The following is a 144,179-nucleotide window of genomic DNA, read 5'->3' on the forward strand; positions in this document are numbered from 1 at the left end:
AGTATTTTCATTTCCTTTAGATATGTACTTACATGTAGAATTGCTATATAATTTGGTAGTTTTATTTTTAATTTTTAATTTTGTTTTTAATTTTTTGAGGAACCTCCATATTGCTTTCCAAAGTGACTATACCAATATTCCCACCAGCAGCACATAGGATTTCCTTTTCTCCACACCCTCACCATCCTGTCTTTTCTTGTCTTTTTTTGATACTAGCTATTCTGACAGGGTGAGATTCTAATTGTGGTTTTGATTTGCATTTCCGTGATGGTAGTGTTGTTGAATATCTTTTCATGTATTCATATTTATATTGGAATCTTGATAGGGATTGCTTTGAATTTACAGATGGCTTTGGTTAGTATGGACATTTTAAGAATACTAATTCTCATCCATGAATAGGGCATACCTTTCCATCTATTTGTATCTTTGATTTCCTTCATCGGTATTTTGTATTTTTCAATGTGGACATTTTTCACCTCAATTAAATTTATTTTTAAGTATTGTACTATTTTTGATGTTATTGTAAATGGGGGTTGACTTCTTCATTTCTTTTTTATATAATTCATTGTTAGTTTACAGAAATGCTACTAATTATTATATATTAATTTTGTATCCTGGAACTTTCCTGAATTGGTTGATTAGCTGTAATAATTTTTTGGTGAATTCCATGATTTTCATTTTTTTTTTGAAGATTTATTTATTTATTTATTTATTTGACAGACAGAGATCACAAGCAGGCAGAGAGAGAGGAGGAAGCAGGCTCCCTGCTGAGCAGAGAGCCAGATGCGGGGCTCGATCCCAGGACCCTGGGATCATGACCTGAGCCGAAGTCAGAGGCTTTAACACACTGAGCCACCCAGGCGCCCCAAAGATTTTATTTTTTTTTATTTGACAGAGAGAGAGATCACAAGTAGGCAGAGAGGCAGGTAGAGAGAGGGGGAAGCAGGCTCCCCGCTGAGCAGAGAGCCGGATGTGGGGCTCAATCCCAGGACCCTGAGATCATGACCTGAGCTGAAGGCAGAGGCTTAACCCACTGAGCCACCCAGGAGCCCCTGATTTTTCATATATTAGAGCCAGTTTTACTTCCCTTCCAATTCTGATTTATTTATTTTTACCTGATTGTTCTAGATAGGACTTCAAATACTATATTGAATAAGAATTGTGAAAGTGAGCACATTGTGTTGTTTCGCTTGGAGGAAGAGTTTCAAACTTTCACCACTTTCATCATCTTTGTTAAATTGTTGAAGTACATTCCTTCTACACCTAATTTGTTGAGTTTTTGTCATGAGTGGATGTTATTTTCTTTTCTTTTCTTTTCTTTATTTTATTAATTGATTTGCATATGTTGAACCGTTTTTACAGCACACCATTTGATCATGATGAACAATCCTTTTAATACAGTGGATTCTGTTTGCTAGTATTTTATTAATAATTTTTGCTTCTATATTCATCAGGGACATTAATCTGTAGTCTTCTCTAATAATGTTGTTTTCTGTCTTTGTTATCAGGGTGATGCTGCCCTGGTAAAATGAATTTGGGAGTGTTCCCTCTATGTTGATTTTTTGGAAGAATCTGAGAAGGATTGATATTAGTTCTTTAAATGTTTGGTAAAATATACCAGTGTAGCTTTTTCTTTGTTGAGAGATTTAAGATTACTGATTTGATCTCTTCATTAGCAAATTGATCTGTATAGATTTTCTATTTCTTTTTTTAAAGGATTTATTCATTTATTCGAGAGAGAGAGAGAAAGTACAAATGGGGGGATGGGCAGAGGAATAGAGAATCCTCATGCATGCTCTCTGTTGAGTGCAGACTCTGACATGGGGCTTGATGTCATAACCCTGAGATCATGACCTGAGCCACAAATCAGGAGTCAGCCCCTTAACTGACTGAGCCACCCAGGTGTCTCTAGATTTTCTTTTTCTTTTATCTTTTTTTTTTTTTTTAAGATTTTACTTATTTATTTGACAGACAGAGACCACAAGCAGGCATAGAGACAGGCAGAGAGAGAGAGGGAGCAGGGTAGAAGCAGGCTCCCTGCTGAGCAGAGAGCCCGATGCGGGGCTCCATCCCAGGACCCTGGGATCATGACCTGAGCCAAAGGCAGCTGCTTAACCACTCAGCCACCCAGGTGCCCCTAGATTTTCTATTTCTTATTCAGTTTTGATAGATTATTTGTTTTTTTCTGATTCAGTTTTGATACAATGTATTTTTTAAAATATTTTATTTATTTATTTGACAGACACACAGGGAAAGAGGGAGCACAAGCAGAGGGAGTGGGAGAGGGAGAAGCAGGTTTTCCGCAGAACAGGGAGCCTGATGCCAGGCTTGATCCCAGGACCCTGGGATCATGACCTGAGCCAAAGGCAGACACTTAATGACTGAGCCACCCAGGCACCCCAATACAATGTATGTTTCTCAGAGTTTTTCTATATCTTCTCGGTTTTCCAGTCATTGATTTATTGTTGTTCATAGTAGCCTCTTATGATCTTTTGTATTTCTGTGGTATCAGTTGTAATATCTCCTTTTTTACTTATAATTTTGTTGATTTGGATCTTCTCTTTTTTCCTTGGTTAGTCTAGCTAGAGGTTTCTCAATTTTTTTGATCCTTTATATACTTTTCCATTTCATTCATTTCTTCTTTACTCTGTATTGTTTCTTTCTACCATTGGGTTCTGTTTTATTTTTTTCCCCCAGGTTTTTGAGGTATATAGTTAGGTTCTTTGAATTTTGTCTTTGTTTTTAATGTAGGCATTTCTTGATATGAACTTCCCTCTTCAAACTACTCTTGTTTCATCCTATGAGTGTTGATATGTTGTAGTTACATTTTTCTTTGTGTCTAGATCCTTCTTTTTTCCCCCCTTTAATTTCCATGCTTTCATGAGTTTTTCTCCATTACTGATTTCTAGTATTCTACTGTGGTGGACAGAAAAGATACTGGTATGATTTCAGTCTTCTTGAATTTGTTCAGACTTATAGCCTAACACATGGTCTATCCTGGAAAATGTTCTTTAGGCACTTGCAGAAAATGTGTATGCTGTCAGAATATTATGTATATGTCTCATAGGTCCATTTGGTCTGTAGTTTTGTTCAATTCTGCTGTTTCTTTGATTCTTTGGATGATCTATCCACTTTCATAAGTAAAGTATTAAGTCCCCAACTCTAATTATATTGCTATTTATTTCTACTTTTAATTTTGGTAGTTGTGCTTTATGTATTTAGGTGCTCTGATATTGGGTACAGAAATATTTATAATTATTAATCTTTCTTGATAGATTGACCCCTTTATCATTATATAATTACCTTCTTATTTTCTTTTTACTATTTTTAAAGTCCATTTTGTCTGGTGTAAGTATAGCTGCCCCTGCTTTTTACTCACCATCTGCTTGAAATAACTTTTCCACTCCTTTAGCTTAAAAACAGACCATGTAGGCCACATACTATTGGATCTTGTTTTTTAGTCTACTGAGCCATTCTGTGTCTTGACTGGCTAGTATCATTTGTTTACATTTAAAGTAATTTTTTATTGGTAGGAACTTATTATTCCCATTTTCTTCATTGTATTCTGGCTGTTTTTTAGATCCATTATTTCTTATTTCTTACTGTCTTTTTTTATCTTTTGGTATCAGTAAGTTTTGTCTTCTTTATATGTTCTTTTGTATAATTGCTGCATATTTTTCTTTTGATTATCATGAAACTTATTATTATATATGGCATCTTAAAATTATAACATCCTATTTTAAAGCAACAACAATTTAACTTTGATAGGGTTTTTAAATTTTCAGTTTTATGCCTCTTTCTTCTCATCTTACATTTTTTGTAATTGTTACAGTTAACATATTTTTTATATCATGTATCCAATAACATTATTGTAGTTATGGTTATTATTACTCTTTTTGTTTTTAACTTTCAAACTAATTATAAATAAATTATGCACCAACATTATCTTATCACAGAATCTAAATTTGACTACATATTTCTCATTAGTGGTGAGTTTTATATTACCTTTTAGTGTCTTTATGATGTTAATTAGTGTGCTTTTACTTTCAAATAACTCTCTCTGGCATTTTTTATGTAATGCAGATTTAGCGGTGATTAACTCCCTCAGCTTTTGTTTACCTGAGAAAATATTTCTCCTTCCATAGCAATGCTGTCCTTCAGCATTGAATTGAATTCAGTACTTAAGAAATTGAATTCTTGGTTCACTTTTTCTTTTATATCAACATTTTGAACATATTATTCTTTTTTCTTTTAGCCTGAAAAATTTGTTGAGAAATCTGCCAATTGTTTTATGGAGGTTTGTTTTATGCAAACTCTCTTTTCTCTTGCTGCTTTCAAATTTTTTTCTTTGTCTTTGAGTTTTGGCAATTTAGTTATAATGTGTCTTGGTACAGCCCTATTTAGGTTCAAACTTTTTTGGATCTTTTGGGCCTCATGAATCTGGATGTCAATTTTTCTCCCCAGATTTCAGAAGTTGTCATCCATTATTGTATTAAATATACTTTCTCTTCCTCTCTTTTTCTCCTGCTGGAATTCCCATAATGAGGATATTGTTTCTTTTAATTGAGTCCCATGGGCTTCTTTTACTTTTTTTCTCCTCTGGATGGCTAATTTCAAGTGTTCTGTCTTCTGGGTTACTGATATTTTCTTCTACATTATTGATTCCACTTTTGTAGTTCTCTGTTGGGTTCTTCAGTCATGGTATTTTTCAGTTCTGGGAATTTTTTTTTTTTCCTAATTTTATTTAGTGGTGTTTCAGTGTGTTCTTGTACATTACTTCTTTAAAAGGATTATTTTGAACTCTTTATCTAAAGTTCATAGATTCCCATTTCTTTAGCATCAGTTATTGGAGTTTTGTTTGCTTTCTTTTGTTGTATCATGTTTGCTTGCTTTTTCATGGTCTTTGATTCTTTATGTTGGCCCCTGAAGATTTGAGAAAATGCCCTCCTTGTCCAGAACTTATAGTCTTCCTTTAGCAGAGACAGTTCTTTACCATTCAGCTCACTCTGGGTTCCTGGACATGTTTGCTCATAACATCATTGGGGAAGTGGGGCTATATATCAATGTCTGTTTTGGGGTGAGGACACTGATTGTGTTCTGAGGTTGAGGGAGAATGATACCACTGGCTGAAAACAGTTGGGTAAGATGGCTGGTTTGGTTTCCTGCCTAAGCAAGGCTGTGGGATAGGCTTGGTGGTTGCCTGAGTTCTTTGGTCAGCCTAGTGGTCAGAACTTGTCATTCTATTCATTATTAGGTGGGGTTATAAGTTAGCTTCCTTGCCCTAGAAAGACAAAACAGGCTCTAGGGAATCTCTGTGGTTTGGGGATCTAAATAAGATAAGCATGTAATGAATTCCCTGGGCAGACAGGCTATCAGTTTTCCTTTGCTGGAGGGAAAAGCCACAGAATGTATTCTCTATTCAAGTTATCCTATGAGCAGATTTGCTGGATGGGCTATGCAATTTCCCGTGTGTCCTGAAGACTGTATTCAGCAATGGGCAGGGCTATGAACTAGTTTCTCTGCAAGAGCAGAGTAGGAGAACTGACTCTAAGCTAGCAAAGCTCTTTATGATCTTAAGTCAAACTAACCCATGCCCCAAGTTTCCTGGCTGAACAGGACCCCTGGCTTAGCTCTGCAGCTGATTGGTTCTGTCCACCAGACTCTCCAGTCAAGTGTACTGGGCTACAAAATGTTTTATGTGTTCTGGCCATGTTTTCTGGTTGGGCAGGGCTCAGGGACTGCACTCAGCAATAAACAGGCTATGAATGAGCTCCTTACTGGGCTAGAATAGTAAGGCCAACTCCAGGAACACTCCCTGCCCTGGTATTTCTAGTCAGAAATTCTGGTCAGCAGTGCCAAGAGCTATACTCAGCAGTAGAATGGATTATGTTTCAGCTCTTCCTGTCTGTGTGGCAGCAGACCAGGCCCTAGAGGCAAAGAGAAGCTTGAGTTTAATACCTGAATCAGGAAGACTTACACCTCAGCAAGTTTGCTGATTAGAATTCATGACCGTCTTGGCTGTATATATGAGTAAACTATTGATTGGGGTTACTATTTGAGCACTGAAAGCAGAACTTGGTCTTCTAAGATTTGAGTGCTGGTAATCAGAAGCCTCTTCTCTATCACAGTCAGATTCCCAGTGGTCAATACCTTCATATTCTCCAACATCCCCATGTGGCAAGATCACAGTAGAAGCTCCCAAGAAGGGACTCATAATGCTAAGGGAGATGGATGTCTCCCCTGGGCTCTTTTTTTCCCACTAGGAAAAGGGTTATGTGGTCAGTCCTCTTATCCTTCTAATGCAGTCTCTACTACAGTAGTATGCTTCAGCGTCATTCCCATGTTCTCATATTTCCTCAGTCATGTCTGGTCTATGAATGGTCATAAGTTGTTCTTGTGAAAGGAAGCAAAGTTAGGAACCTATGTCACCATCTTGGTGATGTCCCTTCCTAGATGGCTTCTTTATATATTTATTTAGGAACCCAGCCTAATGAAGGCTCTACCATCTCCAACAGAGGCTGCATACATCACTTTGAAATTCAACATTCAGAACTGATTTTGAGGAAAGATGAAGACTAGAGGATATTATAAGGGGTTTTTATGGGACAGGCTTAGAGTTTGCTTAAGAACTTGAGCCCTCATTCCATAGGTCACATCCCAATCATGGGGACGTAAATGCTTAAAGATGAGTGACTGAGAAATATATTTTTTTATCTGCCTGAGCAATTGTTACTAGCATAAATTGAATACAATGAATACAGAGCAAGTTGTGGATAAACAACAAGCCATCTTTGCTATGGGAGAGTTAGAAATATATCTTCTGTAACTGTAGACTAGACAATTTGGATAAGGGTTTATAAAACTATATTAGAGTATCTACTTATTTAGCATGTTAAAGTATATTATGCTCTATTCGAAGACAGTTTCTTGTACCTGAAGAAACCTATGTATTTACCTAAATGTATTTAGCTAGGAAAAGGGTGCCCAAGGAAAATTTCAGTATCTCCAGCAATTTCTAATAACTGACACAGACCAGTTGAGTTTAGCACGTAGTCTTCATAATAGGTGTATCTTTATGGGAAAATAAGATTATAAGGTGAGTCTCAACCAGATTGTATAATTGCATACTTAACACACAGTCATCTATATAATAATGACACATGATTTCCCACATAATTTTTCTTAGAGGGAAATGAGATACTGCTGGCTAACAGGTATTTCTCTATTTTGTCTGGCTGTTTTATTTTTCTGTGAAAAATAATTAATTAACATATTTGTTAACCCATAAAACTCTTATGAAGTAAATTAACATAGGTTTTAAGATTCTATAACACTAATTTCCCCATCTGATTTCTAAATCAATTGGGAAATAAGACCAACAGAGTAAGATAGATAAGAGAACAAGTATGACTATTTCTCTAAGTGATGTAGTTAATACTAGTATATATCTGCAACCAAGTAACATGCTTTATTTTGAAGAATTAAACAGTCTTACCTACCCAATCAAAACAATGCTGGAAGTATAAAGACCACCCTCTATAAAGTCTTCCCTGTATGGTTATAGTACAAAGAACCAAAACATAACATAACATTGAGCACATGCTGGCATCTCATTCTTGGAGAAAAAAAACTGACAAGTCAGAGAAGTTATCCATTTGCCATAAGGCAGAGTGAGAGAGAGACGGACAGAGAAACTCTAGGAGAATTAAGTTCAAACAGCTCTCTCCCTGTGAAAGGTAACTCATTTGCAGCAGACAACAGCAGTGTTTCTATACTCTAAATATGAACCAGTCTCCTAGAGATAAATGATAACTTGTGAATATACATTAAATTTTTTATTGTATTCTTAAAAATACAAATAGATGCTTTTTTACGTTGATGTCTTTATTTCCATAAGTTTAAATTGTACATCTGAATGAAAATAGGAATCAACTTAAGACATATAAGAGACTGTTATATTAAGGGCAATTTCAAAGTTTAGTAAGTCCAACAAGGAATTTATGATACATTTAATGAGAACACATTCAGATTTTAAGGATTTATTACTGGGAGTTTATAATTGAAAGGCAGATGTGCTCATGTAAAAACCAAATGCTCTGATATGCCAAGGAAATAAAACACAAAGCAAAACTGAACAATTGAAAGTTGGTTAATTGATACTGAGAGAACATTTTTATACATTTGCCTCTTTCAAAAGATTCAAGAAAATCTATCATGAGGAAATAAAATGGAAACTATTTGTGAAAGTGATATTTAGAATTTGTATATTTTCATTTTAACATGTCCTTTTCTTATAAAAATAATGAAAAAGCAAATGGTTGCTAGTTCATTTAATTATGTAGTAATTCAGTAAAATGGTGTGAATATATCTCATATAAGAAATGAATTTCTTTCTTGCTTTAAAGACTTTGGAATTCTATTCTGAAGATGTTATAATTTTATAATATGTCATGTGAATCGCCACTGTGTTTAGAACTTCTGTCATGTACAATCTATTGCAGTGAATGTGACTTACACCATTCTTCAATGGCCAAATAATTGATGCTTCACGTAAAAGTATAAATGCAGATCAAGAAATTCACTGTGGATTTCATGGGAATATTAATAAAGCTGTGACTTATATACACAAAAATGAGCTAGATTTAATTCATAAAGTGAAATTCAGAAGATATATATTCAATGATCAAAATGAGAATAAAAATAAAAAGACAATAAAGTAGTAGCCTGATTATGCTCCATTACATTCTGAAACTTAATAAAAAAGTATGGATGAAGGAAGGATATTGTTTATGGATCATCTCTAGGTCCTCTAATTTCTCTTTTTATGCAAGAAAAGCATCATGGTGGGTCAATCATAATGAAAGCAGAGAATGTGAATGGCATCCAATTTTATAGTAGAAGACTGAATTGACTAAGCAGAGATCAACAATAAACATCAAACAAAATACCTAAGGGCTAAAAGCTTCACTGAGAATGAGCATCTTCTATCTGGGTGACCACTTGCTTTGAGGAGGGAATGCCAAAATCTGATTTATCATTGTGGGTTTTGTTTTCCCCTTAAAGTTGTGATCTCAGATCAATATCCATCTGCTTGCCTTAACTATTGCTGAGAAAACAGCCGAACTAGATAAAATTTTTCTGTTCAAAAATGAATTGAAAAGAAAGAAGTTTCAACACTAAGCATATGCACAGAAAAGAAAGAAAAGAATAAAACAAATAGAGGAATGAAAATTACATTTGAACCAGAAAGCAATAGAATAAATTCTACTGGAAACAGACAGGAATAATGACCAACACCAGAAGACTATGCAAAAGAAAATTGTTAAAATCAAATAAAAAATATGATTAATAAGATGATACACATGGCAAAACAAAGGAAACCAAAGGAAAGTGTGATTAGATTTTTATAAGAATTGGTAAATATAAGAGAAAAAATATATTACTGAAATAAGAGAAGAATTTCTATATCAAAAATACAAAATATGTTCGAGGAAAAGTTGGTATAAAATGGTGAATACTGATGTATATATTAATAATAATAACAATAAACTTGAAGGATCAAGAATGAATCCTATGATTTCAGATGGAAAAATCAAGTTACATGGATGGATGAAGCATGAAAAACTGGCTACAGTATTCTCTTCAGCAAATTCAATGTCAGCCAACAGCTCACATGAAGAAAATATAACCTAAGCATTTTTTAAAAGATTTTTATTTATTTGAGAGAGTGGGGGAAAGCACAGAGGGAGAACAAAAGGGAGCAGCAGACTCCCTGCTGAGCCGAGAGCCTGATGTGGGGCTCTATCCCAGGACCCTGAGATCATGACCTGAGCAGAAGGCAGATGCTTAACACACTGAGCCACACACATGCCCCTATAATCTAAAATTTTTTATCATTTTTATTTAAAATATGAGCAGAAAGTCTTCCTGAGCATGTATACATTCAACATATGGGGCCATCTATAAACCTTCCTGACAAAGAAAAATTACTTGATAGAAATATATTATAAATATGGAACTTTGGGGATTATAGACATAACAATAATTTAAAATTAGATAATGGGAGAAAAAAAAAACCTTGAGAAATAAAAGACAAAAATTTGGAGAAGCTATAATGTTCCTCATTTTCTTAAGTGTCATTGGAGAGGATAGCACATTTTTCAAAATCAAGAAATTTGCTCATATATCTGTATCTATATGTATATAGTGTCTATATAAGTTTATACATATAAAGTTATGTAGTACATAGTAAAATAATTACTCAAAGAGTTCCATTTAAAGATAGTGGCATAGGAAAATCCTAACTTACCTCCTCCTATGAACCCAACATATCTACAGCTACAGATGTAACAAATTTCTCTGAAAAAGTAAATAGAAGAAAAAGAAACCTTTTGGAGAAACTCTTACACATCAGGCAAAAACAAAACAAAATACCACACTGAAGTGGATAGGAGAGCCTAAGACATAATCTTGCCTTAAATTCCTAGAGTTGTGACCCACGACCTGAAAACCCCGGTTGTCCCTGAGGAGTGAGGGTTTGAACCCCACATTGGTCCAGCTTTTAAGATCTGTACCAGAGAGGTAGGTCCCCCAAACATCTAGTACTGAAAACCAACTTGGCTCATGTCCATGAAACCACAGGGCCATCATGAACTGAGAAATGGCTCTTAAAGGCCTTGCACCCTTGGACTCATCCATACCAGGGACTAGGGCAGAGACAGCCAATTGAAAAGTACACAGACTTTTTGTAGAAGAGGTTTAGTTGCTTATCTTAAAGCATTGGCCTAAGGGGCAGACATCTAATTTAACACATGTCTAGGAGCTGCATAGGGTACTTTGCAGGGATGGAAGCTGGCAGATGCCATCTTTGTGCTCTCCTTTTGCTTGCCTCCAGCTCACTAACATCTCCCCAAAGTGAGCTTATACCTTGTTTGGTGCCTTAATTTTTACAGCTGCCATCCTTAATTTAGGATACCTCTAAATTGCCTGACTCATGCTCATGGGTCCCATAGAACTGTAACCAACAAGGAAAGAGTTTTCAACTAGCTACTACCCCAAAGGTGCAGCAAAAGACAAAAGAGCCTGAAGTCCAGTCTTTTTGTGAAAGAGGGCTATTAACTTTTCACAGAGGGCCAGAGGGGCAAGCTTCTAATTAAATATACATGTTAGGGCCAACTGTAATACTCTCTACAGATCTTGGAGGAGGCCCACCATATTTTCACTCTCCCTCTACTATGCTCTAAAGAGCAAGTATGCCCCAGAAAGGAGCTTGTATGTATGTCCAATGACCTGGTTTTTGTGACTGCCACCCAGGGGACACCTCTCAGTTGTCTACCTCTGGTAGTCAGCAGGGCTTACATTCCTGGGTCCCATGGGACTGTAACAAATTAAGATATAGTTCTTGGCCAGCTACCACTAGGGCAGTGTGCAGCTAGCAGACTGAAACATCCTGTCTTTCTGTTCAAAGGGCCTATCTGCTTGTCCTAGAGCTTCATTCTGAGGGTCAGACTTCCAGTTTGACACACATCTAGAGAGCTGTTAAGGTGGTAGACACCATCTTCATCATTTCCTTCTGCCTCACTCTAGGTTGGCATTCCACCAAGGAACTTGTACTTTTATCTGACATCCCAATTTCTGTAACTGCCCCTCAGAGGACATCTTTAGATCACCTAATTCTGATGGTCTGTGGGACTTACCCTTGTGGTCCCACAGGACTATGCATATTTGTACACTGTAAAAACTGAGTTTCTGGCTTCCAGTCGACCTGAATTGAAGTTCTCAGATCCTCTGGTTTGTGACAATGGCATGTTTTGGCACACACTCATCTACTGGGAGCCACACAAAAAATTGACTGTATGGTCAATCACAAAGTATTGAGAGACAACCAAGAGCTATAACATAGTTGAATAACAAGTCCCATCTCTTACAGAAGGCTATGCCTTTGAGATGCAGAGAGGTAGCAGTATATAGGAACAAACACAGAGGTGAGAAATATGAAAAAACAAAAGCATGCATTCTGAATAAAATGAAACAGAGTCAAGTAATTCACCCTATAAAAGTTCAAAGTAATTATCATAAAGATGCTCTATGAAATTAGAATGAATGAATGAACACAAAGAGAACTTCAACAAAAAGAAAATATACGAAAGTACTATATAGATATTGCAGAGTGGAAGAATACAATAACTGAACTGAAAAATGCAATAGAGGGGTTCAAATCAGACTAGATGATGCAGAAGAATGGATCAGTGATCTAAAAGACAGGGCAAGGGAGTTCATTTAAATAGGCAAAAAGAAAAGAAGTTTAAAAAATGAAGATAGTTTAAGAAAATTATGGGACAGCATCAACTGGACTAACGTTTGCATTGTAGTGGTCCCAGAAGGAGGATAGAGAAAAGAAGAGGTAGAAAACTTCCTTAACCTCTGGAAGGAAATAGACATCTAGACTGGGAAGCCTAGACAGGTCCAAATGAGATAAACCTAAAGGGACCCAAATCCAGATGCATAATAATTAAAATGTCAAAAGTTAAAGAAAAGGAAAAATCTTAAAAGCATCAAAAGAAAAAAAGAAAACAAACAAACAAGCATGTTATATACAAGGGAATCCCCACAAGATTTTAAGTAGATGTGCTTTTGTGTGGTTTTGTGTTTGTATGTATTTAATGTAGGATTTTTTCAGGCTAGAAGGGAATGGTAGGATATAATCAAAGTGCTGAAAGAACACTTAATACTAAGAATACTTTATATGGCATGATTTCTATTCACAGTTGAAGGAGAGATGGAGTTTTCCAGACAAACAAAAGCTAAAGGAGTTCATCACCATTAAGCCAGTCTTATAAAATAATGTTAAAGGGATAAGAGCTGAAGAGAAAAGGTACTAATTAGTAATAGGAAAATATAATGAAGTGTAAATATCAGTAGGAAATATAAGTATACAGTAAAATTTAGAATAGTCTAATATAAAGGTAGTGGATTAATCACTCACAAAGAAAGAAAGCTAAAATACAAAAGTGAAAATATGTAGCTACATTAGGTAAGGAATATACAAGATAAAAAGATGTAAAATGTAACATCAAAAACATGAAACATAGAAGAATAAAGATGTAGAACTTAAATCTAAATTCATTCTAAAGTTGTTACTAACATAAACTATTAAAAATATGTTATCTGGGGCGCCTGGGTGGCTCAGTGGGTTAAAGCCTCTGCCTTCGGCTCAGGTCATGATCCCAGGTTCCTGGGATAGAGCCCCACATTGGGCTCTCTGCTCAGCAGGGAGCCTGCTTCCGCCTCTCTCTCTCTGCCTGCCTCCTGCCTTCTTGTGATCTCTGTCAAATGGATAAATAAAATCTTAAATAAATATATGATATCTGTAAGCCACACAGTAATTAGAAAGCCAAAACCTGCAGTAGATTCGCAAAGAATAAATTAAACATGTTACTGAAGGAAATCATCAAATTATCAGGACAGAGACCAAGAAAAGAAATGAAGAGAAGAACCACACAATGTATAGAAATAAATTAACAAAAGGGCAATATGCACATACTTATTATTGATCACTGCAAGTGTAAATGAGTTAAACTCACCAATCAAAAGAAAGAGTGGGGAAATAGATTTAAAAAGTAGGAACCATCTGTATGTTCCGTACCAGAGATGCACTTCAGATTTAAGGACACACAAGATGAAAGACGAGGAATGGAAAAAGATATTCCATGTAAGTGGAAATGAAAAGGAAGCTGGGGTAGCTAGGCTTATATCAGACAAAGTAGGCTTTAAGACAAACACTGTAAGAAGAGACAAAGAAAGGCATTATGTAACAAAGAAGGGGTCAGTCCAACAAATGGATGTATCATTTGTAAATATTTATGCACCCAACATAGGAGCACCTAAATATATGCCTAAAAAATTAACGTACCTAAAGGGAGAACTAACAATACTAATAGGGACATTTTTTTTTCATCTTGAACTACTCCCAAATTTTATTTAATTTTTTGCTTATGTAAAATATAACATAAAACAATATTGAAAACCATTTTGAAATAAAAGTCAATTGTAACAAATTATAGCACATTTGTTTTACATATCACCATCTGGTCCTTTACCATGGATATACATATTTCACAGTTTCAAACATAAACAGTGTGTCTGTCATTTGGCATGTTGATTTTGATTTTTATTCCATGGTTTTTTTTTAGTATTTTCCTTTTCTTTTTTTTTTTTTTCCATATATTTGCTTTCCATCAGGGAATATTCTAGTTGTTAGAGATAAGTGGTGAACAAAGCATTCATTGTAAATACAAATTAAACACATTTTTATGCACAGAGTAGGTATGTATGCATCTATTAGTAGGGGGGTTAATATGGCACTTTTACCATGGATAGTTCATCCAGACAGATAATTAAAATGAAACGCTGGCCTTAAATGACACATTAGACCAGATGGACTTAAAGCATACACAGAACATTTCATCAAAAGCTCTGGATATACATTCTTCTCAAGCGTATATGGTTCATTCTCTAAGATAGATCATGTTTAAGAAAATTGAAATCATATAAAGTATTCTTTTCAACCACACCAATATGAAACTAGAATCAATTACAAAATGTGAACTGGAAAATTCATAAATATATGGAAATTAAAAATATGGGAATAAACAACCAGTGAGCAGAAATGAAATAGAGACAAAAAAAAAAAAAAAAAAGAAAAGACCAATGAAGCCAAGAGCTGATTCTTTGAAAATAAAAGAATTGATAAACTTTTAGGCAGATTAAGAAAGAAAAGACCCAAATAAATCAGAAATGAGAGGAAAATCAATACCACAGAAATGCAAAAGATAATGATAATATCATGAAAAATTGTATGCTAATACATTGGACAATGTAGGTATAATGGATACATTTCTAGAAACATGGTCTTCCCAAACTGAATCATGAAAAGGCACAAATTTGAACAGATCAATTACTAGTAATGAAACTGATTAGGTAATCAAAAAATCTTACAACAAAGCCTAGCACCAGATAAATTCACAGGGAAATTCAACCAAACATTTGAAGAAGATATACTACCTACTCTCCTCAAGCTATTCCCAAAAAGAGGAGGAAAGAAAGCTTCCAAATACATTCTATAAAGCCAGCATTACCCTGATACCATAACCAGACAAGCATACTACAAAAAATATATATAATGAATAATAAGAAGAAAACTATAGGCTAACATCCTTGATGAACATTAGTACAAACATCCTTCACAAAATATTAGCAAACCATATTCAATCAAAAGGGTCATTCTATAAGGACTTAATGTGAGACCTGAAACCATATAAATCCTAGAAAAGAACATAGGCAAAAATTTCTCTGACATTCTCCATAACAACATTTCTCTGGAGATGTCTCCTAAGGCAAGGGGGAAAAAAAAAACCACAATTAAACTATTGGAACTACAGCAAAATAAAAAACTGCTGCACAACAAAGAAAACTATCAAGAAAACTAAAAGACCAGGGAGAAGATATTTACAAATGACATATCTGATAAAAGGTTAGTATCCAAAATATATTAAGAACTTAATACAATTAAAAATGGATGGAAGATATGAACAGACATTTCTCCCAAGAAGACTTCCAGATGGCCAACAGACACATGAAAAGATGCTCAACATCACTCATCATCAGAGAAATGCAAACCAAAACTATAATGAGATATCACCTCCTATCTGTCAGAATGGCTACAATCAAAAACACAAGAAACAAGTGTTGGCAAGGATGGGGAGCAAAAAGAACAGTCTTGCATTGTTGGTGGGAATGCAAACTGACACAACCATGTAGGAAACAGTGTGGAGTTTCCTCAAAAAAATTAAAAATAGAACTTCCCTATGATCCAGTAATCACACTACTCGGTATTTAACCAAAGGAAAAGAAAACACTATTTTGAAAGGATATATGAAGCCCTGTTTATTGCAGCATTATTTATAATAGCCAAGCTATGATAGCAACCTAAGTGTCTATTGATAGATGAAAGGATAGAGGTCACACACACACCACACACACACACACACACACACTCTCTCTCTCTCTCACACACACACACACACACACACACACACACAGAAATGCTTCTCAGCTATTACAAAAGAATGAGATCTTGCCATTTGTGACAACATGGATGGACCTAGGGGACATTTTGTTAAGTGAAATAAATCAGACAGAGAAAGACAAATAACATACAATTTCACTTATATGTGGAATCTAAAAACCAAAAGGGAAAACCATAAAAGCAGAAATATACCCATAAGTACAGAACAAACTGGTGATTGCCAGAGGGGAGAGGTTCGGGGGACAAGCAGAATTTGTGACATAAAGTGTGAGGTACAGCCTTCTGGTTATGGAATGAATAAATTTTGGGATGAAAGGTACAACATAGGGAATATAGTAAATGATACTATAACAACAGTATGTGGCAGATGTTAGTTACACATGTGGTGAGCATAGCAGATTACACAGTTGTTGAATCACTGTGCGGTATACCTGAGATTAATATACCATTGTGTGTCAACTATACTTCAATATAAATAAAACATAGAACAAAACCATTCAAAAAGGAAGAGAGAACATAATGACTAAAAGGACAGAATAAAAGCCCAAAATACATATAATAAATGTAAATTGCATAAAATTACTTATTAAAACAAAAGTATTCCTATATTGGGAGAGAAAACTAATCCAAAATATATGCTTTTGTATTAATGAAAAGCTAGGTCCATAACTCAGCTTTCCCATTTTTGCGCTACATATCCATAGGTAAGCTACTTTACTAATTAAAGAATTTATCCCACTGGATCGTTCTGGAGATGAAATGACTGGTATTTATATAGTACTTAGGACAATGACTATCTGTTACAGAGATATTGTTAAATAAAATAAGTAAATTCATAGGATGATTTATAAATGGACTATGAGGCAATGTGTATTGTAGAAAATAATATCTACAATGCCTGGAAAAATTTCAAAGATACACAGTTAACAAATTGCAGAATTGTATTATGTCCTTTAAATGTCTTCAGGTACTAAAACAACATAAACAGAAAAAAAAAATATTTTAACAATGGCACCCTCTGGGTTTTGAGATTGGCAAATTTGGAGTAATTCACCTGAAAAAGTTCTCTTGGTGTTACTTACATTTTTCACAAAGAGTAGGCATGGTTTTATACTAAATTTATGGAAGGAGGACATGGAATCATTTGAGGAAATGGTAATAAATGCACTTTTTGTGCCATAGCTGCATGAACATAACCATGAGAAGATGACTTTGCTAACTTTCAACTTCTGTATTGTTCTGCTTAGTTACCTTGCCAACTAAGGAAATTTCAAAAGTTAGTGGATGCAGATTGGCTCATCAGCAACGGGATTTTTCTCACTTTTTCCTTGTTCATCACTTCTCAAAGTCTATCCCCCATTCAACTCCTTATCTCTCATTTCTGACTGTTAGCAATCTGTTCTATTTCTGTTTAGATTCTTTTCTATCTCATTTATGGGGGCAGCAGATAATAAATGTTGTGGGGTCGGTAACAGAATGTTGGGTGTGAACCCTGGCTCTACCATTAACTCAATGAATGCCTAGCTACTTAGCTTTCCCTGTAAAATGTGAGGATAAATGATATTTCCCTCAGAGAATGTTAAGAAAATTGAGTAGCATTTAACCATGTCTTTCTTTCTTTCCTCCAATATATCTTTTCCTCCTCTTCCTCAGCAGTCAGTGAGTTATAAAAGATGCAAGAGTTCATCTTATAATAACCAATAATATATTTCATTGTGTTTAATCAAATCTTACTGTAACTCTGAAAGAAATGAGAAATCTCTGTCTACATTCTTTGTTCCTCACTTGCTACGTTACCTCTGAAATGCAGATTTACAGATTTTGCCTTGAAGTTATCTTTCTTAACACAATACCTCTTCATCCTGTTCTAACTTAAATTACTTTATTAATTCTACATTAAGTCTCAGCCTTTTATGTATACCATAAATTTATTTTTAGAGGATTAATCATTTATTTCTCCTGCATATTATTCTTAAGTTCTCTCAAGTTTCTAAAATTTCAGGAAATGCAAGTGAAACAGGTAAATCTTATTTAATACAATTTAACCAGATCAGACAAAAAAAAAAATCTTTATTCAACTAATGGACAATGGCTTTCTCTGCAGGTAAACCACAAGAAAGAAGAAATCATCAGTTTTAGTGCTCTTTTATCCAGAAGTATTTATGGAGAATCTTAATTATCAGTGACAGTTTGATGTCTGGCAAATTCTATAATCTTTTGTTGTTTCTTTATAGTTAAAAGAAATTAAGTAGTGATAATACTATCAGTAAAATTTTAAAAAGGATATAACTCACTGAATTTTATTATGCTTAACTAAATGATGCAATGAGCAATCATTCAAGTTAGTGTCTGGGATATATCAAATGCCCAATAATTATTTAGTTTTCTTCTCCCAGAGAATTGGCCCAAACAACACATGCACATAAAACAGCCACACTCTCTATAAGATACAAAGCCAGTAAACAACATAGCGGTCCTCAAACAAAGTGACTCTAGCCAGAAATCATTTTGGGGAAATACAAAACTGCAATCCTTCTTTCCTCCCAGTTCCGAGAAATGTAGTTTGGATAGGGCCATCTCCCAAAGAGTGGCTTTTTTGGCCTTTGCTCTATCTTCCTTTTTGTCCAAACCCTATTTCCTGCCAATCCTATTTCAAGACTGACATGATTCCAGGTGTTATCACTGCTAATTCTACATTTTACCTGCTTCCATCACAATATTGTAAGGGCATTTTATGAGGGAGACATATCTTACAGTCTTCTGTGGCAATAAGCCTGCCCCTGTGGTCACCTTGGCTTTCACTTTCTTTATGTTGGATCTGGCTCTACTTTTGGATTACCTGTCTTGGATTTGGATGTAGAGCTTCTGAGATTAATACCATAAAGGTTACCTCCTTAATTACCCTGAGTGTTCTTTCCATTATATGAATGCCCATAGCATGAATGCCATTTAGCAGGCATATAAGAAGCAAAACCTAATGATCAAGTGCTATGCTAAGTATTAGGGACATAAAGATAACTAACCATGACTCCCTACCTTTAAAAGCTTCAGCTGATATAATAACTTCTTTTTTTTTTAAATTTTATTTATTTATTTGACAGAGAGAGATCACAAGTAGGCGGAGAGGCAGTCACAGAGAGAGAGGAGGAAGCAGGCTCCCCGCTGAGCAGAGAGCCCAACGTGGGGCTCGATCTAAGGACCCTGATATCATGACCTGAGCCGAAGACAGAGGCTTAACCCACTGAGCCACCCAGGCGCCCCAGCTGATATAATAACTTCTAGCGACTTTTTTCCTAATTATTTTTGTTGTTATTCACATCCCTAAGAGAGATCCATGGATCAGAAACTCCACATGTCATTTGGTCAAATTGTTGTACCAGATTTCTTAGCATAAATGGTCATTGCTGGCAAAGAGGATCAACAGAGTAATAATAAAAACAATATCCAAAATTTTCTGAGAATGTATTCATACCAAAAGGGTTTTATATGTATTAACTCATTTATTCCACAGAATTATAGTGTGGTGCCATTATTATCTCTGTTTTACAGATGAAATGGAAGCAGAGAAAAATTAACTCAGGTCACATAGCTAGTAAATTGGAGCCACATTTTGAACTTGGCTCCCTAGTACTGGAAAAAATCACTCACACACACAAACCAACACACACGATTACTAGTAATAAATATACATATAGAGATGTTACTACACTAGTGGAATGATAGAACGTTACTATGCTAGACTACTGCATTGCTACAATGATATGCTAAGATTCAGATAGTGTGAATTGAGTCATACTACAACTATTCCAATAAATGTATATGGATTTTAATTTCAATGAATCTTTACATTATACAGTGTAAACATTTCCTTGATACATAACTGAAAGACCAGTAGTATATAAAGGTCAACGCATAGCATGAATATACTATTTTCTTGGCTTTATACTTTTTGTGTCTCAACTTGAATATTACTATTCATAGCCTACTTATCTTTCTTCTTAATATTTAGACTTTCTCTAATAAAATATAAGAGTTCATGCAAGAATGTGAATTTCTTAAAATACTTGATTGTACTGTCCACTTATGCACAATTTGCTAATTCTATGAACATGAACTTTGTCGATGTAACCAATATTGTATTTTCAGGTATATATATATCTCACCTAGTAAACTAGGAAAAAATTTCATGAACTTCACAAGCTTTAGCCCTGGAATGGGAACACTTTCAGAAGACGGTTATTTTTAGTGCAGGGATTATTTCAAATACCAACATACACAAGTATAAAGAGCTTACTATAATTTGTGAAGTAGGTTTTATATTTCCTTATATGTTCTCATTTCTAGAAACTTAATATTACATTTAGATTGCTACAGGGTAGGGTTCCCAGTAGGGGCAGTGATGCTTTTAGCTATTTTAGACGTTCTGGTATCAATGTCAAGCTTTATAAAATCTCTTACAGAGATTTTCAGGATTAACCCAAGTAGTCCAAAAGTATGGCCTGACACATTCTGTATATTAACCTTTTCAATATTGAACACTGATTTGAATTCTAGCTAAACTGAAAGTCCTGAATTCCTGAACTTTAGAAGAAATCAGAGCTATCTAAACTCTATTTTTTATACTTTTTAAAAAATGCATAGTCATATTTTTTCCTCTTTCTAAAAGATATTTCTTCTACTTATTTCTCACCCAGTATCTATTAATGAGCTTGCTATGCCCAGCTGATTTTGAACAGTTAAAAGTCTTACTGAGTGTAACAAATATCATGTTTCTTGGACTTTTATCCCTGTAATTAGAAATGTGGCACTTCAAATGTGAAAAATACCCATGTGTAATTGAGAATTTATAAAGCTATAGAAAATAAGACCCTTTAAATATAAAAACAGCTTGAGCAAATTAGGCCCCACCCTCCCCTATGTCTTGACTGCTGACTAACAGTAAATGTTAGAGCAATAATTGCCAAACTTTAGGCGGTCTATAACAATCACTCAGGGTCACCTAGGTGGCTCAGTCGGTTAAGCCTCTGCCTTCCACTCAGGTCATGACTGCAGAGTCCTGGGATGGAGCCCATGTCAGGCTCCCTGCTCCATGGGGAGTCTGCTTCTTCCCTTTCCATCTGCCCTTCCCCATAGCACATGCTCTCTCTCTTTTCAAATAAATAAATATTAAAAAAAAAATCACTCGGGATACATAGAAATTCTTCAGGGATCAAATGACTCTGACACAAGTGTTAAGACCCACATTTTAAGAAGTACTTACTAGAAGATTAGGATATCCTCAGAAAATTATAACCTTGTAAAAAATACAGAACATGCTAATAAAACCAAGAGAGGGAATGGACACGAATATCAATTTTTTTTGACAAAAAAAGTGCAGTGAGGAGCGCCTGGGTGGCTCAGTGGGTTAAGCATCTGTCTTTGGCTCAGGTCATGATCTCAGGGTCCTGGGATGGAGCCCAGCATCAGACTCTCTGCTCAGCAGAGAGTTCCCCCCAATCACTTCTGTCTGCTCCTCTAAACTACTTGTGATCTCTCTCTGTGTCAAATAAATAAATACAATCTTTTAAAAAAAAAGTGCAATGACCAGATATAATACTGTAAGGTGTGACCAGTTGTAGAAATATGCTCTATAGTTCATACTTGGCAGAAAAGATTGCATATGAGGTTTGATTCTTGGTCTTTAAAATTTTACATACTGTCCTGATTTGTAAATATGTGATTAACTTTGTAATTTATTATTTAGGAACAGAACTGGCTTTTTTCTTTAGACTTTCTCTGAATGCTGGAAAATGTGGGTTTTAGTCCAGATGTTAGCTATAACTTGCTTACATGGAATTATCATACTGTATGTTGGCAGACATGTAGGTGTTTTGCAGCTTGCAATAAACTGGTTCACTTTTTTAAATAGGAAAAAATGAACAATCAGTGGATGTGACATAATCTCAAGAAATCTTTTCAGCAGTCAACTTTAGCTATGAGATTTGACAAGTTTGGACAATATTAAGTTTTAAATTATGTCTATAATATGCATATAATTTATATAGCCTTATCAGCACAACTTTTAAAGACTGTAGTTCATTGGCATTGCAACAGAGTCCATTAATCATTAGAATCTCAAAGAATGCAAAATGAAATCCAAAATGGATTTTTTGTTGTTACTTAACCCTAAGTTTTATAGAATATTCTACTCTAATAGGTAAGGCATCTGGAAGTGATTTAAAGCACTTTTTAAAATGCTCTTTTTTCAAAATATATAATAAACCTTTTAAATTTTGATTTAATAAATGCTTGGTATGGCTTAATTCCCCTTTAATAAGATAATGAGCCTTTTCTGAACATGCTTCCCTATGTTATCATAAAAAATGTTCCTGAAGCATCTGCTATAGACTTGATATCCAAGAGACTGTCCTTTACGTAGAATAATGAAAAGCCATCTGTCTCAGTTTTATAATCATTAGAATTGTACTACCTTAAAATGAGATTTAAGACTTTCTTGGAATTAGAAAGTATGCCTTTCTGGCTAACTTTTGTAATATAAGATTTTCTATTCTAAATGGAAGGACTTAATTTTTGAAAAATAATTATTTTAATTTTCTCTTAGCTCTTAATATCTCCCTCGTATCTTCTTGGTCAGAATAATGGAATAGTAACAAGGAAGGTGATACTATTGAGAAACAAATCCTGTTTTTATATAATAAGGTTAACAAAAGCTTATAGTAATTGTATTTTGAAGCATCATTGCACTTGTCTTATTGCTGACTTATGTAGTCCCACATGAGCAGACACACATGCATGTTATAGAATATATTTACCTCTCTAGGAGAATAACAATGCATATAAACGAGTTCCTATTTTGCAAAGCGTATCTAGTAATCTTAGAGATATGCCAAAGTAATGAGTCAAATAAGAATATATCTGGACAGCTGAGGTTAAAGATGTAGGACTCAAAGCTGTTGCAGTTTGAGTGGGGGACTTGGGGGAAAGAACTGGATAGTAGGACAGTTTTATTCACAGGAGGGTAGGGAATCAATTCTGTAAAAACAATTAGTTATCAAAATTGGACTTGACAAACATACCTGAATAATTTCAATCTAAGAGAACAAATGGTATATAGCAAACTATAGAGGTCAATTATATGGATATGATTGAAGGCTTAATCCTGAAGATGGAGAATAATGTGAAGTCAGTCTAGGGGAGGATGAAAACACAGGGGAGTAGTTCAGTCTGGAGATTTGTCTGTTAGCAGATGTTGGCAGGGCACATAGGGGAAAAATGTCTAGCATTTCAAAGAAAGAGAATAATGGAGAAGTATTCTTACTAACTACTGTAAGATTAGCCATTCTTTTGAAAACATACTTAAAATTTGGGTTTTTTCCCCCTCCTCATATAGTTTTCCAGGTTATCTATTGTTTTCAACTTGATTTGTTGAGTTCTTTATATAGTATTTCTATGTTCATTTAAACATGTGGTAAATATTTTCTCCCTGTGGATAGATTGATTTTTAACATGTTTATGCTGATTTGAGTTCTGGATTTCAATTTTTAAATAGTCAAATGTATTGTTTCCTTAATGATTTATGCATTTTGATTCTTGCCTAAAGAGTTTTTCCTTGCCCTATATTCAGAGAGATTTTTTCCTATATTTTCTACAGTTTTCATATTTTGCTATAAATATTTAGGTTAAAGTTTATTGCAATTGTTTTTGTGCATGTGTATCTATATATAGCAAATAGATACAATTTTATATTTTTAAGCATGAATAATCAATTTTCCCAGAAAACTTACTGAATGTTTTTACATTTCCCACATATTTGGAAAACCACATCTATCAAAAAGCAAAATCTATCAGATTCCTATTCTATTTCATTGTTTTTTTTGTCTCTTCACTGTTCTAATCCCTTAGCTTTTCATCCTTATTTCTCTTCTCTTTATCTTCCCTATATAGAGTTTCACATTTTTTAATGAATTCATATGAATTATTTTCATTTTTTAAATTACCACATAACACTGTTTTACTGTTGATCCAAATAAGGTACTATATTCACATAGCTTTTCTTATACTATCTCTTAATCTTTTCTCTGGCTTAATTCCCTACTGGGTTTTTTGTTTCTTAATTTGCATTTGTTAAATCCCTGGCTAATTCTGAATAGTCTCTAATTTCTCTGGAAATCACCTATTAAATGTTTATTATATTCTTTTTAACATTTTTTTCTTGGAAACATCCTTTTTGTATTCTCTTGTAAAGCTATGTCTTGTACCTTTTCTTTTCTTCTCCTTTCTTTTCTTTCCTTTCCTTTCCTTTCCTTTCCTTTTCTTTTCTTTTCCCTTTCTTTTTCTTTTTTTGTTGCTGTAACTTTTTTCATAGTTATTGATTTATTCTGATTATTAACTTCTTCCTAGCTTTATTTTGTTAAGCTTTACCTTTCTAGAAAATGATCTACTTCATATAAACTTCTAAATTTACAAACATTAATTTGTCTATGGTATTCTCTTTAGGTTTACTTAAATCTCTATTTAATCTATATTAATTGCAATTAAGAAAATCTTTTACATTTTTTCCTTACCAGTTTTGCTGACGGTGGACTATTACTCTCCTTTTACAAGGTGTGAGTTTTTTTTTTTTAAAGATTTTATTTATTTATCTGTCAGAGAGAGATTGAGCACAATCAGGCAGAGAGGCAGAGAGAAGTAGGCTCCCCAAAGAGCAAGGAGCCCAACATGGGACTCAATCCCAGGATGCTGGGATCATGACCTGAGCTGAAGGTAACTGCTTAACCAACTGAGTCACCCAAGTGAACCAACGTGTGAGCTTTTGATTTGGTAGATCCATTTTATTTCTTTGTATTCCATTTCTTTTTTATGTTCCAGTTTTTATTACCTACATCAACTTTCTTTAGCTTTATGATATTTCCTTCTTACATTTGTATATGTACACAAAAATTTTTCCCAAATACACATGAGAGGCTATGAACTACTCTCTAATTACTTCTTTATATCCCACAAGGTTTTTTTTCTTACTATAAAGTTATGTCTTTATTTTCCCCCTTGATAAAAGAAAAGAGAAGGTAAATAAAGTCAGAATTCGAAGGCAAGAAGAGCAGAAGGGAATGAGGACATCAAGTGATAATGCGCTAAGAATATTTTCAGCTTCAAGTAAGAAACTAGCCAAATAAAATTGACATAAACTATATAGTCTTTTTTTTTTAATTTTTTAAAAAATAGTTTATCCATTTATTTGACAGAGAGAGAAAGTGAGCACAAGCAAGGGGGCACCAGAGGGAGAGGGAGAAGCAGGCTCCCTATGGGTCTCAATCACAGAAATCTGGGACCATGACCTGAGCCAAAGACAGCCACTTAACCAACTGAGGTGCCCCCCAGTCACTTTTTTTAAAAATAAAATATTTAGAATTAACCATTCCCCAAGGTTTTTTGAGATACATTCATGGTATCAAAGACCAGGCTTTACCTTTCTTCTCTGTCATTTTTAGTACATTACTGGATTCCCCCACAAAGTCAGTCATAGCTTGAAGCAGTATCCTTACATGAAATAATGCCAGACAGAATTGTTCCATAAACTAATTGAGAATGGGGGAAATAAGGGTGTGCTTGGGTGGCTCAGTTAATCATCTGACTTGATTTCAGCTCGTGTCATGATCGCAGGCTCACGAGATTGCACACACATTGGAATCTGTGCTCAGCAGAGAGTCTGCTGGAGATTCTCTCTTCCTCTCCCTCTGCACTTCCCCACCTGTAAATTAAATAATTATAATCTTAATCCATTAGGCAACACACGTTTGTGGGGAACCTGGTGCTACTATTTGTAGATGACCTTCTTCTAGGTCAAGGTTTTGGATATACTAGAGGAGCTTCCTCACCGAGATCTACTGAAAGTCAGACCTTGACAGAAGGGTTTGTAAATAAAAGTAATTTTTTAAAAATCTTTAAAAAAGTTGGGGGGTGTGTGGAATAGCAGCTATATAGACAGCCAACGATATCTGCCATGATACTATGCATAATTTATTGAATAAGAAATAGATATGTGAGCTCTTTACACACATACACCAGGTAAATTTACTTAAAGGTTTTATAGAGGGGAATTACAAATAATGAAATACTTATTTTGGAAAAATGGTAAGCCAAGGAAAAGCAAGGAGTTTTATATTTAAGCTATAGTCTTATTTTTTCAGAGTAAAAAGTCAATAGATAATAGTTAAAATATATTGAGAAATATCTATAAGAAAGGAAGCTGAAAAGGTGGTACAGTAGGAAGACCCTACATTCTGCCTCATTCCATGGATACAATTAGGCAACACTCACATCAGCATAAATAACTCCAAAAGTGACCCAAAGACTGCCAGAATAACTGTACAACTAGAGGTAGAGAAGAGGTCACCTCAAGAAGAGTAAGAAGGACTGACAGGGGATATGAAGAAAAATGGATCATTGCTGTCTGTGTCTAGTCATAAGAGCACTTAGTGGTACACAGAAAGGCAAGAAACAAACTATCACATTGGTAAGATGAATCGCCGTAATATTTGGCTTTGAAAGCAAGAGGGGGCAAATTTTGTGAGTTCTTATAACCATCAAGACTTAAAGCCTAGAATGTTAAAAATTAGCACACTTGGCTCTAGGAGAGCCTGGAGGACATTAGGGAGTTGAATCCCTCTTCTTAAAGAGACTGCACAACAGCCTGTGCAGATTCAGTGTAGAACCAGCAGTTTGAAAAACTCCTAGGGCATACAGGAATGAGAGTTATTTACTCATCTCAGCATGTCCTGAAGAAACAGGGCTCAGAGGGAGACCCTTCCAGGAATAAAGGAGCTAGCAAGTACCCGCCTTATAAACACAGGGCTAAATTCAGAACCAGAATGGTGTGGACACTCCTACCTATCTATGCAAGCTCTTCCACTCCACACTTTGGTGGATATGTCCTTTCAAGTCATGCTTGCTTTAGTCCTGGTGTAGCAGGCCCCCTCCACCAGAAGATCAGGGCAAAACCCCACAAACATCACATATCTCAACCCACACATTTTCAGGGTTTTGTTTCTGATGACAGAAGCAGCAGACCCACACACACCTTGTTAAAATATGCCCCACCTTTGCTGGGAACCAAACACTGCCATAACAGGCAAAGAGAGCCTCAGTAGATGACTGGACAGAAAAGAAAAGCAGCCGGGGTGCCTGGGTGGCTCAGTGGGTTAAAGCCTCTGCCTTTGGCTCAGGTCATGATCTCAGGGTCCTGGGATTGAGCCCCGCATTGGGGTCTCTGCTCAGCAGGGAGCCTGCTTCCTCCTCTCTCTCTGCCTGCCTCTCTGCCTACTTGTGATCTCAGTCTGTTCAAATAAATAAATAAAATCTTTAAAAAAAAAAAGAAAAGAAAAGAAAAGCAGCCTAGACACAATAGCAGAACACAATAGCAGAACAGAACACTTCAGACACTGCCTGAAGTACCAGGCCTTGAGAAACTGGGGACATTACACTGCAGAGCACTACAGGACCTCTTCTACATAAGGCCATTACCTTTAAGACAAGAATATGTTGCTGACTTTCTTAATACACAAAAACAAAGAGAGTTAGATAAAAATGAGTAGATACAGGAATATGTCCCAAATGAAAGAACAGGACAAAACCACAGCAGGAAACCTAAGTGAAATGGATATAGGTAATATGCCTAATAGAAAATTTAAGGATACCCACTGGCCCTGAGAGAAGAATGGACATCAGTGAGACCATTGAGAACGAGATAAAAAAAAAAAAGAATCAGGGATGAAGAACCCAATAAATGAAATTTAAAATACACTTGATGGAATAAAGAGCAAACTAGAGGAAGCTGAGGAATAAATTAATGACCTGGAAGACAGAATAATAGGAAGTGATCAGCTGAGAAGGTGAGAGAAAAAGTATTATGCAAAACAAAAATAGGCTAAAGGAACTCAGTGACTTCACTAGGTACAATAACATTCACAGTATAGGGATCCTAGAAAAAGAGGAGAAAATAAAGAGAGCAGAAAATTTATTTGGAGAAATGGCAGAAAACTTCCTTCATATGGGGAAGGAAACAGATATGCAGATCCAGGAGACACAGAGATGCCCCAAAAACATCAACCTAAGGAACTCCACACCAAGATACATAGTAACTGAAATGCAAAAGTAGTGATAAAAAATTTTTTAAAAAAGCAAGAGAAAAGAAGACAGCGGCATACCTGGGAAACCTCCTAATTCAATCAGTGGAGTTTTCAACCGAAACTTTGCAGGCCAAAAGAGAGTGGCATAATATATTCAAAGAGTTGAAAGGGAAAAATGTGGAGCCACGAATACACTATTTCTCCTTCTATTCTGAATTATAACCTTGTTGGATAAAGAGTTTCTCAAATAAACAAAAACTAAAGGAGTTCATGACCACTAAACCAGCCCTAAAGAAATATTATAGGAGACTCTTTGAATGGAAAGGAAAGACCAAAAATAAGAGGAGAAATATAAGTTTAACTGTAAAAATCAGTCAAGGGACTCACAAAACAAAAGGTTGTAAAATATGACACCATATGCCTAAAACATGGTGGGAAAAGGAGTAAAGAATGGGTTCAAACTTAAGTGACTATCAACTTAGTGTAGATTGTTATATGCATAAGATGTTAATTACAAACCTATTGGTAACCACAAATTAAAACCAATAGAAATGCAAAGAATAAAGAGAAAGGAATCCAAGTATATCACTAAAGAAAACTAGCAAACTATGAAAGTGAGGAAGATCAGAGAAAAACTACAAAAACAATTACAAAACAACTATCAAAATGGTAATAAATACATATCTATTGACAATTAATTTGAATGGAAATGAACCAAATACTCAAAAAGATATAGGGTGACTAAATAGATGAAAAACAAACAAGAACAAACAAACAAAAACAACCATATATGCCTACAAAAGATTGATTTCAGACTCAAAGTCACCTGCAGATTGAAAGGGAGAAGAGGGATAAAGCCCTCATTGTGCAAATGGATGTCAAAAGAAAGCTGGGATAGCAATACTTAAAACAGAGAAAATAGACTTTAAAACAAAGACTGTAACAAGAGACAAGGTGAGTACTATGCAGTAACACAGGGGACAATGTAAGAAGAAGTTATAACAATTGTAACTATTTATGTACCCAACACAGGAGCACCCAAATACATAAAACAGTTAACAACAAACACAAAGGAACTAATTAATAATAATACAATAATATTAGAGGACTTTAACAATCTACTTACTTCAAATGGACAGATCATCCAAACAAAAAATAAACAAGGAAACTGTGACTTTGAATGACACATTGCATGAGATGGACTTAACAGATATATTGAGAACATTCCATCATAAAACAGCATAATACACATTTTTTTCAAGTGCACATGGAAAATTCTCTGAAATAGATTACATATTAGGGGACAAAACAAGTCTCAACAAATTCAAGAATGTCAAAGTCATACCATGCATTTTTTCTAACCACAACACTAACAAACTAGGAATAAATCACAAGAAAGCCTGGAAAGAACACAAATACATGGAAGTTAAATAACATGCTACTAACAATGAATGCATGGACCAAGAAACCAAAGAGGAAATAAAAAAATTACATGGAGACAAATGAAAATAAAAACACAATGCCCCAAAATCTTTGAGATGCAGCAAAGTAGTTAAAAGAAGTTTATAGCAAAATAGGCTTACCTCAAGAAGCAAGAAAAAATCTCGAATAAACAACCTAACCTTAAACCTACCAGAGCTGGAAAGACAAACAAACCAAAAAAACCCACAAACAAACAAACAAACAAACAAAAAACCACCAGAACCAGCAAAAGGAAAGATATCAGAAAGATTAGAGCAGAAATAAATGATAAAGAAAAGAAAAAAAAAATCCACAATAGAACAAATCAATAAAACCAGGAGCTGGGGGTGCCTGGGTGGCTCAGTGGGTTAAAGCCTCTGCCTTTGGCTCAGGTCATGATCTCAGGGTCCTGGGATCAAGCCCCACATTGGGCTCTCTGCTCAGCAGGGAGCCTGCTTCCTCCTCTCTCTCTCTCTCTCTGCCTACATCTCTGCCTACTTGTGATCTCTGTCAAATAAATAAAATCTTTAAAACAAAGCAAACCAAACCAACCAACCAAACAAACAAAAAACCAGGAGCTGGTTCTTTGGAAAGATCGATAAAATAGATAAACTTTTAGAAATAGTCATCAAAAAAAAAAATAGGACACAAACAAAATCACAAATAAGAGAGGAGAAATAACCAATACCACAGAAATACAATTGTAAGAAAATATTATGAAAATCTATTTTCCAACAAATTGGACATCCTAGAAGAAAAGGATAAATTCTTAGAAATAGATAGCCTACTAAAACTGAATCAGAAATAAATAAAAATTTGAACAGACCAATTACCAGCAATGAAATTGAATTAGTAATTTAAAAACTCCCAATGAACAAAAGACCAGAGTGAGATGGATTCCCAGGCAAATTCTGCCAAACATTTAAAAAAGAGTTAATACCTGTTCTTCTCAAGCTATTCCAAAAAACAGAAGCAGAAGGAAAACTTCCAAAATCATTCTATGAGGCCAGCATTGCCTGATACCAGAACCAGACAAAGACACCATAAATAAAGAGGCCGATATCTCTGATAATTTAGATGCAGAAATCCTCAAAAAAACAAAAAAACAAAAAACAACAACAACAAAAAACTAACAAACCAAACCTAATAATTCCTTAGAGAAATCATTCATAATCAAGTGGGATTTATTCCCGGGATGCAACCGTTGTTCGATGTTCCCAAATCATTGAATATGGTCTGTCACATCAATAAGAGAAAGGATAAAAACCCTATGATTATTTCAATTAATTCAGAAAGAAAAAAAAGATAAAGTACAACATCCATTCATGATAAAAACCATCAACCAAGTAACTTTAGAGGGAAAATAACCTTAATAATAAAGTCCTTATATATAAAACCCACAGCTAACATTATACTCAATAGGGAAATACTGAAAGCTTTTCTCAAAGTTCAGGAACAAGACAAGGATATTCACTTTCAAAATTTTTATTCAACATAGAACTAGAAGTCATAGCCACAGCAATCAGACAACAAAAAGAAATAAAAATATGCAAATCGGCAAGGAAGAGGTATAACTTTCACTATCTGTAGATGATGATATAATACTATACATAGAAAACCCTAAAGACCTCCCAAAAAACTACTAAACTAATAAATTAACTCAGTTGTCACAGGATACAAAATTGATGTATGGAAATCTGTTGTATTTCTATAACTAATAATGAAGTAGCAGAAAGAGAAATTAAGAAAACAATGCCACTTATAATTGCACCAAAAATAATAAAGAACCTTGGAATAGGCATAACAAAGGGCTGAAAGACCTGTACTCTGAAAACTATAAAACATCAATGAAAGAAATTGAAGATGACACAAAGAAATGCAAAGACATTCCATGTTCATGGATTGGAAGAAGAGATACTGGTAAAATGTCTATACTACCCAAAGCAATCTACAGATTCAATGAAATCCCCATGAAAATACCAACAGCATTTTTCACAGAACAGGAAGAAAAAAATCCTAAAATTTATATAGAACCACAAAAGGCCCCAAATAACTAAAGCAATCTTGAAAAACAAAACAAAACAAAACAAAACTGAAGGTATCAAAACTCCAGACTTCAAGTTATACTACAAAACCATAGTAATCAAAACAGTAGTTACTGGCCCAAAAATAGAAGCATAGATCAATAGAACAGAATGGAGAACCCAGAAAAAAAGCCCAAAATTTTATGGTCAATTAATCTTTGACAAAGGAAAAATGAATAGACAGTGAGGAAAAGACAATCTCTTCCACAAATGATGCTGGAAAAATTGGATAGTTACATGGAAAAGAATGAAAGTAGACCAATTTCTTACATCATACACAAAATAAATTTGAAACAGATTAAAAGCCTAAATGTGAGACCTGAAACCATAAAATAAATAAATAAATAAATAAATAAACCTGGAAGAAAGCACAGGAAATAATATCTCTGGCATCACCCATAGCAACATTTTCTAGGGATGTCTCCTGAGGCAGGGAAATAAAAATAAAATTAAACTATTAGGGAACTACCTCAAAATGAAAATCTTCTGCACAGCAGAGGAAACTATCAACAAAACTAAAGGGCAACCTACTGAATGAGAGAAGATATTTGCAAATGACATATCCAATAAAGGGTTAGTATACAAAATACATAAGACTACTAGAACTCAACATCCAAAAAACAATTCAATTAAAGTTGGGCAGAAGATATGAAGAGATATTTCTCCAAAGAAGACATAAAGATGGTCATCAGATACATGAAAAGATGCTCAACATAACTTATCATCAGGGAAATACCAATCAAAACTACAGTGATACTCTGGAAAAGAGTATGGAGATTCCTCAAAAAAGTTGAAAATAGAGCCATCCTACAACCCAGCAATTGTACTACAAGGTATTTACTCCAAAAATACAAATACAGTGATCAAAAGGGACAACTGTACCCCAATGTTTATAGCAAGCAATATCCATAATAGCCAAACTATGGGAAGAATCCAGATGTCCATCAACAAATGAATGGGTAAAGAAGATTCACACACACACACGTGCGTGCGGGTGAATATTATGCAGCCATCAAAAATTTGAAATCTTGCCATTTGCAATAATATGGCTAGAACTAGAGGGTTTTACACTAAGTGAAAGAAGCCAATCAGCGGAAGATAATTATCATATGATCCCATTCTTATGTGGAATTTAAGAAACAAGGCAGAGGATCATAGGGAAAGAGAGGAAAAAATAAAACAAGAAACAGAGAGAGAGATAAACGATAAACTTTTAATCTTAGGGAATAAACAGGGTTGCTGGAGAGTAGGGAGGTGAGGGGTTGGGGTTGCTGAGTGATGGACATTGGGGAGGGTATGTATTGTGGTGAGTACTGTGTGTTGTGTAAGACTGATGAATCACAGACCTGTACCCTGAAACAAATAATACATTATATGTCATATATATATATATATATATATATATATATATATATATATATATATATATATATATATTGTCTACCCCTGGTTCCTGGCACAAGACTCTTGAAAACTCCTATAATTTCCTAATTGATAAGAGTGCTATCAGCCTGTCTTATTCTAATATTTTTCTTTCACCCCCATCTGTGACAGAGGCCCTGCAATCTCTTATAAGTTCCTAAGTGGTAAGAGCATTAGGACCATCTTTTGTTCTATTGAGGTGATTCTGGGCGAGCTCTTAGATGGGGGCTGGTCACCAGAAAGACCATGTCCTGATCAGAAGCTTGGAAATTTAAGATCCACCACTCATCCTCCACCCTGGGAAGAGGGACTGGAAATGGAGCTGATAATTGATGATGACTACATGATGAAGCCTTCATAAAACCTAATAGTACAGGGTTCATAGAGCTTCCAGGTAGGTGAATATATCCACCAGAAAGGTGATGCACCCAACTCCATGGGGACAAAAGCTTCTATACTCAGGACCTTCCCAGACCTCACCCCCATCTGACTGTTCATCTGTATCCTTTATCATATATTTTATTAAACTAGTAAACATGGGTGCCTAGGTGACTCAATTGGTTAAAGATCTGCCTTCAACTCAGGTCATGATCCCAGGGTTCCGGGATGGAGCACCTCACCAGGCTTTCTGCTCAGCAGGGATCCTCTTCTCTCTCTCCCTCTGCATGCTGCTCTGCCTACTTGTGATCTCTCTCTCTCTCTCTCTGTCAAATAAAATAAAATCTTTAAAAAATTAAAATAAAAAAGAAACTGATAAAGAAAAAAAAACTACAGTGAGATATCTCATACCTGTCAGAATGGCTAAAATAAAAAAACACAAGAAACAATTGTTGACAATGGTGTGGAGCAAAAAGAATTCTCTTGAATTGTTGGTGGGAATAAAAACTGGTACAGCCACAGTGGAAAACAGTATGGAGCTTTCCCAATTAAAAGTAGAACTTCCATATGCTCCAGTAAACATACTACTGGGTATTTATTCCAAAAATTAAAAAAAAAACCATTTAAATGGATACATGCACCCCTATGTTTATTGTAACATTATTTAGAATAGCAAAATTATGGAAGCAATCCAAGTGTCCATCAATAGATGAATGGATAAAGACGAAGTAGTGTATATGTACAAAGGAATATTATTCAGCCATAAAAAGAATGAAATCTTACCATTTGCAACAACTTGGATAGAGCTAGAGAGTATACTGTTAAGCAAAATAAGTCTGAAAAAGACAAATGCCATATAATTTCACTCATATGTGAAATTTAATAAAACAAATGAGCAAAGGCAAAAAAGAGAGAGAGAGAAAGACAACCAAGAATCAGACTCTTAACTATAGAGAGCAAAGTGATGGTACTAGAGGGGAGATGGGAGAGGAGAGAGTAAAATAGGGGATGGGGATTAAAGAGTAAACTTCTCATGATGAGCACTAAGTAATGTATGGAATTGTTGAATCACTATATTGTAACTATAGTTAACTATAATAGTATAGTTAACTATACTATTCTAGTATACTTAACACTGTATGTTAACTATACTAGAATTAAAATTAAAAATTGATTAAAAATATCTATAAGAGAGTACATTTTTAGATAAAATTGGATTTCTGTAAAAATATAGAAGAGACCTCAAAGTATTGTTTTTCCCGCAAGGGAAAGAACAGAATATGAAAATGAAGAGAGAAGGGATAGTTGCTTTTTATGTGAAGTAAATATTTTCCATTAAAAAAAAATCATGTGCATAGCTTGTTTGGTCAAAACTTAGAACATGTCATTTACTTTTCCACAAGGTCTTTCATTAAGAGGGAAGATTAACTGTCATCTTAATAGGTCTTTTACTTTCTACTCTAGGTATATTAAAGAAATCTATCCAGGTCAAAATCCATTCCTTTCATTTTAGTTTCTTTGAAACATTTCATAGTATCTCAGAAATTGATATGCCACATCATCAATTTGTATGAGAATTCAGTAAGAACCCCATTACTTGACTTTGAAGTAAACTCTAATATATTTCCCAAAGACTGATTCTCAAGCTAACTAGAAAATCTACAGTGCAACACTGTTGCCTTAATTCTCCTCTGTATCATTTTTGGCCCCCTTGTTCTCCTTCTCTCTCTACACATGTGTGCATGTAGATACTTTCCTAAGTGAAAGAATCCTTAGCTCAAGAATTCTTTCAATTCTTTATCATTTCTTTAAAGCAGCCCTTGAAAATGAAATAAATCTTTGACACTCACTGGTAGTACTCTGTGTCTGCATGTAGCACAACAGAGACCTCAGCAGAGATCTCCTCTGAAGTCCTCACCAGTCACAGCCATCTCCTGGTTTCATCATGTATTTTTAAAGAACTATTATACTCATGAAACAAGATATTTATTAGTACTTTCAGTATGGCCAGTGGGTACCAAGGACTGCCTCTTGAGGCCCAAGAGGATTTATGTGCCTCAGTTCTAAAGTGACCTTCAGAAATTGGAACTAGATAATACCTAAAGTCTTTATGAAGGGGCAGAAGTGGTCCAACCACAACCCAACACTACTGTCATTGCCTTAGAAGGAGAACTCCATGTCAAGCAACTGCCTTAGGGTCTTTCAAAAGAAGCAAAGGAACCCTTCAAGATAGAGCTGTATTTATACTTGCCAAACAGAGGTCATCAAAGGCCAGACAGTATTGGCTAAAGATAGTGACAATTGATAGAAGGGTCAGGGTGTCAGACTCCTCTGCTCTAAGGTGGTAGAGTGAGAAAAAGAATAAAGAGCAGAAGAGGTTAGCCTGCACAAGCCTGAATGTTGCTTGTTGAAATAGGTGAGTAGGTATGGGGAAAATGACCAGACTCTTAATTACAACATTATGAAACAATTTATAAACTATGGGTTATAGTCAAACATTAACATTTAATTGTGTTAATTAAGCTATCATTTAGCTTTAGTATTTAGCATTCCTCTAGACACTTTAACATTCCTCTAGACACTTAATTTCATATAGATAGATTAAATGCTTCAAATGACTTCCTGGAATTGAGGTATCAAAACAAAACAGTATCTTTTGAGCTTTCTTTATTAAGAATTGGGCATATTCCTAGAATATAATCCTATAGTCATAGTCAATACATTTCCTATAACCTGTTAGGCATTTACAGAATGATTCTTTTTGTGAAAATACACATAAACATAACAATAGGTTAGTGTGCTTTAGAAAGGAAGGAATAGAGGAAAAGAAAAATGAAGGGAGGGAGAGAGGGAAAAATGAAAGGACAATTAGAAGTTGATGGATATATGGATTGTAAGATAAAGAATTTGAGTTTCCTATGTCTGTATTTATTTATTTATTTTAGTTTGCCAAGGTAAAAATCCCAATTAAGAAAACTGACAGGGTTCATATATATAGTAGTGACTCTCTTTAAAACTACAAAAAGTTTCTTTATGCCATACTGCTGTTGTGAATATAAGAAGTCTTTAAACTCCTGTTAAAGTTAGATTAAACTTCATTTCCCACCCCTTAAATGCATAACAATTGCTTCTGCTCCCAGACTACTATAAGCCAGGTCATGTAAGCACATTTTATATATAATACTCATGATTTAGTAATTATAGTATAAAATTCTATCTGTTCAGAAGTCAGAAGTAATATTAAAATATAAAGCCCAGCTATAAATATGGTAAAAATCAAAAGAGGCTAAAACTTTTCCTTTTTGCTGAAAAAACACTTGAAATAGAATATAGCAATACATTTTTGGTTAGACATATGTGTTACACAAAGCAGCTGGTTTGTTTTTTTTTTAATCAGAACATTTCAATTCTACCAACGCTATCTTCCTAACTCAAAATCTCTGTAGATTTTAAGTGCCTGAAAACTTGCTTTATTTCCTCAGTATTTCAGTCTCCATTTAATTTAGCAATATCTGTGGTATGTTTGTGAAAATATAACTTTATAAGATTCAAATTTTATGATCGCTTTTTTCCACTGGGATAATGAACCAATTGTTTAACTTTTAACAGAAGCTATGATGGCAAAGTTGTTATGTCCCACCATTAAAATTATCAAAAAAGAAAAATTAACAGCTCAAAGTTCAACTAAGCTTTGGTGAATTTCCCTTTAAAGCAGCATTTATTATTTTTATTGATAAATAATGTGCTCTACATGTAAATGCTACATAATCCATTTCCATGCCTCACTTGATTCAAGTGCTCAACTCCCTAATTAGGCATCTATTAGACAATGAAACTTTGTTTTCCTGCACATAATATTGGTCTCTTTACTAATGTAGCTTGAATAATAACAACTTCTTTCTCAAGAGATTAATTTGATGTCTAAAGTGTCAGGAACAAAGATTCAACATTTACATTATATTAATTGATAGGGTGTGAATATTGTTATTATACAAAGCCATGTATTTTTAAATAATAGAAACTAAAACTCAACAATTTTGAACACAGGAAAATACTGCATTACAACATTGATGAATTGAGAATAGGGTTTCTGGGACTATTTGTTCTATATGCTATTATTTTCAACTAGACCAATGACACATTACTCTTCTGTGCTTTGCCTGTAGGTGTGGGTATACAAAGCCAGTATTTTCATCTGTATTCTTAGAAGAGAGCATCGTCTCCATTAGAAAATTCACAATGTACAAAATGTGTGTTGATATTTGGTCATTAGTTTTATAAACCAAAGTTGTTCAATGAAAACTACCAAATGAAAGAGTTATAAATCATGTGAAGCTCTTGAACATCAAGGTGGTCAGGCAGGACAAGGAGCTGAACTACAAGTTAACAATCAAACCTATTCACTAACTGTAATAGTGTAACAAACGGCAAAAATAGATGCCAAATCCCTGATCCCGATGCTCCGTTTCTCCACATGGAACAGCAAGGTAATGGTGAGGTGATATGAAAGTAGACAGAGCATTGTCTCACAGCTAGGGAACCCCAAACAGAAGGCCCTGCCTTTTTGTGGGCCTGCTGGGCTTGTGGAGAAGAAAGGGGAACAGTCAAGAGTAGAGAAGCGCTGAGCCAGATTGAAGAAAAGTGTCTTTGTCAAGATCTCCCACGTAGAAGGTTTTGGCTGAGACACCTGAAAAGTGCTTCAGTCAGTTCCCCTGATAAAGAGGCTTCTGAATGGAGCTGCTTAGGAAAGGAATACAGATATGTGTATGAGCATGGCTAGTTGTGGGACCAGTCCTTAACTGCAGCTCTTTCCAGAAAACTGTAATGCTCAGGCTGTGTATCAACCCCAAGTCTAGTCTGAGAGGACAGCTTTCCCCATGAGGCCTGCAAGGCAAAGCTTTTGTGTAATTGCCTAGGGTCAGGCCTGAAAGGTCATGTAGGGAATTTTGACCCGGAGCCAAGCTGGACTTCTCAAATCGATAGTGTCAGATTCAACAAATATATTCCATACTTCCCATCTCCCGTGTAGCCTTCACAAATAGCATAGCAGAAATTGTTTGTGCTATTTTTCATCTTTGAAATTAAAGTTCAGTTCTCCATTCAAATATTCTGCTTTATAAGAATGTCTTTTCTTTATATATTGTTCAATTTGGTATAAGAGTGGTAAAGTGTTACATAACTATAATCTCAGCATTCATAGAATACCTGACCTCAGATGCTATGGCATGTGACATTTATCATGTGGATGAAATACTCTCTCAGCCTGTGAATGACTGCTTTCTCAAGCTGGAATTTATTGCAGCAATGGGTACAGCTCCTCTGAAAGAAAAACTGTACTTTTTAAAGATGCATCATTGTGAAGCAAAAATATTGGCTACGATGATGCAGTTACACAATAATGAGGAAATAATGAGGAAAGAAGAATTACTGTTGAGCTGGAAGCCTTTGATATTAATAGTTTAAGTAGTTATTCATAAAAGTGAACTGTACATGAAATGTAATAAAGATGAAAATTTTACTGAAGTAATTTTCTCTTCATTATGGAAACATTTCTGACAATATTGAAAAGCAATGTAAAGAAAAAAACAATCCCGTTTAGCTTTAAAGAATTGAAAAAGTATTGGATAAATAGAGAAGTTATACTAGCTGCAAATCCAAAGAATTATTGCCTTACCAAGAAATTACAACATTTAATCAAATACAACTTCCATCTCCTTTTTAAATTGTTTTTTTTTTTAAGGCAAAAAGAAAAATGGGAGTTATATAGAATAGTGAAGACAAGAAATAAACAGGGAAATTAACTTACTTATATTATAAATATATATTATGTTTTAATATGTATTATGTATTTATATTATTAGAGAAATATATGTATTATAAATATGTTATATATTATAAATTATATCATTATATATTCCACACATTTACACAAACCCTAATCCTTAAAAAGGATTTATCAGTTTTTAATTGAACAATGATTTTGCTTCACACCGTTTCATTAGTTTTAAGTCAGAGTGTCCCCTGACTTATCAAAAGATATTAATAGAATCTGAGCAAAGCAGTGAAAATAATAACCACAAAAATATACACATGCAAAACTTATCATATGAGAGGATGTGATACACATTATCTTATAGTTCCCTTTACACAAGACTTACTGAGATGATCTAGAGATTAGAGACTAGGTATGTCTAATTGCATTTTCCCAGATGTCACTGGTTTACCACCTAGCTTGTGAGGTAACAGAAGACATTGACATTAACAATCATGACAAACTCTCTGAATTAATGGACCCACTGTGAGTAGCTCAAGAATAACAAATAAGAATGACTTGGGAATTATGTAGGAATGTTTAGATTAAAATCTTTAAAGTAATGATATACTTTGCAGAAAACTCAACCATGAAACCAATATATGTTTTGCTAATTAGAGATGAAAAATCATAAAATTATACACAAAACAATATAACCATAATTCAAGTGTCCTTGTGCTGTGACAGGTCATATTTCTTTATATTTCTTTTCTCAAAGTAATGTGGTGGTGCTATATAAGTTTTTCAGCATTCATATCCTTAAATATGTTCCTTCACACTCTATTTATCAAGTAGTTTTATTACTTATGGTCCTGTGATTTCAACAAATGTAAATATTGCAAACAAGTGTAACAATAATTTAGTCTTACACAGAATGAAATGTTTTTCTTTCAAATATGTGTTCCTACATGATAATTTAAATTACAATAAACACATTTATAAAATTGGAATAGTAGTTGTTCAATAAAACTAACACATATTGTCTTATTAAATGAAATATGGATGCTCAAAAACTCCACATATAACATGTCAAATCATATTTTTGTCCTAACTCCTGTATCTATTGCATTAAACATGCACCATGTTCAAAGGAAACTGACAGTGCTGCAACAATTTTTGTTGTTTTACTGTTAGCACATTTTTGGTTTCCTAAACAGACAAATAGCATAGTGAATTGTGTGGATCTTCTTAATGCTAAATCAAAGATAACTTCTTTTCAGTATCAAATTATTTGTGATATTTGAATTGGAAACTCAGTTTAAGCAAGCATAGCATTCTAAAAACAATTGATAAAGCAAAAATCAATTAATCAGATTTATCTCAGCTACTTCTTCCTTGCAGCTTAATCAAATTTATGAAACTTTATAACTTTGAGGGAGTTATAACATTACAAAATACTTTTATAGAATACCAAGACAGGAACAGGGTTATGCTATGGAAACTGAAACTCCTTTTGGTAGTTTTACTTTGCAAAACAGCATGACTATCTTAGCTACTTTGCTAAGAATATACCATTTCTGCTTCATCTAGCCTGTGTCCTGTAAACATAGTGACAAGCCCTATGCTAGGGTAAAGAAGTGCTTGCTTGCAAGCATAGAAAAAAAAGATTCAACAGTTAAATGATAATACCATCATGTCTTTACCTTTTTGGCTTTTCTGGAGATTTTCATTTTGACCTAAAAGTACATACAAAACTACAAGTGGATCTCCAATTAAAACATAAGTATTTATAAATGGAAAGGAAAACCTATGAGAATATTTCAAAAGTGGTACAAAGTATCAAAGCAGATGGGCTCTAGACAAAATAGGGTTATTTCAGTCTCATTTATGTATTCTAAATCTGTTCACCTCCAGGATCTTCGGTAACTTTTACTTTACTGTTCTCTAGTTTGACTATACCCCACCATAACATCCTACCCAGATTGTCCCACATTTCTACATTTCTTCTATAACTTTTGTTTTTCAACATCAAAACTCTTATTTCCTAATATTTAACCTTTCTTGGTTTGAAGTCTTTACACTTAAATCTTAAAACTATTTAAGAGGCTCATATTCCCATTCTGATTCCTCCTAATTACTGGGAATTGTAAAAGAGGATACTGTTGATCTTAATGGATTATTATCTTTCAAATTCCATTTCTAAAATAAAAGACCTCTTCTTCTTTTCTTTTTCTTCTCCTTCTTCTTTCTTCTTCTCCTTCTCCTTCTTTTTCCTTCAAGAAGGCTCCATGCCCAGCATGGAATCCAGTGCTGAGCTTGAATTCACCACACTGAGATTAATACCTGAGCTGAGATCAAGAATTGGTTGCCCAATTGACTGAGTCACCCAAGTGTCCCAAGAGACCTCGTTTTGTCAGACATCCAGGAAAGATGAGAATATGAGCTTTGGTCAAAAGAAAGCTCAGAAGTGGTTAAATTTTTGCCCTTCCTCTTTTCCTTCTGCCTCTCTCTTCCAACTGTTGCCTTTCCATCCCATCTTAATTTATTCACCACAAGAAAAAGTTTCTCTCACTTGCAAATATTTTTATAGTTCATAATTATGTTACTTATTTTTGTTTGCATATAAAATGATTATTTCTTGCTCAGACATACAGAACCTCTGATTTTTTATAGTCTTATTTATTTGGTTTATACCAAATGTGGAGGATTTTAATTTGACTAAATTATTGTCCAAGAATATTAAATTTCAAGACAACAAGCACAAGCTTGTTATAAAAATTTATATTAGCTTACTTAAATATTAAAACTTAAAATCATGAATAAAAGGCAAACTAATTTTAATAAAATAAACAAGTTACAAAGAAAACAAAACCATGAATTCAAAAAGATATATGTATAATTATGTTTATTGTAGCATTATTTATAATAACCAAACTATGGAAGCAAACTAAGTGTCCATCAATAGATGAATGGATAAAGACTATATGTAATATACATTATATATGTGAAATATATATCAGAATATCTCATAAGAAAGAATGAGATCTTGCCATTGGCAACAATAAGGCTGGACCTCAAAGGTATTATTTTAAGTGAAACAAATCAGAGAAAGACAAATACTATACGATGTTACTTATTGCAAAATCTAAAAAAGAAAAAGAGACCTATATATACAGAGATAGTTGTTAGGAGGTGGGAGGGATGAACAAAATGGATAAAGGAGAGTAGGAGGTACAGGCTTTCAGCTAGAAAATGAATAAGTCATAAGGATAAAAGAATAGGGAATATAGCCAATGGTATTTTAATAGCATTGTATGGTGACAGATGGTAGCTATGCTTATGGTGAGCATAGCATAACAGATAAGAGTTGTGAAATCACTATGTAGACCTGAAAGGAAAGTTTCAGGTGTGACAAGTATACATCAATTAAAAAATAAATAAAAATTGAGATGCCTGGGTAGCTCAGTTGGTTAAGCATCTGCCTTTGGCTCAGGTCATGACCCCAGGGGCTTGGAATCCAGTCCCACATCAGGCACCTTGTTCAGCAGGGAGTCTGCTTCTCCCTCAGCCTGGCATTCTCCCTGATTATGCACTCGTGGCTGCTCTCTCTTTCTCCCTCTCTGACAAAAAAAATAAAGTCTTAAAAAAATAAACTTTAAAAATAAATAAATAAATATTTTTAAAAAATAAGGCAAGTTAAGGAATAAAATTCCACCAGTAAATAGAGCTGAACATTGACAATTCCTTGTCAAAATATGCAAGGATTTTTATGTCCCAATTGCAGTCATGGATTTAAACAAGCAAACAAAAAACCCGTTAATATTTTTCATTTGTATAAAATGCTACATATGGAAAAACTTCCTCTGGAAAAACAAAACAAAACAAAACAAAAACAAAAACAAAAACCAATAACTGGCTGAGCAACTCCTATATATTGGTCTTACAAAAGAAGGTCCACATCAAAGCAGATAAAAGAGGCTGGGGTTGAGGCACCTGGGTTGCTCAGTGGGTTAAGCCTCTGCCTTTGGCTCAGGTCATGATCTCAGGGTCCTGGGATCGAACCCTGCATTGGACTCTCTGCTCAGTGGGGAACCTGCTTCATCCTCTCTCTCTGCCTGCCTCTCTGCCTACTTGTGATCTCTCTCTGTCAAATAAATAAATAAAATCTTTAAAAAAAAAAAAAAGGCTGGGGCAAAATGTCACCATATACTTCATCTGCATCATAACCATCCATATTTGGGGCTTCTCCCTGAGGAATAAAAGATTTGAATCTCACACATTGGGTACCATAACTTTAAGACTTGCAAATGAGAGACAAGAACCTAAAACAACTATCTTTGAAAACAAATGGAACTTGCATTCACAAGACCCACAAGGGTATGGCAAGCTGGGAAACTGCTCTTAAAGGGCTCACACACAAACTCACTGCCATGGGACTCAGAGTGGAAGAAGATGATTGAAAGAAACTCAGACTTTATGTGAAAGAGGCTCACTTGTTAATTAAAAACATCAGTCTAAGGGGTAGCCATCTAATTTAACAGACATCTAGAGGCCTAATGGCTAATGCATATTTGCACTCTCATTCTGTCTCCAGCCAGTAGGCACTTTTTTCTTCCACCATTTCCATGGCACCATCTATACATTCTCCCTCTGTCTTATTGAAGCCAGTGGGTAACATCATTTTTCATTTTTGTTTTTAAACCCTAGGCCTTTTTATTTTCTCCAGGCACTACGTGGATGTACCCCCTCTATCTTGCTTCAGATTCCATAGTCACTCTCCCCATCTGCCATATTCCAGAGCCCAGTACCTTCCTGATAGGAATTTTCACATGCACCTGATTCCCCAGGTTTGTTTTTTGTTTTGTTTGTTTGTTTGTTTGTTTTAACTGGGACTCTTGATTGCAGGGGGCTTATGATCATGAGTCATAAGAGACTGAAACAATTGAAGAGACAGTTCTTGACAGAATTCCAGCACAGGACACTAGTCTGTCTGTGAAAGAAGCCTATTTACTTGTTATAGATCTTTGATCTGAGGGACAGGCTTCAGGTGTGGCACAATTTTAGGGGGGTCAATGGAATGACTCCTAGGGAATGTAAACCGATGGATGCCATCTTTGCAGTTTTTCTCTGCCTTGCTATGGCTCCCAGGTATCTCACAGAAAGAAACTTATATACTCACTTGATGCCCTAAGTTTTGTGACTACCATTCAGAAGATACTTATTGACTGCCTGGTTTTAGTGGCCAGTGAGCTTATGCTTGTAGTTCAACCATTGTATATACCTGCATACATTAAAAACTGTTGTCAGAGTGGCTTCCAACAGCCTGAATCTACATGCTGATTCAGACTTTTCTCTTTGGGACAATGACATGTCTTGGGACATCCTCATCCACTTAGAGCCATGAATTATAAAATATACTGCTTGTACAACCTCCAAGGTTTGAGAGACAATCAAGATCTAGGCCAGGTTTGAATGATACTGCTAATTTTCTACCACTCACTCAACACTTGGAGACATGGCTGTTTTATCTAATGGATAGAAACCAACACAGAGAGTCAAACAAAATGAAAAAATGGAGGAATACATTCCAAATGAAAGAAGATAAAACCACAGGGAAAAAAAATCTTAATGAAATAGAAATAAGTCAGTTACCCGAGAGAAAGTTCAAAATAATGGTTAAAAAGGTGCTAACTGACCTCAGGAGAAGAATGGATGAACACAGTGAAAACTTCAACAAGGAGATAGAATATAAGATAGTACTAAATAGAAAAGACAGAACATAAGAATGCAATAATGAACTGAAAGATACACTAGAGATACTCAACAGCAGACAAGATGAGGCAGAAGAAAGAGTCAGGGACTTGCCAACAGAGCAGTGAACTTACTTAATGAGAGCTGCTAAAAAATGGGGGGAAAAAAAGCACAAATAGCTTAAGATACTTATGGGACAACATCAGGTGGACTAATTGCATTGTAAGGATCCCAGAAGGAGAAGAGAGAGATAAAGGGGCAGAAAAGACATTTGAAGGATTAATGGCTGAAAAGTTCCCTAACCAGTTGGAAGGAAACAAATATCCAGATCCAAGAAACCCACGAAGTTCCAAATGAGGAATCCAAAAAGATGCACACCTTATAATTAAAATGTTGAGCATTAAAAACAAGAGAAAATTTTAAAAGCAGCAAGGGAGAAACCACTTGTTACATACAATGGAACCCCATATGATTGTAACAGATTCTTAAGCAGAAACATTACAAGTCAGAAGGGGTAGCACAGGATACTCAAAGTGCTGAAAGAAAAGAAAAATTGAACAGGGGCGCCTGGGTGGCTCAGTGGATTAAGCCACTGTCTTCGGCTCAGGTCATGATCTCAGGGTCCTGGGATCGAGCCCCGCATCGGGCTCTCTGCTCCGCAGGGAGCCTGCTTCCTCCTCTCTCTCTGCCTGCTTCTCTGCCTGCTTGTGATCTCTGCCTGTCAAATAAATAAATAAAATCTTTAAAAAAAAAAAAAGAAGAAAAATTGAACAAACACTCCACCTGGCAAAGTTATCATTCAGAATTGAAGGAGAGATAGTTTCCCAGACAAGCAAAACAGAAAGGAGGTTATCACTAAATTGGTTTTATAAGAACTCTTAAATGCATTTCACTAAACTGAAAAGAAAGAGTGCTAATTAGTTATAGAGAAAGACGTGAAAGTGTAAATTTTAGTAGTAAAGGTAGATGTATAGTAAAGTAGTGGATTAATCACTTATAATGATAATATAAAGGTTAAGAGCCAAAAGTAGTAAAAAAATCACTATAACTTCAATAACAAATGATAAACAAGATAAAAATATAGAATGTGACTTCACAAATATAAAATGTAGAATGGGGGAGTAAAATGTACAGCTTTAGATATTATGAAACTTAAGTTGTTTAATTTTAAAAATATTTTATTTATTTATTTGAGAGAGAGAGGGAGAGAGAACACAATTGAGGTAAAGAGCAGAGGCAGAAGTGATCCCAGGACCTTGAGATCATGACCTGAGCCAAAGGGAGTTGCTTAACTGACTGAGCCACCCAGATGCCCCTATATGTACATTTCATTGTAATGACAAAGGAAAAGTCTTTAGTAGATAAAGAAAAAATTAAGAAGAAAATAATCTAAGCTTAAGATCAAAGAAAGTCATCAAATTATGAAGAAAGACAACAAGAGAAGAAAGGAACAAAAAGGAATGAAAAAAAAAAAAAAAAAAACAGCTCCCAAACAATTAACAAATGACAGTAAGTACATACTTTTCAAAAGTGACTTTAAATGTAAATGGACCAAATTCTCCAATCAAAAGATATAAAATGGCTGACTGGATAAAAAAACAAGACCCAACTATATGCTGCCCAAAAGGACTCATTTCATCTTGAAAGACACACATAAGCCCAAAGAAAAGGAATAGAGCAAGTAGAAACCAACAGAAAAAGGGATAGCCATACTTCTATCAGATAAAATACTTTAACTAACTAACTAAAAAACACTAATAAAAAGAGACAAAGAAAGTCATTATAAATTAAAAATTAAATTAAAAATATAAATTAATAAAATGTAATTATAAAATTAAAATTAATAATAAAAATATAAAAAATAAAAATATAAATTAAAAATACTTTAACTAAAAAACACTAATAAAAAGAGACAAAGAAAGTCATTATACAATGATAAAGGGGTTAATACATCTAGAAGATATAACAACAGTAAATAAGTGTATATATCCAATGCCAGAGCACATAAATATATTAAACAAGCACTGATAGATCTAAAGAGACAAGAACACAATAATAGTAGGGGACTTTAATACCTTACTGTCAGCAATAGATACATCATCTTAACAGAAAAGCGAAGGAAACATTGGAATTTAACCACACTTTGGAACAAATGGACTTAATAGACTTATATAGACTATTTCATTGAATAGCAGAATACACATTCTTTCAAGAATAATCTCCAGGGTAGATTATATATAATGATACAAAATTAGTCTTAACAAATGTAAAAAGATTAGAATCATGCCAACTATCTTTTCTGACCAGGGTTATGAAACTAGAGGAAGGAAATAAAATATCTGAAATCAAACGAAGGACACCTGTGTGGCTCAATTGGTTAAGTGTCTGCCTTTGACTCAGGTCATGATCAAAGGGTCCTGGGAGTGAGTCCTGCATTGGGCTCCATGCTCAGTGGGAGTCTGCTTCTCCCTCTGCCCCTCCCCATACTGTTCATGTTTATGCTCTGTCTCTCTTTCTTGCAAAAATAAATAATATCTTTTTAGAAAGTTAAATTAAAATGGAACCACAACATAGCAAGTCCTGTGTGATGCCACAAAAGCCCATTTGAGGGGAAGGTTTATGGCAATAAAAGCATATATTATGAAATTAGAAATGTCCCCAAATAACCTAACTTTATGTCTCAAAAAAACCTAGAAAAAAAATTAGGCCCAATGTTAACAGAAGGAAGGATATAAATAAAAATCTAAACAGAAATAAAGGATTAATGAAACTAAGAGTTGGTTTTTCAAAAACAAAATTGATAGAACTTTAGCTACACTAAGAAAAAAGAGAAAACTCAAATATAAACTAGAAATTAGAGTGGAGACATTACAACTGATACTAAAGAAATAGATCATAAATAGATCTACTATGAATAGTTATATGTCAGCAAATTAGATGATCTAAAAAAAAAATACATAAATTCCTAGGAACATACAATCCTTGGGGACTGAGTCAGGAATAAATAGAAAATCTAAAGAGACCAATAAAGAATAAAGAGATTAGTTCAGTAATCAAAATCCTCCCAACACAGAAAACCCCACAGGACAGCTTCACTGGTTAATTCTATCAAACATTTAAAGAAGATTTAGTACCAATTTTTCTCAAATTCTTCCAAAAAATTGAAGAGTAGAGAACACTTCCACACTCATTCTACAAGGCAAGTATAACTGTGATACCTTAGGCAGATAAGGACACTACAAGAAAAGAAAACTATAGACAGCTATTTCTGATAAATTAAAGAAGTAAAAATTCTCAACAAAATATTATCAAACCAAATTCAAGAATATATTAAAAGGATTATACATCATGTCCAAGTAAGATATATCACTGGGATAAAAGTATGGTTCAATATATGTAACTGAATAAATGTAATGCATCATATTAATAAGATGAAATATAAAAATCACATGGTCACCTTAATAGATGCAGAAAAAGCACATGATTAATAATAGCCATTTCATGCTCAAAACCCTCAACTGATTATAGGCATAGAAAGAAACACATCAACATAATAAAGGTGATATTCAACAAAGCCACAGCTAGCATTATACTCAAAGATTAACTATTGGGGGAAAAAAAAAGCTTCCCTACAGCAAAAGAAAAATGAAATCAGGAGGAATCAGATAAGGGGCTAATATCCAAAATATATAAAGAAGTCATACAATTCAATACAAAACAATCTGATTAAAAATGGGCAAAGAAACTAAATAGAGAATTTTTGAAAGATATTAAAATAGCCAACAGGTACATAAAAGGTGGTCAAAATTACTAATCAGGGACATGCAAATAAAACCACAATGAGATATCACCACACATCTGCTAAAACGGCTATCATCAAGAAGACAAGGAGTAACAAGTGTTGCTGATAATGTGAAGAAAAGGGAACCCTTATACATTGTTTGTGGGAATGTCAATTGGTCAGCCAATTGGAAGTTTCTCAAAAAATTAAAAATAGATCTATCATATGATACAGCAATCCCTCTTCTGGGTATAGGCCCAAAAGAAATGAAAGCAAGGTATCAAAAGAGATGCATGCACTTTCATATTTATTGAAGCATTATTCACAGTGACTAAGAAATGGAACCAACATTAAGTCCCCATCAACAGATTAACGAATAACAAGATGATATATGTATAATGAAATATTAACCAGCCATGAGACATAAGAACATAATGCTATTTCTTAGAACACGGATGGGGGCACCTGGGTGGCGCAGTCAGTTAAGCCTCTGCCTTCAACTCAGGTCATGATCTGGGGATCCTAGAATTGAGCTCCCAATTGGGCTCCCTGCTCAGTGGGGAGTTTGCTTCTCTCTCTCTCTCTCTCTCTGCCTCTCCTTCCCCATTTGTGCTCTCTCAGTCTCTCAAAAAATAAATAAAATCTTTGAAAAAAAAGTTACAACAAGGATGGAATTTGAGGACATTATGCTGAATGAGAAAAAGACAAATATTGCATTATGTCACTTATAGGTATAATCTAAAAAAACCAAACTCAAAAAAAAAAAAAAAAAGTGTAAAATGCAGTTACCAGAGGTTGGAAGGTGAGGGAATAGGAAACATGTATAAGAGTAAAGAAGTCCTGGAGTTTTATTGCATAGTATAGTGAATATAGACAACCATATTGTATTAGAATCATCAAACTTGATAGGAGACTAAATCTTGGTTATTTTGAACACCAAAAAAGAAATGATAATTATATGATATGATAGACATGCTAATTATCACTATTATGGTAGTATATAAATATATCAAATTGACATGGTGTACACCTTAGATTTTAAATAAGTCAAATATGTTAAAAATTTAAAAACACATGTAATAAAGATGTTTGGAAGTGCCTATATGTAAGGAAAAAAAAGAAATTGATTTATTTTTCAAATAAAATAAGATCAAAGCAAGGGATTATGGTTTCTTTAGAAAATCACTTTCAGGTTAACTGTCACATTTTTTGTCTCAGAAAAATCTTTCACAGAAGTGGAAAGTTTAAATTATTATATATTGTAAAAAATAGCAGCATAATTATGGAATAGTATGTAGAGTGATTCTATCCAGTTTAATAGACTGGCAGTGTGCTTTATTAACTCTAGTACTAAGAGCTAAGAAAAATTATTTATATCAATTACTAATTTTTGCAAAACCCTATGTGGTAAGCAGTATTGTTATCCCTATTTAACAGATGAGTAAAATAAGACAAAGACATTAAGTTATTTGTTCACAGTCACAGAGTCAAAGCTGTGATTCATACCCAGGCAGTAAAGCTCTCTGACTCACACTTTCAATCAATATACCAATGGTTTCTCAAAGTGAGTTCTGCAGAACTCTAAGGTTTCCAGAGAATTTTCAGAGTTTGTAAGGTCAAAATTATTTTCAAAATAATACTGAGATATATTTTTTGCTGTGCTGTCTTTGGATTGATGATGCAAAAAGAAAAATCAACAACAAAACATAGGAAACACTACTGGCACCTTAGCGTGAATCAAGGCAGTAGCGTCAAAGTGTACTGGTGGTCATTATATTCAACATCACCATGCATTTGGTAAAAATAACTTTTTTTTTTAAAAGAGCTCGTTTAAGATTTTCCTAAAGGAAACCGTAACAATTATTTTTTTTTAAATCTCTACTTGTGAGTATACATCTTTTTTATCTGTATGACTAAATAGAAAATACATATTGAAAAACTAAATATATAATATTGTAGTTGTCAATAAACAACTCAAACAAGGAGCAATTGTTTGAGTTGTGAAAGGAAATGCCCCTTTTTTCACAAAATGCCATATTTTTTTTAAAACAAAAGAAACAACAGTCAGGGGCGCCTGGGTGGCTCAGTAAGTTAAGCATCTGACTCTGAGTTTCTGTTCAGGTCACAGTCTCATGGGTGCTGTGATTGAGCTTCACTCTGGGCTCGATGCTCTGTGTAGTGTGGGGTTGGAATTTCTCTCCCATTTCCCCTCCCTCCACTTGCACGCCTCTCTCTCTCTCTCCCTCAAGTAAATAAATAATCTTAAAAAACAATAACAACAAAAAACAACAGTCATGCAAACTAAAGTTATCCAGATTTGGGATATTTTGCAGGTATTTTCTCAAAAACTGAATGAAGTAGACTTGTTATGTCAAGGAAAACTACTGATAGTATTTATTGGTAATAATTAAATTGGAGCTCAAAAGCTTAAAAAGTTTAAAAGTTTAAAAAGCTTGTATCTATTTTTTTTTAGCGTAACAGTATTATAAATTTAAAAAAATTAAAAAAAAAAAACTTGTATCTACCACTAGATTCACAGCTTCCCAACATACACAGGTTTCTCTGATGAGATAGGTGATAGTATGATTGAATGTGATTTTTTGATACTCTCTAATGAAACAAATTATCTCTTTGAAGTTCTGCATAGCTAAATGAACCAATACTTTCCAAATGATTAATGCACAATGTTACAAAGTCATTCATGACAATCCAGCCATTCAAAGTATAAAACAGATCAAAGGATTTTATTATAACAGAGAAGAAAAATTCAGTGATATACTTTTAGATTTCACCTTGCAAATTACCTTTAATTAGCTGACATTTGTTGAGTTTTGGTATAATATTAAAGAAAAAATACATAATTACCTGAAAAGGCTATTAAAACATTCTTTCATCTGTATGTTTGTGTGAGGCCAGATTTTCTTGATTTATTTCATGTATTTCAACCAAGAAACAAAATGGATTGAACATGAAAGCAGATATGATAATAATCCAGCTCTCTTCAAATGGGTCATTCATTAACAAAAATGCTACTTTTGTCACTATTTTTTTGAATAATATGGCTACTTCTCATAAAATGTTATTTATGTGAAATAGGCTTATTATTATTATATTTAATTGAATTAATAAGACATGTTTTTAAATTTTTATTTTAGCTTTTTATTTTTTTAACTTTGGGTGATCTTTTTAATTTAAACTAGACCATACTGTACATTCCAGTATCATAATTTTGTGTCTGTGGTTTTTTAAGTTTTTATTTTAATTTCTTATATGATAAATATTTATAGCTACTTTTTAAAAATTTTAATCTCTTTGGAGACCTCAAGATTTTTAAAAAGTTTAAAGGGATCCTGAGACCTAACATTTTGAGAACACTTAGACTATACCATGCTGTTTAAATATCTAAACACAGCATAGCAAATGTATATAAATGATTACTTCTAAAGTGCCTGATATAAGTATGGAGATTATATATATATAAAACACATATATAACCCTGTTATGTGTGGATTGTTGATTTGGATATATTCTCACCAAAGTTTGCACTTTTGAGAACTGCAATAATTGCAAATACCCAACCTCCAGAGGTAATTCCTTTCATTTTTGGATAGCTCTACAATGAGAAAGGTTATGATTATTTTCAACCCAAGTCAATATTCTTAAATTCTTCAGTCTAATACAACTACCACTCTATTAATGTAGGCTAGCATTGTGTTTCATATATGAGTTAGTACATACCAATGTTGACAATTACTTGAGACTGATATTGAGTTTATCAACAAATATTCTGATGTCATGCCTGTTACTTCGTAGGCATTTTTGCTCAACCAAATTGCCATTGTCTTCCATCCTGTTTAGAACCAAATGTAACAGTTTATATCTACCCACTTTCAAGTTCATCATGATGAGGTAACAGAAGACTGGCTGAGGACCAAGCAAAAGCTGACACCCTCCAACCTTACCCCACACCCACTCCTGGGTGGGACACATGTGACATTCTTTAGGAAGCTCCCATGCATCTTAATGTTAATACCTTGCTAAAGGGCAAAATGACCTTGGCAATGGCAAGGCCTCTTGTATCCAGTACCTTCTAAGTCCTCTTTAGCATATGAAAGTTCTATTGAAACCTCCCTTTTCCTTACCTCCCCCTAATTCCATGGTACATAAACTGCCACCCCTCACAACCCCAGGGCAGCAGCTCTTTCTGCCCAGGGTCCTTTTCCCATGTTTTACTAAACCACCATTTTGCACCAAAGATGTCTCAAGAATTCTTTCTTGGTCTTGGGCTCTGGACCTCACCAAACCTCACCTATATTCTAGAACTTCATCAATCCTAGCAGACTAATTGCTTTATTACATTAAATTCTTTTAGATTCTAGCTACTTCACTATGACCACTTCCTGTTATTTGCAAATTTTATAAAATTTATTCAATATGTTTTCATATTGTTGGTATTTTGAAAAAAATTCCCATAAACTTCTCTGCATCACCCACACTTCTTTTCCTATCCAGTAGGTTATATGAAAAACCTCCATAAATGCCATGCTAATTCCACATAACCGAAAAGAGACAATTAGATTAATCATGATGACATTTACTAAATGAATCCATTAGTACATCTAGTGATTAATGGTTTAATTTTCTAAGCACACAAATTTTAAATATCTAATTCTAGAAACTTACCAAAGATCTATATACTCACATCTGTTTATAATTTACAAAATCTAATTTATTCTTTTTATTGAAAACACAAGCCACATCTTTCCTTCTTTCTCTTCCCCCTGATTTTTGCAACAGTAATACAACTCCTTTAGTGACTTCATCTGAAACATCTCTCAATATCCTTCTCATTATTCATCAGAGTTTTGTTGTCAAATAATGCCCAGATTAGATTCTTCCTCTTTGGGAGATCTGTCTTCCTAAAAAACTAAAGAGCTTTCCCTTAAACTTGAGGGACAGCCCAGCACCAAAGAATGAAATTGTGCTGTAGTCAAAAGGCTTGCCCTCAAATGCAAATGCTGCCTCCTACTGTCTGAAGAAACTGAAAGCTGGTTAATTTATTAAACAGTTTTCCCTAGCTACATAATTACATAATAATAACCCACCCTCCCCCATGGAGGCACTTAGACACTACATATTCAAAGCATAATGCTTAGTGCTAACAAAATTTTCAATAAATTTCAGCTTTTATGGTCATTCAGTGCCCACTTTCTAATTTTTACATTTCTCTATTCTCTGTGTTTTCTTTTATTCTTTCATGACTCATGTTCATTTTAACTTATCAATAGGCTCATAAAATCAGAGATTTTCAAAAGTTTGTTTGGTCTATAGAGCTGCACTGGGCATTGGTTTTTGTAATAAATGTTCTTTTATTCTTCCTCAAGCGATTTTGTCATCTCCTGTTTTTCCATCGTTTGCTTTTGTTTGTTTGTTTGTTTGTTTGTTTGTTTTAAGAGATTATAGTCCTGGATTCTTTGAGAACATGAATACAGGTAAAGCAAAAGTCACATGTGATAATATTATTAATGAAATATAGAAAAATGTTAATAGAAAGTGAGAACTTGATACTGTTTTAATGGCTTCAGTTATTCCTATTCTTTATTTTTACCCTCACTGATGACATACTTTGTCTAAAATAAATAATAAACTAAAAGGACATACATTCTTAGGTGTCAAAGGAAAAAAATACTTTTGCATTGTCTATTATACTAGCTTTATCCTAGGGACTGATTATATGATTTAAGTATTTACAGTGATGCCTTGAGGAGTATCTTACCCATGTGAGTAATGTGCTTACACGTGGTTATACAATTCAGAACTAGACAATTAATTCCCTAAGTGCTCTCATGACCTTCTACATATTTCATGAAACTGCTGTTAATACATTTGCCTTTGTACTTTGTGTTTCAAGATTGCATAATTATTATTTTATAATTTGTTATTTCTATTGAAATTTCTATTTCTATTTCTATTTCCTAATACCATTAGTTTCCACATTTGTAATACAGAGTAACCAAAGCATAAAATAGACTGTTGTCCAGATTAAATATCAATGTTATCCACTAAATAATGTCAAAACTGCCAGTTTCTTTGTTTAAATTATAGTAGCAGTGTCATTTAACAATGTTCTTTTCAACAGTGTGGGGCTATAGCACGTTCTTTTTAGTAAAGGGGAGACACATGACATTTATGTTGTCATATTCCATATGTTTACTACAGTACTTAAATATATGAAGCAATAAAAAAGTGAAAATTCATTTTGACATTTGACTTCATGTAATAATTTAGGTCTGGCTTTTCAGTTTGGATTTTTCTGGTTCACTCAGTTGCAATAATGACTTTATTCATCCTGAAGCAAGTGAGTGCAATGTTATTGCAATCACAAAGGATCACAGGAATCAAAGTATTGATTTTTTTTTTTTTTCTTAACTCGCAATCAAAACCTCTGCAACATGTAGGTGCTGGCTCAGAGTTTCTAAAGTTGAAAGCTGTAGAATGTGAACTTTTCTTTCCTAAAGGCTATAACTTTATATTTCCTACCCAATTCTAGAGAGAGTACAGAGAAAGAGGGGTAAACAGACCTTAGCATTTTGCAATTGCTCATAGCGCCTGGTTGGTACCTCAGCTGCTTGTGCAAGCAGCTATAACGAAAACTTTGCCTACAGGCAAATATCCACAGAAGCCATTTTTTCTCCCCTAGCTTGCCTAGGAGCTGTGCTCCAGGGTAAACTTATGGCTTTGATTACTTTTCAAATCTACATTTTCAACAATTTTATTTGAATACCAAGTCACATTTCAGATTTTCTGTATTTTAAAAATTTATCAGTAACATGTCCCTGCTTTCTTGTGTTCCCCACCTCTGTATTCAAATGATAAAAAAAAGAAAAAAATCTTGTGGGGCAATATATATTAATAAATTAGTACTAGGCCCTACATTTCATCAATATTAATTTTATTTATTAGAAAATTCTCAAAAACAAGGAGAAAAACAAATGTTTTATAAGTTTTACAGAGCTGATGTTTGGGACTGACTCAGAAATCAGGTATACGATGACCATTAAAGTCTCCATGATGGAGCATAAAGCTGTTTTGCATACTCATAGTAAGAAATGATCTGACATTTTAATAAAGATAAATTAAATGAAAAATTGGAAAACACAATCTTATACAAGGAAGAGAAAAATGAAATATACAACTAGAAAATCCTTAAGACTTTATTGGCCAATATTTACTGTACTTCTGACAGATGCTGTCTTAGGGGATATGGTAATGCCCCCTATTCGCTTCTGTCTCGTATTCTGTGGCATCATGAAATTTATGCAATTTCTGTGAATATTTTTACATGCACCCCATATAAATTTCAGTTTATCTATAGACTATTGTCAGACCTACTTGTACATTTCTGAAAGCATTTTTAAAATTCTCAGAATTTATTTTGCTTGAGGTTGTTCTTGATTATGTTGAAATTCTACTGAATTTTTACTATCTCATTTTTATTATCACCATCCAGTTTTCTTCTCATGTACTCAGAAATATACAGGGAGAATTTTAAGCTTTGAAATCAAAACAAAATCAACGATAACATATTCATAGTAGACACACACACACAATTGGCACTATTTACTTCACTAACGTTATGTTGAAATGTTACATTTATATATTTTTTATAACTGTCTTATGGAAAATTAATATGTGCATATGATAAATAAAAAGGAACATAAAAAGAAAGATTCTTTTATTTTTTTAAAAGATTTTATTTATTTATTTGAGAAAGACAGTGAGAGCTCACACAAAACAAGGGAGTGGCCGGCAGAGGGACAAGCAGGTTCCCTTCTGAGCAGGAAGCCCAATGTGGGGCTCCATCCCAGGACCCCAGGATAATGACTTGAGCCAAAGGCAGCTGTTCAACCTACTGAGCCACCCAGGTGCCCAAGAATGATTCTTTTCTATACAAGATTCCACAGTTCTTTTTTTGATATGCAAGCATTGTTAATATTATTTCGTGCATCCTACCATCACTTGATTATAAATTTATACAACTATTATATTTTTCACAAAAATGAGATGTTACACACATGCATTTCCTCTTACATAGTTTTCTATCTCCAATAAATAACATATGTTTTGGCTCAATTTCATCAAATTAGATCTACTTCATTATTTTAGCACCTGCAGAGAGAATATTCACCATATAAATATACTATGATACATTTAATTAGCCCTATATTAAGGGGCATTTTATTCATTTCTAGCATTTTGCTAATACAAACTGTGCTACAATGAGTATCTTTGTACACATCTTTGCACAATTGTGACCCAGTGATGTGCTATAACTAATAGAATGTGGAGGACATGACATTTTCCTGCCTTTGTGCCATGGATAGAAAGTTGCCAAGTAAGAACTCCAACAGCAGAGACTACCAAGCCCTCCCAAACTATAGAGTTGTGAATAAATAATACAATATCTTAAACTACTGAATTCTATGAAAGCTAGTTACACAGCAATAGGTAACCAAGAGATGCTTCATTAAATTTAAGACATTCTGTTCATCAAAATATACCTTTAAGAGTATGAAAAGAAAGTCATGGTTTAGAAGGCATTTATAATACATACAATTGAAAAAGAATTTATATTCAGATTATATAAAGAAACTCCACAAATAAATTGAAAATCCAAATAGTAAATGGGCAAAAGTCTTGAGAAACCTTATAAAAGAATATATTAAAATAGATAAGAGCTATATGAAAGGTGTTCAACATCATTAGTAATCATGAAAATGCAAATTAAACTGCAAGGAGATACCAGTGTCCATCCATCAATGGTTAAAATAGAGGGCTTGCCAATACCAAATGTTGACAAGGATTCCTGCAGCAAGTGAAATTTGTTTACCTACTTAGTGAGAGTATAAACAAGCACAATGACATGGGAGATACCGGGCAGCCCTTACCAAACAACCAGAAATTCCCTTCCTACAAAGATTCTCAAGTAAAATGAGTAAACTTGTCCTCCAAGGACATAAAAAAATGTTCATAATAGCTTTACTAATAGCCAAAGTTAGAAGCAAATAACCATAGACAAAATGTTACATCTGTGCAGTGAATACACAACAATGAAAAAAAGTGAATTACTGATATCTATAATTACATGGATGAATATTGTTTTTCTTCATAAATGGCATCTTTCCATATAAAATTTTTATTTGCTTATGAAGCACTTCCCCAACTACAAACTCTTTTAAAATGTTGGAATACCTTGTTTTACTGTGCTTCACCCTTATTTCACTTCATAGATGCTGCATTTCGTACAAATTGAAGGTTTTTGGCAGCCTGCACTGAGCAAGTCTATTAACATTATCTTTTTCAATAGCATTAGCTCACTTTATGTCTGTGTCACATATTGGTAATCTCACAATATTTCAGACTTTTCATTATTATTATATTGTTATGGTGATCTGTGGTTAGTGATCTTTGATGTTACTATTGTAACCACTTTGGGGCTCCACAAACCCTACTCATATAACATGGGGAACGTAATTGATAAATGTATGTCTTCTGCCTGCTCCAGCGACCAGCCTTTCCTCAGCCCTCTCTCTCTCTCCCTCTCTGCAAGCCTGCCTATTTCCTGAAGTACAATACTGAAGTTAGGCTAATTAATAATCATACATTGACCTTTACGAATTTATGAGGCTTGAGAACTTATTTGGAAGTTCTAGCAGGGGACTGCAGCTACTCATATATCCTTGACCAAGGAATGGTCCTCTCCTCTCTCTGGGAAGGCCATCTTCTTTGACAGAGCATAGCTTTGGAAGGGATGCACATGGAGTGTTGAGGGAAGAAGGGGACACCTGCCTAGCCAGCCAGATCAGCTGAATCAACCCTGACGATCAATGGGGTTACAGATGTTGCACCAGATCGCCCTTCACATCTGACCTCGAAGAGTTTAAGAGTCACATGTCTCTCATTTTAAATAAAAAAAAAACTAAAATAATTAAGTTTAGTGAGGAAAGAATATTAAAAGCCAAGATAGGCTGAAAACGAGGGTTCTTGCACTAAACAGTTAAATTGCAAATACAAAGGAAAACATCCTAAAGGAAATCAAAAGTGCCACTCCAGTGCACACAAATAAAATAATAAAAAAAGAAAAACAGTTTTATTGCTGATATTAAAAAAAAAAAGTTTGAGTGGTCTGGAGAGAAGATCAAGGCAGTCACAACATTCTCTTAAACCAAAGCCTAGTCTAGAGCAAGGTCCTGAGTATCTACAATCTTATGTAAGCTAAGAGAGGTGAGAAAGTTGCAGAAGAAAAATTTGAAGCTATCAGGGTTGGTTCATGAGGTTTGAGGAAAGAAGCTGTCTCATAATGCAAAAGTAAAAAGTGAAGCAGAAAGTACTGATACAGAAGCTGCAGCAAGTTCTCCAGAAGAGCTAAGATCATTAATGAAAATGGCTACACTAAACAACAGATTTTCAATGTAGATGAAACAACCTTCTATTGGAAGAAGATAATATCTAGGGCTTTTATAGCTAGAGAGGAGAAGCCAGTGGTTGGCTTCAAAGCTTCAAAGTTTCAAAGGATAGTCTTATTTTATTAGGGGGCTAATGCAGTTGGGGACTTTAAGTTGAACCCAATGCTCATTTATCATTCTGATAACCGTAGGAGCCTTAAGAATTATGCTATATCTACTCTGCTCATGCTCTATAAAAGCAGCAACAAAACCTTGATGGCAGCATATCAATTTTAATATGATTTACTAAATATCTTAAGCCCACTGTTGAGACCTAATTTAGAAAAAAACAATTCCCTTCAGAATATTCTGTTCATTGACAATGTACCTGGTCAACCAAGAGTTCTAATGAAGATATAATGAGATTAATGAAGTTTTTATGCCCACCAATACAACATCCATGCTACAGCCCATGGATCAAGAAATTATCTCAACTTTCAAGTCTTATATATATTTCAGAAGGCTCTCACTACCATAAATGGTGATTTCTCTGATGGAAATGGACAAATGAATAGAAAACTTTCTGGAAAGGATTCACCATTCAGCCATTAAAAAAATTCACATTTGGGGGAGGACGTCAAAATATCAACATGAACAGGACTGAGGAAGAATTGATTCCAACCTTTACATATGTCTTTGAGTATTTCAAGACTTTAGTGGAGGAAGTAACTGACGATGTGGTAAAAAAAAAAATCTTTACAGATGAGGAGTTGCCTCTTATGGAAAATAAAAAGTGGTTTCTTAAGATGGAAGCTATTCCTAAGACACTGTGAAGATTTCTGAAATGATAAAGGATTTAGAATATTACACAAACTTGGGGTGCCCGAGTGTTTCTCTCTGTTAAGCCTCTGACTCTTGATTTCAGCTCAGGTCATGATCTCAGGGTCATGAGATGGAGCTCTGCATTGGATTCTGTGCTGACCATGGAGCCTGGTTAAGATTCTCTATCTTCCCCTCCCTCTGCCTCTCTCCCCATGTGCGCACCCATGTTCTCTCTCTCTCTCTCACATACATGCACACACACACACACACACACACACAAATAGAATAGTACACAAACTTAGTTGATGAAGCAGGCGGAGGGCTTGAGAGGGTTGACCTCAATTCTGAAAGAAGTTAGTTATAATGTGGGTAAAATGTTATCTAACAGCATCACACGCTACAGAGAATTGTTCATGAAAGGAAGAGTCAATTGATATGGCAAACTCCATTGTGTTCGTCTTCTTCTTTTTTTTTTTCACTGTTGTCTTATTTTAAGAAATTGCCATAGCCACTCCAACCTTTAGCAACCACCACTCTGGTCAGTCAGCAGCCATTAACATTGAGGTAAAAACCCACCCCCAGCAAAAAAAATAATATTCACTGATGACGGTATGTATACTTCAGTAACAAAGTATTTTTAAGTTAAGATATATAATACCCCTCCACCCTTGCACTAACCCTAATCCTAACACTTTATTTGAGGAAAAAAAAAAGATGTGGTACAAATACAACAGAATCTTATTCTTCTGTAAAAAGGAATGTAATCTTGCCATTTGCGATGACAGGGATGGAACTAGAGAGTATTATGCTGAGAGAAATATCCTGAGAGAAATAAATCAGTCAGAGAAAGACAAATACCATATGATTTTACTCATATATGGAGTTTTGTTAAGAAACAAACAAAGGAGCAAATGTGGTGACAGAGAGAGAGAGAGGAAACCCGGAAACAGACTCTCAACAAGAACAAACTGATGCTTACCAGAGGGGAAATGGATTAAATAGATGATGGGGATTAAGGAATGCATTTGCTGTGATGAGCACCAGGGTGATGTATGGAAGTGTTGAATCATGGTATTGTACTCCTGAAACTAATATTACACTTATATGTTAAATAACTGGAATTTAAATCAGAACTTAAAAAAATAAAGGTATGTACATTTTTTTAGACATAATGCTATTGAACACAAAATATCTGCAGTGTAATGTAAACATAACTTTTATATGCACTGGGAAAGCAAAAAATTCATTTGGCTTGCTTTATTGCAACTTTCACATTATTGTGGTGGCCTGGAACTGTACCCACAATATCTCCGAGGTATGCCTTTGTATTATTTTAGGGTTTTTATAGATTCTGGTTTTAATATTTAAATCTTTGATTTATTTGCAATTATTGTTTGTTGCAAGAAGAGTTAAAAATCAGCATTATTTCTTTCTGATGGCTACCCATGAATTCCAACATTCACAGAGTACTTGTATTTCCTTCACTAATTTGAATGGAAATTTGTCATACATTATGTTCCTATGCTTGTTCATGTTTGTTTCCCAATTTCATAACTAGCACCATTAATATGTTTATGTGCAAATATAAAGCTATTTTAGTTATAAAAACTTTATTTATCTTTTATTCATTTTCTCTTTAAAATATCCTGGCTTTTCTAAAAAAAAAAAAAGTTTTTTGTTGTTAAAAACTTTAACAGAACCGTTGATTCCCAGAAACTATTTGATAGGATTACAGTTCAGATTAATTTAGGGGAGAAATGACATATTTAAATATAAAAAACTCTACTCAAAAACATTTATGACTCCATTTATTCAAGTTTTATTTTATGTGCTACACAAAAATTTCAAGTTCTCTTTATATAGATCTGCAATTCCTAAGTACTGGAGACAGCTAAAATCTTTTTTCTCTTCTTGACTTTTATTTTATTTCTCCCTTCCTCCCTCTTTTCTTTCTTTCAAGAAATACTGCAAATGAGGTCTTTTTTCTTTAGATTTTCTTTGTTATATTTATTATTCGAATGCCTTTTTAATTAATTGTGTAGTAATCCCTTTAAACAGTTTCTTAATAGAAATCTAACAGTATCTATCCAGATTCTGGTTGAGTTTTCAGACTTTTACAGAAATGTGACAGCAGCATCTACCAAAAATATTCTTATCTATATACTGCTTGCATAAGTGGTCTATCTAATACTATTAGAGCATTTAAAATAAGTGTTTTTTGAAAAACTTTGGGTTTTCATAATAATGATATTTAGCTGAGATAATGTATTTTAATTTCTTATTTGCTAGCTAATTATTCCTTAACGATATCAAACTATTTTCCCCACATCTCACCCTCATTTTAGGTTAAGTGTGTATATTTGTGTATTTGTTTTCATTAATGAATGTAGAAGTTCAAGTGCCTCTTTCAGAATCTATTATCTGTTTTCCTCCTATGAATCAGTACAATTAATGTATGTCCTAATATTTGAAGTATCTACATTTCTTAGATAAAATTCACTAACTTGATTATGCTTATGTATTAATATTACATTTAGTATTTTTGGACTGATATTTATAGTAATATTGGTCAGTAATTTTCTTCCATTTATTCTTTACCATTTTCATGTTTGGGTGATAGATAGCATTTTCCTAGCTTTCTAAAAAGAATTGTACAAATTTCTACCTTTCTCTACGATCTAGACAAATTTAAATATAATAGGAACTATCTATATTTTAATGGAAAATAATGCACCTGTAAAAAAATCTGTATATAACATTTTTGAAGGAATAGTTCTTTAATAATTTTTTCAAACAGTTTAAAATTATTCTTTTAGATTTTCCATCTCTTTTGAGTCCAGTTTTTCTAACTCCAGGTTTTAAAAATTAACTCATAATGCTGAGAGAGGTAGTAAAAAATAAATCTTATATTCTGCCACTTACTTTTCTAATATTATCTGTACTTAAATTTTGCTATTTTTTTCTGATTTCTATTTTATAAACATTTACTATTATTTTCTTCTCTATTATTTTGTTTTATATTGCTGTTCTTTTAATGATTGCATAAACCCTATGCTTTACCTTGATTCCATTTTTCCCTTTTCTTGTAACCTATGTATATATAATAGTAACATTTAATCTGAACATTTTTACCAGTATCACAAAAGAGCTGATAAGTAGCTTTATTGCCTTTAATTTCTGCAATTTTATATGTTTTTTCTAAGAGTTAAAATTTAGGTTTTAAATTTCTACCTGTTTTTTTTGGGGGGGGAATCTCTTTTCAGTTTCTATTTTTATTATTGTGTTTATTTCAAATATTATTACACTTGACTCAGAAAAAAGTGTTTTTTTTATTAATAATTATGTCCAGGAATCATGATAAATATATACACAAATTAAGTATGTCTTGAGTGGTTCCAAAGTGTATTCTATGTGCTCAGTGTATGTAAGTACACAAACATACCATCTTTGTATCCTACCAAAATTATTTTCTCCATATACTTAATTTTATTGAGACTATTTCATCTGTTGTTATCTAGTACATAAATAGAAGCTGCTGCTATTTTTCTAGAGTTCTTGTTTTGTTCATTTTAATGCTCCTTAATTATTTAACATATGTATAATACTTACTATATACTATATACAAGTCTTTTATAAGTACTAACTGATTTCATTCTAGAATTAACTTTTAGAAAATGTACTTTTATTTGCACTTTAGAGATGAGGAAAATGAGACACTAGAAATCTAAGTACTGACTGAAAGTTACATAGGTAACTTTTCATAGGTTCAACAGTGAACCTAGGATTTGTACTCAGTCATATTGACCAGAATCCCTGCTCTGAATCACTCCACAAAGCAGTGAAGAATTTCCAAAAAACATATTAGAGTAAATAAGCAAATTCACAAAGTTGCAAGATACAGTACTTTTTTTTTTTAAGATGTTTTATTTGCCAGAGAGAGAGAGAGTACACACAAGCAGGCAGAGAGGCAGACAGAGGCAGCGAGAGAAGCAGGCTCCCTGCTGAGCTAGGAGCCCGATGTGGGACTTGATTCCAGGATCCTGGGATCATGACCTGAGCTGAAGGCAGTGGCTTAACCAACTGAGCCACCCAAGCATCCCTCAAGATACAGTATTAACAGATAAAATTCTGTTTTATTTCTGTACCCTAAAAAGAACAATCTGAAAATGAATTTTTTAAATTTAAATTGTAATAGAATTAAAAATGTAAAATACACAGAAATAAATTTAACTGATAAGGTGCAAGACTTGTACACTGAAAACTAGAAAAGACTAAAAAATTAAAGAGCCTAAATAAATGGAAAGATGTCTGTATTCAAGGGTTGGAAGGCTTAATGTTGCTAACATGGCCACATTCTCCAAAGTAATCTACAATACAATTTTAACTGTGTGAGGTGATGGATGTTAACTAAACTTATTGTGGTAATAATTTCTCAGTATCTACATTTATTGAATCATCATGTTATACATCTAAAACTATTATAAGGTTATATGTTAATTATATCTCAATAAAACTGGACAAAAATCTAAAAAAATAAATAAATCCTGATGACTTTTTATTTTTTGGCATAAACAGAAAATTCAGTCCTAAATTTTATATGGAAATTCAAGGGACCACAAGCAGCCAAAATAATCTTGAAAAAATAAGAACAAAGTGGGAAGACTCACACTTTCTGACTTCAAAACTTGCTACAAAGTTACAGTAATCAAAACGAGTGTGGTATTGACATCAAGACAGAAATATAGACCAATAGAGTAGAACTGAAAGCCAGAAATTAAACCCATACACTTACACCCAATTAAGTTTTGATAAGAACTGTGAAGAATGAGGAATAGGGAGTGCATCCACTATGGGTCCAAGATCTCCTTTGTAGGTGATAAAATGTTTTGGAACTAAATAAAGGAGGTTGCATAACGATGAGAAGGTACTCAATGCCACTTATCTGCACTGCATTTCTTTGCACTGTGTTTATTGTGATGCCAATTACTCGCCATTTTATATACTTTCAATTTTTGTGTATTACTTTTTAAGCTTTCATTTATATATGAATTTTTTTTCATCCTTTCTGATAACATTGGTTATATATCGTCCATTTCTATTCTAAGGTTCTATTTGACATTTTAGTGATTACCTTCAAAAATTTTTATTTTAGACTTGAAGTTGGTGGAATTTTTTGTTTTTAAATGTAGGCATTTTAACTTGTCTTGTAATAAGAGAAAACAGTACAGTTTTCTTTTTTCACGTACATTCTTCTCCCAAGTTGCTTTCTCTACTCAAAAATATCATTTTAGTTATTCTAGATGTTAAAGGGTATACTTAAAGAGTTATAAGTTAAGTCACAGCTTTGGTTGACGCTACTACATCCCTTCTATACAAGTTGAGGATATCTGTTACATTATAGCTCCCTTCATCTAGCTTACTTCCTTCTAAATCTTTTTTCATTATATCATTATTGTATTTTAAACTAATTTTTAAGATTCATGTCTCTTACAACCTTGTTTAGTCCTTGCACTGTGGTTTGTGGGTTCATTACTCATCATTAGATTTAATTTAAAACATTCTATGCATATATTTGTTGGTTATAGTTTATTCTTTGGAAGGAATAATGGATACTTTACTTCCTCAGTTTTCATTATTTGATGATAGCATCTGTTTCTTATGAACTCTGAATTCCAGATTGGCACATTTAGAGTGTAAAATACTTAAGTCATGTTTTCTGATCTGGTCCTGAAAACATTGTAGACATTGTTCCACAGTTTTGTTTTAGCACTAAATAGTGTTATTAAGAAGTCTGAGATGAGCTCTGTATTTTTGTCTCTTTTAGATTACTTGATTTTTTACCTAAATCCCCTAAGAATTTTTTTGTGATTGAAGTTCTGTGACCTCATTAAGATTGACCTGGTATTGATTAATCTCCCCCCGCCCCCCGCACCTCCCTCTTTGGGACAGTGAGTGCTATTTACAGTAATAATACAGGTCTTCCTTTATTAATGTTTTCTTCAATTATGTATTTTTTCTAAGTTTATTTGTTATGTTCTTATTTGTTACATGATACTTTCTATGTTATTTATCTATTTCTTTGCAGTATTTGTTCATTTTTAATTTGATTTTGTATATGTGCAGACATTTGACCCATTTATTAACTAATACTATTTGAAGTTTCATTACATATATTTTTTTCTTTCAATTTATTTCCTGGAACCAGTTTGTTCACTTCTCATCTCTATTTGTTAGTTTGTCATAGTCTCTCTCTCTTTCTCTTTTTGAAAGATCTTATTTATTTATTTGAGAGGGAGGGAGCGAGAGAAAGAACACAAGAGTAGGGGGAGGGAGAAGCAGGCTCCCCACTGAGCAGGGAGCCCAAAGTGGGGCTTGATCTTAGGACCCTGGGATCGTGACCTGAGGTAAAGGCAGATGTTCAACTGACTGAGCCACCCAGGCACCACTGTCATTGCTTCTTTGAGGACGTAAGAGAAGCTGTATTTTTCATTGTTCTGTTTCTTTGAGTTTTTAAAATCTGATCTACTTTGTGGTAGAATTCATCTGTCATGTGTTTGTCCATCACAGGCTGTTTATTTGGAGGTGTCATGGCATAGGTTGCTTTGCTCAGTCCCTTTTAGATTTCCACTCATCCCTGAAAAGACCATTCTCCAAGGATCAGTTATTTGTAGAAGTGTTTTTGACAGAGGAGATAGGTCAATGAGCTGTAAGAGCCCATCATGAACATTTTTTAAGTGGTTTTCAATTTTTTCTTCTTTAAGGTAGTAAGCAATCCCCTTGGCTCTCAGTTTTCCTTAACTGGCTCATTGTATGTTAATGTGGCATTTTCTTCCCTTCAGCAGACAAGCTTGAAAACTGCATTTCTGCATGCTCCTTCACCTTGCCTTCTAACAGTGTGATTCTTGCCCAGATGGTATGTAGGAGTGGGCTCTTTTCCAGCTACCTTTCCACTGACACACCTCTATGATGAATACGATTTAAAGACCTCCCCTTGCCTGTCCATTCAAACATTGCAATTTCAATGAAGAACACCTAATAATGACCCCTTGGAAAGTGACATCAAATTGGTAATTTTTTGTGCTCCTCTCACCCTGTTCTAGATAAGCAGAAAAAGTGTTTTTTTTTCTCTTGCCTCTCTTCATTGTACTGATCCAGTAGCTGCTGCTGGTTGGCAGTCTTATTCCATGTCTAATGTGTGTGTGTGTGTGTGTGTGTGTGTGTGTGTGTGTTTGGTCACACTGTCATTAAGTGAAAGAGTGATGTTTATGCTACTGTATCATTTATTTACTTCTCAGGAGCAAAATGTTTGAAAATTTAGCTATTAAAAAAACAACAACAAATGTTTATCACCATAGCTTCTGTGGGTCAAGATCTGATCACAGCTTATCTGGGTGCCTTTGGTTGATGGTGTCCCTTAAGGTTTCATTCTAGGTCTCAACAGAGGCTGTGGTCTCTTTTGAAGGCTCTACTGGAGGGAGGGATCCCATTCACAGCTCCTTCATACAGCTGTTGGGAGGCCTTGGTCTCTTGCCCTGCAGGTCTTTTCATAGGGACACTTCATATTGTGGCTGTTGATTTTCCTCAGGAAAACCAAAATCACAGTTTTATTTCCTGATCTCAGAAGTGACATATCACTTCTTCCAATTCTCCTTGTAAGAAAGAAGTCGATGAATTTAGTCCTCACTGAAGGGCAGAAAATTAGACAAGGGCATGAATACCATTTCAAGCCATCTTAAAGGCTGTCTGCCACAGCTGGCTTCTGAAATAGTGTGAACATGGATCAGAAAATAAAACGACCTGTTAAATCTATAGTTTTCTGATTACTATCTTTTCACAGTGGTTCAAGGTAATGATCTGCAAAATGCAAAAAAGGATGTGCAGTGGGTAAAACAGGCTGTGTATCTGTGTCTGACAGGAACAAGAATGTTTTTAAATAGGAAATTGTTTCACTTCCTTGACTATCTCAAAAATAGCTTAGCTATTTGGGGTTTGTTTCAGAAGAAAAAGGATGACACAGAAAAATAGCTAGCCTATTGGTTATCCTGGGTTATAAAAGAATATTTTCAGGGGTTCCTTTCAGTTTCCAAACATCTCATCTAAATGCTGGAAAGGACATTCACTTCAATTCTTTAAGCTTTATCTTTAAAAGGAAGTACAGATTATCAACAAATCAGATTTGTCATTATTATTAATAAATAAATAAATAAACTGACAAAGTAGGCAGCTGTCTGCTTTCCTCTTATCCTCATAATGTTTCCACTCTCTTTCCGTCACTCCTGTAACACTGAAGAATTTTCTGTCTCACCTAACTATATGCGATTTTTCTCTTCTCCAAACAGTTAAAGTATTTGAATTTCCAATACCACTGATTATCATCATATTTAATATTATGCTCATCTCTATATTTTACAGTTTTTAACAAAGTTTCTGTACATTGTAAATGTTCAACTTAGACTTATTTAATTCTGTTGAGTGAAATTCATAAATAGGACTAACTATTAACACATTTACTCAAAATAAAGATTGTGGGCTAGTTTACATTAGTATTCTACAAAAATAATAAATACCAAATTTATATTTTTATTATTTGCAATAGTTGAAATGTCCTTCCGATATAGTTTTGCTTTGAACATTGAAATTAATTCAAACTTCAATTGATTCAATTTTTCAGTTTATTTTTTTTTAAAGAATCAAGTTGACTTCCCATATGAAATAAATCTAATGGGACAATATAAATAATATCTAAATTATTGACATGTATATTTTGACATTAATTTCTTTTCTAGCTTTTGCTGCTTTGAAGATATTTGACATTTTAATATACATAATAAATTCATGTACATATATGTTGGAATAAACCCACAATTACCAATTAAAATTATATACATCAAGAGACTATATACTACTGTTTTATAATAATAAGCCATCTTCAAATTGTGAGTCAACTGAAAGTCAAATTGAAAGTCCAAAGTTGTTAGAAAACATTTTTAGAAAAGATTTTTTTAGCTAAGGAAAAGTAACAAGTCTTTTAGGAAAATAGAAGCTACTTTTATTTGCTGTGCAGCATTGGCTAGTTTGGAGAGATGAATATTGTTTTCTATGCCAATGACATTGACTTAGTTTTATGACAAAGAAGCTATTTACATTTGAGAAAAATGTAACTATATTTTTTCTATTATTTTTGCATGGTAAATATATAAGACAAGGAGGAAATTACACAATTACCTTAATTTGCATTTTTTATTCCCAAAATTATTTTCATAAAAACAACACAAGTAACTCAGAAGATTGCCTGGTATTCGGTGTAAGGACCTATTTAGAAACTCTCCCTGCCCCCCTTCCCCCAGGGGATTTACTTGGAAAAAGTCCCGGAAACCAGCTCCAGGTAACAAAGCCCAGAAAAAGGGTGGGTCAGGCCAGGTGGAGACATCTGATCAGTGGGGGGTTGCATACTGTCTCCTTAGCTACCAAGGAGTAGGGACCCCTGCCCTCTGGGAACCTTTTTGGTGCCAATCCTAATCAAGGTGTAATAGGCTGGTTCAAATGTCTACTAAGATAAATTGTAATTCAATTGGTCACCTAGCATCACTGTGGAGTTTCCTGTGTGTTACATTTTCATTGGCCACCTGTGCGTGGCCAGGCCCAACCACATGGCCTTTGCCCTTAAAAGCTAGTCTGTGAAACAGAGAAGGGTCGCCCTCTCTTGTAAGGGGTGCGGCCCCGAACATTCGGTTAGATTCTTGATGCTTGGCGCGAAATAAAGCTTTGCTTGACTTTCGCCTTATATCAGTCTTGCTCCTTTAATCACGGACCCATTATTGGGGTACCCAGTTTTTGGGGGACCCAACACTCGGTAACTATTATTTTTAAATGAGTTTCAATGATTATTTAATTTTCTTAAAATAGTTATATTATTTTTCCATTAACAGTAGTTAAAATATACAACAAAACCAAAATAAAGAAGCTGATTCTGAACCCATCTTTTCAGATAAATATAATCGCATTTGATCTTGTGTGGACACACACACACACATACAGCATTGCAGGTATATATACATTTATGTGAGAGCAAAGGCATATGTTTATCAACCATAAGTAACTGAAAATATAAATAATAATTGTTCTAAGTGCTGATATTATAGTATTTCTATAATTATTATATATGGTACAATTCCAATGAAGTTCTTCTAAGCTGTATGTTTTACTTGTTATCTTCCTTCTTGTCCTCTTTCAAATATTCTGTGTGTTCTTCTATATTCTGTGTCACCCATATGTGTATGTGTACATATGTGTGTATAGAGAGATATATATTGATACATATATGTACAAAAATATGTATAGAATGTGTTAGACCGTTTTGCCCAAAATACCATAATAAATACACTTTTCTAAATTTTTTTTTCAATGAATTATGTTATGGAGATCTCCCCAAGCATTCCTAAAACTTACAAAAATTATGGAGACCCCTAAAAAATTTTTGCAAATCAAGGGAATTTGATCATCACAAAAGATGACATAAATAAATAAATGAAAGCATTTTTCCCTCCCTCCCCAAAAAAATGGCAAAAGTAAATACAATCAACCTTATTAATAATTACTTTAATATAAATGGACCTAACAATCCAAAGGGGAAATATTGTGAAACTTGAAAAATACAAAACTAACAATAAGAGCTCAATTTTCCTTATAGAATATTGAAAAGTCAATATATTATAAAGATATAACAATTGTGAATGTATATATACTTAATAACAGAGCTTTAAAACATGAAGCAAAAATTGACAATACATATATGTGAAATAAACAAATCCACAATAATAGGTGGAGACTTTAAAAAAAATAAAGTTTGTTAAAGATATTATTTATTTATTTGATAGAGAAACTGCATTAGAGATAGGGGAAGGGGCAGAGGGAGAACAAGAGGGAAAGAATCTCAAGGAGACTCCACGCTGAGCAAGGAGCATGACAAGGCTCAATCCCACAACCCAGAGATCATGACCTGAGCTGAAACCAAAAGTCAGATGCTTAACCAACTGAGCCAGCCAGGGACCCCTTACTTCTCTGTTATTGATAAAGGGAACTTGACAAAAATAATGAGTAAGGATATAGAACATTTGATTAACACTATCAACAACCTTAATCTAATTAACACTTAAAAAAACATTATATCCACTAACTTCAAATTGCACATTCAGATACACATTCAGCAAGAATGACTATATACTGCACTTTATTTATTTTTTCAAAGATTTTAATTATTTATTTGACAGAGAGAGAGGGATCACAAGTAGGCAGAGAGGAAGGCAGAGAGAGAGGGGGAAACAGTCTCCCTGCTGAGCAGAGCGCCCCATGCAAGGCTTGATCCCAGGACCCTGAGATCATGACTGAGCTAAAGGCAGAGGCTTAACCCACTGAGTCACCCAGGTGCCCCTATGCTGCACTTTAAAATAAATTTCCATATATTTCAAAAACAAATAATCTTCCAAGGAATCTTTTCTGACTACAATAGAAATAAATTAGAAAGCAATAAAATACAACATCTAGAAATGTCCTCAAATGTCTGGAAATCAGACAAATTACATTTAAAGTCTTACAGGTAAAAATAATAATAAAGAAAATGGGAAAATATTTTGAACTGGATGATAATAAAAATAACGCATCAAAATTTAAAAAATTAAAGCAATTAACTACAGAAACACTTAAAGGGAAAAGCACAACTTTAAATGTTTCTATTGGAAAAAATGCCTAACATTACTGGTCAAATCTCCCCACCTTAAAAATTAGAAAAAGAACAATTAAACTCAAATAAGTAGAAGGATAGAAAATAAAGACATGATTAGAAATTAATATAATATAGAGCAGATGAAAAATAGAGAAAAATTAAGAAAGTCCAAAGTTGTTAGAAAACATCAAATGGCTCCTAGACTGAATGATAAGAAAAAAGGAAAGAGAACAAAATTATCAATACCAAGAATGAAAGAGTGGGCCCCACTAAAGGGCCATAAGGAAATTCAAAGTATAAGGGAATATTAGAACTTTATTGAATGTTAGATTAATACTGACAATTTAAATAAAAGAAAGAAATTCCTGAAAGACATAAATTACTAAAACTCATAACAAAAATAAATAGAAAGATCTTTTTTTTTTAAAGATTTTATTTATTTATTTGACAGAGAGAGAGATCACAAGTAGGCAGAGAGGCAGGCAGAGAGAGAGGAGGAAGCAGGCTCCCTGCGGAGCAGAGAGCCAGATGCGGGGCTCCATTCCAGGACCCTGAGATCATGACCTGAGCCAAAGGCAGCGGCTTAATCCACTGAGCCACCCAGGCGCCCCTAAATAGAAAGATCTTAATCCTTGTATTTCTATTAAAGGAACTGAAATCAAAATAAAAACTTTCCCACAAAGAAAATTCCAAGATCAGATTGCTATACTGTTGAATTTTATCTAATATTTAAGGAAGAAATAATATGAAGCCAAGATGTATACATTCCAGGAGGTAGATGAGTAAGCATCTCATTTTACTTGGCCAAGATTTCTCTGGTGCCAAAACCAGGCAAAGGTATCACAAAAATAAATTACAAAGTAATAGCTTCATGAACATCAGTGCAAATACTATAACAAAATATTAACAAACCTAATCCAACAATATATAGAAAGAATAATACATTGTAATCCAGAGGAATTCCACAAATGCAAATTTAACATACAAAAATGATCCTAGCATCCAAAAACATAAAGCTCTCTTAAAACTTAACAAGAGAACAATCTGATCAACAAACGGGACAAAAATTTTAACAGGCACCAGAACAAATAAGATACAAAGATGGCAAATGAGCATGTGAAAAGATGCTCTACATCATTTGAAAATTAACACAACAATGAGAAACCAATACAGTCTTATTAGTACGATCAAAACCCAGAACACTGACCACACTGAATACTAGTGAGGTAGTGGAGCAACTGCTGGTGAGAATGGAAAATAGCACAGCCACTTTGGAATATAGTTTAGCAGTTTCTTACAGGCAGAATCTAACCATATAATCCACCAATTGTGCACCAATCCTAGGGACTTCTATGAGTACATAGAAGTTGAAAACTTATATCCAAAACAAACAAGCAAACTAACTAACTAACTAACTAACTAATATCCTGCACACAAATATTTATGGTACCTTTACTCATAAAACCAAAACTTGGAAGCAATCAAGTATCTAAGATTCTTACAATAGGTGAATGAATAAATACACTGTGGTATATCCAGTGAATGGAATATTATTCAGTGTTAAAAATAAATGAGATTTCAATCCCTGAAAAGGCATAAGGGGGAATATTTTTAGTGGATATTGTTAAGCAAAATTTCAGTGTGAAAAGGTTTCATACTCTAGGATTCCACCTATATGACATTCTGGAAAATGCGAAACTATAGAGACAGTAAAAAGATAGTCGTTGCTCATGTACAGGCGGTGGGGGCTGAGGGTAGAGTAGAGGGCAGACAGACAAATCAGTCAAGCTAGGAGGTAACATTCAAACTATTCTGTACTATACTTAATGACATTATGTGTAGCAAAACCCATTAAAACTCCACAACAAAAAAATAAATCCTATGTGAACTATAGACTTTGGTTCATAATATTGTATCAATACTGAGTTATCACTTGTAACAAATGTCGTATGCCAGTGCAAGATGTTAATAGGGGAAACTACGGTTTGGGGAAGGAACATACAGGAACTCTATGTACTTTCTGCTCATTTTTCTGTAAACTTGTAACTGCTTCATGAAATAAGGCTAATTAATAGAAAAATTTTTTAAATCAGTCTGGTTTGCCATGTTACTAAATAAAGAAGGACATAGTTATTTCAACATATGAAGAAAAAATTTGACAAAATTCAACACTGTTTCATGTTAAACAGAAGATCTTTGCAAATTAGGAATACAGGTGTCAAAATCAGTTTCCCTTAAAACTGGTCTGGGATAGCGCTATACTTATAATGGGAATGCTTGAAAATCTATAACTAATACTTGACCAAGATAAGAATAAATTGTGCTAGCTAGTACTTTTTATTTTTTTATTTTTATTTTTTTAAAGATTTTATTTATTTATTTGACAGAGATCACAAGTAGGCAGAGAGGCAGGCAGAGAGAGGGAAGAAAGCAGGCTCCCTGCTGAGCAGAAACCCCGATGTAGGGCTCTATCCCAGGACCCCCATGATCACGACCTGAGCCGAAGGCAGCGGCTTAACCCCCTGAGCCATCAGGTGCCACTATTTTTTAATGTTTTATTGAAATTCCACCATTTTCCTGAAGACAGTCTATGCTCTTGTCTCCATTGTTTATTGAAAATGTGCAACATTAATGGTTTACACCTTATTTAAATGGTTACACAGTCTGCTTTTAAATACTTTCCCAGTTGGTTTTAGAAGATCCTTTTATCAACTTTGCTTTGGTCCCTCAGAATGCAAGGCATATCACATAGTTTGAAGATGAAGCACATTCTGCATGACTGAGAAAAATCTGTAGGGCCTGTGTTTGGAAGTTTTCTGAACCTTAAGATGATTTCCTGCACTTTCTTTTGCTGTACCATATCTTTATCTTTATGAACACCTTACATGAGTTTACCCTGTGGATGTTCTTTCAATTATTGACTGTTTAATTGCTGCAATTAGTAGTGTGAATTGGATAACTATAATACTCTTGACTCTATAGCATAAATAATTGCTAAGTCTTGATTTGGGTAAAAGATGAACGGCAGAATGGAGAATCTGTAAAGGCAAAGTGGCTTCTTGACAACCTCTGCTTTGGGACTACTAAAAAGAGGGAACACTTATCATTGGAAATTGGAGGTGGCGGATTCACAATAGGTGATCCAGAAGGTATCTAAATGCATTGAAAATAGATTCAATCAAAGGGGAAGGGAGACAGTTTTATGGCATTTTGGTTGCTTTTGGTTGCATTGGAGAAAACAAAAGTAACTGATAAATATCTCAAGGCTAAAACAAAACAAAATGAAACAAAAAAACCCCTGAAAATTCAAGGCTGCCAAAACTTCCAGATTATAGTTCACGAGCCTGTGTGTTAAAAAGAACAAACATGAGAGATAGGGAGATATCTTTTTAGATTAAAATGTGGTTCTCAGGGTCCCTGGGTGGCTCAGTGGTTAAGCCTCTGACTTCGGTTCAGGTCACGATCTCAAGGTCCTGGGATCCAGCCCCACATTGGGCTCCCTGCTCAGCGGGGAGCCTGCTTCCCCCACCCCTCCGCCTACCTCTCTGCCTACTTGTGATATCTGTCTGTCAAATAAATAAGTAAAATCTTAAAAAAAATGTGGTTCTTATCCAATAATAAATCACTGAAAAAACTTGAGGTCACAGATGGGAATTAAGAGAATTAAAACATGGGAATACTGACTCAAAAATCAACTTTGTGGGATACTATCAGTACCTTTCTCTTCAGCTGCTATTGAAATAGATTCTAACCAGTGATGATCAGAGAGCTATTTCCCTTGTTCTAGATATTACCAAATGAAACCACACATTTGGTCTTACTCAGGATTTTCATTAACTTCAAGTTTTGCAAAAATATAGCTAGATGGATAAACTCTCAGTCTGTTGAGTGAGATAAAAATGGAGGTATGTAATTTGTAGCCTGGGAAGGAAATTGTCCATAACCATCCTAAGCAATTAAATGGAATATTGTTTCTGAGGTTGTTGAAATTTGGAAAATGCAGACACATGTGGATTGATTTTATGATAATACCAAAGTATTCCCTAACTCTATGCCTTTGAACTATGTGATGTTTGATAAAAGATTCTATGATTAAAGAGGTTCCAGTTGCTTGGAATCCTTATGTGACCTTATTGTCAGAATAAGGTTACATAAAGCAAAATGATGTGACAGATGTTGTGAAGTACTTCCTTGCTTAGCTTCCCCAGAATGGGGTTGAATAGTGCAAAAATAGTTAGGATTTCAGAAGAAAGAAAACAATACAAATAAAATGGATGAAATAGCCTTGGGACAATTAAACCAGGTAAAAGTTTTCAGATAGTTAAAAAATGACTTAAAAAGAAGAAGATAGTTGGGGTAGCTATTAAAAATTTAATAAGTCACTATAAAAAAAAAACTGGTTTAGCTGCTCTACCAGCTCCTAATATTGCACAAAGACCATAAAGATTTTTTTAAATGATAACACAAAAGAGAAATCTAGAATCCCTTCAAGAATGATTCCAATTAAATAGTATTAAAGGGAGTGTTATAATTTTGAATGGCAGGATGGCTTAGGATCTCTTAGTACAACCCCATCAGGGAACCCAAGTCTATTTGGCTTGTCTAGTTATGGTGAAGAAATTTTTTGGAATTGTTAGACACTGGTGCATAAAGTACTGTCATAGCTAAACCTGCTAATCAAAACTTAAAGGGTGCCTGGGTGGCTCAGTGGGTTAAAGCCTCTACCTTTGGCTTAGGTCAAGATCCCAGGGTCCTGGGATAGAGCCCTGCATCTTATCTAGCTCTCTGCTCAGCGGGGAGCCTGCTTCCTCCTCTCTCTGACTGCTCCACCAACTTGTGATCTCTGTCTGTCAAAAAAATAAGTAAAATCTTAAAAAAAGGATGAACTTCGTCCTGGCTGAACAAATAATCCTAAAATTTATATGGAACCAGAAAAGACCTCGAATAGCCAAAGGAATATTGAAGAACAAAGTCAAAGTTGGTGGCATCACAATTCCGGACTTCAAGCTCTATTACAAAGCTGTCATCATCAAGACAGCATGGTACTGGCACAAAAACAGACACATAGACCAGTGGAACAGAATAGAGAGCCCAGAAATCGACCCTCAACTCTATGGCCAACTCATCTTCGACAAAGCAGGAAAGAATGTCCAATGGAAAAAAGACAGCCTCTTCAATAAATGGTGCTGGGAAAATTGGACAGCCACATGCAGAAAAATGAAATTGGACCACTTCCTTACACCACACACGAAAATAGACTCCAAATGGATGAAGGACCTCAATGTGAGAAAGGAATCCATCAAAATCCTTGAGGAGAACGCAGGCAGCAACCTCTTCGACCTCAGCCGCAGCAACATTTTCCTAGGAACAACGGCAAAGGCAAGGGAAGCAAGGGCGAAAATGAACTATTGGGATTTCATCAAGATCAAAAGCTTTTGCACAGCAAAGGAAACAGTTAACAAAACCAAAAGACAGCTGACAGAATGGGAGAAGATATTTGCAAACGACATATCAGATAAAGGGCTAGTATCCAAAATCTATAAGGAACTTAGCAAACTCAACACCCAAAGAACAAACAATCCAATCAAGAAATGGGCAGAGGACATGAACAGACATTTCTGCAAAGAAGACATCCAGATGGCCAACAGACACATGAAAAAGTGCTCCACGTCACTCGGCATCAGGGAAATACAAATCAAAACCACAATGAGATATCACCTCACACCAGTCAGAATGGCTAAAATTAACAAGTCAGGAAATGACAGATGCTGGAGAGGATGTGGAGAAAGGGGAACCCTCCTCCACTGTTGGTGGGAATGCAAGCTGGTCCAACCACTCTGGAAAACAGCATGGAGGTTCCTCAAAATGTTGAAAATAGAACTACCCTATGACCCAGCAATTGCACTACTGGGTATTTACCCTAAAGATACAAACATAGTGATCCGAAGGGGCACGTGTACCCGAATGTTTATAGCAGCAATGTCTACAATAGCCAGACTATGGAAAGAACCTAGATGTCCATCAACAGATGAATGGATAAAGAAGATGTGGTATATATACACAATGGAATACTATGCAGCCATCAAAAGAAATGAAATCTTGCCATTTGCGACGACGTGGATGGAACTAGAGCGTATCATGCTTAGTGAAATAAGTCAATCGGAGAAAGACAACTATCATATGATCTCCCTGATATGAGGACATGGAGAAGCAACATGGGGGGGTAGGGGGATAGGAGAAGAATAAATGAAACAAGATGGGATTGGGAGGGAGACAAACCATAAATGACTCTTAATCTCACAAAACAAACTGGGGGTTGCTGGGGGGAGGTGGGATTGGGAGAGGGGGAGCGGGCTATGGACATTGGGGAGGGGAGGCGAACCATAAGAGACTATGGACTCTGAAAAACAACCTGAGGGTTTTGAAGGGTCAGGGGTGGGAGGTTGGGGGAACAGGTGGTGGGTGATGGGGAGGGCACGTTTTGCATGGAGCACTGGGTGTTGTGCAAAAAGAATGAATACTGTTACGCTGAAAAAAAAATAAATAAATAAAAAGGGAAAAAAAAAATCTTAAAAAAAAAAAAAACTTAAACGGCAATAGAATTATGTTAGGATGATAGGATGATACAGCTTTAAGAGTTTGAAGTATGAGTAGGATAAAAGTAAGAATTTAAGAACAAACGTCTAAAAATTTAAGAAGAAATATTTCTGTTTTAGCCTCACCAGAGTATATTATTTTAATGGGAGTGATGTTTGAATGGGAGACTATATCCTTTTCCAAAGGATATTGGAAAATGGATGTTATTCAAATTTGCTCTTTGTTCTGTTTTAATATTTATGCCAGATAAGAACCATTTAAATTACCTATGCACACCCTAGTGGTTAATTTAAATCAATATCAGATAGCTTGAGAAGCATCAAGAAATTTCAGTTTAAAGATATATGCAAGTCTGTAAGTACCCACAAATTCTTTAACAGTCTAATATGGTCTTGGAGAAAAAGTGATGAGTCCAGGAGGTTAACTTTGGACTATATAGAACAACATGGTAGTTTGCCTTCAATAGCATCATTTCTGGTATTAATTTGAATTATGCAAGAAACTAAGAGAGATTGATACTCTGTGTTCAGAGGATTGGTAATCTGTGTTCAATCTGGCTAATGCTTACTTTTCAATAACTATTTCAAAAAACTTTTTAAAAAGTGTTTTTAAAAAGAAGAAAATAGGGGAAAAAAGCTAGAACTAATGTGCCATCATGTGAGACAAACTTTAATATATAATACACATTTAGAGCTTATTATAAAATTGTGCTTTCACAGGGATATTTAAATTCTCCTCCTTGTTGCCAGAGTCTTTAGAGAAGAAACTTATACTTAATTAATCTGGAAGTACTAATATTATTTTGAGGATATAATGTTCATTCACAAGCTGAAGATTAAGCTAAGATTAAATTACAAATTCTGATTAATCATATGATCTCCAGTGTATAGACAATTAATCTGACTGCAGTACATTTCCCAACAAAAATGAGAAAATTCTTAGGCAACTTCAATTAACAAATCAAATCCAACAATGTATAAAAAGAATTATCCATCATTATCAAGTGATGTTTATCCCAGGAATGGAAGGCTGGTTTAAGATTAGAAAAACAATTAGTATAATCTATCACATAAACAAGTTAAAAAGAGTAAATCATATGATCAAACCAATAGATATAGAAAACCTTTGATAAAATCCAACAATCATGAGAAAAATTTTTAGTAAAATAAATAATAGAGGGGTACCTAGGCAGCTCAATCAGTCAACTGCCTTGGCTTGAGTCATGATCTTGGGATCTGCTTCTCCCTCTCCATGCACCCCGCTTGGGCTCTCTCTCTCAAATAAATAAATAAAATATTTAAAAAAGAAAGAAGATAGTGTCTCAGCTGGAGAAAGGATGTATACAAAAAAACTGCAGCTAATATCATATGCTGAAAATCTTAAAGCTGACCTACTAAAATCACATACAATGCAAGGGTGACCCCTCTCATCAATTCTTTACAACATCATACTAGAAGTTCCTGTTGATACAATAAATCAAGAAAGGAAATAAAAGTTATGCAGATTAGGATGAAAGAAATAACTGTTTTTGTTTGTAGATATGGTCATCTATGTAGAAAATCCAAAAGAATCAATAAAAAAATTCCTGGAGCTAAAAAGGGATTATAGCAATACTGCAAGATAAAAGATGAATATACAAAAATCAATCACTTTCCTATATATCAACAATAAACAAATGAAATTTGAAATTAAAATTATGAAACATTTAAATTCTAGTTAGTTAATATATAGTGTAACATTAGTTTCAAGAGTAGAATTAGTGATTCATTTCTTACATATAACACCGAGGTATATGGGTGCTATATGTAAGTCCTCATCACAACAAATATCCTCTTTAATACCCATCACTCATTTAGCCATCCCCCCAACCACCTCCCTTCCAGCAACCCTCTGTTCTCTGTAGTTGAGAGTCTCTTATGATTTGCTTCCCTCTTTTTTTCTTTACCCTATGTTCATCTGTTTTATTTTTCAAATGCCACATATGAGTGAAATCATATAGTATTTGTCTTTCCTTGACTGACTTATTTCACTTAGCATAATACTGTCTAGTTCCAGACATATCATTGCAAATGGCAAGATTTCATTCTTTTTGATGGCTGTGTAATATTCCATTATATACATATACATTTTCTCTTCTTTATCCATTGATCAGTGGATAGACATTTGGGCTCTTACCATAATTTGGCTATTGTTGATAATGCTACTATAAACATCAGAGTACACATGCTCCTTTGAATCAATATTTTTTATCCTTTGGCTAAATACCTAGGAAAATAATTGCTAGGTTGTAGGGTAGTTCTATTTTTAACTTTTTGTAGAACCCCCATACTTTTTCCAGAGGGGCTGCACCAGTTTGTATTCCCACCAACAGTATAAAAAGGTTCCCCTTTTTCTTCATCCTTGCCAAAAACTTGTTTCCTCTGTTTTAATACTATAACTATAGTTAATAATTCAGCCATTCTGACGTGTGTGAGGTAGTATCTCATTGTGGTTTTGATTTGTATTTCCGTGATGACATATGTTGAGTGTTTTTTTCATGTGTCTGCTAGCCATTTGGAAGTTTTCTTTGGAAAAATTTCTAATCATGTCTTTTGCCCATTTCTTAACTGAATTTTTTTTTTGGGGGGGGTATTGAGTTTGATAGGTTCTTTATAGATTTTGGATACTAACACCTTATCAGATATATCATTTATAAATATTTTTCCTGTTCCAAAGGTTACCTTTTAGTTTTGTTGATTGTTTCCCAGATATCCCTCAGATCCTTGCCTTCACCCTGTCTGTGTCCTGGCCATGTGCTTACCTGGTAGTGCAGTGTAGTCATGCTAGTTGAGTTTCAAAACTCCAAACTTTAGGTTCCTGAAGTTGTGGCTTGGACCCACACTTGTCCTCAGAGGGAGGGTCTTGCTGAGCTCCGGTGGGTTTGTCCCAGAAGGGCAGTTGTACCAATGTGCAGGAGCTTGTAGTTTAGGGTAAATCACAGCAAAAGCCAGCATCCAGTTTATCTGTCCTCAGCATATGTCTCTGCCCCTATGCTAAGGAACAGGGAAGCATAACGGCACCCTCTGGCTCCTTTGTTCCCTGAGAGACAATGGGCAATGTCACCTCTCCTGGATGCACTCCAAGAAGGGGGAAATATCTCTCCCAGTGCATCCAATGGGATTCTCAGATCATGCTGGCCTCTGCCCTTCATTTCCATAGGTGTACCACAGTGCCTTCCAGGCGTCACACTGCCCATGGTATGGACTTCTAAAACTTCAGTCTTTGAACTCCACTGGTTGTAAAGTCTCAACAATTTGCCTTTCTCATTTTCCCAGTCAGTGGATTTGGGGTAGTATTTTTCTTGTGAGATCCCCTGTGCACTGCTTCGTCTCCCTTTTTGTCTCCCTTCCTCTCATCTCTTTGTGATCAGGTTTACCTTTCCTCCATAGCACTCAGATTTTCTCCCCCTCAAAATCATATCTTCACACATCCTACTTTCCACAATGTAACCTCTTCTCTTCCTCTAGTTGTGTGGTTTGTTCTCTTAGTCCTCAGATCTGTTTCCTTGGTGTTCAGAATGATTTGATATTTATCTAGTTATGTTTGAGGAACAAGGCAAGCATAGGGTCCTCCGACTATGCCATCTTAACTACTATAAAAGTCTGATGAACAAAATCAACTGAGTAAGTGGAGACATATTCCATGTTCTTGGATAGGAAGATTCAATGTAAAGATGTCAGTCCTACTCAATTTGATCTGTAAATTCAATGTAAATCTCAATCAAAATCTAGTTACTTTGTAGAAATTGACAAACTGTCTCCAAAGTTTATATGAAGAGGCAAAAGATCCACAATATCCAACACAGTATTGAAGGGGAAGAAAGTTTGAGGGCTAATGGTTCCTGACTTCAAGACATACTACAAAAGTACAATTACCAAGTCAGTGTGGTATTGGCAAAAAATAAGCAAATAGATCAATGAAACCCAAAAGAGGACCTAGAAATTAAACCACAAAAATATAGACAAGTGATCTTTGACAAATGAGCAAAAGCAATACAATGGAACAAAGATAGTCTCTTCAACAAAGAATGCTAGAACAACTAGGCATTTATATGCAAAAACAAAAACAAAAATAATTTAGACACAGACTTCACTCCTTTCACAAATATTAACTCAAAATGGATCATAGACCTAAATGTAAAATGCACAACTATAATACTGCCAGAAGCTGTCATAGAAGAAACCTTAGATGACCTTGGATAATGACTTTTTAGATTCAATGCCAAAAGCATAACACATAAAATAAAAATGTATGTTAGACTTCACTGCAGTTAAAAACTTCTGCTCTGTGAAAAATAATGCCAAGAGAATAAAGATGCCATACAGAATGGGAGAAAAAATTTTCAAAAGATATATCTGATAGAGGGGATTTATCTAAAATTCATAAATAATTCAAAACTGAACAATAAAACAATATTATTCAAAATGGACCATATCCTTAACACCTCAGCAAAGATACCACAATAAAGAAGTTATACAGATGGCCAATAGCATATGAAAAGGTGTTCTATATCATATGTCTCCTGGGAAATGCAAATTAAAACAATGAGATGCTGCTACATATCTATTAGAATGGCCAAAATCTGGAACACTGACAGTACCCTACACTGGTAAAGATGTGGTACCACAGGAACTCTCATTCATTGCTGGAGGGAACGCAAAATGGTACAGCCACTTTGCAAGACAATTTGGTAGTTTCTTTCTTTTTTTCCTTTTCTAAAAATTTTATTTATTTATTTGGTGGGGAAGGGCAGAAAGAGAGGGAGAGCCAGTCCCAAGCAGATTCCACTATAAGCATGGAGCCTGACATGGAGCTTGATCTCACTACCCTGAGATCACAACCTAAACCAAAACCAAGAGTAAGGACACTTAAACACCCAGGCACCCCTGGTGTTTTCTTATCAAGCTAATCATACTATGCTGCCTAGATGACTTGCTCTTTGGCATTTACTCAGAGGAGTGGAAAACTTACGTCCTTACAAAAAACTGAATATGTGTGTTTATAGCAGCTTTATTCATAATTGCCAAAACTTGAAAGAAACAAAGATGTCCTGCAAGTGAATGGATTAATAAACTGTGTTACATCCAGAAAATGGAATATTATTCAGTACTAAAAAGAAATAAACTATCAAACCATGAAAGGTTATAGAGGAAATTTAAATGCATATTTTTAAGTGAAAGAAACCATTCTGAAAAGGCTACATAATATATAACTCTAACTCTAAGACATTTTTAGAAAAGGTAAAGCTGTGAAAATAACAAAAAGATCATTGGTTGATAGGGGTTGATGGGTCGGTTGGGAGTGATGAATAAGTGGAACACAAAGAATTTTTAGGGCAGTGAGAATGCTCTGTATGATATCAGCAGAATGGAATCAGTATCATTTATACATGTATCCAAACCCGTAAAATTCACAAAATCAATAGTGAACCATACTGTAAACTATATACGTAGGGTGATTGTGATGTGTGCGTGTAGGTTTGTTGATTGTAACAAATGTACTGCTCTCATGATGTGGATAATTCAGGAGACTATGCTTGCATAAGGGAAGTCTTTGTACCGACCCCTCAATTTTGCTTTAAATCTAAACTGCTCTTAAAGTCTTAATAATAAAGAAAAATAAATCACAAGTCCTGTTTACGGGACGCCGTAGGGTGTTTGGGAATAATATGTTCCTTTCTGTCCTGTGATATAGTAGGATAATGTCATGCTTTCTTTTCTCTTCAAATAATACTTCTCAAAATTGCCCACATCCTTTAGTCCATCCTTTTCTTTTTCATAGAAAATCACACTTTCAGAAATGTGTACAAATGTATACACTTCATTTTCTTTTTTTACAGAAACTTACAGTAGTGTAACTTAATATAGTCAAATGTAAAATTGACTTTGACTTGAAGTCAAAGAGAAAATCATACCCTATTTTAGTAGTATATTTTTACAACAAAATCAAGCAAAATTTTTATTTTTCTTCGTGTGAAATTTATAGATGAAGTAAAATTTGCCAAAATTTACATTTTCATTGTCTGCCAAATATGCATAAACAAAGTCTAGTTTGTGTTCTTAAAAGATATTTATGTTTTCTGTGGTTTCATTAAAATCCTCATAGAAACGAGATAATTTGAAACTAAATATTTTTCAAGTAAAAGTATTTAAGAACTAGGGAAAATATTTTTTGGTTGTATGATTTAATCACTTTACATGTTCCAGAAAGCATGACATTTGGTAATGTATGGCAGAATAAGCTCTATACTTGTATTAGTTTTCTATGGCTACCAAAGCAACTACTGTAAACTGAATGGCCTAAAGGAACAGAAATTTATTTTCTCACAGTTCTGGAGGATGGAAGTTCAAGATGAAGGCATTGGAAGCAGCATGCTCCCTCTGAAAGCTCTAGGGAATAATTCTTCCATGCAGTTTCCTAGCTTCTGTTGGTAGCTGGCAATTCTTGGTATTTCTCGACTTATAAATGCATAATTCTAATCTCTGCCTCTGCGGTCACATGACATGCTCCTTGTGTCTGTACATCTCTGTATCTTTACATGGCTTTCTTATAAGGACAACAGTTATGAGATTTAGGGTATATTCTCTAATCCAGTATGCCTAATTTCAAGATAATCATTACATTTGCAAAGACCTAATTTCCAAACGGGTTCATATTTTGAGATTCTAGAAATATGTGAATGGGGGGGGGGGATACTAGTCATCCAGAACAATACTAAAGGTACCAAACATCTGTTTTCAAAATCCCTTTGGTTGTTTGCCATAGGACATTTTAGTTGCAATTTTTGAGTCAGGAAATGAACTGTATGCAGTTTTAGGAAGCAATAAAAAGAATAGTATAATGATGCAGATTCATGTATGTGGTATATCCAAGCTAATCTGCCACTATTTTTCCCCCTGAATATTGGTATTTCTTTGGGAAGGAAAACTTTTCATTTATTTTAAGAAATACTTGACTGGAGAGACAAGATGGTGGGGAAGTAGGAGGAGGCGCCTTTTCAACCTGTACCCTTAAGTGAGCTGATAACCTACCAAAGAACTCTGATCGCCCATGAAATCAGCCTGAGATCAGAATTATACACGTCTGGATCTCTACGGGAGCAGAAGACGCCAGTGGGAAGGTAAAGGGGAGTGGGAACGTCGGACTGACATCGGAAGATAAACAAAAGGGGGAGGGAGCCACCAGAGGAGACCGATTGGAAACTAATACCCCAATACAAGAGCGCCCTGTGACTGGGGACCAGCACTAACTTGGAGTCTGGTTGAAAGCACTCAAAAAGAGCAAAAGATCACGGGGGTAAATTGTGGGAATTGGGGCGGTTAGGGAAAAGGGCTTAAGTCCACGTACCCAGGACAGCCTACCCTGGCACTGAGCCAGAGAGAGTGTGGCGGAGAAACCAGGTCTTGGTCCCTGAGCCGCCAGCGCGCCCGAGAACACGTGGGGTCCGGCTCCTGTAAGGGGCTGGGAGCCTCGCCAGATGGCAGAACCTGAGACATGTGCACCCCACATCCTCTCCCAGGTGAGGTGCGTGCCATCCTGGTGCTCTTAGACCCGGTGTGCACCACCTGGTGCTCTCAGACCACGAAGGACCAGGCGCAGCCTGGTGCTCTCGGACAGAAAAGACCAGGCACTCCCAGCCGGGCCAGCAGGAAAATCTCAGTGTGCAATCGCTGCTTGGAACCTCTCTGGCAGTCTGGAACTGCCCAGATAGCTGCCGCCGCCGTGGTTTTGGGTACAAGGAGGAGATCCTGCACCCCCAGGGACCGCGACTCAGAACCTACTCTGCCAGCAGCTCTGCAACACCCAAGGGGAACAATCTGAAGCTTCTTTCTGAGAGGGAGGGCGGGGTGCAGTTTGCTTTCCTCTAAACCTCCAAAAACCATCACTCTCAAGGTGAGAGAAAAAAAAAACAATGAACAAACAAACATGAAAACATCCAGAGAACAAAAGCCTAAAAAACCGGTTTCCTCAGAGCCCACCCCCTTGAGGGGGGCAGGAGGACTTAACTCAGGGAACATCATTGACTGAAAACCCACGTGGCAGGCCCCTCCCCCAGAAAACCAACCAAGAAGGAAGAAAAAAACAAGGATGACAAAAGAACAACCACCACTACTTCATAGATATAACTTTTATTTTTAACTCGTTCCCACTATTCTGGTTCATTTTTTTTAAATATAGATAAATTTTTTAACGTATTTACCATCACAGTGAGATGTCCAATACATCAAATTCCATAATAACCTTTTTTTTTAATATTTTATTTATTTAACAGAGAGAAATCACAACTAGGCAGAGAGGCAGGCAGAGAGAGAGGAGGAAGCAGGCTCCCTGCGGAGCAGAGAGCCCGATGCGGGGCTCGATCCCAGGACCCTGAGATCATGACCTGAGCCGAAGGCAGTGGCTTAATCCACTGAGCCACCCAGGCGCCCCCCATAATAACCTTCTAACCTGAACTTTTTGATACATACACTCGTGTTTTTCTTTTGCTTTTCTATTTTTTAAATTTTTTAAAAAAATTTAGTTTAGTTTAGTTTATTCTTTTTTAATTTTTAATTTCTAATATTCATATAGAGTAAAACTTAGGGTAACCCCCTTTCCCCAATGAATGCTACCCCTATAGGTAAACCAATTTTTAATCCCTCTTTATCTTAGGAAAGTTGAGGCCTTTAACAAAGATATCAAGATACATCCAGGAAGAATCAAAATAACCTTCCCCACCACACTGAGAATTTATAACCACTCTCCCATCTTTTCCTTCCACCAGTGTTTCTGTGCATTTGTGTTTGTCCTGATAGTATATGAATCTTATACTTGGGGTTCTTTTTGACGAGGTTCTTCCTTTTTTTTTTTTTTTTTTTTTGCTTATATATATATATTTTTTTCTCTTGTCATATACTTTTATCAGTCTTTTTGTTTGTCTGTTTTTGTTTGTATACTTCATAAATCTTACCTTGGAGCCCATTTGGGCTGAGCCTTCTCTTTTATCTTCCCTTTTTTTCCTGTCTCTCTATCTCTCTCTCTTTCTTTTTTTTGTTTTTTAATTTCTTTTTCTTTTCTTTTTTCTCTCATTTGGGTGGGGAATCTTGATTGCTCAGAGGCGTTCCAGGGTGCGCCTTGACTGTACCACAGTCGATACATCCAGCTACATACGTTCTGTCATCTCTCACCAAAATGACTAGGAGGAGGAATGCCCAAAATACATGCCAAAAATACAGAGGATGGGCCTTCTGCAACAGAGCTATTGGCTATTGACACAGACAATATGTTGGAAAAGGAATTCAGGCTAACAATTATCCAGGCAATAGCAAGGTTGGAGAAAGCCATGGATGACCAAACAGAATTGATTAGGGCAGAACTGAAAGACACCAGGGATGATGTTCACAATGTTAGGGCAGAACTGAAAGCCACCAGGGATGATGTTCACAAAGCTCTCAATGAGTTCCAACCTAATCTAAATTCTCTAAAAGCTAGGGTAACTGAGACAGAAGATAGAATTAGTGATCTGGAGGACAAACAGATAGAGAGAAAGGAACAGAAGGAAGCCTGAAACAAACAGCTAAGAAGCCACAAATACAGAATCAGGGAAATAAATGATGCCATGAAACGTTCCAGCGTCAGAATTATTGGAATCCCTGAAGGGGAGGAGAAAGAAAGAAGCCTAGAAGATAGAGTGGAACAAGTTCTACATGAAAATTTTCCCAATCTCGCAAATGGAACCAGTGTTCATGTGCTAGAGGCAGAAAGGTCTCCCCCCAAGATTATAGATTCTAAAAAAACATCTAGGCACCTGATAGTAAAATTGAAAAATCATAATTGTAGATACAATCTCTTGAAAGCTCCTAGGCCAAAGAGGCTCCTTACCTACAGAGGAAAGCCCATCAGAATAACATCAGACCTGTCCACAGAGACCTGGCAAGCCAGAAAGGGCTGGCAAGATATATTCAGGGTACTAAATGAGAAGAACATGCAGCCAAGAATACTTTATCCAGCAAGACTGACATTCAAAATGGATGGAGAGATAAAGAGTTTCCAAGACCGGCAAGGCTTAAAAGACTATGCAACCACCAAGCCGACACTGCAAGAAATTTTAAGGGGAGGGTTCTATAAGAGAGAAAAAATCCTAAAAATATCATTGAACAGAAATATAGAGACAATCTACAGAAATAAAGACTTCAAAGGTAACACGATGTCAATAAAAACCTATCTATCAATAATCACTCTCAATGTGAATGGCCTAAATGCGCCCATAAAATGACACAGGGTTGCAGATTGGATAAAACGACAGGACCCATCCATATGTTGTCTACAAGAGACCCATTTTGAACCTAAAGATACACCCAGACTGAAAGTGAAGGGATGGAGAAGCATCTTTCATGCCAATGGGCCTCAAAAGAAGGCTGGGGTAGCGATCCTCATATCAGATAAATTAAATTTTAAACTAAAGACTGTAGTCAGAGATACAGAAGGACACTACATAATTCTTAAAGGGACTATCCGCCAAGATGATCTAACAATTGTAAATATCAACACCCCCAATATGGGAGCAGCCAATTACATAAGAAAACTATTAATCAAGATAAAGAGTCATATTGATATGAATACATTAATAGTAGGAGATCTTAACATGCCTCTCTCAGTAATAGACATCATCCAAACAGAAAATCAATAAAGAAACAAAAGCATTCAATGACACATTGGACCAGATGGACCTCATCGACGTATACAGAACATTCCACCCTAAAAAAACAGAATACTCATTCTTCTCAAGTGCACATCGAACCTTCTCCAGAATAGATCACATACTGGGCCACAAATCAGGACTCAACCGATAACAAAAGACTGAGATTATTCCCTGCATATTCTCAGATCACAATGCTTTAAAACTGGAGCTCAATCACAAGGAAAAGTTCGGAAGGAAGTCAAACACCTGGAGGCTAAAGACCACCTTGCTTAAGAATGCTTGGATCAACCAGGAGATCAAAGAAGAACTTAAACAATTCATGGAAACCAACGAGAATGAAGACACTTTGGTCCCAAACCTATGGAATACAGCAAAGGCAATAATAAGGGGGAAATACATAGCCATCCAAGCCTCCCTCAAAAAAATTGAAAAATCCAGAATACAACAGCTGTCTTTACACCTTAAAGAGCTGTAGAACCAACAACAAATCAAACCAACTCCACACATAGGACGGGAAATAATCAAGATTAGAGCAGAGATCAATGAGGTAGAAACGAGAGATACAGTAGAACGTATCAATGAAACTAGAAGCTGGTTTTTTGAAAGAATCAATAAGATTGATAAACCCTTGGCCACACTAATCCAAAAGAAAAGAGAGAAAGCCCAAATTAATAAAATTATGAATGAAAAGGGAGAAATCACAACTAACACCAAGGAAATAGAAACAATCATCAGAAGTTATTATCAACAGTTATATGCCAATAAGCTAAGCAACCTAGATGAAATGGATGCATTCCTGGAAAACTATAAAATCCCAAAATTGAACCAGAAAGATATTGACAACCTGAATAGAACTATATCTAGTAACGAGATTGAAGCAGTGATCAAAAACCTCCCAAAAAACAAGAGCCCAGGACCTGACAGATTCCCTGGGGAATTCTATCAAACTTTCAAAGAAGAAATAACACCTATTCTCCTGAAGCTGTTTCAAAAAATTGAAGCAGAAGGAAAACTTCCAGACTCTTTTTATGAAGCCAGCATTACCCTGATCCCCAAACCAGGCAAAGACCCTACCAAAAAGGAGAATTTCAGACCAATATCACTGATGAATATGGATGCTAAGATTCTCAACAAGATCCTAGCGAACAGGATCCAACAGTATATTAAAAAGATTATCCACCATGACCAGGTGTGATTCATCCCTGGGTTACAAGGATGGTTCAACATTCGCAAATCAATCAATGTGATAGAACAAATCAATAAGAGAAGAGAGAAGAACCACATGGTCCTCTCAATTGATGCAGAAAAAGCATTTGACAAAATCCAGCATCTGTTCCTGATTAAAACGCTTCAAAGTATAGGGATCATTCCTGAACATCATAAAATCTACCTATAAAAGACCCACAGCAAACATCATCCTCAATGGGAAAAAGCTTGTAGCCTTCCCGTTGAGATCAGGAACACAAGGATGCCCACTCTCACCACTCTTGCTCAACATAGTACTAGAAGTCCTAGCAACAGCAATCAGACAACAAAGAGAAATAAAACGTATCAAAATTGGCAATGAAGAAGTCAAACTTTCTCTCTTCGCAGATGACATGATTCTTTATACGGAAAACCCCAAAGACTCCACCCCCAAACTACTAGAACTCATACAGCAATTCAGTAACATGGCAGGATACAAAGTCAATGTACAGAAATCAGTGGATTTCTTATACACTAACAATGAAAATACAGAAAGGCAAATTAGAGAATCGATTCCATTTACTCTAGCACCAAGAACCATAAGATACCTGGGAATAAACCTAACCAAAGAAGTAAAGGATCTGTACTCGAGGAACTACAGAACACTCATGAAAGAAATTGAAGAAGACACAAAAAGATGGAAGACCATTCCATGCTTTTGGATCGGAAGAATAAACATTGTTAAAATGTCTATACTGCTTAGGGCAATCTATACTTTTAATGCCATTCTGATCAAAATTCCACCAGTATTTTTCAAAGAGTTAGAGCAAATAATCCTAAAATTTGTATGGAATCAGAAGAGACCCCGAATTGCTAAGGAAATGTTGAAAAACAAAAACAAAACTGGTGGCGTCACATTACCTGATTTCAAGCTTTACTACAAAAGCTGTGATCACCAAGACAGCGTGGTACTGGCATAAAAATAGACACATAGACCAGTGGAACAGCGTGGGGAGCCCAGATATGGACCCGCAACTCTATGGCCAAATAATCTTCAACAAAACAGGAAAAAATATACAGTGGTAAAAAGACAATCTCTTCAATAAATGGTGCTGGGAAAACTGGACAGCTATATGTAGAAGAATGAAACTCGACCATTCTCTTACACTGTACACAAAGATAAATTCGAAATGGATAAAAATATCTCAATGTGAGACAGGAATCCATCAGAATCCTAGAGGAGAACATAGGCAGTAACCTCTTCGATATCAGCCACAGCAACTTCTTCCAAGATATGTCTTCAAAAGCAAAGGAAACAAAAGCGAAAACAAACTTTTGGGACTTCATCAAGATCAAAAGCTTCTGCACAGCAAGGGAAACAGTTAACAAAACAAAGAGGCAACCCACGGAATGGGAGAAGATACTTGCAAATGACAGTACAGACTAAAGGTTGATATCCAGGATGTATAAAGAACTCCTCAAACTCAACACACACAAAACAGATAATCATATCAAAAAATGGGCAGAAGATATGAACAGACACTTTTCCAATGAAGACATACAAATGGCTATCAGACACATGAAAAAATGTTCATCATCTCTAGCCATCAGGGAGACTCAAATTAAAACCACATTGAGATACCACCTCACACCAGTTAGAATGGCCAAAATTAGTAAGACAGGAAACAACATGTGTTGGAGAGGATGTGGAGAAAGGGGAACCCTCTTACACTGTTGGTGGGAATGTAAGTTGGTGCAGCCACTTTGGAGAACAGTGTGGAGATTCCTCAAGAAATTAAAAATAGAGCTTCCCTATGACCCTGCAATTGCACTACTGGGTATTTACCCCAAGGATCAGATGTAGTGAAAAGAAAGGCCATCTGTACCTCAATGTTTATAGCAGCAATGGCCATGGTCGCCAAACTGTGGAAAGAACCATGATGCCCTTCGATGGACGAATGGATAAGGAAGATGTGGTTCATATACACTATGGAGTATTATGCCTCTATCAGAAAAGATGAATACCCAACTTTTGTAGCAACATGGATGGGACTGGAAGAGATTATGCTGAGTGAAATAAGTCAAGCAGAGAGAGTCAATTATCATATGGTTTCACTTATTGTGGAGCATAACAAATAACATGGAGGACACGGGGAGATGGAGAGGAGAAGGGAGTTGAGGGAAATTGGAAGGGGTGGTGAACCATGAGAGACTATGGACTCTGAAAAACAACCTGAGGGTCTAGAAGGGGTGGGAGGTTGAAGGTTGAGGGAACAAGGTGGTGGGTATTAGTGAGGGCACGTGTTGCATGGAGCACTGGGTGTGGTGCAAAAACAATGAACACTGTTATGCTGAAAAGAAAAAAAAAATAAAGTGATATATGTTAAAAAAAAAAAGAAATACTTGACTGTATCATTAGAGACTTGTGAGAGTCAGTGTATATAGGTGATTTCTTATTCCCTTCTCTACCATGCCAATTTCAAAGTATTCTTTTTATATATTGTACAGTATGCTATGTCTTTGTCCTAATGCCATTGTGTATGTCCTTCCATTGATAATAAAATAACCCAGTTATTAACCTTTTTTGTTAGTGATAGCTGAGTCTTGACAGTGTTGAAATTGTAATAATCTTCATTTTCTTTTTTTTTTAAGATTTTATTTATTTATTTGACAGAGAGTGCAAGATCACAAGTAGGTAGAGAGGCAGGCAGAGAGAGAGGGAAGCAGGCTCCCTGCTGAGCAGAAAGCCCGATGTGGGACTTGATCCCAGGACCCTGAGATCATGACTTGAGCTGAAGGCAGGCACCCAATCCTCATTTTCATTGTGTAAACTCTTAGAAAACATTGCTCTAATAGTCATGGTGACTTAAAGACACTAGCATTACTGCATTACGAGGCACAAAAGTTAATCCACAAAGAATCACAACATACTTAAACTGCATCACTTAGAATGATGCAATAATGGATGATTCACTATGTGAATAGTAAATCATGGTTACCAATATCAACAGTTTGGTAGAAAGAGTGACTATGACTATGGAAGGTGTATAATCTATGTCATCTGTTTGATATTAAAAACAGTGTTGCTTTCAGTCCCTATATTTGGCTTATCATATGGGTTTTCATGGTATTTCACAAACATCTACATTGGCTACTGAAAACTTTTGCAGCCTAAGTTTCCTGGGATTCAAGACTTTGAATATTAAACTTATAGTCTAGACAAATCAAGACAATTGATCATCCTTCCTAGGGCCTCAATGTTCAAATGGTGCTGCGTCATCATGCTGACTAGAGACTGAGTCAAAAGCTCATGACTGCTACCCAGCAGCAATTTCTGGGATTTTGGACTAGAACTGAGTCTACTAACAATATATAACCTTTGAATGACAGCTAGTGGGTTATTTTCTGGCTTTATTAAAACTCCTTTGTTAATATAACAAAAAATATTTTGAAATAATGTTTAACATGTCATGGATTATATCATGACAGCACTTCATTATAAAATGAAATGTGAAGAAGAGTTCTCTTATTAAACAGGTATATCATATTTAGGATATTGTTACAAGCACTACACATAGGAATACTTACTGCTTTTATGAAGAGGTGACTGCATGACTTTGGGTTCTACATTAGATACCTCTGAGGAGTTACCTAACTCCAAATCTAAATAGTTCCTTCTCTATGATCAGTATCTGAGGGTGCTACATAAGCAGTATGATTTAAAGGCCGTAGTTCAAGGGTGGGTTGACAAGAATTAATTTGGAAAAGAGTTTCATTGCTGCAGTTAATAGCTGTACCTTAATCGAAGAAGGAAAAGCCAAATCTACTCAATAAAGTATATGATATATGATATAAAGTATATGATAAATCTTTAAAAAGCAAGGCTTTTAACCTTTTTTATATGATAAACCTTTAAAAAGCAGAGGCTTTTAACCCACTGAGCTACCCAGGCGCCCCTAAATCTGCACCTGGGTAGCTCAGTGGGTTAAAAGCCTCTGCCTTCGGCTCAGGTTATGATCCCAGGGTCCCAGGATCGAGCATCGCATCAGGCTCTCTGCTCAGCGGGAATCCTGCTTCCTCCTCTCTCTCTGCCTGCTTCTCTGCCTACTTGTGATCTCTCTCTCTGTCAAATAAATAAATAAAATCTTTAAAAAAATAGGCAGATTTCACAGCAATATTCCTAGTGACATCCTGAAGCACTAGATGGTAATAATAATGATATGGTATGGATTTTAGTAATAACTGGGTGGTAGTCAACAGATTAACAGTGTGGTTTAAAATGGGTCTTAGATAAGCAGAAAAATGAATTTCAATTTGGGTTGACACATTATAAAATGTGGTGGGCTTAAAGGGAGAAAAGCAAAGGAATATATTAATAATCTCAAAAGGACCCCTTTTCTGACTTCAGAAGGGGACTGAAACCAGTAAGTGGATGCCCTTATTTATTTTTTCAAAGAATTCTCTTCTGTATATGAAATGATTGGCATGAAGATATTTAATCATTGAAATAAAGGGAGAGAAAAAAAAAACTCACTAATTTAAGCCACCACAAATCTTGAAATGTTATAATTTTTCAAACAGAAAAATCTAAGCACAGCTATAGGCTACCTACTGAGAGTGTCTTAGCTTAGGCTACTATAACAAAATAGACTGGGGAGCTTAAATAACAGATATCTATTCCCCCACAGTTCTGGAATCATAGAACTCCAAGATCAAAGTGCCAGTAAATTAGGTTCCTGGTAAGATCCTCTTTCTGGCTTGCAGAGTTTCCCTCTTCCTATAACCCTGCATGGCAGCAAGTAAAACCTCTGGTGTCTCTTCTTCTTCTTTTCTTAAGATTTTATCTATTTATTTTAGAGAGGGAGAGACAGAGAGAGAGAGAGAGAGCACACATGCACATGAGCTGGGGGAGGGGCAGAGGGAGAGAATCTCAACCAGACTCCATGCTGAGTGTGGAGCCTGATACAGGGCTCAATTCCACAACCCTGAGATCACAACATAAGCCAAAACCAAGAGTCAGGCACCTAACCGACTGAGGCATTCAACTACCCCTCTACTTTTTGTAGAACTACTCCATCCATGAGAGTTCCACCCTTATAACCTCATCCAAACCTAGTTATTATACAAAATGATTCGCCTCTGAATATAATCACATGAGGGTTAAGGGTTCAAGATATGAATCTGGGGAAATGAGGGTTGGGACACAAACCTTTAGACCATAATAGAGATTCAAAATTGGCCATAGCTGGCCTATTACACATGGCTCCAGATGATAAGAATAGGTCTTTCCAAGGATATACACTGATTCAGATTTGGATTTGCATACCCAGGAACTGAAGCAAGTGTTCCAAATACTACTATAGGTCTGGAGCCAAAATTTTCCAATCTGGATTCCCTATTAATATATCACATGATCAAAGAATCTTTTTTTTACTATAGGTACAGTACAAAAATGGGCTAAGAAGCATCATATACACTGGATTTATCATATACTTTATTATCTACCAATATAGTGGACTGACTGAGAATTGCAGTGGGTAATTGAAACACCCTTTTACTAAATTAGTAAGTGGAGGAGAGATGAGGAGCTGAAGGAGTGACTTGCATGACTGAATAAATGTTTTAATCTGTACAGAAATATGGTAATCATCCTGAGTAGTTTTAGAGGTATTATAAGAAAGCTATGGAAAAGGGGTGGGGATGACTCAAGATCTTACATAAACTTCTTCTTTACTACTAAAATTTTAATTTTCTCTCTGCCTGGTCCTATACTGTTGAGATCTAAATTGCATATAAAATTCCAAAGGAGGGACACCTGGGTGGCTCAGTTGGTTATGCGACTGCCTTCGGCTCAGGTCATGATCCTAGCGTCCTGGGATCGAGTCCCATATCGGGCTCCTTGCTCGGCAGGGAGCCTGCTTCTCCCTCTGCCTCTGCCTGCTTCTCTGCCTACTTGTGATCTTTCTCTCTCTGTCTCTCTCTCTCTGACAAATAAATAAATAAAATCTTAAAAAAAAATTCCAAAGGAAGGCTCAATTACTAAACATGCTAAACAAAAATAACAAATGATACATTAGAAGGCAAAAATATAATCAGAGATGATCAGGATTATTTAAAAGGGGTGTAACTTTAACAAAAGTTTTGTAAATATATATATACACATATCATACTCTTAGATGCAAACATTAAACATATACATATATATGTATATATATATTTCCTAAGTTAAATATATAAATTTAAACAAATCCAAGAACAGTTTCAAGAGGACATTTTTGAAACTTAACAGAATATTTACAAAATATGGAAAAAGAAGATATGATTGCAGAACAGTTTGAAAGAAAAGATGGGACTGTTAGGCCATTTTCCTTTCAGAAACTAAACTTTCATGTGCTTGGGTGGCTCAATTTGTTGAGCATCTGCCTTCAGCTCAGGTCATGATCCCGGGGTCCTGGGATGGAGTCCTGCATTGCAGGGGTTGGGGGGGAGTTCCCTGCTCAGCTGGGAGTTGGCTTCTCCCTCACCACCCCCGCCAACGACTTGTACTCTCTTTCTCAAAACTAAATAAATAAATAATCCTTTTTTAAAAAACGAAACTTTAAAACTAAACTCTTTTAAATCAAAAATACTTAAAATTCTCTTTTATGGAGGCAAACAAAAAAATGGAGAACTCAGAACATAATCAGTTAGGTATACAACTTAATATCTCTTGATTATGCACACTTTCAACAGAATTTAGTGTATAATGTTATTTGATAAAATTTTATTTTAATTACAGTGATTTGGGGGAATATTGAGTTTCATCCATCTCATATCACTTGTTCTCATTATAATGTGCTTTGGTATCAACTCAGACACTTGTAAAAATATACTCCCTAAGATTTCATGACTAGAGACTGCTTCATCTGTATAACCAATCACATGTTTCTGATAGCATGGGGTTATGATCTCTGCATGGACAAATGCTGTTCTATATCACACTCCAAACTAAAAATTACATGAATAAGAGGAGATATATAGGATATAATTATGTGAGAAAAATAACAGAGTTGACAACTTTAGTAACTTTGAAACTCAGAAAAATTTACAGTGGAAAATATTGACATATTATAATGTATACAAACAAAAATTGCAGTGAATTCAGTGAAGATAACAAAACTCAAATAAAAAATACAATAGAAAAGAAAGTATTTTTTCTATCAATAGGTGAATAAGTGTTGCCATAGTATTATATCACTGTAATTTATAAGAAAGTGATCAAACTATTAATACCCCAAGTGGAAAAAACTAACAATTGAGTTAAATAGATGAAATCCAAATTAAAAAAAAAAAACTGTTCTCTCTGATAAAGAATTGCAAATTAAAGAAATTTTGAGATCTATTTTACATCCATAAAATAAAAAATTAAAACTAAATTAAAATTTTGTCAAAGAAAAACTATTTATTAACTGTTACAGAAACCTGATGAAATATTTTATAAACTTATGGACATTCTTAAGAAAATATATAATAAAATTATAGGTAATTTAAAATATAATGATGACATCTAAAATATAAGCAAAAAAAAAAACCAAACAAGTGAGACTATATCAAACTAAAAAGCTTCTCCACATCAATATAGTCAACAAAATGAAAAGACAACCAATGGAGAGGGAAAAAAATTTGCAAATCATATATCTGATCAGAGGTTAAAACAAAAAGTATATAAAGAACTCATACTACTCAATAGAAAAAAAGCTAAAAATAGACAAAAGACCAAAATAGATATTTTCCCTAAAGATATACACAAATGAACAACAGCTGCATGAAAAGGTGCTCAATGTCACTAATCATAAGGGAAATGCAAGTCAAAACCACAATGAACTATCACCTCACACATATTAGAATGGCTATTATCAAAAAGACAAGGAATAATAAATATTGGTGAAGATTTGGAAAAAAAAGGAGACCCTTGAGTACCATTAATGGGACTGTAAATTAGTATCATTGCTATGGAAAACAGTATGCAGTTCCTTCAAAAAATTAAAAAACAAAAAAACCCCAAAAACCTACCATATAATTGCTACCATTGCAATTCCACCTCTGGATATATATCAAACAAACAAACAAAAACACTGACTCAAAGAGATATATTGCATCCCCATGTTCAATGGAGCATTATTTACAATAGGCTAGACATGGAAACAAACTGTTCATCAATAAATTCATGGATAAAGAAGCAGTGGTATATATAAATACTGGAATATTAATTAGCCATAAAAAGAAAATCCTACCACTTGCCACAATGGGGATGGACCCGGAGGGCATTAGGCTGAGTACAATGTTAATCAGAGAAAGACATATCTCAGTTATATGTGGAATGATCTCACTTTTATGTGCAATCTAAAAACCAAACAGACTTCTGTTTACCAGAGGTAAGGTGTGGAAGATGGAGAAATTGGAAGAAGATGATCAAAAGGTATAAAATTTCAGTTATAAGATAAATAAGCATTGAGAATGTACAACATAACTATAGCGAACACTGCTACATGGATATTTTAAAGTTGAAAGAGTAAACTCTGACTTCTTATTACACAGGAAAAAACCTTTTCTTTCTTCCTTATCCCTTTGTTTCTGTTTTTCTTTATCTATATAAGATGATGGATGTTAACCAAACTTGTACTGATAATCATATTTTTATATCATATATTATATATTGATAATATATATATAAAATATATAAATATAAATATCTATATATAAATAGATATAAATATATATAGATATATATAAAAATAACATATTTTTTATATCATATATCATATATTAAACAATATATTTAAGTCAAGTCATTATGCTGTATACCTTAAACTTACATAGTACTCTATGTCAATTATATATGTACAAAACTGGAAGAAAGTGAAAAACATAAATAAATAAATAATTCAATGGAAAAAATAACTAGCAAAACAAAAAAATCATAAAATTTTACATGGTATGCTGTTTCAATAACATACTATGTACATGATAAAGATAATCCACAAAAATTACCACAGGCTTGCTGCAATTGTGGAATTATCTAGTTCTAACTATTTAATATATTATCTTTTCAACAAAAACAAATTTAAAAAGAAGTTATCATATAGTAAATCTCCCCTAATTATGAATTTAGAGCACTTTAGACATGTTTTATGTTACTTGATTATATTTCACTACTTTATTAGTATAAAATTTTGTTCTTCACTCATTGCACAAATATATATTGAATATCTACTACATTGCAGGGATTATTCTAGGCACTCTGTGAGCAAAAACAGAAAACAAACAAACAAACATACAAACAAAAATATAATACTTCCCCTCAAGTAACTGATATTCTAGTAGAGGAGATGACAAATATAATTACTATTTATTAGGTATTTTAGAAATTGGTACTGTGGGAAAACTAAGGCAAGGAAAGAGGAACGAGAAAAGTTGATGGTGTGGGAGAGAGATCAATTTTAAATAGGTAAATGTAGGACCCAGTGAGAGAGGGAGTTTAAACAAAACTGCCAGAGACAACACAGCAAGCATGTGGGAAAGCATTCTATGCACAAGCAGCAAGCAATTCAGAGACTGAGCAGGAGAATGCTGGGAATATTAAAGAAATAATAGTGGGAAAGCCAATACATTTGTAGCAAAGGAACAAGGGAAGTTTTATGAAGATGAAAGTGATAGGAGATGAGAGTGAGGGATAAAACTTATCAGGGGTTTAATATCTTTCTCTGTTCATCTAATTGAAATAAATTTGCGGGAAGTGTACAGGGAAGGCACAAAATACTCTTTCCCCCTTCTTTTCTTCCACAGGTCTTCAGGTTCTCTAAAGCAAGAGCATGATAAATACTTATTTAAGAAAGGGGCCCAACCGGGGCACCTGGGTGGCTCAGTGGATTAAGCTGCTGCCTTCAGCTCAGGTCATGATCTCAGGGTCCTGGGATCGAGCCCCACATTGGGCTTACTGCTCAGCGGGGAGCCTGCTTCCCCCTCCCTCTCTGCCTGCCTCTCTGCCTACTTGTGATCTCTCTCTCTCTGTCAAATAAGTAAATAAAATCTTTAAAAAATAAAAAAGTTTAAAAAAAAGAAAGGGGCCCAATTGTTATGGTTTATGTTTGAGAAAATAATGGCAATATACATCTAACATGTAATATAGACAATAATTATGCTATATATATGCTTGATTTTGCAAATACTTTGTTAATTAAAATAAAAGTCATACACAATTTCACCTTAAATCTGCACTTAGATGATTATTTTCCTTTGCTACCATAATTTATTTTGCATCTTTAAGCATTCAGGTGCACATTTAAAAATCTTTGATCCAATGCAAAATGAAATATGTAGTGTAAATACTGACCTAAAAAAATACAAAGTTGTTCCAAATAGTAGTAATAGATATAGTGATAGATATTAGACAAAGAATGCATACATCCTAAATAGAAGAACCATTTGCACAACAAAAATGTCATTCAAGATGAGGGAGACTAAAAAGACAACTCCTTTAAGGACAAAACAAGCCATAGCACTAGCACAAGGGAATTATGTATGTGTGGCATTTTCTACAGACATTTTTAAATATTAAGCAGAAATCTATCATATCCACATCTTACTATTCCTTCCATTCTTCAGGAAAACATAATGGATTATACCTTAAATATTCTATTTCTTTGTAATACACATCGATACAAAGTTCACAGCAGATTTTTAGAGGTATTTGCAGTGAGTCCCTGATAGCAAACACTCAATGAAAAAAAAAAAAGATTATATTTTGTAATTATAGTTAATGTTAACACTTAATAATCCTTATTTACATTTTAAAATCTAAGAGGATATTTACTTAGTGTAGTCCCTTTTATTAATTGATGTTAAATTCAAATGATTTGGGTGAATATTTGCATGGATAGATATGTCAATGTTTGTTTTTGGTTTACATCTGTGTCCCACCTATAGTGTGTGATATATTTAAGAGATCTCTGAAAAGCAAAAGCACCTCAAGAAAAGGTGGCTATAAAGTTAAAGATGGAAATTATGAGACAAATATAAAGCATGGAGGGAAAGAATAAAAAAGGAAAAGAGCAAAGTAGAGCTTTAGAATGAACTCAAACTTAAGTTGATACCATCTTTAAATAAACTGTTAGAAGTTGTTTTATGTAAGCCGCATGATAACCACAAAGCAAAAACCAAGAGTAGATACACAAAAGGTAAAGAGAAAGAAATTTAATCATGCCACTAAAGAAAATCATTGAGTCACAAAGGATGAGAGCAAGGAAAAAAGAATGGAACAGAGAAACTACAAAATAGCCTGAAAACAAATAATGAAATGGCAATAAGTACACTGTCAATAATTACTTCAAAAGTAAATAGACTAAATTTGCTAATCAAAAGATATGTAGTGTGGTATATGCTGCCTGTAAGAGGTACACTTTAGATATAAGGCACACACACAAACTGGCAAATTTTTACCAGACTCTTTCAAATTTTTATTTATTTATTTCACAGAGAGAGCAGAAGAAGGGGGAGTGGCAGGCCGAAGCAGAGGGCAAAGCAGGCCCCCCACTGAGCAGGTAGCCCCACATGGGGCTCCATCCCACGACCCTGGGATCATGACCTGAGCAGAAGCTTAACTGTTTGAGCCACCCAGGCACCCCTGAACAGACAATTTTCTGAAGGAGATATACAGATGGCTAAATTATATGGAAGGGTATTCTAAATTACTAATCATCAGGGAAACACAAATTAAAACCTCACACCTGTCATGGCTACTATCAAAAAGACAAGAGATAACAAATATTGGTGAAGTGTTGGGAAAAGAACCCTTGTTCTCTGTTGATGGATAGGTAAATTCTTGCAGCTGCCATGGAAACAGTATAAACTTTACACAAAAAATTAAAAATAGAACTATCATATGATCCAGCAATTTTGCTTCTGGATATTTATCTGAAAGAAACAAAATCAAGTACCTCAAAAAATATATGCACTCTATGTTCATTGCAACATTATTTATAACTGCCAAGACATGAAAACAATCTCAGTTTCCACAGACAGATAAATAAGGAAGATGCTATATATGTTATATATACAGTGGAATATTATTTAGCCACAAAAAGGAGAGAGATCCTGTCATTTGCAACAATCTGGATGAACCTTATGGCCAGTAAAAGACAAATATAAGCTCACTTAAATGTGGAATCTAAAACAAACAAACAAACAAAAAACAACTCAGAACCCATAGAAACAGAGAACAGATACGTGTTTGCCAGAGTCAAGGTCAGTTGGGAAAGGGGTGGAAAAGAGTTGATGATGGTCAAATTATAAACTTCCAGTGTTAAGATGAAAAAATGCTGGAGATATAATTTACAACATGGTGACTACTGTTAACAATATCGTATCATACATTTGAATGTTGTTAAGAAAAGTTCTCATCAGAAGAACAAAAATTATAACTATGTATGGTGATGGATGTTAGCTAAATTTATTATGGTAATCTTTTGCAATATATACATATCAAATCATTATGCCATACACCTAAAACTAATTTAATTTTATATAATTTACTTCAATTTAAAAATCTTTTAATTAAAAAAAAAGCAGGCAAATATGTGGTTAATTTATAGAACTCAGGGAAATACAAACCAAAGCAACAAGAAGGTTTAATTTCATACCCACCAGTTTTACAAAAATTTAGAAGTCTTATTAGAGAAAGTGTTGGTGAAAAATAGAAACTCTTCTTCACAGCTGGTGGGAATATGAGAAAATAAAAGAAAATGACTTAGATAACATTCATTCTTAAGTTAATATGCACCATTATTATCATAATTATATTAACTGTTCAATATCACATGTATTCAGAGTTTGTTCTGTATGCAGATTAATATTGAGCTTTCATGTATTGTATTATTTATTACTCATAGAAGTCATACAGTGTACCTACTATCAGACAAAGCAAATTAGAAAGAAAAAATCAGTCTTTAAGTTTTGATTTTTTCCATCAACAATTCTCATTGGTGACTATAATCTATAAAATTAAAAAATGCATATGCATTGTAAAAAACATTAAAATTGAGTTTTTCTTTTTAAAGGAAATTCTTTGAATAGAAATTAAAAACCATAATTAGGAGTAAGAAAATTAGGAAAAGATTTCACAGATACATGCAAACATAATAAAATTAACATATTAATCACATAAAGCCAACACATAGGTTAAAGCACAAAAGAAGTAAAATCAATTATATCTTAAAATCAGTCAAGGGATTCACAAAATAAAAGACTATAAAATATGATGTCATATGCATAAAATGTGGAGGTGGTAAAAGTTTAGTTTTTTTCAAATGTTTGAAACTTAAGTAACCATCAACCTAATAGAGAGTGCTATATTCACAGGATGTTATATGTAAACCTAATGGTAACCACAAATCAAAACCCAGCAACAGATGTGCAAAAAAGTAAAGAGGAAAAAATCTAAGACTATCACTAGAGAAAGCCATCAAAACACATGGAAATTGAGCAAGAGAAGAAAGGAATAGATAACTACAAAACAATCATAAACCAAGTGGCAAAATGACAAAAAGTACCTGTCAATAATTACCTTGAATGTAAATGGATTAAATGTTCCATATCAAAAGACATAGTGTAACAGAACTGATTAAAAAAAAAAAAAGCAACATTCATCTACATGGTGCCTATAAGAGATTCATTTCAGACCTAAAATCACATGCAAACTAAAAATGAAGGAATGAAAAAGCATTATTATGCAAATGGATGTGAAAAGAATGCCAGGGTAACAATATTTATATCAGACAAAATAGACATTAAAACAAAGATTGTAACAAGAGATAAAAACACTGTATAATAATAAAGAGAACAATCCAACAAGATATAATAATTGTAAGTAAATGAAATACAGACAAAAAACCAAAAAATCAAATCAACAAAAAAACAATAGAACAGATCCATGAAGCCAGGAACTGACTCTTTCCAAAAAGATCAACAAAATTGATAAACCTCTATCCAGACTCATTAGAAGAAAGAGTGAGAGGACTCAAACAAAGATTGGAAATGAAAGGAGAAATAAAAACTGACACCACAGAAATAGAAAGGATAATAAGAGAATATTTTGAAAAATTAAATGCCAACAAATTGGACAACCTAGAAGAAATGGATACATTCCTAGAAAAATATAACTTACTTAAACTGAATCAGGAAGAAATAGGAAATTTGAATAGACTGATTACCAGCAATGAAATTAAGTTGGTAATTAAAAAACTACAACAACAAAAACAAACAAATAAACAAAAAAAACTCTCAACAAGCAAAAGACCAGGACCAGATGGCTTCACAGGTAAATACTACCAAACATTTAAAGAGGAGTTAATACCTATTCTCAAACTATTCCAAAAAATAGAAGTGGACAGAAAACTTCCAAAATCATTCCATGAGGCCAGAATTACCCTGATAACAAAGTAGATAGAGACACCACCAAAAAAGAGAACTGTAGGCCAACATCTCTGATTAACACAGATGCAAAAATCCTCAACAAAATACTAGCAAACCAATCCAACAATATACTAAAAACAAAACAAAACATTCACCATGATGAATTGGGATTTATTCCTGGGATGCAAGTGTTGTTCGATATTCACAAATCATTTCAATATTTACAAATCATTCAATGTGCTATATCACATCAATAAGAGAAAAATAAGAACTATATGATCATTTCAATAGATGAGGAAAAAGCATTTGATAAAGTATAACATCCATTCATGATAAAAACTCTCAACAAAGTAGGTTTGAAGGGAACATACCTCAACACAATAAAGGCCATATATGACAAACTCAAGGCTAACATTGTACTCAAAGGTGAAAACTGAGATCTTTACCCTAAGATCAGGAATAAACAATGATGTCCACTCCCATTACTTTTTCTTTTTTTTTTGGTAGTTCAAGTCTTTGTTTAAATTACAGTTAGACAAAATATAGTGTAATATTAGATTCAGGTATAGAACTTAGTGATTCATCACTTATACAACACCAAGTATTCATTATAACAAGTGCCCTTCTTAATAGCTATCACCTATTCAACCAATCCCCCCACCAACCTCCCCTCCAAAAATCCTCTGTTTGTTCTCTACGGTTAAGAGTCTGCCACTCTCATTACTTTTATTCAACATAGTTCTGGAAATTCTAGCTACAGTAATCAGAAAACAAAAATAAATATAAGGTATCCAAATTGATAAAGAGGAAGTAAAACTTTCAGTATTTTCAGACGATGCTATATATAGATGATACATGCAGATAAAAATATATAGAGAACACCCTAAAGACTCCACCAAAAACCTTCTAGATAAATAGAACCGATAAATAATTTCAATAAAGTCATGGGATATAAAATCAATGCACAGAAATTGGTTGCATTTCTACACACTAATAATGAAGTAGCATAACTGAGAAACAAACTGAGGATTTTGGAGGGGTGGGGGGATGGGTGAGCCTGGTGGTAGGTATTAAGGAGGGCATGTATTGCATGGAGCACTGGGTGTGGTGCATAAACAATGAATTTTGGAACACTGAAAAAAAAATTAAATTAATTAAAAAAAAGAAAAGAAAAGAATCCCATTTATAATTGCATCAAAAATAATAAAATACTTTGAAATAACGTTAACCAAGGAGGTGAAAGACATGTACTCTGAAAACCATAAAGCACTGATTAAAGAAAATGAAGAGAACTCAAACAAATGGAAAGATATTCCATGCTCATGGATTGGAAGAAGAAAATTGTTAAAATGTCCATACTACCCAAAACAATCTACAGATTTAATTCAATCCTTATCCAAATATCCACAGAATTTTTCTCAGAACTAGAAAAAAATAATACTAAAATTTGTATAGAACCACAAAAGGCCCCAAATAGCCAAAGCTATCTTGAGAAAGAACAAAACTGGAGATATCATAATCCAGGATTTCAAGATATACAACAAAGTGTAGTAATGAAAGAGTATGGTACTTCCACAAAAATAGACACATAGATCAATAGAACAGAACACCCAGAAATAAACCCATGATTGTAAGGTCAATTAATCCTCAATAAACAAAGCAAGAATATATAATGAAAAGCTCAAGTTATTCAACAAATTGTGTTAGAAAAACTGAACAGCTACATGCAAAAGGATGAAATCGGACCACTTTTTTTTAAAGATTTTATTTATTTATTTGACAGACAGAGATTACAAGTAGGCAGAGAGGCAGGCAGAGAGAGAGGAGGAAGCAGGCTCCCTGCTGAGTAGAGAGCCTGATGTGGGACTCGATCCCAGGACCTGAGCTGAAGGCAGAGGCTTTAACCCACTGAGCCACCCAGGCACCCCGTAATTGGACCACTTTCTTACACCATACGCAAAAATAAACTCAAAATGAATTGAAGACCTAACTATAAAGGGTGCCTCTCTGGCCTGATTGGTTAAGCGTCTGACTGGATTTCAGCTCAGGTCATGATTTCAGGGTCAGGAGATTGAGCTCTGCATCAGGCACCATATTGGGCATAGAGCCTCCTTGAGATACTCTTTCTCCCTCTCCCTCTGCCCCTCCCCACCTCAAACAAACAAACAAACAAATAAATACCCAATTGTGAGATCTGAAATCATAAAACTCCTGAAAGAAAATATAGACAGTAATTTTTCTGACATTACCATAAGAACATTCTTCCACAATGGCTCCTGAGGTAATGGAAACAAAAACAATTTAACCCCTTGAAACTACATCAAAACAAAAAGCTTTTAAACAGAGAAGGAAACAATCAACAAAACTAAAAGACAACCTATTGAATAAGAAAATGCATTTGCAAACAATGTATCTGATAAAGGGTTAGTGTCCAAAATATGGAAAGAACTTGTACAACTCAGCACCCAAAAACAAATAATCAAATTAAAAAATGAGCATCAGACGTGAACAGACATTTCTCCAAAGAAGACATCCAGATGGCCAACAGACACATGGAAAGATGCTCATCATTCTTAATCATTAAGGAAATGCAAACCAAAACCATGATATCACCTCATACTTGTCAGAATGGCTAAGATAAAAACAAAAGAAATAACAAGAGTTAGCATGGACGAAGATAAACAGGAACACCTGTGCACTGTTGGTGGGAATGCAAACTCATTTAGGCACTGTGAAGAGCATGGAGGTTTCTCAAACAATAAATGGAACTAGTCTATGATCTGGTAATTGCACTACTAGGTATTTACCTAAAGAATACAAAAACATTAATTTGAGAAGATGTATGCACCCCTATGTTTATTGCAGTATTATTTATAATAGCCAAACTATGGAATTAGCTCAAATGTTCAGCAAAGGTAAACGGATAAAAAAACAGGTGATATGTATGTGTGCGTGTGTGCGCGCGCACGCGTGCATGCACAATGGAATAATTACTCAGCCATAAAATTGAACTCTCGTCATTTGTAACAACATGGATGGAACTAAAGAGTATAATGTTAAGAGAAATAAGTTAGAGAAAGACAAATATAAGATGATCTCATTCATATGTAGAATTTAAGAAACAAAACAAATTAGCAAAAAAAAAATGAGACAAACCAAAAAATAGACTCTTAAATAGAGAGAACAAACTGATGGTTACCAGAGGGGAGGTGGGTGCAGGGACTGGTGAAATAACTGAAGGGGATTAAGAGTACACTTTCATGATGAGCAGAATAATTTATAAAATTGAGTCTCTGTATTGTACCTGAAACTAATATAACACTGTCTGTTAACTATACTGGAATTTAAAAAAAGACGTTCATAACCAACAGGCAAACTAGCCCATATTCCTACTTGTATTCTATAAAAAATGTTAATCTTACATAAATACATATAACTATGTATTTATGGTGTATACAAAGAAGGATTTCTTCTTTAAGGTAGAATCAGTGTAGAAAGTTTTGTATCGGCATATATGAATAAATAATATTTGGCTTTATTTACTAATTCTTGAAGAGTCTTCTTAACATCAGAAATGCATGGGGAAAAATCAGAGAACCAGAGAATCAGAACTCCCTTAAAAATAAAAGTCCATGTCAGCACTGCTTACAGAAATAAGAGGTTTATCTCATTAATTAGGAATACCCTGGCAGACTTAATCCTATTCTTCTGCCATGAGATTTTACATTATATTACATGTCCTCAACTATCAGGTATGGGACCTATCCTGGTTTTCTGGTTGCATGACTCAGAAATCACTTTAGCTCGTTTAACAAAAACAAATTTAAATTTATTTGAAGGATAAGGGTTTCTTATAGAGTCAAAAGAGTACTTGAATCATCAAACTTAAGAAGGTTTAGGAATCAGAGCATATCCAGTTTTCCAGACAGTAAGAGCTATTTTCCTTGGGTACTGTCACTGTTGTAATTTAGCCTAAGAGCAAAATTTCAGGGAGAGTCTAGTTGCCTGAATCTGAATTAAGTTTCTGCCTCTTGGTGGATAAAGCATAGGGCACACTGAATTACATAATTTCTAAAAAACAATTTTATTTATATGAGCATAAATAAAAAATGATTGGGTACTATGTGATCTAAAGAATCAAACAGCTTACTATCACTTAGATGAGTATATGCGGGGGGAGAATAGGAGTTAAACAACATTAAATTGGTAATTCATCATGCTGTAATCTGCTAATATGGAGCAGAGTAGAATCTAGCAAATCAATTATGATTTCTAAAGAACTTTATATTTACTTTGTATTTGAAATATATTCAGACAGGCATTGAGAGCTTAATCACAAAGAGACAGTAAAGTGGAACATTTGGAAGTCGATAAAAAATAAAACCTGGTGGTATGCATTTTTTGAAAGTCAAAATTCATGTTTCTGTGGTAGGCAAGATTCAAAAGAATTGCGTTTTTCCTTGTTTAACTTTAGTCTATTATATTTCTCTAGTGTTAGCACACTTTCAGCAGCTTTCCATCATTATGTCAGGATAGTACTTCATAATATTTTTCACATTTTCTGCCTCATACATCAAACTATAGAATTTTATCCATAAGGCAGAGCTGTCATTCTGTAAAATTTTTAGCAATGTTCTCATTTTTATCTGACACCTAGAAATACCTAAAGTAATAAAAAATCATTTTTACCTCATATTTGCTTTGGTTTTCATTCTGTCCCTGTCAGTCCGTATACAGTATAGCAAGGGAAGATTTATATAACATCATTTTGGGTGTTCCAGAATCAGACAAAGAATCCTCACCTTAGTTGTTTTTTTCCCCCACAGAACTTTACACAAAAACATAAAACCTATACTTAGATAATACTCTCTTTCTCTTACAATTTTACTTTTTGCTATGAACACTTCACATTAAGTAGAAATTTCATTTATATATATACACATATATACATATATATTTTATATATATATTTTATATATATATATATAATTTAACAAGTACAAAGAAAGATAGACATCATTTCCTCAGAAATGCCACTATTCTGGGCAAATTCACGGAAACATTAGAAAACTGCACTTATGTTTCTTAGTTTATCTCATTATAGTTTTCGACTATCTATTAAGATACTTAAAAACTATACTTCTACTAAAAAAAACTTCTACTAAAAACTACAATTTTACTGGTCATCCAGGTTTCAATCCAATTATGGGAATACAAAACTGAGCATTAAAATAGATCCTTATTTCAAACAACTTACGGCATCAGTGAAACAAGTGGCATCAGTGAAAATGCAAATCCAATCCTAACCATGTTCAATTTCAAGGTATAAAAGCTTGAATTGAGAGAGATTAATGATCTGAAAAATCTAAAATGTGATATGATCTCCTTAAAGATGATCTCATATTAATTTTTGCAGTTTCATTATGCACATATATTTTAGTGATCCCTAGTATGTGCCATATACTATGCAAATGAATTAACTCAGTGGATCCTCAAATAAGACTAGCTATGATTAATCATCTTATTTAATACTGAAGAAACTGTAGCTCAGAGAGGTTAACCAACTTGTGCAAGTTCAGAAAACAAGTTCTTGAAGGTAGTAGAAGTAGTATTCGAACCCCAGAACACAGACTTGAGTCCTCCCCTTTGCCACTCTACTGTAATTCTTCCCCCAAAATGGCTTCATTGTACAAAAACCAAAGAATACCAGATTGAAAATATTACAATTTATTTTAATAAAGCTTATATTTTTCATAGTCATGACTTCATAAGAGAGACAAAATGGGATCATCCAAATGATGTATTTCATTATTTCACTCAAAAATCTCAGTTTTGACATAAAGATAAACTCTAAAACAGAACTACCAAAATAATCCATCAATGCTCAACACAAGAAAAATGAGTGTGTGTGTGTATGTTTTTCCCCTAGTCTTTGTATCTTTGAGAACTCGTCGTATGTTCTGGGAAAAGAGTGGAGGCAGAGTGATCCAAAATCTGGGAAGGGATACCTGCTCCCTTCTTCTCAACATACATTACATATTGGTAACAGAACACTGAGGCCAGCTTACCTAGTTACGTAATGTAGTGCTTTCCATACTTTGAAAGAATTAATAAGCAAGTACATAATTTGGGAAAGCTTACTGAAGGCCAAGTGAAAATCTAATTTTTCTGATACAGTATAAAAAGTTTGGCTTGAAGATTATAACTAGAGGATATTCGACTTGAAAGTGGTTTTGAACAAAAAACTATATGGAGCAACTAGATTTCATCAAGGATTGCTGGAGAATGGGACTAATTACTTCTGAATGTTAAGAAATAATGGGGTCATAGAATTAGAAGAGTACACGCATCCATTATCAACTTATGAAGGTAGGTTTTTGTGTTGTTTCCCATTGATTGTTTTGCATATAAAACTAGAAGAGACAAAACGAATTTATAATTGTTTCTTCGACTAAATCTAGTTGCTATACTTCTAAAAAATTCATGACACCAAGTTACTTTGCCTTAAGTAGTAGCAATACATAGCTTACCTACATTTGTAGCATAAAGATGAGGTTTTTAAAAAGCTTTTATTTAGGTTGTCACTAAAAAGATACAAAGTAAAAAGTACTTTGTTTTATTTTTAAATAATGATAATATTAGTTTTCTTCTTTTCTGAACCATTTTTAATCACAGCTTGGTTTGGTTACTATAACTATATTTTGCCTCAAGGTTAGTTTTAAAAGGCATATGATAGAGACAAAAATAGTTTTTTTAAAACAATAATTGAGTTTTTAAAATATCAGCATTTCTGGACCCAATTCTGTAATTTAGATAACTTGCCACCAGGTGGAAATAGTGTTCCCATTACCAATTTAAAACAGTGTTGGCTCTAGCAGCAAATTAACAAAACATTATATTTTGTGTTTATTTATAAAATATTTATTTTATAATAAATAACATTTCCTAATAAATATTTATTACATTATATATTATATTATATATAATATAGCATATTATCATATATGTGATATATATCATATTTACATAATATAATAAATATTTATTATAAAATTTATTTAGAATTCCTTTTTATATAGCCAATTAAGCAGCAACAACTAGATATTTCCTTGAAGTTTGATATGTTTGTCTATACTTTTAAAGGTGAAAAAGAAAATGACCCTTTATGGAGATGAACTGGCAAATGGAGTTTCAAATTTTCGTTACATACATAATTTCATGCACAATCATAATAACTGGATGGCAAAGGAGGTAAACCACCTTTGTTGTCTCACTGATGAATTTTACAGATGAAGAAACTGAGCTTAGATTTCTCCAAAAATGATTGTTTTGAGACATGGATCTAACAAAAACCCCATCCTTTTTTTTTTTTTTAATGCTTTGTCAACTTTATCTTACCCCAGAATACCAAATTCTAGGTAAGAGTTAAATTACAAATCTCTATTTTCAAGTTTCAGGTTCTTTAATATTCATCCAACCATGGCTGTCTGTGAACAGCATCACTTCCTAATTCTATTCAAATAGCATGAAAAAATCTTTGTGGGAGCCAAGAAAAATGCTTTCTGCTCTTCATACTGTGTTCAGTCTGTATTCTTTCTTAGTTACCACTTCTCTGAACTAGTCCAATAATGACTGCCTCTCAAATTAGTAAACATTTTGTGTTTTCCTGGCCTATTGTCTTCTTTCCTGAACGTGACAGGCTGGTGGTATATCACTGGGCAATCACTGATATTTGGGATCCTGAGTCAAACGCCAGTGTCTGCCACCTAATGGCTGTTACTTCCCCTGTTTGGGTTTCCAAGGTTTTTTCTTTGTTTGGTTGGTTGTTTTAGTTTTGTTTTTTTTTTTTGTTTGTTTTTTGGTTTTTTTTTTAAATTAATTTATTTATTTTTATTTGCTTATTTACAGCATAACAGTGTTTTAGTTTTGTTTTTAAGATTTATTTATTTTAGAGACTGAGAGAAAAAGAAAAGTGAGAGAGCATGTGTGAGAGGGGCAGAGGGAGAAGGAGAGAAAATCTCAAGCAGACTCCTTGGTGACCGCGCGCTGAGGGGGCGTTCAATCTCCAGACCCGGAGATCAACCTGAGCTGTAACCCACAGTTGGACACTTTACCAACTGTGCTACCCTGGCACTCCTTGGGTTTCTAGTTTTTTAAAGAAAAGTCTGAGCTTGATCTCAATAATAATGCTTCTTTCCAGTTTTAATATTCTAGGATTATAATGGTAAGTGGCTACATTATACATTTCTTAATATGATAAGGGGTTTTTGACAATAATACAAGTTTCATCATAATGATTGCAATCAATATGTCCTGATATGATTTTTAGCAAAGGAATTCTTCAGCTGTTTCATCAGTGCCATGTTCTCATCCTTCAACGTTTCTAAATATATTGAAATAAGTTTTAATCCCAGTGGAGCTGGCCAGCATTAAATAAAACGATGCAAGGCATTTTAAATTGAAGTAGGTTTATTTTGGGAGAAGAAGCAGCACTTTGCCAGCTTGGATGTCAGCAATTAGAGGGAACAAAAGCTCTCTACCCACCCTACTTGTTGGCAAAACAATAAGCTTAGATAAATATCTTCCCAATTAAATGAGACTAAGCTGGAAATAAATTAAAAAAAAAAAATTAGGCTCCTCCCCACATACACACACACAAGATAGAGAAGTAGAAACTGAGTGTTTGTAAAAATAACTTTCTGGAATAAAAGAATGAAAATATTATGAATTATATGCTTGGTGTTATCAAATCTATTGTGAAAGGATTTCAATCTAAAATGGAACTGAAGGATATGGGGACTCTCACTCTTGTGCTTTCAGAAGAACAGAACTTAAGAACTGAGAGTATGATTTCCATCAAATGTCTGATTTATAGAAGACCAAGACTTATTTCATAACCAGTGAACATCTACCAAGAATTTCTCCCCAAGCTTAAGCCAGTGAACTTTTGTACAGGCTAGAACCTCCCGTCTTTGGCAGTCTTTGCCCATAAATATAGCCCATCCCAAACCCTCAATGGACTTCCCTATAGCTTGCAGCAGCATGCAGTTCCTGAATTGTAATCCCTCTGCTATCCTGAATAAACTCAAACTTCTGGTAATTTGAGCTTGGCTCAGTTTACATCATTCTTTAGGTTGATGATATCAAAGAAGAAAATCCCTCTAAGAAACAAGAGCTTTTGGAGTCACCGTGGGAAATCAAAATTAGGGTGAAGACAAAAATGTAAAGATCTGACGAAAAATTGCTTGGAAATTAGTGGCAAGGATTGTATTTGAAATTTTGGGTAATGTGAATCAGTGATTTATAGTATACGGTTGAAAGACTAAAAAGACTCAAGAAAGCAGTGGGAGATCAGGACTGATGATGAAAGAGTAGATATGAGCCCTGAAGACCAGAGAATGGTAATCCAGTCTAAAATAGTTGCTGACAGAATAGGAGCTCAAAAGGAATAGGAACAGTAAAATTGGTATTACAGGAAACAACACAACAGTAGAACACAATATAAACTCATTAAGCTAAAAACTGAGTTTACAAACTGAGAAGAACCAATGTGTTTAATAAACTAAGAAAACTATTGGAATTCAAAATATTTTACCACCAAAATAACCATAAATTTTAAGACAAAATGCAATCTGTTTCGTAACAGGAAAAAGAACTACAAAGAAATTTCCCCAAATTTCAGAAATTGGGTTAAATATTTTGATTATGAGGGCAGACACATTTACTCATTTTGTAAGCATTTAAGGAAAGGGGATATATAAAATAGTTACATCACCCAAAGCATCATCCATAGTAGGGGCTTAATAATCGTGAGTCCTGATGTTATACATTAAAGCTTAAAGTGGTAAAACACTTAGAAATACAAAGACAAACCTAGAGAAACTAAACCATAAAGATAAACATTTTTTTCTCCAGTCTTTGCCACATTAACTAGATGAAAACAAGTAAGAAATTCAATAGTATAATTATTAAATACATATGTAATTTATGTACAGAATAGCCTATTTTATACAAAACATAAAGAACTATAAAAATACATCTTTAAAATTGCTCATAAAAGCAATAAAAAGTTGAATAAATTGAGATATTTTCAATATCCCTGGACACAAAAACTAACTATTGTGAAGAGAATAATTTTTCCTGCATAATTTATAGGTTTTAATCATACTGTAATGGAAAAACACCGTGAGTTTTTTTTCCAAGGACACTCAAAAATTATGGTCCTAGAGTCCATTTTGATGAATTACAGGTGTAAAATAACTAAGACAATATTGAAAATAAAAATGAATAAGAGGGCACTTGTATTGTCAGCTCTTAGGCAATATTATAAACTATAGTAATTAAAAATGTAAAACTGGTACAAGAAATGATAGTTCAGTATAGCAGAACAGATAGCTCGAAAAAGAAATCTACAGAGAAGCTGAGCACATATTAAAAGCATACACATATGCCAATATAGAACTGTTAGCTGTTTAAGATACTATGTGGTAAACAAAAAAAAAAAAAAAAAAAAAGGATTCTTGGAAGTGAAAGAAATCAAGTGAACTGTTCATCTGAACATATGCTAAGATAAATCCCGTGGTTTAAATGTGAAATGTGAAAGACATACCATGAAACACTAAGGAAAGAAAACATGTTATGTAACTGAATGCAGAAAAGTCAAGATCTTTCAAAACATAGTAACAGTGAAAAAAACACAAAATACTGATAGTTGAAAAAATACATATTTAAAACTATACTGAAACAATGCATTGATACTAATATTTAATGGGAGTTTAACAATGTATTAATATGAATATTAACTTAGAGTTTATCCCGAAAGAAAATTAGAACTGATTGTAATGAGAAAGTGTGAGCCATGAAGAACAGAGAATGATAATTCAGTCCAACATTGCAATTGTTGAAGGGCAGCAGCCAATTTAAAAGGAGTTGGAGCTTTTCTAAAATTTTTATGTTTACTGACATACCTAATACTTGTGATAACTCAGTGAAATAAGTGCTATTGTTGTCCCCATTTTATGGATGAAGAAACTAAGGAACAGACAGTTTAAGGAATTTACACAGAGCAACATGGCTAATGAGGGCAGAGCCAAAATTAGAATCCACATGGTCTGATTCCATAGCACATTGTTTTAACTACTACTTCATTATATTCCAATAAAAATGAGAAGTGAAGAAAAAGTATGTTACTAATATAACAACTGTTTAATAGAAGAGACATCATTAAAAAAAAACAACCCAAAAGTAGAGACTTTAAAAATCAAATATAAATTTTAAAAATTTTAAAAATAATTAATGCCATCTATGTAAGACTGGGATTATGTATAGGGATGTCAAATTTCTAGATATTTTCTATAAAGTGATTTAACTCTATGAATTAAGAACATTAAAAAATCTTAGATTTGGCCTTTTGTCTGGGATTTCACATCCAAGGGGTATCCTAAGAAAATATTTAGTGAAGCAAAACATAAACTGTTGCATTATTTGTCCCACTAGTAATTTGAAAACAACTCTACATATTACAGTTGTACACCACTTTTCAAACTTGACTGTCCGTTTCAATCCTTTGTATGCAGAGTTTTTACCTAAAATTACAGATTCAGAACTTTTAAAAAGACCCACAGATGATTTTTTTGCAGTGTTAAATTATGGTACCTATTGAGTTATTTTATCCATTATAATATGTTTGAATACTTAATATTATATAACAAAATATCTGTATTTTTCAAATATTTGTAATTAATACATTAATTTTACAGTTTGAAAAACATGAAGAGTAGAGTAAATATATTGACTCATATTTAACAAATTTGGCTTGTATTTAAATAAATTTTTTATAAATCTCACCCTGGTCTACTCTTTACTAGGTGAAGAAATGTTACATAGAGAAATGGCATCCACTCCAAGGCTCAGGTAATTTCACTATTTTATCTTGGTAAACCTTAAATCCCTAGCAACTAACAAACCATCTTATAGAGTTAGAATTCAAACACAAATAGGAATGGATAAATGAGTGAATATGACATTATATAACTTTGTATATATTAATATATCCTTAGAATGTATGTGTACATTTGCTCATTTATTTTTTAATATGGATTTCTCCACTCTTACAGTTTGGGGTACCATTTTTTCCTACTCTCTACATTAAAAACATTAATTTCCTAAAAATATATACTGTTTTCTGTTGAATTCTTTTTTTTTTTATTGCCAAATGCCCTTTTTCTAAGGTTTGTAGACTTGAGTTTATTGTCAGAATTCTCTGTCAAGTATTAGAATTGCAAATAGGGCACACTTGCTTTGTATTAAAAGAACAAGAGCTGTCAGTATCTGAAAAGTTAATTAGACAAAACAGACAATTAATTACATCTTATTAACGTATAAAAGACCTGTGACAAATTGCACTAATTGCATGCTCTTATACTTCCGAAGAGGTCAGGCTACTTTAAAAGTATGTTGTTAATGGAAGACAAATGTATCTTTATGCTCTTGATAAGAATTTTATAAACTGCATTATTTATGACTCCTTTGGAATACTTAATAATTTTAAGCTTTAAATTAAACTGCTCATTAAACAGGAGAGCTAGTACCAAGTTCTTAAAATAGGCCATAAAAGCTGGCTGCAGTGTAAGATAAATTTGAAGGTCTAGCATTTCCTCAGAATGTGTTTATACCCTTATTTTTAAGTGACTGAGCCCTAGAGTTGTTAAACTTATCTTAATGTGCCCTTAGTAAAGGGCAAAATACTTTCATTAACAGTATTGACCCCCCAAAGTAATGTAGGATTCATTTTAAAAGCCCTCAGTTGCTTAAATTCAGGAATACTCACTCAGTTGAATACACTCATTAGCTCTCAAGCTTTATTTCCATGGAATGGAAATTTTTAAAAAAAGAAAGAAAGGAAGAAAGAAAAAGGCAAAGTCATGTGGGTATGTTAGTTGCAGGGGACTGATTTTAGAAGATGGGCACAATTAAAGAAGAAACTGTAGTGGTGAAGAAACACGTTAGAAAGATGGTCAAAGCACCCAATAGAGGCTTAGAGAGAAAAATAAGTAGATGGAAAGAATTTAAAATGAGGAATGAGTCAGAGTGGCTCTTGCAGGCAAATAATTACACAAAGGCCCTTTAGTTTCTTTCATTGAGTACCTGTCAAGGGGAGGGAACACTAGCAATTTTAGAGGAAATTGTTTCTATTTCAGTTAACAAAACTGGATGCTAATTCAGGATTCTCAGAGGGGCTTTACAAATAATTTAGATTATTTTTATTGTGTTCTCCAGGACCAAAAGCCTTATAAAATGAACTTGACTGTCACCACACTTTAAAAGTTTATGGTTGGTGAGCTGAGTTCATCAAAGTGCTATGCAAGTCAAATCACCTTGCCAACCTTCACACTCTCGGAAGTCTGGAAAACACACAGAGGCTTATAACTAAAGGGGGGTGGGGAAGAGAAAAGGACAGTCACACCTTCTACTCTCTATATATCAGCCCAACAGCTTCATTCTGTTTTGATGGACAAGTATATCAGAGTACAGAACAGCTTTGTCTCTGTATGAACAAACTCAATCTGATGATTGAAACATCTGAACATTAACAATTATTTTAATTGGCTGACAGAATTCATACTTTTGCTTTTCTATATCTCCTTTCCTAGCCGTTGTCTACAGATTAGACTCATGCATTAGATGATAATAATTTGTAGTATCTACAGTAAACTACTTTTTAAGCTAATGCATGTAAAAAGGCCTAATACAGAGACTTAAAGTGACAATAGTTGAACTTAAACCTGAACCATGGGAAAGTTAATTCCAGAAAATTTAACCCTACGATATTGGCAAAGTGTGGTGAGATTTATTAAAGAATTAAGTAGAAGACGACCTTGAGATTAGAAAGGTAAGTCTTGAGGGGAGAATATATCACATTCATGGTAACGACCATGCCAATATTTCAGTGGAACAACTTGTGAAGTACCAAGAAATCTGTCATTATAAGAGCATAGATTAAGTTTATTGTGCAAATGTATAGAGAATAATGTTACACATGAATTAATCATCATGCTTCTTTGAGAAATTCTTAGCAAATCTTCCATCCTAAGTACTTGGTAATAGTCATTTTTCAATGTGACCATCTGTTCTTAAGCACTGAAATTTTACAAACTGTATTCCTAGTGAAAATTTGCTGTTATTGCTAATTAATTTGTCAGCATATCTTTTTTCAGGAAAAAACTAAGCTTCAGAGAGATTAAGGTGTACATTTAGGAGAGAAAAATTCATGTATAAAGTGTTAGCAGAAAATTTTGATATGAGAATTTATGTTGAAAATGATGTGGTTTATTTTAGGTACTCATTCCCTTTTTCTAAGAGATGGCAAAGCTGAAATCAAGGTTGGACAGAAGATCAGAGAGAGAACTTTAAAATGTCATTTGCCAGAATATGAAACTAAAGATTCAAGCATTAATGAGATTACATTGGCCAAACTATTAAGTTATATTATGGTTAGCATGGTCTTGGTCAAGTAACTGGAATCCACGTTGTCCCTGCTAAACTTTTATGTGAGCACTGTGCTAGAAAGAATTCAGTTGCTCACTAAATTTAAGGAACTACAGATGGAGCAGGTAATAATGCTTTTTAAAAATTATAAATTTATTTTATGTAATGAAAATAATATAACCACATTATAAACACTGGTTAAGAAATAGAAGGGAAATGACATTAATAGTCTTATCGCCCTAATTCCATCTCTTATAAAGATTTGATCATTCTTGAACAGTCTTGGACTTATCCCTTCTCTTCCTAAAGAATACCATGTGCATTATTTTCCAATTAACTCTGTAAGAAATTGCCATAAAGTTGTTTTAAAATAACACTATTTTTTTTTTTTAAATCTCACATATCTGGCAGTCAAAATCTAAAAAGGATCTGCAAGGCTGCATTCCTTCTAGAGGCCCTAAGGGAAAATATATTTCCTTTTGTTGTCAAGATTCCAGAGGCCACCTCTGTTCCTTAGCTTGTGGTCTCTTTCTCCTTCTTCAGACCGACAATATAGAATCTTCACATCTCTCCCTCTGTTCCTTTGCTTCTGTCATCTTATCATCTGTTGCTATCTTCTTGCCTCCCTCTTAAAAAAATCCTTGTGATTATTTGGGGGCTCACTCAAATAATCCATGATGATCTTCCCACCCTTAATTTAATTATATCTTGACCATGTAAGGTAATATATTCGCACATTTTGGGGAAACAGTTTGGGGATCAAGATTCAGCCCATCATACCATGGCTTCTGGAACCAATGGATAGAGAATTGGATAATCAATATATCAACAACCCTAAATTTACAAATCGGCCAGATTTGAAAATGAGTGTTTCTTCTTGCTACAGATTTGTTTTCCCAGGGACCTGCCTCAAGGATATGTGTCTGGGAAGTCTGTTGGGGGTATATGCTAAGGAACAACATCTGTGAAAGTGAGGGAAGTGAGATTAAAAGTCAAGCTGTGATACAGTTGCAACAGAGACCTCCAACAATCTCACAGAGAACTCTGAAGCTGGAATGCACGAGGGTCTGGCCTTTGTCTTCCTTCACTGGTACAACTGTTGGTGAGGGGTGACAGGCAGGGAGATAAACCTTGAGTAAGGTAGTTTCTTTTGACAGAGGAACATAGCTGTGAAACATCAGCAACCAGTAGTGCTGTCAGCTACAGACTGAGGGTCTCAGCTCTGAAAGAAGATCTGGTGATCTCGCTACAGCAACCACTACACAGTGTCCTCTCAAGGGTTAAATCTATATGTATTCAACAATATATAAATACTAGTCATCCTACAAGTTTTCTTTATGGTATTTAGGGTCCCAGTTTTCTTTTTTGTCTCACAAGGTACTGGGACTCCATAAGGAAGATTCATTCTCTATGACAGCCAGTTTTATAAGAAAGTGACTGACTGCTTTCCTGATCCTACAAGCTTCATCTTCTAGGAAGATGCATTGTTTTATACAGAATTCTTGCCAATTACATGGGTCTATACTAGACATGACTGGTCTACTAAATTGCTGAAAGTTTTCTAATTTGTTCTTTTCTGTTAACTTCCTGCTAAATCTCCCTTATGTAACTCATTCGTTTCCTTATTCATTTGTTTATATATTCATTGCTTTATTCAACAAATACATAGTAGTCACAAAATAAGGGTTAGGCTTGGTGAATAAAAGAGGTATTCCCACTGTCTTCATGAGAATTATTTTTAAGGACGATGTACAATAGTAACAACAAAAGTCAATAGGGTTTCCTTGAATATAAAAAGCTGATGAGAGGGGAGCCTGGGGGCTCAGTCAGTTAAGCATCTGCCTTCAGCTCAGGTCATGATCCTGGAGTCCTGGAACTGAGCCTGACTTGGGGTCCCTGCTCAGCTGGGAACGTCCTTCTCCTTCTGCCTTTACCCTGCTCATGCTCTCTCTTATTCATTCTCCCCAATAAATAAGTAAAATCTTAAAAAATAAATAAAAATCTGAAGAATATTGTCTCCATATTTATAGAAATATTGTTTCAGATAACCTACAAGATTGCAAACTTTCTTGGTCTCATCCAAGAGCTGTGGTTGCAGGGTAACCAACTAAGCCAATAGCTATGAAAAGAGATACAGGAAGTTAGCACTTGTTTACCTATAGTAAATATAGGATACTTTGAAGGCCAATAAGAACACAGCTAACATTTTTAATAAGTTACCACGTGTTGAGTATGGATACATGTGAGAGTATAAAAGTACCAGAAGACACATACACACAAGAGGAATTTGCACAATCACACAGGTTTGTCCCCAGAGACCTCTATGTGAGCTCATGACAAAAAGTGAAGGCAAAGGACCCAAGAAAAACTCCTTTCTTGTTCATGCCTGGGAAAGAAATGTACATCATCTAAATTCTTTCTCCCCTGTGAAACCAAAGCTTGAAAGTAGAGAGAAGACTCTTTCCAGCTGGAGAAAAAGAATAGAAAGTAATTCTTTTTTACCTTTGGGAAGGGGCAGGAGTATATCTGGGGCCAAAATAATCAGAATGATCTTATAAATGATGGGCATGGGCAAGGTGCCAAAAATGCTCTACAACCAAAAATCAGGGATGTGGTATTTATCTACAATGAAGGCTAAACCAGCACAACTGAAAACTACTCCCTTCCTCTCCACCAGCAGTTTAATAATCCGATTTGTAAGTAATAGCAGTCCACGGCTGGAGGAAATTCAAGAGTATGGAGAAAGACCTTCTGTGAAGTATAGTTGAAAGGAAAGTTGTAAGCTGTAGATGAAGCAGATGTTGAGGAAAAACAAAACAATACCAAAAACTACCAAACTCATCTCATCCTAAGTACAGGAAACAAGCCACTACATGAACATGAAGCCTTTGGTGCACTGTAGATACATGTAAGGTGATAGGAGGAATGCTAAGATGTCCCTCAACATCCTGAAGTCAGAGGGATTTTCATGTTGACTTTGAAGGTGCAAGCTGCCACAGTTTGCTGAGAATGACAGGAACTTCCAATTGCTGAGAATGACTCCCAGTTAACAAGAGAGTAAGAAATTTAGTCCTGCAATCATAAGAAATGGGGTAACTGGGTGATGAGAATTAAGAGGGCACATGGTATAATGAGCACTAGGGGTTATATTCAGCTAATGAATCATTGAACATTATATCAAAATCTAATGATGTACTATACCTTGGTCAATTAAAAAAATTGAAATTAAAAAAAAAAAAAAAAGAAATTGTATTCTGTTAACAACCTGAATGAGCATAAAAGGGAACCCAAAGCCAAGATGAAACTGCAACCCTGGCCAAAACTTGATTTCAGCCTCATGACTGTAAGCAGACCCTGTATCTGGACTTCTTACTGAAGAAACTATGAGACCATAAATGGATGTGTTTTGTTTTGTTTTGTTTTTATCACTTTAAGTTAAATAGGCTCTAAGCAACTCCTTAAGGGAATAAAAACCCTTGGCTCCAACAATGATATTTTTTTAAGGTAAAATTCACACAATATAAAATTAACCATTTGAAATACATAATTTAGTGGCATTTGGTTTATTTATAATACCATGCAAATAATATCTCTATTTAGTTCCCCAAATGGGTATTGTTTTAAGTCACTGTTTGTGGTAACCTGTTGAAGAATAATAGAAAACACAGATTTTGAGGCCCAATGTACATTGCTGGAGGGATGATGGATCAAGTCATAGAAATGAAGGGCACTGGAAGTGGCATGAATTAACATAAATATAAAACTTAAAAAAAATAAATTGCTATAGAACTACCAGAACAAAAGGAGTAGCAATTTATTGTGAATTGATAGCATTGATGAAAGTTAAATAAATGGCAATGATATTACAAAAGATGGGAGGGAGGAATTGGGAATATAGTGTATAAGATCCTTACAATATATAGAAAGTGTCAGTTTTCTATGACTATATAACAGGTTACCAGCTAACTTATTGCATTCTCCTTCAATTAATTAAAGAAATAGATATTGTACATTCTAAAGCAAAAGCTATTTTTCATAAAATGTGTGAATAACAAGCCAATAATGGAGAAAAATAAAATCATAAAACTCATAAATGCAAAAGAGAGCAGAAAGGTAGTAAGGGACAGGACAAGAGACAAAACAAACAGAGAACATCTAGGAAGATGGACATTTTAATACAGTCATATTAATAAATACTTAAATATAAATACTCTGAACACACCAAATAAAAGAGATGCAATTAGATATTATCTCTAAATAACCTACTTTAAATTTAATTAAAAAATGGTTTTTTAATAATTTTTTATTTTTTATTAACATATAATATATTATGAACCACAGGGGTACAGGTCTGTGAATCACCAGGTTTACACACTTCACAGCACTCACCATAGCACATACCTTCCCCAATGTCCATAACCCAACCAACCTCCCCCAATCCCCCCACCCTGTCCTGCAACCCTCAGTTTGTTTTGTGATATTAAGGGTCTCTTGTGGTTTGTCTCAGTTGAGAGGCAATGTGGGGGGTGGGGGTTGGGGAGTAAGAAAGGAATAAATGAAAAATATTTTTTAAAAAAAAATCTAATGCAATATAATCAAAAGAAATCTAGAGTGACTATATTAATATTGGAAAAAATAAACTTCACCACAAGGAATATTGCCAGAATAAAGAGGAGCATTACATTTCAATGAAGGGGTCAATTTATCAAGAAAACATAATAGTCCTAAAAGTTTACACACATAAGAAGAGAGGTTCAAAACATATAAAGTAAAACAAAAACAAAAATCTGAGAAGAGAAATAGATAAATTCATAGTTATATTTGGAGATTTCAATACTCTTTTTTTCAGTGATCAACTGAACAAGTATATGAACAAGTATATGAAATATTATTATGATTATTAGGAGAGATGATTGATATTTATGTAACACTCTACCCCAAACAGCAGAACACATAGTCTTTTTAGGTACACATAAAATGCAAGTTAAGTAGACCAGAAACAAACCTTGACATATTAAAAATGTTAAAATGCAAAGAATGTCCTTTGACTATAGTGGAAATAATCTAAAAATTAATTGCAGAAAGTTATCTTGAAAATTCTCAAATATGTGGAAAATGAACAACATACTTTAAAATATCCCATGGGTCAAATAAAAAGTCATGAAATTAAAAACTATTTTTCATGAATTAAAATGAAATATATAAAATTTTATGAGATAAAGCTAAAACAGGGCTTAGAGGACAATTTATGAATTAAAGCCTTAATCTGTAATGAAGAAAAGTGTCAAATTAATGATCTAAACTTCAATTTTAAGAAAATAGAAAAAGTAATGCAAATTAGATTGAAGGCTCAAAGAAGGAAATAATGAAAATAAGACCAGAAATCAATAAAATCAAGAACAGAAAACTAATAGAAAAAATTACCCCATGATTATTCTTTGGGAAGAAAATTAAATTGGTAAACCTTATCTAGGATGATCAAAAATTTAGAATTTATTCTAGTGCATTTCAATGGTAATCTATAGAAAAATTGCAAGCAAACAAATGACTAGGTTAGATTTTCATTTAAAAATTTTTTTTTCTGATTTCTTTGAGGAAAATAAATTGGATATAGGCAAGAGTTGAAGATTAATAAAGGGAACATTACCATTATCCAGAAATACAGTGATGCATTATACTAGTGTAGTGACAACAGAGCTCTGGAGATGTGGACATGTTTGAAATAGAGTTTGTAGGGACACCTGGGTAGCTCAGTGGTTAAGGCCTCTGTCTTTGGCTCAGGTCATGATCCAAGGGTCCTGTGATCAACTCCCTCCATCCCCCCATGGGGCTCTCAGCAGGGAGCCTGCTTCCCTTCCTCTCTCTCTGCCTGCCTCTCTGCCTACCTGTGATCTCTGACTGTCAAATAAATAAATAAAATCTTAAAAAAAAAAAGAAATAGAGTTTTAGTCAATATTAAAGGATTTGCTCAGATGTTAGATGTGGAGAAAGAGAAAGAAGCTTGAGCAACTGGGTTACTGAGTTGGAGAAAACTGAGAAATGGGGAAAAAAAAACCCACCAACAAAAACATCTTCTGAGGATTTTGTCTCTGAACTCTTCACTTCATATTTTCCCAGCCAGTAAACCAGTGCTCTGCTCTACTTACAGGAATTGGGAATTTATAGTTAAAGGTTATTCTAATCTTCTAAATTTCTTCCTTTTTGACTCTTATCTCAAGAAACACTGTTTTAGGTAGTATGTTCTTATGAAGGTCATCAATAGATAGAAATATTCAAAATGCAAATAGATCCTAAAGCTCCGTATGGTACATATTTCTTAGCCTGTCTCTACCCATAAGAAATAGTAAAGGGACTCCTTTAAGTGGAAAAAAGTCCATAATTAGATATAATAAAACTACAAATAAGAAGATGTAAAATATGACAACATATATATAAAATGTAGAGTATGAAAAGGATTCTTTTAGAATTTGTTTGAACTTAAATGATCATCAACTTAATATAACTGGCATATACTTGGGATTTTATATGTGAACCTCAAACCCAAACTTATAATAGATACACAAAAAATAAAGAGAAAGACAGTCAAATATAACACTTCAGGAAGTAAATCACAAAGAGAGAGTGCAAGAGAAGAAGAAAGAAACAGAGCTACAAAAACAGAACACAGTTAATAAAATGGCAATAAGTACCTACCTATCAATAATTACTTTATACGCAAATGTTCTAAATGCTCAAATCAAAAGATGTAGGGTGGCAGAATAGATAAAAACATAAGACCTATCTATATGCTGATGAAAAGATACTCAACTGAAACCTAAAGACACATGCAGACTAGAAGTAAGGGCATGAAAAAAGATATTTTATGCAAATTAAGGTAAACAAAAAAAAAAGCAGGGTAGCAATACGTTTATAAAATCCACCTTAAAACAAAAATGTACCAAGAGGTAAAGAAGGCCATTAAAAAATGATAAAGGAATCAATCCAACAAGAGGGTATAACAACTGTTATATATCCTACAACAGAGCACCTAAATACATAAAGCAAATCTTTTTTTTAAATTTTTAAAGATTTTTATTTATTTATTTGTCACAGAGAGAGATCACAAGTAGGCAGAGAGGCAGGCAGAAAGAGAGGGGGATGCAGGCTCCCTGCTGAGCAGAGAGCCTGATGCAGGGCTGGATTCCAGGACCCTGAGATCATGATGTGGGCCAAAGGCAGAGGCTTAACCCACTGAGCCACCAAGGCACCCCCATAAACAAATCTTAATAGACATAAAGGAAGAAACTGACAGTAGCACAATTATTGTAGGGGACTTTAACACCCAAATTACATAAATGAATAGATATCCAGGCAGAAGATCAGTAAGGAAACTGTCTCTGAATGACCTAGAAGACCAGAATAACTTAGCAGATATATATAAATATCCCAAAACAAAAGAATGCACATTCTCTTTTCAAGTGCACATGGAAAGTTCCTTAGGATAGATGATATGTTAAGCCTACAAAACCAGTCTCAGTAATTTTAAGAAGCTTGAAATCATGCATCTTCTCTGACCACTACAGTATGAAACTAGAAATGAATCAGAAGGAAAAAAAACACACAAGCATGTGAAGGCTAAATAGCAGGCTCCTAAACGATGAATTGGCCAATAAAGAAATTAAAGAAGAAATTTAAAAACACAGAGATATAAATTAAAGTGAAAACGCAACAGTCCAAAATTATTAGAATGCAGGGAAAACAGTTCTGAAACGTAAATATAGGGTGATGTAGGCCTAACTCAAGAAACAAGAAACATTTCAAACAATCTAACCTTACACCTCAGGGAACTAGAAAAAGAGCAAAGCCCAAGGTGAGTAGCAGGAAATAAATACTAAAGATCAGAGTACAAATTAATGAAATGGACACACACACAAAAATAAAAAAAGATGAATGAAACTGAGAACTGGTTCTTTGAAAAGATAAACAAATTGATAAACCTTTAGCTGGACTTATCAAGAAAAAAAGAAGACACAAATAAAAATCAGAAATGAAATAGAAGTAAAAACTGACACCATTGAAAACCAAGGGATTATTAAGAGACTACCATAAAAATTATGTCAATAAATTAGGCAACCTTGAAGAAATGGATAATTCCTAGAAACATACAAACTTCCAAAACTGAATCAAGAAGAAATAGAAAATATGAACAGAGCAATTACTAGAAATGAAATTGAGTCAGTAATCAAAAAACTACTAACACACAAAAGGCCAGGACCAGATGGATTCACAGGTGACTCATACCAAAGAATTAAAGAAGAGTAATGCCTATGCTCCTCAAACTATTTTGAGAAATAGAAGAGGAAAGAAAGCTTCTAAATATGTTAAGAGGCCAGCATTACCCTGATACCAAAACCAGACAAACTATAAAAAAGGAAAACTGTAGGATAATATCTCTGATGAACAGAGATGTAAAAATCCTCTACAAATTATTAGTAAATTGCATTCTATAACACATTAAAAAAATCACCCACCATGATCAAGTGGGATTTATCCAGGGATCTGAGGATGGTTCAGTAGTCACAAATGAATCAACGTGATGTAGCATTAGAAGGCCTCTGCCTTCAGCTCGGGTCTTGATCCCGGGGTCCTGGGATCGAGCCCCACGTCGGGCTCTCTGCTCAGCGGGGAGCCTCTGCCTGCCTCTGCCTGCCTGTGATCTCTGTCTGTCAAATAAATAAATAAAATGTTAAAAAAAAAGAAGGCTAAAAATTATAAGATCTTAAATTAATAGATACAGAAAAAGCATTTCACAAAATTCAACATCCACTCATGATAAAAATACTTATGAAAGTGGATTTAGAGGGAACATACTTCAACATAATAAAGGCCATATATGACCAACCCACAGCTAACACACTTCATGATGAAAAACACCTTTTCCTTTAAGGACAGGAAGAAGACAAGGATGCCCACTCTTATCGTTTTTATTTGACTTAAGTCTTAGCCACAGCAATTAGATAACATAAAGAAATAAAAGGCATTGAAACTGGTAAAGAAGAAGCAAATTTTACTGTTTGTCAATGATATGATACTATATATGCTAAATGCTATAAATGCTAAAAATGCCACCAAAAACAAGCTATTAGAAGCAATAAATTAATTCAACAAGGTTTCAGGATACAACATTATTACACAGATATTGGTCATGTTTTTATACACTAATAACAAACTAGTAGAAAGATAAATTAAGAAAACAATTTACAATTATACCAAAAAGAATAAAATATCTAGGAATATGCATAATATCAATATACTTAATCAAGGAGGTAAAAGACCTGTATCCTGAAAACTCTAAAACATTGATGACAGAAGTCAAAAATGACACAAATGAAAACACATGCCATGCTCATGGACTGGGAGAATGAATATTATTAAAATGTCCATATTAGGAGCGCCTAGGTCGCTCAGATTGTTAGGCATCTTCCTTCAGCTCAGGTCATGATCCCAGGTTCCTGGGATTGGACCCCGCATCAGGCTCCTTGCTGGTGCGGAGCCTGCTTCTCCCTATTTTTCCCCTTGCTTGTGCTCTCTCACTATCTCTGTCAAATAAATAAAATCTTTAAAAAGTCCATATTACCCAAAGCAATATACAGATTCAATGCAATCCATATCAGAATACCAATAACATTTCTCACAGAACTAGAATAATACTAAAATTTATGTGGAACCACAGAAGACCTCATATAGCAAAAGCAACCTTGAGAAAGAACAAAGCTAGAAGTATCACAATTCCAGACCTCAAGATATACTACAGAGTCATACTAATCTAAACAGTATGGTACTGGCACAGAAGTAGACACATAGATCAATGGAACAGAATAGAAAACCCAGAAAGAAACTCATACTTAAATGGTCAATTAGCCTGCAACAAATGAGGCAAGCATATACAATGGGGAAGAGACAGTTTCTTCAGTGAAGAGTGCTGGGAAAACTGGACTACTTTCTTATGACATTCACAAAAGGAAACACAAAGTGAATTAAAGGCCTAAATGTGGGACCTGAGAGCATAAAACTCCTTGCAAAATCATAGTAATCTCTTGAACATCAGCTATAGAATTATTTTTCTAGATATGTCTCTTTTGGCAAGGGGAAAAAAAGCAAAATTAAACTATTGGGATTAAACAAACAAAAAAAACCTTTCACATAGCAAAGGAAACCGTCACCCAAACAAAAAGGCAACATACTGACAGGAAGAAGATATTTACAATGTTATGTCTGATAAGGGATTAATACCCAAAATATATAAACAACTTACACAATTCAATGCAAAAGAAAAAAAAAACACTTTGATTAAAACATAGGCAGAGGACCTGAATAGACGTTTGTCTAAAGAAGATGACAGACACATTAAAAGATGCTCAACATCACTAAACATCAGGGGAATGAAAATTAAAACCACAGTGAGAATGGAATGGCTAGAATCAAAAACATAAGAAATATGTTGGTGAGGGTGTGGAGAGAAAGGAAACCTTCATGCAGTATTGATTGGAATGTAAATCGGTGTAGCCAATCTGGAAAACAGTATGGGCATTCTTCAAAAAAATTAAAAGCAAAAATAGATAACATATGATCCAGTCCTTCTGTTACTGGGATTTATTCAAATAAAAACATTAATTGGAAAAGATATATGCATCCCTGTGTTTAGTGCAGCATTATTTATAAATAGTCAAATATGAAAGCAACACAACTGTCCATCGAGAGATGAATGGAAAAGGCAGAAGTGATAAATACACACACAAAACACAAACATGTATATACATACAGAGTGGAATATTACTACTCAGCCATTAAAAATAATGAGACTGACAATTTTCAAGAACATAGGTGGACCTAGAGGTTATTATGTTAAGTGAAATAAGTCAAAGAAAAGCAAATACTATGTGATAGAAAGATACTTTAATTGTTAATTAACAGATACAATAAGAGAACTGATGGTTACCAGAGGGGAGGAGGGTGGGAAAATAGGCAAAATGGGTAAAGGAACGTGGGAGGTACAGGCTTCTAGTTATGGAATTAATAAGTCATTGGGATGAAAGGTACAGCATAGGGAATATAGTCAGTGGTACTGTAATAGTGTTGCATGGTGACAGATGGTAGTTACAGTTGTGGCAAGGATAGCATAATGTGTAGAGCTGTCGAAATGTATACTGTACTCCTGAAACTGATCTGATGTTGTGTGTCAACTATACCTCAGCATTTACATATGTATCTATGGGGTTGATTTGATAACAGTAATTTTTACTACTTCATACTTGAGATTTTTTTTTGTTTTATCTCCAAGTGCATGATGGCAAGGAATGCAAGGACTACAGGTGGATCGATACCACTTGATTCATGTTAGGGTAGTAGCCATTTTAGTATCAAATTTTTACAATTATTATAAATGTCAAAACAGTGAAAAAGCAAATTAGAGTGCTATTATATAAGATAATATTGATATGGCACATCCCCTAAATATAACTTGGGCACCTCTAGCAGTCCACTAGACTACATGTTCAGATAACTACCTTACTCAAAAATATACTAGAAAGAATAAAGTTTAGGGATACACTTATTATGACTGCTAGTGTAAGAGGATGTTGGTAGTTAATTTTTTAACTTAAGGCTATGTTTAATATTTTATTAGTTGCTTTTAGCTAAAATTTTTTATGATTAGTCACTGTTAGTATTTGGGTCTGTAAAAGAAGAATACACACTCCACAAATAAAAGGGATAGCATGTTGAACCAACCCTGCAGCCCTGGAATAAATCCCACTTGATCATGGTGAATAATCCTTTTAATGTACTGTTGAATCCTATTGGCAGGGTTGGTTCAACATCCGCAAATCAATCAATGTGATAGAACACATTAATAAAAGAAAGAACAAGAACCATATGATACTCTCAATAGATGCTGAAAAAGCATTTGACAAAGTACAGCATCCCTTCCTGATCAAAACTCTTCAAAGTGTAGGGATAGAGGGCACATACCTCAATATTATCAAAGCCATCTATGAAAAACCCACCGCAAATATCATTCTCAATGGAGAAAAACTGAAAGCTTTTCCGTTAAGGTCAGGAACACGGCAGGGATGTCCATTATCACCACTGCTATTCAACATAGTACTAGAAGTCCTAGCCTCAGCAATCAGACAACAAAAAGAAATTAAAGGCATCCAAATTGGTAAAGAAGAAGTCAAACTATCACTCTTCGCAGATGATATGATACTATATGTGGAAAACCCAAAAGACTCCACTCCAAAACTGCTAGAACTTGTTCAGGAATTCAGTAAAGTGTCAGGATATAAAATCAATGCACAGAAATCAGTTGCATTTCTGTACACCAACAACAAGACTGAAGAAAGAGAAATTAAGGAGTCAATCCCATTTACAATTGTACCCAAAACTATAAGATACCTAGGAATAAACCTAACCAAAGAGACTAAGAATCTATACACAGAAAATTATAAAGTACTCATGAAAGAAATTGAGGAAGACACAAAAAAATGGAAAAATGTTCCATGCTCCTGGATTGGAAGAATAAATATTGTGAAAATGTCTATGCTACCTAAAGCAATCTACACATTTAATGCAATCCCTATCAAAATACCATCCATTTTTTTCAAAGAAATGGAACAAATAATCCTAAAATTTATATGGAACCAGAAAAGACCTCGAATAGCCAAAGGAATATTGAAGAACAAAGCCAAAGTTGGTGGCATTACAATTCCGGACTTCAAGCTCTATTACAAAGCTGTCATCATCAAGACAGCATGGTACTGGCACAAAAACAGACACATAGATCAGTGGAACAGAATAGAGAGCCCAGAAATCGACCCTCAACTCTATGGTCAACTAATCTTCGACAAAGCAGGAAAGAATGTCCAATGGAAAAAAGACAGCCTCTTCAATAAATGGTGCTGGGAAAATTGGACAGCCACATGCAGAAAAATGAAATTGGACCACTTCCTTACACCACACACAAAAATAGACTCCAAATGGTTGAAGGACCTCAATGTGAGAAAGGAATCCATCAAAATCCTTGAGGAGAATGCAGGCAGCAACCTCTTCGACCTCAGCCGCAGCAACATCTTCCTAGGAACAACGGCAAAGGCAAGGGAAGCAAGGGCAAAAATGAACTGTTGGGATTTCATCAAGATCAAAAGCTTTTGCACAGCAAAGGAAACAGTTAACAAAACCAAAAGACAACTGACAGAATGGGAGAAGATATTTGCAAACGACATATCAGATAAAGGGCTAGTATCCAAAATCTATAAGGAACTTAGCAAACTCAACACCCAAAGAACAAACAATCCAATCAAGAAATGGGCAGAGGACATGAACAGACATTTCTGCAAAGAAGACATCCAGATGGCCAACAGACACATGAAAAAGTGCTCCACGTCACTTGCCATCAGGGAAATACAAATCAAAACCACAATGAGATATCACCTCACACCAGTCAGAATGGCTAAAATGAACAAGTCAGGAAATGACAGATGCTGGAGAGGATGTGGAGAAAGGGGAACCCTCCTCCACTGTTGGTGGGAATGCAAGCTGGTGCAACCACTCTGGAAAACAGCATGGAGGTTCCTCAAAATGTTGAAAATAGAACTACCCTATGACCCAGCAATTGCACTACTGGGTATTTACCCTAAAGATACAAACATAGTGATCCGAAGGGGCACGTGTACCCGAATGTTTATAGCAGCAATGTCTACAATAGCCAGACTATGGAAAGAACCTAGATGTCCATCAACAGATGAATGGATCAAGAAGATGTGGTATATATACACAATGGAATACTATGCAGCCATCAAAAGAAATGAAATCTTGCCATTTGCGACGATGTGGATGGAACTAGAGCGTATCATGCTTAGTGAAATAAGTCAATCGGAGAAAGACAACTATCATATGATCTCCCTGATATGAGGACATGGAGAAGCAACATGGGGGGGTAGGAGATAGGAGAAGAATAAATGAAACAAGATGGGATTGGGAGGGAGACAAACCATAAATGACTCTTAATCTCACAAAACAAACTGGGGGTTGCTGCGGGGAGGTGGGATTGGGGGAGGGGGAGCGGGCTATGGACATTGGGGAGGGGAAGCGAACCATAAGAGACTATGGACTCTGAAAAACAACCTGAGGGTTTTGAAGGGTCAGGGGTGGGAGGTTGGGGCAACCTGAGGGTTTCGAAGGGTCAGGGGTGGGAGGTTGGGGGAACAGGTGGTGGGTAATGGAGAGGGCACGTTTTGCATGGAGCACTGGGTGTTGTGCAAAAAGAATGAATACTGTTACGCTGAAAAAATAAATAAAATGAGGAAAAAAAAAAAAAAAAAAAAAAAAAAAAAGGGATAGCATGGTTCTTAATCCTAAAGGTGAAACTGAGGAGATATGTTTATCTTCTGACCCAGTCCTCCTCAATCCCATACTAATTTAGAATGAATATTTAGCTGCAACAGAAGGCATCCTTGATACAAAGTGAAGTCTTGAATTATAATGTCCTTGACTTACAACTATCCAGGGAGTTCAGTGAAGAAGTCACTTGCAAATAAATACAGAAAAGCTGCCACCTATATACAATAAGTATAACCAGTTAGAAAAAGTAACCCTTTGACAATCCAATAAAAATGTAAAATTCCTAGCAATAAACTTAATAAGAATATGGAAAAGGTCTCTGAAGAAAACTGCATGAATTTACAGAAAGACATAAAAAGATACTTGACAATAGTTAGAGGCATTCCATTCTACTAGGTAGAAAGAATAAACAATTGTGAATCTTGCTCTAATTGACTCATATGTTTAACTCAATCAAAATAAAAACCAGAATAAAATTTTTCCTTTCAATTTGACAGTAAAATTTTTAATGTTTTTCCAATGGAATAAAGACTTGAGAATCACCAAAATAATTTTAACAAATAGTTACTAAAAATATGCATGTCAAAGCTCCATCCATGTCAAAGCTGCAACAGTGGGGTACTGGGGCAAGGTAAACACATTATCCAATGCCAAGAAATATACCCAAGTTATAACATAAATGTGGTCATGATGATGATCATGAAAATTATAGTGATGACATGCTGAGTATTTATTATATGTCATGTACTATTTTAAGTGCTTAATATATAATAGCTCCTTTAGTCCATTCTGAAACTATGTGAAGTATTATGTCCTCCCTTTAGAAATGAGTTTTATGAGGTAAGAAATGGAGGATGATTGAATAACTGATTTGAGAAAATAAAAAAAAAAATGAAGTTAGGGATTTTATGTGTATAAGTATATACCTGTCCCAAAATACATTTCAAATGGGTTATATTAAACATCAAAAATAAGACAAAATGTTAAAAACATGCCTGATTATTTACATAAACCAGTTGCAAAAAATACCTTGTAAAGCATGATACCAAAGTCATAAAAGCAAAAGGTTGATAAGTTAAGATGTGTTATATTTTTATTTCTAACTTCAGGCAAAGATTTAAGAAAGACAGATAATATCCAGCATAGTGGAGTAATAGAGTAATATACAACCTCATTTTCTGCTGGAGGGATGATGGATCAATAACCTTAAACATATGCATACTATTTAAGCCAAAAATTATATTTCAAGAAAAATTTCATCAGGAATCATAAAAATGAGCAAGGAAGTGTATAAAAAAGATGTTCATAAGTATTTTTATAAGCAAAATAAATTGGATATAATGTAAATACCACACAAGAATTATTGTTATGACAGAAATTACAGTATAACCATAGTAAAGTGATAGGTAGACTTTTTAATAATGCTGTAGATCTGCACTTATGAGCATGGAAATATGTTTGGTTGTATATTAAATGAAAAGTGTTCATAAACAGTATGAGTAGTTTGATCCATGTTTATGACACAGACACACACACACCTTCTAAGAGTGATTAACAGTGACTGCATGTTAGAATTACCTGGAGAGATTATTAAAATCTTATTATCATGACTGTAATCCAGGCCAATTCAATCAGACTTTCTGGAGGGGAGATAAAAGTATCAATATTTTAATGCTCCTAAGCTGATTTCAATATCTAGCTAAGTTTGAAAACTATGGATACAGAGTCATATGCTAAACTGTTAGTTATAAATGTCTTTGTGACATAAAGTTAGGATATATTTTTTTTCTGTTCTTCCTTATATGTGTTTTCAATTGAGATATGGATCATTTAAATTGTAATAGTGGGATGGGGTGTATTCACATGTACAATGAGGAGTTTTACTCCATTTTTTGATGTCTGACTGTTGACAACTTTAAGCCTTATCCCCCCCTCCCCTGGTCTCCCACATCTGATCAAGCTGGTCAGAAGGACCGGCTTTGCCCTTCTTTGACACAAGTGGCAGATTCAAACCATTCAAACCTCTTCTTGCATGTGAACCCCACTCCAGCTCTGCCCCATAACCACAATAAAAACCCAGGCAAGTCTTTCTCTCTCTCTCTCTCTCTCTTTTTTTTTTTTTTTTCTTTCTTAAGCCATCTTAGACTGGCTTAAGAGGCTGCCCTCCCCTCCCCAGAGACTTCAATTATATAAAACAATTTTTCCATACCCTGTGTGTATGTGTGTGGCATCATCAGTCTCAACATAAACCAAATTTTGGATGGAGCTCCCTTTGACTTTTTAGGAGACTGGAACATGAAAACCAGAATTTTTTTGTTTTATTGTTGTTGACTTGAAAATTGTCTTTGCATCTCCTCATAAAACCACATGACTTCATGGCTCACCAAATACTCTCTTTAATTTTATTGTCGTTTGCTGCTAAATACTCCTGGTTTGTCTCCTGGGAGCAGACTAGGGGTTTGTATCTCTATTATCCTACCAGACACAACTCCTAGGGGATCTTGCTATCCATTCCTTACCTTGAAACTGAATTTTTGAGGCTTCAGGGGCAGAGACATGGGATGGGCCCATTCTGACATTGTTACTGCCTTGCTCTGTTCTGATGTAACACAAAAACACTATCTCTTGATTCACATTCTTGAGTTTTGATGCCATGATGAGAAAAAAGAGGACTGAAATTTCACTTCAATTTTAAAGTCTCAGAGTTGATTATTTTTTGTATATCCTTCTCTAGGACATTTACTTCTCCTATAGTTTTGACCAAATTCCTTGCTGTTTTAAGCAATTTTTAGCTATCTCTTATTCATACTTGAATTGCCATGGTCCTGAAAATGTTATTAGATAATTTAAAAAATTTATTAGTCATTAGTAAACCTTCTTTACAATCATTTGTACCTACACATATTTTTCCCATTAGAATGATAAAAAGTAAAATGTTATACTCTATTAAATAATTTAAGTTCTATAAATTCTAAATAATTATTACTTTAATAGTTTTATAATAAGGTCTTGAGTAAATCAATCATAATCTATCTCAGTAGTTGGCAAACTATGGTCCCCAACCCAATCCTGCTTTCATACATACAATATTGGAACTCATTGGAATTTTATTGGAACTCATTTGTTTATGTAATGTTTGTGACTGCTTTTGTGTTACAACAGCAGAGCAGAATAGTTGTGACACAGACCATATGGCTTGTAAAGCATAAAATATTTACTATCTGTCACTTTAAGGAAAAAGTTTGCTGACCTTGATCAAGGTTATTGAAGAACTAAGATTTTAAGACTTTGCACAGTAAAAACCACTAAAACAGAAATAATAGAACATTTAGAATTATTTGATAAGTGAAAAACAGTGACAGGATAAGAACCGCAGTGGGATTAAGGGGGATTAAGACTTTTCAACATCTAGCACGCAGAATGGATTGCTGTGCATTTTGTGCATCTTTACTCACTAAACCGTTACAAGCCCTATGTTCTCCTTTTATCTTTTCACAGGCAAACACCTTTTGATAAGTTTTGAAGGGTACAGGAATTATTTTTCACATTTTTCTTAGTCCAGATGAACTCCAGGCTTTCCCAAAGTAGCCTGGTTGCTGATAGTCTTTGCTCTGATAAAAACAAACAAACAAACAAAACAAAACTCTTTTTTTTTAGATTAAAATTGTGGCTCTCTAGAAATTTAAAGTGAACACATGTCAAATATTTTATTTAACTTGGTGAGGGAACTAGTGAGATGTTCTTATTGAATCAAAGGAGAATTTAAATAATTTGGATGCAATAAAGAAATGTTAACGTAAGCTAAGAAATAGATTCAAAAAGTGGTCTAACAACAGTCTATAATCAATTGCTTTCTACTGGATGCCATGAATTTTTATTTCTATAGACAGGAATTATTTGTATTATCATAATTTTTTTAAATAGAGTTGTAAAATAGCTCAAATAGAATCAAAGGCAGGGATAACCCAAATGGAATAAATGAATTCAGACCCCACTAGTCTTTTCTGACCAATCTCAAAGTCAGTTCTTCCTGACAGCTCAAATGATCCACTTCCCTCCTTGCCTATTTTATTACCAATATGGAACCCTGACCTTTTTCACTCGTTCTTGAAACACTGTGGTTTTCACAAGGGATATACCACCCTTTGGAGGCTAATGTCCAAAGGTATCTCCATTACTGAAGCACAAAAAAGGAAGAACTTCACATTTAATATTAGACATTACTGTGCAAAGACCTTAATCACTCTTCTCTCTATAGAGTAGATATTTCTAAAAGTTCTATTATTGTATATTCTCAATCAGCTTTCTATTTCAATGGCTTGTAGAAAGTCAATTTTCATTATCGTGCAAAGAAATTCAGCATTCTCTTTATCTCATCCTTGGGCCTGACTATGACCAATGATGTGAAAATGTTAAGGTTTGGAGCAGACAGTCAAGAAAGAATTCTTGAGTCATCTTTGATGAAAAAGGTGTTTTTTTAAAAAAATTTATTTATTTATTTATTTATTTATTTGCTAGAGAAAGAGACCACAAGCAGGGGGAAGGGCAGGCAGAGGGAGAAGCAGGATCCCCACCAAGCATAGAGTCCAATGAGGGACTCGATCTCAGGACCCTAGGATCATGACCTGAGTCAAAGGCAGATGCTTAACCAACTGAGCCACCCAGGCATCCCCCAAAAGGTGGTTTTATTAAAGCATGGGGACAGGACCCACAGACAGAAAGAGCTGCACTGGGGTCTTGAGGACTGGCTGGTTACATAGTTTCAAGTTGGGAGGGATTTAGGGATAACATAAACCTCTAAGGAATCTGGAAGCAAGGCTTCCAGAACCTTTCGGGGTTAGCTATTGTTAGGAAAATGTCACTTATTAGTGTTTAATAAAACCTTAGTCATTAGACCCTTTAGATATAGATCAGTGTGCCATATACTTGGAAGATAATTGCTAACATATATCTTGGTGGGTGTGGGTAGAGATGAAGGAAGTTTCCAATGAAATTTTTGTATGTAAAAGGAGACTTACAGGGTCCCGGAGGTTAGGATAATGTTAAACTAAGATGGCCTTTTGCCATTAGCAGAGTATTGATATCAAGGTGTTTGAGTTCCTGGAGGAAGTTCATTCTGCCTGCTCAAGCACTTGTCATTAGGTTATAAGTTGTATAGTAAGGAAATTTAACTTTTTTCTTTTTCCTTTGTTCTCCAAGGCACCCAAGAAGATAAACGGTCTTTGTCTCCACTGAGATCAAGCAGGTGTTTTCCCTAAATTAAAGAATGAATGAACCAGCGTCTCTGAAGGCAAAATTACATCAGTTCTCTAAAGGACAATGGTGTCTGTAGTCGGTTTTTGTTTTTAACTCAATAACTGTTTCTTTTTACAAAATGAAAGTTGCTGCAGGGAAAAAAAATAGGATAAGGAATATGGATGGTTCTGAGTTCAGAGGTAGGATGTTATTTTTATTGAGTTGCTAGGAAAGGCCTCCCTTGTGAAAGATTCAGATGAAGTGAAGGAAGATCTGGAGAGAGAGCAGTCCAGACAGAGAACTAGCCAGTGTAGAGTGCCTAACTGTTAGTGTATTTGAGGAAGAACAAAGAAGCTAGCGTAGCTGAGCAGATTGTGTGAAGAGGTGTGTTAGAGGATATCAAAGGGTGTGTTAGAAGTCACTCATGCAAGGGATTGTTGGTAAAGACCTCATTTGACTATAAGTTATATTTTTTTTCCCCAGAAGAGACAGTTTTGCCTATTTTCTCAGCATGATTGTCCATTGTCTTATTTTATTCTCAAAGTGTTTTGGTTTATAAAAATAAATTATATGACCACCTTACTTACACTTCATTGTAAAAATTTTAGCTATTTTTTAGTGAAATCAAGGCCAGTGTAAAATTTTGAGAAGAATGATATGAATACATATGCATTTTAAGAGGATAAAATTAACTAAAAGAATATTGGGATTATCTTCATGGATACTGCAATCATCAACAATTGTGCCTGGAGTAGATTACCTTGATCTATAGAAGAGAAAAATATCCTTACTCTATCTGTCTTAGGCTCTTACCTAGGTCTTTGAAGTAAAAGAGAGCAAGAGAAAAATATATATAGTGAAGTTGACACAGAAGCTTTCATAAGGAAATGAAGTCCCAAGGAAGTATTTATTTAAATAGGTTTCACATTGGGTGTGGAACACTTGAACACTTGAACTCAAGACCTGAGCTGAAATCAAGAGTCCGACGATTAACTGACTTAGCCACCCAGGTGCCCCGATCCAAAGAAATATTTAAACCAGAGAGCTTTTATGCTAATTTTGATGAAAAGTGGAAAATGCAATAGTAATGAGGATATGAACTAAATGTAGTAAACTTTGCGAAACCAGCAAAACCTATTGTTTCAGATTTCTCTCTGCATTACTCCCTCTTTGGGCATAAGGATGCTCCCTTCCTCTGAGTATAGGCAGGATACCTCTCATGTGAGTGTTTAAGGATCGGCTTCAAAAAAGAAGATCAGAGAGTACTTCCTACATCTACCATTTCTCAAATTCCTTCTGCTTAAAATAAAAAAATATGCTAAAGTGTCATATTTTGGGGTATTATGTCTTGAATCTCATCAGAGCCAATTGCTAAAATCTTCTAGGCATGAAATTCAAGAGACTGGATATCAAGCAGCCAAAAACCATGATCCTTGAAAGAGAAGTAGCAGATGAGGGTGGAGAAGGGTGTGGAGTGGGTAGACCCCAATTTATTGCCCTGAGAGTATTTCTAGGGAATAGGGAAGTATTTCTAGGGAAAGCCAAGGGAAGCCTGGCAGTGCCTCTTTGGTCAGGCAACAGAACTGAGAGTCCAAGTAGACCAAGGCCATGAGAGTTCAAAAAGAAGAACACAGAAGAAAGAAAACTGCATGGAAAGAGCTCTAAGATCCAGAGTGGGTCCTTTATGATATACTCAACTGAATATTGAGAAGCCCAAGTTGTGAACACACTGCCTGATGACTACAAGAACCTTCTGAAAGGATTAGCGATATCAATTTCTGGGACTCACTCAGAACCTAGAATAGTGCTTGTTCCCACCAGCCAGAATGGAAGACACAAAAAGGAGACAGAGAAAAAACTGTCATTAGTTGATGTTACACACATTGTATCAGAATTATGGTACTTAAGGGTTACTACCCAAGAGAAGGTTTAGCTGGAACAGTGCCCAAAAAAAGATCTAAGGGGGGGGCGGCGGTGAAGAAAAGAAAAGAAGAAAAGAAATGATAGTGGTGTCTTTGGAAAAACTGCTGCTGTTAGAGGTTACTGAGTTAAGGATACTGGTAAACAGTTATCACAGGTTGGTGATCCGGGCTAAAGGAAGCTATGGATTCCAAGCATTATGATATGCCATCAGGGAGTCTCCCTACTTACAGTTCCAAATTCTGTCTTTCCAAAATCATCTTTTAAAGGGATGAGAGAAGAAGTGTAGCTGCCTTACTCTGGGGGAACATGATGCGATATAAAATGCCTAAAGCAGTGCTTCTCAAACCTTAAACTATTAAACAAAAGGTATCTGGAAAATCTTGTTAAAACGGAAGTGATTCAATAGTTTGGGGTGGGACCAAAGATTCTGAACTTCAAAGTTTCATCCTGGAGCATCTGCATCTGGTACATAGACCACCCTCTGAGTATCAACAGTCTAAAGGTTTTAAAGTGCTGTACACACTTTATTTAAGGGTCCTAAAAATTGGGCAGTGGAGTCTAAGATTTTGTGATACTAAGGGGTATATACTACTTCTGCTATACTACTAAATGATACTTACTTCCAAGGAAGTTGCCTAATGAAAATGCTATGTAAAGGATATCAGAGCAGTAAATCTTTTAGAAAAAAATAAAGTTAGGTAGATAATTTTACAAGTGACATTTGCAATATATTTTCAAGATAAAACATATTTATAGGCTTAATGGATTTATATTTGGTTGCCCTTTTTATATAAAACAATTTCATCTTGAACCTCATAAAAACCTCAAGAAGATAACCAAGTGTTTATATACAAAAATGGAATGGCAGAAATGTGAGAACTATGAGGGTTAATCCACTGACAGTACAATGTCAATTTATGTGATTCTATATTGTAAACTAAATCAATTCTAAAAGCAAGAGAAATTATAGACAAATGAACAGCGACCTCAAAAATTCCTTCTATTGCTGACCTTAGTAACTGCCAGTATTTAATGCCTAGACAACTGTTTTCTGAAGATACTAAGAGAATTAGAATCAACTTAGGAAAAAAAATAATTCCTTTTAAACCATCTCAGATCACAAGCGACCAGGAGAAAATTGATCTTAGAGATCTTCTAATGTCAAAGGACATTCAAGCAAGGTACATTCTATTATGTTCTCTATGTCCTTTGGCTATTATTTTAGAAAACTGAAAGGAGCCAAGGAAGTTATGAACTGTAGAGAAGTAGCCTTTTCTTCAAGGCATTCTTCAACAGGACTGAAACTTCATAATCACTAAAAGTTAGACAGGCTTGGGGCGCCTGGGTGGCTCAGTGGATTAAGCCGCTGCCTTCGGCTCAGGTCATGATCTCGGGGTCCTGGGATCGAGCCCCGCATCGGGCTCTCTGCTCCGCAGGGAGCCTGCTTCCTCCTCTCTCTCTGCCTGCCTCTCTGCCTACTTTTGTGATCTCTCTCTGTCAAATAAATAAATAAAATCTTAAAAAAAAAAAAGTTAGACAGGCTAGAGACAAGCAGATTATTGTTAAGTCAGTCACTGAACTGGCAACAGGTGTTTTTCATCTTTTTGAGTCTTGGCATACCTGGGAGCCAGACTGGTAAGATACCAAAACTTTGTGACTTGAGAACAAACCATGATGTTTGTAAAACTGGCCTAGGTGAGGTAACATTTAGGCAGTTCATTCATAATGGGGTTTGTGAACCAGTGACAGACCTATAACCTACTCTGACTTCAGTCAAGGTCCTCTTCCAGTAACTGCCGGTGCTAAAGGTGGTGATTTTCTCACCACTGTCATTGCCCCTTATTTTGCACCTCCCTGCTGGCTGTGCAATTTGCTGGGGGTTTGGCATGGCCACAGGAGTTCATTATTTAGTATCGTATCTTAGAAATGCTATTTTCCATTTATTTCCCATGAAATGAAATGAAAAGACTAGTGTTTCTAAAAACCTATTCAAGCAATCATCTGCTTCTCTTTTATTTCCTTTGGGAAAGAGTCTCGTTGACTCTGGCAGGCATTCTGTCTTTTTCATTAGGTACCTCTCACTGATAAGTAGAAAGAAAATGTTTTATCATATAGAAACTGAATCTCCTGCGAAATTTTCCTACTGATAGTTTTTGGCTATCTTTTTAGGTGCAAGGAAAGAATCGTCTATCAGTTTATCCAACATAATATCTACCTAATTTTCAGGCCATATTGTAGTATGACTTAAAGCTCCAGGAGGTACAAAGTATATATTGTGAATTCAGTGTCCATAACAATTTATGACAGACAATTGTAAAAATACAATTCCAAAAAAAGAAATTCTGTTATGCTATGGGAATAGTAAAAGCTTTTCAGCTTGGGTAGAAAGTGGGAAATGAAAATAGTAAGTTCCGAAAGAATTTTCTTCCCTTCCTTCTATAGAGTTGACACCACCAACCATAACAATCAGTATGTTAGGACAATCACTAGATGATAATGAAGTCTAGACTTAATTATAACACTTTAATGATGTTGTATGTTGGTGTATTTTTTTTTCTTAAGTCTTGACTTCTGAAATATGTCACTGTTAAGGAATTTTAAGCCCATTTTATAATTTTGGTGTAATATTAAGAGTGTGACTATATACACTGCAGATTCTTTTTTTAATGTCATGTGCCCTCAATTCACTTGAGAAAACAGTTATTGGGAGCCAAGGATTTGAAAACATTGTGCAATGAAAAAGTGGTGATGCCCAAATTGATTAGAGATGACTTCTGTCAATTTATGGAGGAGATAGTTACCTGAAAAATAATATATAAGACAATTTCTGAAAAAGCACTATAATTACTCATACATTTGCTGAGCTTGTGCTATGTGACAGGCACTATACAAAGCAATGTTCATACCAGACAAAACGACACATTCTTGCCCTTAAGGAACTTGTAATCAAAATTTAGTTTGATAGGAAAGAACCACAAAATTGGTGTCTATAATAATTGCTATTAAGTACACAGGTGGCACACATACGGTGAGTCTCTGAAACTTATTTATATCAGATATGGTAGGTACTATCTCTATGTATATATACCACCATTTCAATGGCAGACATGAATATTAGACTATAACACAGCTAAGACAGGACAGAGCCCATACTCCAAGCAGTAACATAATTTGAGTTACATTGACAAAAGAAAGTTACTAACTATTTCATCTATCTCTCCATCCTCCTTCTCTGTTATTCTCCAAACAACATGGTCTTATATGGGTGAGGAAGCCAAAATTTGTATTTCCAATTATAACCTCATTCTGGCCTGTTGTAATGGAGTATCTTTAACATTTTTTTACCCATACCAAATAAACCAAACCACAACCAAA

The sequence above is a fragment of the Meles meles genome, chromosome 2, assembly GCF_922984935.1.
Source record: "Meles meles chromosome 2, mMelMel3.1 paternal haplotype, whole genome shotgun sequence".
In the NCBI taxonomy this organism is placed as follows: Eukaryota; Metazoa; Chordata; class Mammalia; order Carnivora; family Mustelidae; genus Meles; species Meles meles.